The sequence below is a fragment of the Suncus etruscus genome, chromosome 4, assembly GCF_024139225.1.
Source record: "Suncus etruscus isolate mSunEtr1 chromosome 4, mSunEtr1.pri.cur, whole genome shotgun sequence".
Lineage (NCBI taxonomy): Eukaryota > Metazoa > Chordata > Mammalia > Eulipotyphla > Soricidae > Suncus > Suncus etruscus.
This window is the reverse complement of record NC_064851.1, coordinates 34,581,250-34,725,428: the sequence shown is the minus strand read 5'-3', so window position 1 is coordinate 34,725,428 and position 144,179 is coordinate 34,581,250. Positions and strand designations below refer to the sequence as shown.

General features: G+C 35.1%; 1 pseudogene; it reads left to right on the top strand.

Annotated features, from left to right (window-relative positions):
* The first annotated feature begins 32,674 nt into the window (after positions 1 to 32,674).
* Positions 32,675 to 116,273, top strand: LOC126007027 (serine/threonine-protein kinase tousled-like 2; annotated as a pseudogene).
* The last annotated feature ends 27,906 nt before the right edge of the window (positions 116,274 to 144,179 follow it).

Genomic DNA, 144,179 nt, shown 5'->3' with positions numbered 1-144,179 from the left:
ACACAGATATATCTCCAACTATATTTCTGCTAATACCTCTAATATCCTTTTAAATCCAATTACCTTTGTGCAAATGCTGTGATGAATTATAATTTTCATATTACAAGTGAAAACATGGATATCAGAAATGAGGAGTAACTATGGAAAGATTTATAATGGTAGTTATGAAATAATGAATTATTCTAGGCAAGTAAAATAATAAATGAAACAAAATTTCTATTTTTATACATAATGTCTACCACTTCTGTGATAAGCTGCTATCTTGCTAATATCTTACATTTATTGAGTGCTGATTATGTATGATACACTTTACTTATAATATCTCACTTATTCCTTATGCAATGAGATTGATATTATCATCTTCATTTTTGAAAATGATAAAATGAAGGAAGAAAAGTATTAAATAATGTGCTTAAGATGAACTGACCAGCATTTCTAATTTGATCTTTGAAACTTCAAAACCCATTCTTTTAACCTTTACTTTATACTCCCTCTAGTCTTACTGAATTGCCATAATGCAATTTGAAGTTGGAAAGGCAGTGACATTGTAAAACCAAGAATTGAAAGTGAAGTATATAAGAATCGTCTTTTTATTATGTGTGCCAGTCTCTGTGGTATGAGATGATATTTCAGTGTTGTTTTGATTGTATCTCCCTGATGATTAGTGATGTGGGGCATTTTTTCATGTGCCTTCTTTCATCTGCATTTCTTCTTTGAAAAAATGTCTATTTCTTCTTCCCATTTTTGGATGGGGTTAGATTTTTTGTTTGTTTTTCTTGAATTCTACCAATGCCTTGTATATCTTACATATTAACAAATATCAGATGGGTATTGGATAGTTTATTCCATTCTGCAGATAGTCTTTATATCCTATTTACTGTTTCCTTTAAGGTGCAGAAACTTCTCAGTTCAATGTAGTCCCATTTGTTTATCTTTGCTTCCATTTGCTTGGCCAGTGGTGTTTCTTTCTTGGAAGATGCCTTTAACTTCAATGTCAGGGACTGTTTCTTCTACACATTCCTCTATGAACCTTATGATTCCATGTCATGGTCTGATAGCATGATATCCATTTTTATTTGACCTTTGTGCAAGGAGTCAAATAGAGGTCTGAGTATGCTTGTTTTTGCATGTAGTTGGCACAAAAGCAAGATAACCAGTACTAGTCTCAATGCGGGAAAAAGGAATTCTCATTCATTGCTTGTAGAAATGCCAACTAGTCCGGACTTTATGTAAATATATGAATATTCCTCCAATAAACCCTAGAAATTAAACTTTCATATGATCCAGCAATACCATTCTTAGAAATATGTCCAAAGAACCCTATAACACCATGCAGAAAGCCATTTAACTCCTGTGTTCATTGCAGTACTATTTACAATAGCCAAAATCTAGACACAACCCATGTGCCAGAAAACAGATGAATAGCTAAAGAAACTGTGGTACATCTACAAAATGGAATACTATTCTGTTGGTAGAAAAAAATGAAGTCATAAAATTTTCTTATACTTGGATAAATATTGAGATTATTATGTTGAGTGAAATGAGTCAGAGGAAGAGGGAAACAGAATAATCTCACTCATTTGTGAGTTTAAGGAAAATATAGATAGTTTTGTAATAATATCCAAAGACAATAAAGATGAAGACCAGGAGGACCAGTCCATGACATGAAGCTTGCCACAAATAGTGGAGAAGTGCAGTTAGAGTAGAGAAGGGACCATTACACTGATAGTTGGAACTGATCACTCTGGATAATAACTGGGTGTTTAATGGAAATTAAGTGATATATTGTACCCTTTCATTAGCAATAGTGCAAATCACAGTGTTTAAAACGAGGAAAAGGAGAAGAGAAAAACAGAGTGAAGTAAAATGTCTGCCCCAGAAGTAGTCATGAGGTGGGTGGGAGGAAAACTCCTTGGTGGCAAGAAATGTTCATGGGTGAAGGGTGGATTGCACTGTATGACTGAAACTCAATCATGAACAACTTTGTAAAAATTGAGTTTATTTATTTATTTGCTTACTTTTTTTTTTTTTGCTTTTTGGACCACACCCTGTGATGCTCAGGGGTTACTCATGGCTATGCATTCAGAAATCACTCCTGACTCAGGGGACCATATGGGATGCTGGGGATTGAACTAAGGTCTGTCCTGGATCTGTCACATGCAAGGCAAAAGCCCTACTGCTGTGCTATCTCTTTAGACCTTTAACCGGTGAGTTTAAATAAAAAGGGTGGAGCTCTTTTAAATAATTCAAATTTTTTCATGCTACTTATACAGAAAGCAAACTATGTATGAGCAAATTTTAGTAATGAAAGGCAAGATCATTTTGAAAAAGAGAAATTGCTAACAAAAAAAAATTGTTTTTGGTTTTTGGGTTACACCCGGCAGTACTCAGGGGTTACTCCTGGGTCTATGCTCAGAAGTCGCTCCTGGCAGGCAAATACCTTTACCTCCATGCTATCTCTCCAGCCCCCAGACAATAATTTTTAAAGCATCCTTTTTCTTTTCCTTGTAATAGTATTTAAACAAGATTTACAAAGCTGCTCACAAAGAGTTCTTTCAGGCATACAATATTCCAATACCAATTCTACCACCAGTGTCCCCTCCCCTCAGCAAAGTTCCCAGGTTCCCTTTCCCATGACAGCTTGCACCTTTGGAAATCATATAACAAATTTATTTTATATTACTTATTCAAAATTTAAGGTCATGTCAAATGGAATTATTAGAAAATATATCAATAGAAATCTGCTTATTGCTGATTGATTATTAACTAATTTAACCAATATAGATGAGATATTAATTCATTATTGAAATTTCCTTATCAAGCTAGGAATGCACATACCTCTTTTAATGTAGCAGAGTGCAATCATATGCAACATTACTGTCTGCCTTATTCAATCACATGTTGGAAAATTTGCCTTATCTTTTAGACAAACTTTTTTAAAGCTTCTTGCAAAACATATAAAAGCTATAAATTCTGTGGCCTGTCTATGCATCTCTATATTGTTTCATTAAATCAGAATAATCATCTAGCTAGAATATTCTTTATAAAGTGCTGATTTTATTGAATTTTTGTTCTATCTTCTTTCATACACTTATGACTTACAGAATTTCATTCATAGATGCACTGTATACCTTATTGGCTTTCCCTTGTATGTAAGTTCTATTTGATTTTGTTGTTGTTAGTATTCTGTCTATATTTTTGGATTTTGTCATTTTGAGCACAATGTATCTAGGTTTTCCCAGTTGAGTCTATTGTTGCTGAGACCTTTAAGGCCTATTGTATTTCAGTGCCTAAAATTCTCAATCCTGAGAAATTCTTACAGATGATTTCTTTAACTTGTACATAACATCTCCTTCCTGTTCTTCAGAGGTTACCGTGGTTCTTATATTGTTCCTGAAGAAGTCACCTCACAGTTTTCTGATATTCTTTCATTCCTTTTCAGACTATTTTCTACCTTCTGCTGTTCCTTAGTTTCATAGCAGCCTCATCCTTCTCATCTTGGATTCCTTGATCTTTTGCCTAACTTCTGTTATTCTCCTATTAGGAACTTCAATTGACTTTTTGTTTTGTTTTGGTTTTGGACCACACCTGATGATGCTCAGTTACTCTTCACTTTCTACTCAGGAATCACACTTGCTGGTGCCCTAATCAGGATGAGATGTCAGGAATCATCCAGGTCAGCCACATACAAATCAGGCCTTACCTGCTGTACCTCACTAGCCTCTAATGAGTTTTTTAAAAATATCACCTACTATGTTCTTCATTTCTGTCATTCTAGTTGTAGTGACTTTGTCATTTTGACTTACGTACTTTTTTGTGCTTTGCTGAATATCTGTGCTATTATTTCTTTGAACTTGTTGAAAAGATTTATCATGGCATCACTAAATACATTGTTGAAGGATTTACAGTTATTCTTTGTTTATTTTGTTCTCTGAATTTGGTAGATTTCTACTTGTTTACTCTACTTTTCTATTGTTCTTGTGATGTTGGGAAAGAGTCTTTTCAGCTTCACTCCCTGTAAGATGCTGAGAGATTAGGTAGGGGTTACTCTCTTCTCTGCCTATCTAGAATGCCAGACAGCAAGAAAAAGGTCAGTTGCTCTGGTGTGGGCCTATTTTTATAGTGCAGATTAAGGTGGAGTCTGCTGATACCTAACTGGTAGGGATGGACTCTGCTTCCCTTTCCAGATTAGATTTAGTGATGTCAGTCAGAGGCAGGCCTCACCTAGAATGGAGGAGCAGCAAAAAGAAAGTATTAGACAATAGTTTTTATAAATAGCTTAAGGAACTTAAGTTTTCAATTCCTTGAGTTGAATAGAGAGAAGATTTAAATAAGAGTTATAGCAGTCAATGTTCTGAGAAATTGAAAAACCAGAATTATCCTTTAAATTCCTTTGAAAGACATGAAATATTGCAGGGAATTAATATTTTAATGATATTGGATACAACTTACCTGAATATATTAAATCTCCAGATACTTTCAAAATGAAATATTTGGAAATTTTCCAAACTCTCCTCTTTGATGTGAATGATACAGTCCAGCATAAAACATTTTGCAGTCATGTGGATAAGGAAAGAAATATTTTCAAATCTATAGACCAAATTTTACAAAATATTATCCAGTGACTAGTAAAATAGTCTTAAAGAAGATGTGGGTAAAATGACATAAAAAGAAGAAAGAAAAAATATATGTAGATAATGGTATCTCCATGTCCCAATCACTTGGGAACACATAAGGGATTAATAAGTTTTTGATAAACTCTAATATGTATATATCAACTTAATGTAGACAAGTAACCTCAGAATAATCTATAACTTTAAGTATAATAGTGACATGTTACAAAATCGGCCTGAAATATTAAAACACAAATCTTAGTGCTATAATATTCTTTCAATTTTATTAACAGTCTGTGCTATAATAATAATCTAATTATACTAACAACCTAAGTGATCATGACTACTAAAAATAATCAATTAAAGGGAATTTAGATAAAACCTGAAGAAGATACAATACTCACAAAAGAGCATTCATAGGCCCACTGAAATAGTCAGTGTTCAAAGTCACATAAAGGGACCCTAGATCCATCTAAGGAACCCAGGTCTGATCCCTAACAACCCCCTGCTCCTTACTCTGAGCACCTCTAGGATTGCCCTGGTGATTCCCAGGAACTGCAGAAGCTGACTACTGTAGGTCAATTGTCCTAGATTGGCCCCAGAAACCAAGTGGATTGCCTGGGAATACCCTTCTGCTCCACTCTCCATAGAGCAGGGCTCTCAAACTCATGGCCCGCGGGCCATTTGCAGCCCTCCGTACAACATTTTGTGGCCCGTGGCCAGCCTTCAAATATTGCAGTATTTGCAATTATTCACTTACCAAATAATCGCAATAAAAATCGCATTAGCAAGAAAAAAATTACATTAAACATTCACATACCCCGAGCAGTTTCGTTCAGGGCATGCAAAAGTTTAATGCAATTTTTTGCAATTTTTTCTTACTAATGCGATTTTTTATTGTGAATATTCAGTAAACAAATAATAGCGAATACTTTGTGCCTAGCGCAAATGTCATTTCCGTTGCTTCTGCCCACTGTCCCTTGCATTATCAGAGACCTAAGGGAGAGAAGAGAGAGAAGTTTATTATAGAATTAGATTTTATCATACCTTCACCATGAATTCATCAAAGCCTGCAGTGAAGAGAAAGATTGATGATGAGCACAGACAATTTCAGGAAAAGTGGGAGACGCAGTATTTCTTTGTTGAGCACAGAGGCATCTCCACATGTCTTATTTGCTCAGAGAAAGTTGCAGTGCACAAGAAATACAACTTGAAATGCTATTATTAAACTAAACATGCTGAGGAATGTGCAAAATATCAAGGAAATGAGAGAGCCAAGCGGGTTGCCAGTCTTAAAGCATGTCTAATGAGGCAACAAGATTTCTTCAAGAAAGCAACCAAAGTGAATGTTACATCAGTCGAAGCTAGTTACATGGTTAGTGAGATGATTGCTAAGGCAGGGAAACCATTCACAGAAGGAGAGTTTGTTTAAAAAAATGCATGTTACAGGCTGCAAGTATTATCTGTCAGGAAAAGAAAGGTCAGTTTAGCAAAATCAGCCTTTCTGCCAACACTGTGGCAGAGCGCATTTCTGACATGTCAAGTGACATTTCTCATCAACTGTGTGAGAAAGCCAAATGTTTTGATGCATACTCAGTTGCTCTTGACAAGGGCACAGATATAACAGACACTGCGCAGCTCATAATTTATGTCCGTGGCATTGATTGTAATTTTGAATTGACAGAGGAGCTGCTCACAATAATTCCAATGCATGGCCAGACCATTGCTAATAAGATATTTCAGCATCTGTGTGATGCCATTGAGAATGCAGGTTTGCCATGAAAGAGGTTTGTTGAAATAATAATCAATGGAGCGCCATCGATGACAGGAAGGAAAAATGGACTGGTGGCACTTGTTCAAAAAAAAAACTTGAAGAGGAGGGTGTAGAGAAGGCCATTGCTCTTCACTGCATTATCCATCAGCAAGCCCTTTGCAGGAAATGCCTGCCGTGTGACAATGTGATGTCTGTTGTTGTGAAATGCATCAACCAAATCAGATCCAGGGGCTTAAAGCACAGAAGGTTTGTGCTTTTTTAGAGGAAATGGAGTCAGAATATGGAGATGTGCTCTATTTCACCAAGGTAGATTGGCTCAGCAGGGGAAATGTCCTGAAAAGACTTTTTGAGTTGCGAGAAGTGAAAGCCTTCATGGAGGAGGATGGGAATGCTGCTTCTGAGTTGAGTGATCACAAATGGCTCATCGACTTAGCTTTTCTTGTTGACATTACACTTAAGCTGAATGTACTAAACAAGATGTTACAAGGCCTGGAGCAGCTTATCAGTGCCCCCTATGACAACGTGAGAGCATTCTCCACAAAACTTGTGCTATGGAAATCCCAGCTCTCTCAGACAAACCTTTGCCATTTCCCAGAATGCAAGGAACTTGTGGATGCAGGCATACCATTCAGTGGTGAGAAATATGTTGATGCTATTTTTAAGCTAGAGAAGGAATTTGATCACAAATTTGCAGACTTCAAAAAGCACAGAGCCACTTTCCAAATTTTTGTGAACCTCCTTTTCCGTTGATGTGCAAGATGCCCCTCCTGTGCTTCAAATGGAGCTCATTGACCTGCAATGCAACTCTGATCTCAAAGCCAAGTTCAGGGAGATTAGTGGAAAAGCAGACATGCAAGGGCAATTTTTGAGAGAATTGCCCCCAGCTTCCCTGAGCTTTCCCAAATGTTCACGTGCCATTTTGGGAGCACATATTTGTATGAAGTCATTCTCCACATTGAACTTCAATAAGTCAAAGTACAGGTCTAGACTAATGATGATCATCTTCAAGCCATACTGAGGGTTTCAACTGCTTCCTCTCTAAAGCCAAATGTGGTTCAGATTTGTGAGAAGCGCTGTCAAGTCTCTGGCAGCAAGGAATAGGCAAAAGATGCCATGTTCAGAAGAACTGTTCATGATCTTCACTCAATGTTCTATTCATGTTCAGAAGAAATAATTAAAACTGTTAATAATGACATTTGAGGACTATTTTTTTTGTGAAATCCCTTATGTGGCCCTGCCTCACCTCGACTTTGCCTCCTGTGGCCCCCAGGTAAATTGAGTTTGAGACCCTGCCATAGAGAGTTTTCATGATGCAAATATTGATTTCTCTTTTGTAACCAATTTTGCTTCATACACCAAAAATAAACATATCTCCAAACTCACTTATCTGAGATTTCTACAAGGGAAAAATATTAAGCAAACCACAAGGTCATGCCAAAAGGTTTGCTTTCTGAAAAATTAAAATTCACCTAGCTAGAAAGACTCTGCTAAAGAAGAGTTACAGACATTTCCCATCGGGTTTTTCTCCCCTGGACTTCAGTCCTTCCCTGGGCACCGGTCTAGGTGGACTCTATAGGGGTCAATAGGCTTTCCTCCTATCTCTCCCTACACTAATGAGAATGCGCTCTGAAAGGAGGGCGGGCCATTCTAGCACTGGTTTATGTTGGGACAGTCAGTGAAAGTTTTTTCTCCTTGTTTTCATATTGATAGTATTGTATTTATATATTCTATATATCCATAATATCCATCTTATATTGTGTCCTTGATACTGCCCTACAAAGCTCATTTCTAATATTTTACTGCCTCAGTCCCAACCCTTACTTCCCCCATCTTCCCATGTAGGTGCAGCTAATGACATGAAGCTCACCACATAGAATGATAAGTGCAGTTAGAGAAATAACTACACTGAAAACTATCATAACAATGTGAATGAATGAGGGAAAAAGAAAGCCTGTCTCAAGTACAGGTGTGGGTGGGGTGGGGAGAAGGTAGATCTGGGAAATTGGTGGTGGGAATCCTGCACTGGTGAAGGGGGTGTTCTTTACATGACTGTAATCATACAACTACAATTATATTTGTAATCACGGTGTTTAAATAAAGATAATTAAAAAAAGAAGCATAAAATTGAGTAGAGGACCACTGAACTTCTCTGTCCTGCCAAAGAATATTTTCAACTAAAGAATTGAAACCTATGTTAGTTTATCGTACCTTTAGACATATTAAGCACAATGTGTACTTATTCTTTTCCCAGTTCAGATTGAAAGGAGGGGCAGAAGATAAATAAAGGTAAAAGATAGGAATTTTAATATTTCATTTACCGTAGTTTTTCTGCCCAAGAATTTAGGAACGATACTTTTTAAAAAATGTAGAGTGCCTTCACCCATTGAATTCTAAACAAAACAAATAAAAAGAAAAAGTGAAAAGAAACTTATCTTTCTCACACAATTTGCCAGACAATATCAATGTCATCATTTTAAGAAGATATCACCAGTCATGAGTGTTAGAGATTACTGACTATAATTACTAAATAGGCATGTAATGTATGAAATTGCTTAACAAAAAATGTGTTGAAGCAATTTTGTTTATATGTCTTTTCTACCATTTATATTACTTATATCCTCCCTCTGCAGCTTTATTTTCTTCTACTACACTTGATAAAATAATTTCAGTAGAATTGATACAAGTCCAGTGGCACCTCCAGAGTTAATAATTTTATTGATTACTGTTAGATTAATCTGTTCAAAATTTCAAAAGATGATTGACTGAGGAATATCAATTAACGTGGGAGATAAATAGGAACCTTTCTCTCATGGGGCTGAGATCAAGAGTCTGATATTAACCCATACATTTTTGTGAGAAAAAGACAGAATTATATTTTATTTTTAAATTTAGCTCTTAATGTACATTTTGTTCTCCAGGGTAAACTTAGGAATCTTTGTGTATTTCCCAAATTAATGCAATTACAATGGTTTCCATATTTAATGATGAGCCATAAATGTTTTTAATCATCCTTATTACCTATTGTATAGCTTACACAATACCATTGCATACATACTAAAGAATAGCACAAAAATACCTTTGTTTACTGTTGGAGTACCTAGCAATGCCCAGAATTTATCCTCAAAGCTCAAATACCTCTCTAAGGGGGACATAGATTTGGAAATAAATGAACCAAAGTCAGTTATACTATTATTTCTTTTGGCTCTGTCAACCCAGCCAAACTGGATAACTCCAGTAAAAAGTATTCACCTTGGGGCCTGAAATTATACCCTTAAAATTAACAGGACAATTACCTACTTGGTATTTCTCTTTTACTCTGAAGACATAACCTTTGTCTTATGGTTTAGGAAGAAATGCTAAGAATTTAATAGAGAGAGAAAAAAAGGTTTGTGGTAAAGAACTTCCTACATTATTTCAGGTCAAACATCAAAATGCCCGATCAAGAACCAGGAGCTCTGCCACAAAAAGGCAGAAAACATTGACAATTTTTCTTTCCATTTGCAATGTTATTCACTTGCATAAGCATACCATAATAAACAAATTTTTATACAGATGTGGTATTAATGTGATTAATTAGTTTAGTACATTCAATGAGATGTTGGCAAGCACTAGCACAGGATTAAAGGATTAGTTAAGGTAGTCTTAGTCATGCCTGTCCATTTGCAAATATTGATATAAAAATAATTTTTAGAGTACCATTACAAGAGATTTTATTAGTTATTTGGAATTTATATTACCAAGTGCTTAGATGTTTACCCAGCCAAATTAGATAACTTGAACAATAGAAATATATTGCTCATGCTTGTGGAGTCTGAAAGTCCAAAAGCAAGTTGCTAGCCATCAGGATAGGTTCCTTCTGAGGACTGTGAGAAAAAAATATGCTCCACAATTCTCTCCTAGTTTTAGATGACACCCTGATTTTCATGGCCTACAGGTGGTACATCCTTGGTGTTTTTATACTATCTTATTTCTGTACCTGTCTCTGTGTTCAATTTCTTCATTTATATGTATACATCCAACAAATGTATATATGTGTACATATAAGTAAACATATAGCATAACAAGTTATTTTAGATTAGGGTCTACCTTAATTGATTCAACATGATAATCTGCAAAAACTCCATATCAAAATGCAAGCATATTTAAAGGCTTTAGAGTTAAGAGCTTAACACCTTTTGGAGAGACTAATTCACCCTATAATAAGAATTATAATGGAATTGGAGAGATAGTACTGGAAGTACAATGCTAACTTTGCATGTGGCTAACCCAGGTTCAATCTCTGTTCTCCTGCAACCCTCCAGGGGTGATTTCTGAACCCAGAGCCAGGAATCTATATATTTTAAATATATAGATAATATCTTTCAGTAAAACTTCATCTTCTTAGCAGACAGGGCATGACCCCAAAACAACATATATATACATATATGTGTATATTTATGTGTGTGCATGTGTGTTTATACTTCAGTTAAAGTTTAACATTTTTAAATTTGTTTGATCATAAAATTTTATTTCAAATTATATCTGAATAATTTACTATATTAAATATGAACATTCAGCTATTGAGAGTAAATTTACATGGCAAATGCCCTACCCACTGTGCTATCACTCCGGCCCCAAGAATAAATTTACAAAGTGAAAATAACCATAGATAATTCTTAGTTACAAAACTGCATACTACTCCTAAATTCAGACATCATATAAAATATTCTACATAAATCTGACTCCAAGCCATTTTCTCATAAAAGCATAAACAATTTACTCATTGTGGATATTATCTCATCTTGGTTCAACTGCAAATGCAAACCTGAAGAAATGTTTTAATATTGTACTATAAACAATTTTGCATTTTATTCCATCAGACAAAAATAGTCCCTTTCTCTCGACATATATCTCAATACTAAAGAGAATGATTATTTTGCTATAAACGCCTATAGAAGAAAATAGAATATCTTGTACTTACAATATAAAATGAAATGTTATTTCCATATTAATAAAACAAGTCAAATCTTTTTTAAAAAGTTGGTTAGCCAAAATAGATAGAAAACATACTTATGTGTACATATTTACTACAACATACAACAATTGGAAGTTCTTATTTAATTTGTTACTCGTAGTGTCATTAGAGTTTCTATTCCCATATATTATATAATTTATGCCTCATAGACAGGAAGTCAATATTATTAACTTTACTTAACAAATTAAGAGACACTTTGGTAAATTGCTCACTAAATAATAAATATCCAAGATTTAGCCCAATTTTATTTGACCTGGACATTCAACCCAAGGAAAATTCTGTCTTAGTGAGCCCTATTGATGCTTAAACCAAACAAATGTTTTAGGGGAAAAGATTGAAGTACAGTAAATTGATAAGGGAGGAAATACAGAAGTAAATCTTTATGAATTATGAATGAGGGCCACATGGCCCTAGACACTTTAAAGGAACTGGATGTCTAGGGACAAGAAAACATTTCTTTTGGAAGTAGAAACCTTCATAGATCTGGCCTCAAGATGTGCTATTCCTATACTTTCCCAAGTTAATACTTATATCATTTATAGCAATTTTCAAAGTTCATTATCATATTTTACAGATTAAAAACTTTACTTTCAAAAAAATAAAACCTTTACTTCCTAACTACAGCCTACAGTTATGCTGTGAATATAAAGAAATTAGTGGTATGCTGTGTACATGATTATTTACCATGCAACTTTTCAGAAAAAAATAAACAAAACACATAGATATATGGCTTTTAATTTCCATGTAAGGCCTTCAGTAATTATGACTAGTGTTCAGTTATTAATATATTGAAACTCAATTAACCATTAGAAAGAAATATGTATGTTTGACCTAGCGATATTGTGAAACAGCTTCATTATACTGATGTAACCACACCCTCTTTCCTCCACTGAATTCTTTCTTCATTGTTATTTATTTGGGCGGGGACACACCTGGTGACACTCAGGGATTACTCCTGTCTCTGCGCTCAGAAATCAGTCCTGGCTTGAGGGACCATATGGGACGCCAGGGATTTTAATTGCTATCTATCCTCCTCTAGCACAAGCAAGACAACGCCTTACTGCTCCGCAGCACCCCTCCGGCCCGGTGGGTTTTTTTGTTTGTTTGTTTGTTTGTTTGTTTGTTTCCTTTGTTTTCTTTTGTTTTGTTTTTGTTGCTGTTGTTTTTGGATATTGGGCCACACCCGCTGACGCTCAGGGGTTTCTCCTGGCTATGCGCTCAGAAATAGTTCCTGGCTGGGGGGACCAGATGGGTTGCTGGGGGATCAAACTGCGGTCCATCCTGGGTTAGCTGAGTGCAAGGCAAACGCCCTACTGCTGCACCATCACTCAGGCCCCTGCTACTTATTTGTAGTAGATTTTCTTTCAGCCACTTTAGCTCACATTAATTTTGTTTTCTAAATATCTATGATACTAAGTCAATAACATACTATGTAAAAGTCTCAGTCTTTTATGGCTACATCATATTCTACATTATATTACAGTGTTCTCTATACCCTTAGGTTAGGGAACATCTGAGTAATCTTTAGATTCTAAATTACTTAGGTAATTTATGTCTGCCTGTGTCAGGTCTGATGAATTATCAGTTTTATTTTGCAATTAGCTGAAAACTTTATTTTAGATAAAAAAAAATTCTTTGTCAGGCTGGAGCAGTGGCACAGGCAGTAGAGAGTTTGTCTTGCAAGCTCTAACCTACGATGGACCACGGTTTGACCCCAGGCGTCCCATAGGGTCCTCCAAGCCAGGGGCGATTTCTGAGCGCATAGTCAGAAGTAAACCCTGAGCATCACTGGATGTGACCCAAAAACCCAAAAATGAAAAAAAAAAAAAAAGATTCCTTCTCATAGAATATCTAGAAATATACCTAGGTGGGGTTACTCCTGGCTCTATGCTCAGAAATCACTCCTGGCAGGCTCAGGGGACTATATGGGATGCCGGGATTTGAACCACCGTCCTTCTGCATATAAGGCAACGCCCTATCTCCATGCTATCTCTCCGACCCCGGTTAATACATATTTAATTGCTTTTTATAAGGACTTTTAAAGTACTACAAATTAAATGTAGTACTTTTAAAGCACTAAATACAGAGTTTCTTTATGCAAACATAAGGGAAGGTTACCAATAAAAAAATTCAGGCTATTTTTCACACACACACACACACACACACACACACACACACACACACACACACACAGTCACAGAAAACACAGATTTTAAAGCTTAGGATTTAATTCATTCTGTTATATATTCAGCACTCTCTAAACCTTATTTTCAAATATATTCTGTATTTGCAAAAATTTCATTACTCATTATTTTTTGTCACATTAAATGTGACTTCCTCTTTTGTTGGTGACCAGATCTGTAGGTGGGAGAAACAGCTTTATGTTTTTTGCTCAGTTCCTAACTATTAGGACCAAGTCCTTCTGGAAAAGAAGAATTTTCAGACAGGTTGGCTATTCCTTGTTATGTTAAAAAAAAAAAAAAACTCCAGTGTAATAGTTAACAAAAAAATTAACATTTTTACTTTTTTTTTTAATGAATGTAAGCTTGAAGAAATAATGAAACTTTCCTGGGTTGTTCTTCTTAAATCCCCGGAACCTAGAATATTGCTGGCACCTAAAAATTCAATGAATACAAATGAAAAGCAGCACATTTATAACCTGAAATGTATGAAAAAGTTCAAATGAAGCAGAAGAGTAAATCTTAGGAAGGCATCAATAAAAAAGTACACTATAATTTTTTTAGGTATAGTATTTATTCAGATACACAATGAGTAAGAAAATGAGATTATTAGAGGATATATAAAATATTGAAACTGGATTTTACAAGTAATGGTTGAATTATGATTTCCATATGAGTATGCTATTTATTGTTCCTTTGATTTGACTTATGTAAGAGATACAATCTGAACTTACATAGCTCACAAGTGACTATTTTTTTTCAATATCTGACTCTGTAATCACAGAAATCTTTAATTAAATACATACAAAATCTGGAAAAAAAGAGTAGTACAAAATTTTGGTTGCAATTGAAATAACTAGCACCACTTCAGAATTACATTTGATAAATGGTCACCGGAGAAATTTCAATTTTTATTGACATACAAAAATATGTGCGAACATATAAGATATACACATCTTGAAATATTATCAGACATTCCATAATATCATTAAGAAGTCTCATATCTCAATGTCCACCTCTGTCACATCTTCACTCTGTTTCATAAGAATCAAATTTACATTATTTTCATATTGAATCTGAATTTTAAGTTTCAACTTTATTGCTAACTTTATAGGTGGCTGTAAATGAAATTAAAATGACAGGCTAGCATTCATATTGAGTTCTTTCAGCTTATTAAAATGTTAGCAAGAGATGCAAAGAAAGCACAGCCATGTTTTAGGAGAAGCATTGTTAGCGGTACTCTTACTGAGAATAAAAAAAATACTCCTCTCATTTGAAAGATTTGTATCAGAGCTTGATCTTGGCAGAACCGCATAATTTCAATTAAAAAAGATAATTTGGGGACTCATCCTTTATATAAGCATAAATAATGCTAAAATTATGCATTATATAGGGTATATTTACATATTTGCTAATTTCTATTGCAGCAACAAACACAATTTAAAAAATGTTCATTAGTCTGCTTAAAAGCAAATGATTATCTACATAATATACCACAATATTTGAACTCATTTAGACAACAGCTTCTATATGAATCACAAATCCAATAACTTTCCAACAATTAATTTCTCAAGGCTAATTTTAATACCAATACATTTTGACAAATGATTTGATGACATATTTATAATTAATATAAAATCCATTCCTCTTTGTATATGTTTCAAGGGCTTTGCCCAGTAAAATATCATTTGTATTTACTTTTTTGTGTCATATCTTACAAATTGATATTGTACATAATATTCAAAACTTGAAGCAATAGAACTGAGATAGTTTCAGGTAATTCCACTCTGAAATAAACAGTTCTTTGTAAGTATCATTATAGTGTCCCTTTCACAGTATCTTGAAATAATGGCAATAAATATGTGTTCTTTGCTTGCTCATCTCCATGACTGTTACAAAATCAATAGTATAATGTTGAATAAATATTTTTCTGGTAGCTTGTGTTTTTTTCTTATTTTCTTTTTTTTGGGGGGGGGGGCCCACACCTGTTTGACGCTCAGGGGTTACTCCTGGCTATGCCCTCAGAAATTGCCCCTAGCTTGGGGGGACCATATGGGACCCCGGAGGATCGCAGCGTGGTCTGTCCTATGATAGCCCTTGCAAAGCAGACACCTTACCTCTAGCGCCACCTTCCCAGCCCCCTTTTTTTTATTTTCAATGTAATAACTTAAATGATGCTATAAAGACTTTTTATTAGCAGATTTACATTTGTAAGTATACTTTTGTAAGAATATTAAGTGGTAGTTCAAATTGCACTAAAAGATGTATTTTTATACCCAATCTTTTAGTTCTTAAGCTTTTGTTTTTGTTAGAAATTTAGAATTTGTCATAATTTATTGAGCAAAGAACTTTGCAACTTTAGATTCATAAACACAATGAAAACTTTGTGCAGCGGTCTCAAACTATAGTTGGAACTGGCATAACTTGATATGTGTCATCTGATTATGACCATTTTTATAGTATTGAGCAGCAAATTTTATTTTGTGTTGGAACTTCTATGTTTAGTGATCAAATACTCACTTGAAGAGCCATTATTTCACCTCAATTTCAAAATTACACTTATGTGAAAATTGAATTTTACCAACTAACATCTGACTTTATCTTTAATATAACATATTCTCTTTGCACTCTGTAGAGTTCACCTGTTATTGCTCAATTGTCTAATAAGCCATGATAAAAGCATGAGTTGAGCAGATGTGCTTGAGCTTTGCCTGGTATTTAATTGAGCACAGCACCCATGTGCTGAACTAGTGAACTCACTTGTATAATTTTACATAAGCAGACATATACAGATTCAAATTCAAAGAAATCCCTTTCATCTAATCAAGTACACATTTACAGAAATACCAAATATATGCATAAATAAGCAAAAGAAACTATAACATAAAATGGGCACAGAAACTAGTTAATTTGGTATACTTCTTTGACTAGATAACCTATAAAGTGCTGACCATTGGCAATTAAATATCTGGCATTTGCCTTTATTTGAGGGATTTGCTTTGTAATTATAGCTTTAAAATAATGAACTGAATTATATCTAAGCTAAATGTAGAACTCTATAGAAGCAATTTGCAGAACTGCAGTTTTAGGGAAAGAGATTTTTCATATCGATATACAAAATTCCTAGGCCAAGATATGACATGTTCAAACGGTTATGTCATTTTACAATTGAATTTACCTGTTGAAATATGGAGATTCCTCCAAAAACTGGAAATTGAGCTCCCATATGATCCAGCTATACCACTCCCAGGAATATACCCTAGAAACACAAAAACTACAGTTCAAAATTTTCTTCCTCACACCTATATTCATTGCAGCACTATTTACAATAGCCAGATCTGAAAACAACCAAGATGTCCTTCAACAGAAGAATGGCTAAAGAAACAGTGATATATATACACAATAGACAGTTATGCAGCCATCAGGAGAGATGACATCATAAAATTTACTTACGGTATTTTCCAGCTTATAAGACTACGGGCATATAAAACAACCCTCTAATTTAGACTTCCTCTCTGACTCTGACCAATTTGAGCAGGCTTTTTACAGTGTAGATTCGGGTATAGAACATTGTATAATTTGCATGCACAAAAAGCCTGCTTGGATTGGCTGAGTTAGAAAGGCTGTCTGAGTACTCTTGCAGTGACTGGTGCAGGATTGAGTTGGAAAATTCGTTTTGTGGCAATATCCAGACGATTTTCATTTAGCGGCATATCAAAACGTTTCTCGGGATATACTCAGCATATAAGAAGACCCCTGATTTTCGGTTGACTTTTTTTTTTTGTTGTTTCAAAAATCATCTTATGTGCCAGAAAATATGGTATACGTGGATGTCCATTGAATCTATTATGTTGAGTAAAATAAGTCAGAAGAAAAGAGATAGACACAGAATAGTGTCACTCACCTATGGGTTTTAATAAAAATTAAAGAAACTGTTGTAATAATGCCCAGAGATAATAGAATTAAGGCCTGGAAGGATGGATTCACAATTTGAAGCTCAACACAAAAAGTGGTGAACGCTGTTAGGGAAATAACTACACTAACAACTAGCATGACGATGTTAAAGAATGACAGAAGTAGGGGCCAGAGAGATAGCATGGAGGTAGGGCATTTGCCTTGCAGGCAGAAGGATGGTGGTTTGAATTACGGCATCCCATATTGTCTCCTGCACCTGCCAGGAGCAATTTCTGAGCATAGAAGCAGAAGTAACCCCTGAGTGTGACCCAAAAACCAAAACCAAAACAAAACAAAAAGAATGAGAGAAGTAGAATGCCCATAGCGAATACAGGCGGCGGGGGGGGGGGGGGGCGGCATTGGTGGTGGGAATGTTGCATTGGTGAAAGGGGGTGTTTTGTTTATGACTGAAACCCAACTACAAACATGCTTGTAATCATGGTGCTTAAATAAGGATTTATTAAAAAAAATTACCTGTTGAGAAGAAAGAAAGGAAGAATGGATATTATCCTATATAACTCAGATAAATTCAACCTTGGTGTGATTGAAGTTATTAATTATGTTTACTAAGTCAAATTTAGTCCTGCAAGCAATGTGACTTTACTGAATTATAACAATAGATGTAATAAAAAAATTTCTTTTCAAGCACTGAGAACATTTTAGAAAACTATTTCAATGGCTTTTCATCAAATATTTACTATGATGCCAGAAAAAATGTAATTGTATCCCATATATTATGTGATAAACTATTCACAGAACTAGGAGCTTCTCATGCTGGAAAATTTTGGAAAAATTTTAATAGTTTAAAGTCAATTGGCAAATAAAACAGGAATATTTTAAATTTATGTGTGTATGATTATAAAATCTATGTTAATAATTCAAACTCTATCCATCTTCCTTTAAAATTATATAGTTTCAAGGTTAATTAATTTTCTAGGACTTAAACTTTCCAAATGATTTATTCCATTGTTACTGGTTGTACAATTTAAAAGATATTGTTTATAACATTATTTAAATTTCATATGGCAGAGTCCTACTGTGGCAAAAGGCACATAACATTTTTTAAAGGTTCGCAAATTTCAAATTTTATTTCTAACATAACACTGGGAATTTTAAAATCTTATCATTGTAAGAAAAATTTGAAATCAGTAGGAAATTTTTATTTGTGTATGTACTTAAAGAGAAAAATTTCTGATGGTGTTAAACAAATGGTAGAAAGCAAAAAAAAAAAACAAAATGGGGGAGGTGCATAAGATTAAGATTAGTTAAATGTCCTTATATAGGGCCAGAGAGATGAGAGAGATGGCATGGAGGTAGGGTGTTTGCCTTTCATGCAGGACATTGGTTCAAATCCCGGCATCCCATATGGTCCTCCGAGCCTGCCAGGAGCGATTTCTGAGCATAGAGGCAGGAGTAAACCTGAGCACTCCCGGGTATGACCCAAAAACCAAAAAAAAAAAAAAAAAAAGTCCTTATACCTTAGGAGGAAGTTGAAAATACATAGTTGTCCCTGGGGACCTGGTTACATGGTTGGCCGAACACGCACACACTTTGCACTCCACTGCTTCTATTCTCCTCTCCTCAGTGACATATACTTACCACATGATCCTCTTCTTAAAAAAAAAAAAAAAAAAAAGGAGCTTTTTTTCTATAGGGGAACACTGAAGTTTGGATAGTCAATTTGATACTCCCCATTATCTACAGAGATAATAGTCAGAAACACTGAGTCTCTTTTTCTTTCAGAGGCAAACTTTACACAATCAATCATTATGTAAACATTTTCTATGCCTTTTTTTGTTATGTGCAGACTGACCTCTTGAATTCACCATCATGATGGAGAACTACTATTACTTTAATGTGTTCTCATTTTGTTCAACTCCTTTCTGGGGGTTTTGTTTATGTGTTTGTTTTTGGGCCACAACAGTGGTGCTCCTGACTATCAGAATTCACTCCTGGCAGGCTCAGGTGACCATATGGGATGAAGGGGATTGAATCCGGGTCTATCCTGGGTTGGCCTTGTGAAATATATAATTCAGCCCCACAGTTCAAACTATTTTGAAAGAATAAGATTTTTATGGCCTAATTTTATACTTGGAGTCACTTATTTTCCCACCACCTTAATATTATTTTTCTTAAGTCAAATATATAATTAATTACATTAGTTTTCAAAAACCATTAATTTCCACTCAAGTAGAAATGTTTTCTTAATTGTTTGGTGTAAATGCACCAGAAATGGAAAATTGCTTTCTAAAACACTGACTCAAGGTAGATCTGTTTTTCATTTTATTTAGTTTCTAAGTCAAATATTATTGTTTATGCCTAGTGTTTTTAAAGTATAACATCATGTCTTTAATAGTAAAATTCATAAAGTGGACGTGTTGCCTAGGCAATTTTTTATCCTTTGTCTATATTGGCAAATTCTTCCCCTTAGCATCTCCTTTGTGCTCTTTCTCATTCTTTACACATGCAAGCGAACTCACACACACACACACACACACACACACACACATCTCAGACTGAACTTGGGGTCTGTTCTTTCTATAAAGGTAAGAGCCATGACTGTTTTTCAGGGAATGCAGACATAGCTCTGGGAGCTCAGCACATTCCCCTGCTGACTAAATCTTAAGTCTCTTTTGTGGTTTGGCTATAACTCCTTTTTAAGAATTCAGCTGAAAATTCTCCAGAAGCACAGACCACTTCAGTTCTTACCTTGACAAGCCATTTAAATAAATTGACCCTCCATCATTACCTTCAACACCCCGCAAAGGGACTGCATGGAAAATTACACATTATTTTGCACTCTTCTCCAGGTGAGGGGAAATTTGGATGTAGACAATATCTATTTTGTCTAAACCAACAAATTCTGACTCTTACTTTGCATTGTTATGTGTCTTTCTGGAATTCCAAAACTTCCGATTTTTTACTCAGTCTTGCTGAGGTTTCTATTCTTTTGCTATTTTCTTATCCTTCCTCCTATAAATTATTGGAGCCCTTAAGAACTATAACACTCTAAATCAAAACCCATGTTCTAGTTCTAACCCTCCAAATCTCTTACTTGCTCAAGGAGCTACCTCCTCAAGCCTTAAGAATTTCAACTCTCATAGGCATTGCAAACCCCTTTTACTTCATAGCTTGAGTCTAATCACCTGAGACTTAAATAAAATCCAATGCTCTGATATCCTCCAATCTGTACTCATTACTCTCTAAAATCTCCATTCAGTTAGGATTTGTAAAGATTCCCTGCATTATAAGTAACATGTCTCTTTTAAAAAATATGGGCCAGAGGGGACCGGAGAGATAGCACATAGGTGTTTGCCTTGCAAGCAGCAGACCCAGGACCTAAGGTGGTTGGTTCGAATCCCATATGGTCCCCGTGCCTGACAGGAGCTATTTCTGAGCAGATAGCCAGGAGTAACCCCTGAGTGCCGCTGGGTGTGGCCCCCCCAAAAAACCAAAAACAAAAAATCAAACAAACAAAACAAAAAAATATATATGGGCCAGAGAGATAGTACAGAGAGTAATGTAGGTAAGGTCTTTACCTTGCACTAAACCAACTGGGTTCTATCCTTGGCACCGCATTTAGTCCTTTGAGCCCACCAAGAGTAATCCCTTTGTGCAGAGCCAGGAGGAAGCCATGACTACCATTAGGTGTAATCCAAAAACTATATATGTATATATACATATATATACATATATTTATATTTAGTGTATTTATTTTCATCTCTCAATTTATGATTTTTGATCAAAGTCAGTGAATTTTTAAATTATATGAAGACTTTGTTCTCCACGACTTTTATATTTTTAATCATTTTTGCTTCATAGATTAATTATATTTAACTGTCTAAGAACATGTAGTGGAACCATTTTCAAAGTGTTGCCTGCTTATTTAACTCTTTAATTCCTGTATTTCAGTATTTTACTTTTCATGTCAGAGAATTTTCTCCCTTAGCCATTGATTTTACCTATTTTTTTTAAATTTGTATAAGATAGTTAAAACTTTTATGGTAACTTCTGTATTTAACTTTATTATAATATGACTGAGAAAAATTATTTTTTGTGAGAGAAATCTCATCAAAATCATAAATAAAAATTATTTTTCCCTTTGACAATTATTCTTTTTTTAGAGAAAAATATCCATTTGTTGCCCTAGGATAAGAGGTGAAAATGTTTAGCTTCTGATTACAGATAATTCAATTTATTTTACTTTTTCTAGTTTCAGGCTATACATAATGGTTCCAAGGGATTACTTCTGGCACTTTGTTCACTCTTTTCTTTTCTTTTTTATTAATACCTTTATTTAAACACCTTGATTACAAATATGATTGTAGCTGGGTTTCAGTCATGTAAAGAACATCCCCATTTACTGTGTTCATTCTTAAAAGTGCTTTAAGAACCATATGTAGTAATATATCAAGACAGGGTCATGAATATGCAAGGCAAACATCTTTTGTTTGTTTTTTTTGGGGGGGAGGTCACACCTGGCAGTGCTCAGAGGTTACCCCTGATTCTGTGCTCAGAAGTCGATGCTGGCAGGCTTGGGGACCATTCCTGGGATGCCAGGAATCAAATCTGGGTCTGTTCTGGGTTGGCCACATACAAAGCAAAAGCCCTTCTACTGTGTAAATCTCCCCTAAGGCTAGCATCATTATCCCTTGGATCACTGGCTACCTTTTAATAGAGCTATGGAACTGTCTATATCACCTTCAGTTGGTCAATGTTAACCCATCATCCTATTTTTATCATTTAATCTGACCCTACCACCCACTGGATATGAAATTATACAAATTCAATTTCAAAAGAACTTGAGCTTCTAATATAATGATTGGAGATTATGGATAGTCTGAGCAAATGGATAGGATAGAAACTAAAGATCAAGTCACTGAATTACCGATGGTGAAATATGACTCAGGTTATCTGTACTACATGCAGACCCTTTGTGTTGCTGCCATCCCAAATGATTGATCCATCACTATGAGAGTTCCACAGAGGCTTAATCCCCTCTCTTCAATATTCAGTGTTACCCCTTCCCAAAGCCAAATGCTAATCTTACCTGGATAGTCACATCCTCCCACAGCTGAGAGGGGTCTGTGGTTGGTAATTAAGAGTGGCCTAAGGGGAGAGGTGAGGAACAGATTCAGCAAAGAAGAGCAGAGACAGCATGGATGCAGAGGCAGCAAGATGGATGGAGGGCAGCTGAAGCAGGCTGCTTAAAAAGTTTAGCTTAGAAGCCATATGTGATATGCACATGGCAGTCAGGGCCTTTTAATAAAGCTGAATATCTTCTGAAACTTCATCTGACTGCCTGTGGATCATTTCCTTGCCATTATCCTGAACCCACAGACCTGCGGGCTGGAAGGGGCTGCAGATTCCAGGCTGGGCCAATAAAGGCCTCGCCATCCATCCATGCACCGCTAGGACTTTATAATTAGTAATTAATACAACAATTCAGCACTTAGCTTCTCTTTTCTCATTTCACTATTCACATGCAATTTTTGATTATGTTTTTGTTGTTGTTGTTGCTGCTGCTGCTGCTACTGTTTTTAAGACTACATCTGGCAATGCTCGGAGGTTATTCCTGGCTCTGCATACAATAATCACTCTTGGTAGTGCTTGGGAGGCAATAGGGATGTCTGGTCAGTCATATTCAAGGCAAGCACCTTACCTTCTGCACTAGCTCTTCAGCTCTCAAATCCAGTTCTTAATCCTCAACCTCCCCAGTATATTTTATACTGTTGCTTTTTTCTTTATATTCTTCCATACTTTTTTAAAAGCCCCTTACTTTTGCTGGATCTTAAGAGAAAAATTAAAAATAAATATTTAAAAGTCCAAAAGATTCTTTAAGAACTTAAGTTATCTTTGTGCAAATACATGTAACAACAGTTTATCTAGGTTTGTTTTAAATGCCATCTCTTATAATGTGTTGTCATATTTCCTTCCATAATCAAATATAGTCTAAATATCTAGTGTTAATACAGAAGTAAAACAAGAATGACTCTACTTATTTTTATTTTAGAAATCTTTCCAAAATGTGACAATCATATTTATCATCCAAGGTACAATTTTTTTTTTAATGTTTTTGTAACACACCTAGTGGAGTTCATTGAGTACTACTGCTAAAGCTCAAAGTAGCATATATAGTGCCAGGGATTGAATCCATGTTGGCTATATGCAAGATAAGCACCCTACCCACTGTACTATCTCTCTGGACCCAAAGCTACAAATATTTTTGTGGAAAAAATTATTATCTAAATAACCAATTCCATGTATATTACTTTGTTTGTAAATTGTTTTAAGTTGACCAGAAAATTACACAAAGTATAATCCAGCCTATGTACTTCCTAGAAAACTTCCTGTTATGTCACTGCTATTTCTCCAAGTTCTTTTTGAAAAGGGCTTTCATACCAATGAAAGAAAGTCATTAGTACAGACGAATTGAAAGAACTTCCTAGATATAAATATATCCACTGACATGTCTAGAACAAACTGTGCCTGATCTCTGGTAAATAATGGCTCTGAACTTCAAGTGCATATCTGAACAGAGATGTTGATAGAAATATGTCTGCTTTTTTTTTATATCAGGACTGATTTTCCAGAGGCAGACTTTAACTTTGCTAAAGTCAATACGGAGTGCTCATATTCTTTGGTATATAAAAATCAGTTTAAAATTAAGATATCAGATTTAGCAATTGCATAATATTTGGAAAACATCTAACATTTAATTTATTTTAATGCTCATAGTCTACATAACTTTTTACTTAGACTACTAAAAGCTTCTGCTTTTATCCAATGCAATAATTCTCAAAACAAAACAAAAATACTAGCATACAACTACTCTTAAATATTTGAAATTCAGTATGATTTTCTTTTTCCTTTGTGATTCCTTTTTAAACAACAAACTCTATTCCCCACTGTGTACTTAGTGGATATTTTTGTACCCTTATTTTACTCTTAATTGTTTAATTACATTATTTTTATAATACACATTTTAAATCCCATTCCAAGTTATACATACTAAAAACATAAGGTATTTTTATCTAGTCCAAAACTTTGCCGTTTGCTTAGGCTGACCTTTTTTATACTGGAAACATGACTTGCCTTCTCTCTCTCCAATTTCAAATTGATACCCTTGGAGTTCGGTCAGTCTTTCATTTTAGTTGAAAAATTGTCAGAAATATTACTCAGATTCTTGTTTTAAAATTTCACTCCTAAAAAATTGATTTCTTTCTTTCTTTAAAACTTATGACAGGAAATAGAACACTCTTAGTGTTCAAGATGGAAATGATATGGAAAGAATATCAGTGCTACAATCCTTCGTCAATGAAGTCTTAGTTGAAGAAGAGCTTTCTCTATTTCAAGAGCATTTTAGCATTACGGATTCCAGAATCTATCACAAAATATGAGGCATATCTTTCTTTTCTTTTCTTTTCTTTTTTTTTTTTTTCATTTTTGGGCCATACCCAGTGACGCTCAAGGTTTACTCCTGGCTCAGGGAACAAAATGGGATGCCGGAGATCAAGCCCAGGTCTATCTTGGGAAGCTGCATGCAAGGCAAACACCCTACTGCTGCTCTATTGCTCCAGTCCCTGCCTCAGCTTTCTTAATTAATATAATGATCTCTGAGAAAATATATCAAAAAAAACAAAAAAAAATCATCATTGTATATTATGATAACCAAGTACACTAGATATTAAATACAAAACTAAAATAAGATAAATTATTAGGTTGGCCAAAGACAATAGATGAAAACAATCAGAAGAAATACAAAAATGCAAGGGTAACTAGGTTTTTGCTTCAGCTTATTAAAATTAGTTACCAGGATCCTAGATTGAATTATCAGTTAATGAATAACATAACAAACATGGAAATATGCTTTTTGAAGTTCCCACTTTCTATATTTCTTGGACATTTAGCAGTATTAATAGCTTATTCCTAACTCTGAATTGAGAGATAACTCCTGACAGTGCTCTAGGTACCACATGTGCTGCCAAGGATGAACCTGAGTACAGCACATGCAAGGCAAATACATATCCACTGTACTATTATTTCTCTAAGTATTGAAGTTCCCACTTGCTGTATTCAGATAAGTTGTCTCCAGCCCTAACTCTGAATGTGGGACTTGTTGAGAATGAGATGTTTAACTGTATTTTCTATAATATATATATTATATATATATTATATATATTATATATATCTCAAATATATATATTTGAGATCTTTAAGATGGTTCTATACCTAAAAGAACCTTCCTAACAAGTTTCAGACCAGACATTTAAACTCTATTGCCAGTAGCACATACTCCAGCGATCCTTACAATCTTTCAGTCCGAGAGTGAAGGACTTGTTTCACCCAATAAATAAAAACAAAATAAATAAAGAATAGTTTTCTCTTCATTTTCAGATCATAATAATAACAACTACTTGTAAGCTGATTTTTGGTGAGACAAGAAAAATATGTATACATGACATTATGTTCAGAACAGAAAATCTGAACTAAGATAAGTGTTCAATACTTCAAAATATTGACATCATAAAATAACTTCATGATTGTCTCTTTGAATTTTGGTAGATTGTAAAAATCATTGTGTTAGGGGCTGGAAAGATAGGATGGAGGGAAAGCGTTTGCCTTTCATGCAGAAGGTCATTGGTTCGAATCCCGGTGTCTCATATGGGCCTCCGTGCTTGCCAGGAGCAATTTCTGAGCATGGAGCCAGGAGTAACCACTGAGCACTGCCAGGTGTGACCCACATACCCCCCCACATACACACAATCATTGCGTTAGTGCAATAACTATAAAATTAGCAAAATCAGGTCTATGAGAAAAGTGCTTTTGACTTTAATTCTGACCCTTTTTGTAGCATTACAACCATTATATCAAGCATTATAAAGTTATTAAATATATGTTCAATATATTTTGTTTTAAAGAAAGACATATTGCCAATTTAAGAAGACTTAGGACTACTAATTTATCACTTACCAAAATTGAATTTCTTGTTCCTCATTCTGTCCTTAACTTTACCTGGCAAGAGCAATGATGTGAAAATCAAAATCTGATAATAAATTGTTTCAAAAATACATTAATCATTGTATCATCTACTTATTCTTCATTAAGTATTCCAGATTTTGATAGCTGTTAGCTTTTTAATTAGGTACAATTTTTAAAGTTCTGAATTTACAAATATTATGTCACAGAAACTATATCATTAATAATTATATGATTTAAATGTTGATTTTAGAAAATTCGTTGAGTCTACCTAACCTATTTTTGTTGTAGTTGTTGGGGGCCATTCCCAGAGGTACTAAGAGCTTATTTCTGGTTCTGTACTTGGAAATCTCTCCTGGTGGCACTAAGGGGAGTAAAACTGTTTTGGAAATTGTATTCAGGTTGGCCATTTACAAAGTAAGTGCCCTGACCACTCTACTATCTTTGTGCTTACTGACTAATTTTTTAGGAATTAATTGATTCTTACACTGAAAGACATAAAAAATATTCTAACATTCTTTATAATATGTTTTCTGCATTATCCCAGAAATTCAGAAAGAAGAGGAAGTAATGCCATAGAATGTTTCTCAAATAGTATTCAGGAGGAAATTCCCCAAAGAAAGGTCAGAGGTTCAATTCAAGAATCTGATACTGGTCTGTCCTGAAGTCAAGCCAGCAATTGCAATATCATACCCATGGTGCTCAGTGCTATGTGTGCAATCTCCAAGTATATGCTCCAGAAATTTTTATTTATTGTGTCTATAAAAGAGTCCAGGAAAAGAAGTTTAAATTGACATCTAAGATAATTCATGCAGGAGACACTAAATGATCATGTGAAGAAATAATGAACTAAGAAAACAATTTATAACATTTTACTTCTACTTCAATTTTCAGTTTACAAAACAATAATTATAGGTCTCTTAAAATCTAACATCTACTCTTCACACATTTCTAAAACAGTTGAGAATATAATGCCTCTATATATACACAAATACACTCTGTTTTCCTTTCTTCATTTTTTTGTTTTTGTTTTTGTTTTAAGGCCACACCCAGGAGCACTCGAGGGTTACTCCTGACTCTGTGCTCAGAAATTGCTCCTGGCAGGTGTGCGGGACTGTACGGGATGCTAGGGATCCAACCCAAGTCAGCTGTGTGCAAGGTAAACACCCTACTGCAGCTATTTCTACAGTCAACTTTTTTTTTATTAATAAGCCTTTTTTCCTTATTAGTAAGCTTGCTAAATCTTCTTTATTATTTAAAAAAATTAAGAAAAAGAAAAGCACAATACAATACAGGTAGAGATTAGATAAACAAAGGTTTAATTGTTTTTAACAAGAGTTTTTCCAAGAAGGTCTTTAATCCATTTTGATTTGATCTTGTACATGGTGTCAGGAGAGGTCTGAAATCACTTTTGTGCATACATTTCACCAGTTTTCTAAATGCTACTTGCTGAAGAGACATTTCTTGTTCCACTTTGTGTTTCTTGCTTCTTTATCAAATTTGTTTATAAACATGTGGGTTCATATCCAGTCCAGATCTAGATATCCAATTGAGTCCGTTGATGTGAGTGAGTTCCATTGATCTGCGGTACTGTCTTTATTCCAATTCCATTCTGTTTCAATAACTATTACTTTATAATACAATTTAATGTTGCATAAAGTAATTCTCCCATCTTTTTTGTTTGTTTGTTTTGTTTTTGGCAAAAATTGCTTTAGCTATTCTTAGACATTTATAAAATTATGAATTATGAAACATTTAATAAAAAATTTTATAGGGATTGCATGAAATCTGTACAATGTTTTAGGAAGTTTTGCCATTTTAATTAAGTTAATATTCCCAATCCATGCACAGGGTATATGTCTCCATTTTATTGTGTTGTCTTTTATTTCTTGAAGCAGTGTTTTGTAGTTTTATTTACATAACTCTTTCAGCCCCCTTTAGTTAAACCTATTCCAATGTATTTGATTTTCTGAGGCACAATAGTAAATGAGATTTTTTTTAATATCACTTTTTATGTTTCATTATTTGTGTATAAAACGCCATGGATTTTTGTGTACTTTGCAGCTTGCTGCTTTACTATATGTCTATTGTTTTTCGAAACTCTTTTGTGGGGTCTTTAGGATTTTCTAGATACAGTAGCATGACATCTATAATAATAAGAGCTTCAGTTCTTCCTTTTCTAAGTGGATAATCTTGTATTTTTCTTGGCTAATTGCTAAATAAAGTACAACCAGTACTATTTTGAATAGAAGTGGAGAGAGGGCACAATATTGCCTGTGCCAGATCTTAGTAGAAAGATGTTAAGATTTTCCCCTTAAGTATAATGTTTGCAATGGATTTCTGATAAATGGCTTTGACTATATTGAGGAATGTTCCTTCAATTTCCATCTTATTGAGAGTTTTTATCATGGATGGGTGTTGGGTCTTCAATTTATTTACCAGTGTATATGATTATTGGTTTTTGTTTTTTCTTTAATTTATATGGTGTATTTTATTGATTTGCTCTATTGATTGATATTTACTTGCTTATGTTAAACTATCATTGCATCACTAAAATGAATTGTACTTGGTCATGGTTTATAAACTTTTTGATGAGTTGTTGCATTCTGTTTGCTAGTATTTTGTTGAGAATCTTTGCATCAGTGGTCATAAAAGATATGGGCCTATTATTCTCTTTTTTTCTGATGCTTTTGTCTGCTTTTGGTATCAGGATGATGTTAGCTTTATAGTAACTATTTGGAAGTTTTTCTTTTTAAATCACAAAGTAATCTCTGATTACCTTTTATATTTCTTTTTTTCTTTTCTTTTCTTTCTTTTTTTCTTTTTTTGGGGGGGCACACCTGGTGATGCTCAGGGGTTACTTCTTTCTATGCGCTCAGATATCACTCCTGGCTTGGGGGACTACATGATATGCTGGGGGATCGAACCTTGGTCTGTCCAAGGCTAGAACCACTGCTCTGGTCCCAGCCTTTTAAATTTCTTTAGTATCTGAGTGACATCTCCTTTTCATTTCTGATATTGTTTATTAAGTTTTTCTCTCTCCCTTTGTGAATCTTGCTCATGTTTTATCAATCTAGTTTATTTTTCAAAGAATCAATTCTTGCTTTCATTGATCTTTTGTATTTTGGGGGAGGTGTATAGTTCATTAATTTCTGCTCTAGGTTTTATTATTTCCTTCTGCCTACCTACATTTGGCTCATTTTATTTCTCTTTATCCATTTTCTTAAACATTTTATGCATTTAAGCCATTAAGTTATTTATGCAGGTGTTTATTTTCCTTTCTGATGAATGCTTGTAAAGCTATAAATTTCCCTCTTAATACTACTTCTACTGTGTCCCACAGATTCTGATAATTCATGTCTTCATTTTCATTTGTTTGCACAAATCTTGATTTTACCTCTGAGCCACGGGTTATCCAGTAGTGAATTATTTAACTTCCAGGTTTTAAAGTTACTGCTCCATGTCTGCTTGTAATTCACCTCGATCTTCAGTGCATTATGATCTGATAAGAAAGCATAAAAGATTTCTATCCTCTTGATTTTATGAAGGTATGTTTTATTGTCCAGCATGTGGCCTATTTTGGAGACTGTCCCATGTGCATTTTAGAAGAATGTGTAACTAGTTTTCTGGGGATGAAGAGCTATGAAAAGCCATTCTCTTTTTTTTTTTTCTTAAAAGACAGTGTATCTTTGTTAAATTTTAGTCTGGTTGACCTATCAAGAGGAGAAGAGGGGTATTAAATTCTCCCATTATTATTGTATTGCTATTGATGCCTTTCTTCAAGCTTATCAGCAGTAATTTTAAGTATTTTCTGGCTCATCATTGGGTGCATATATTTTAGAAATATATGTGGTGTACACATTTTTTAATTTGTAAGAAATTTCCATCTCTCTCACTTATAAACTTTTAAGCCTAAAGTCTGTGTCATCTGATATTAGTATGGCCATCTCAGCCTTTTTCATGAAGTATTTGCTTGAATAATTGTTCTTCAACTTTTGACTTTGAGTCAATGTTTGCTCTGAATATTCAGATATGTTTCTTTCAGGCAACAAAATGTTAGATTTAATTTTTGATCAATTTTGCCACTGTGTCTCTTAATTGGTGCATCTAGTCTTTTGATATTGAGAGAGATGATTGCCATATTAGGTGTCATCTTTTTGTAGGAGTTTGGTGTGTTTGTTGGGTCTGCTTTGCCTAAAAGTAGATCCTTCAGTTCTTTTAAGAATGGTTTTGAGTCTGTAAAGTTTCTGAAATATTGTTTATCTGTGAAGTCGTGTATTGTTCCTTAAAACCAGAATGCAATTCTAGTTGCCTAAGTTTTTTTAGCAAAGCATTCCTAATATTGAATTAGGTCAGTATAGTCCACCACTGCATTCTGGCCTGGGGGGGTTGCTTGTGATAAATCTGCTGTAAATCTTGCTGCCTTCATTATTTTTTTTTTTTTTGTGGTTTTTGGGTCACACCCGGCAGTGCTCAGGGGTTATTTCTGGCTCCAGGCTCAGAAATTGCTCCTGGCAGGCACAGGGGACCATATGGGGCGCCGGGATTTGAACCGATGACCTCCTGCATGAAAGGCAAACGCCTTACCTCCATGCTATCTCTCTGGCCCCTGCCTTCATTATTTCACCACTATCTGTAATATTCATCATTGTGACCAATGTGACCAAGGTTGCTTTATTTTTAGATCTATTTTACCTGGTAATGTTTGTGCATCCAGGATGGGACTGCATACACTCTTTTGCTCTGGGAACTTCTCAGCAATGATGCACTTGACTGTTGCTTTTTCATGGGTATTTTTTTCCTGGGCATCTGGGACTCCAGTGATTTTTATGTTGTTTCCATTGAGTTTATTCCACAGTTCTTTTTTCATTTGTTCACATTCTTTAGGATAATTTCCATCATCTTATTGTTTGTTATAAGGCTCTTTTCCAACCTCTTCTGTTCTATGGAGTTGTTATGCAGCTCATTTCCCAGCTCACTGATTCTATCCTGAGCTGTTGTTACTCTGTTGATGAAGCTTTTCAATGAGTTTTTTTATTTTGCCTACCAAGTTCTCAGCCCTGATATTTCAGTTTGAAGTTTTCTCATTTCTAATTTCATATCTTCTTGAGTCTTACTTGTGGTTCCTTCAATTTGTTCCATGCTTTCTTTGAGCTCTATGAGCATCCTATATATTTTTCTTCTATGAAGACCTTATCTGAGAGGCTAAACAGGTGGCTGGAACTTGTCAGGTCCTCAGAGGTAACAACTTCATTCTCTAAGCATGATAGAGGTCTGCGTTGTTTCCCCATTGTAACCTTTGCAGTGTGGTGTTTTCTACATGTTGTCCTAGGGTTTATTAAAGACTAGAAGTACACAGACATGGAACAGAGTGGAGGGGCCCTGATCCTCTAGTTTTGTCCCTCTGGGCAGGGCCACATTCACTTACTCATTGAAGTCCCTTGAGAGAAGGGGACGATTTAACAAACTTTTATAGTCTTATTTTTAATGTTGAAAGGATGTAGCCCAAGTCATGAGTTCATGTCACTTATTTTGAACTTGAACATATTTGGTTTTAAAAGACCCTGGTGTATTTGGGCACCAGAAAAATAGAATAGAGTTTCATGCATTATCCTGCATGCTGCTGATTCCAGTTTGATTCCAGCATTACACGGACCCCTGAGCAGACCTGGGTGCGTCCCTGAAAACCCCTTAGCACTATTGGGATTGCCTAATTATAGTTTGTATCACAAAACTCAAGTAGTAATATTTTCCAAAATGCTTTTGTGGATCCTTATATGTAATGATTGGCCCAGTTGATCAAAAAATCACCAAAGGGAGGTGGAGGCAGAAGCAGGTCCTAAACACCAGTGGTTCCGGCCCACCCCTAGCCCTCCAAACCGCACCTGAGTGGACCCCAGGCGCATGGGCGGGCACCCACCTCCAGATCTGGCCTGGGCCCACCTGGGCCCGCCTGCGCCTCCCTGGGCCTTTGTCCAGTGCCCAAGGCCCCCTCCCTCAACTTTCTTCTCATGGAGCCCGAGCAGGGGGTTATGGCTCTCAGAAAAGGCCCCAGATCCTCCCCATGCAGGCCCAGGGGCAGCACAGGGCAGAGGGCAGCCTAGTTTGGTTGAGCCTTTCCCTGGAGAAACGTGGAGCCGCTGGAGCCACAACAGCAGAAATGATGGAAGAATTGCATAGCCTGCACCCACGATGGCAGGAATTATTAGAGGCCAGGCTTACTGGAATTGGTGTTAGTTAGTATAGTTAGTGAGTCTTCCAGCCAGAGATTGTGCAGCATGGAATCCTTGAATGTCAATAGACACTCCTGAGTAAAAGCAGATTGATCAGAGAAATCACAAAAGGAAAGCTGAACTGTATGAAACTAGCCAAGGGAAAGGCACTCCTAGGGGACATATAATGAGTGATTTCTTTGAGTTTGCTGGGGAAAGCGGGCCAAGAACCAACCCTGGCAGAAGGGTTCCACCAGCTGCATGATCCTTACTGCAACATTCCTTATCCAATTCCTTACCACTGTGAGTATGGTTTAGCTGTATGGTTTAGCTGGCAGTGTAGTGAAGGAGGTGGCTTAGGAAGGAGTCGGCCTTGCCCATCCTAATGTCAGTGATGCTGGCGAAACCTCAGAGTAGCTGGCACAGAGGGAGGTGACTTCTGCTTTATTTTTATTTCAGCTCTGCAAAATAGCCCATTATGCTATGGGATCTGGCAATATAGAGCATTTCTGAAGCTCCCAGAAACCCATCTCCATCCAGCACAGACAGATCCAGTCTAAAGTCACAATAGAAAACACTAGAAAACAGTAAGAATTCTGACTTAGAGAAGAAGAATGGAAGAATAGATGATTTGTTAAGAGCCAACCGTGATTGGAGGCTGCAGATCAATGAGCAGCAGAAGATGCTAGAGAAATTCAAAAAGCGATTAAATCGGTGAGTAACAACGAGCAAGAAACTCCTCATTGAAAAGTCAAAACAAGAGAAGATGGCGTGTAGAGAAAAGCATACAAGACGGCTTGAGAATTGTGCCACTTCGCCACCATCGGACTCAAAACCTCTTTTACCGAACAGTGGACGGCAGGTTATGCTTTCCAAAACCTCATCAAGCAACAGAAACGATAAATTCACAGAGGGAAGAGACAGAAAGAAAAGGGAAAATGTTAGCAAAGCGGAAACCTCCTGGCATGGGACAGGCCCCTCAAGCAACCAATGAGCAGAAACAGCAGAAAAGCAAGACCAATGGAGCTGAAAATGAAACGTTAACATTAGCAGGATACCATGAATAAGAAGAAATTTTTAAATTCAGTTTAGGTCATCCTCAAAAGAAGAAAGTGGAGATCCAGGCAGAGTTGAAAAGGCTAGAAAGGAATAGAAATATATATACAAAGGAACTTAAAAGAAAACATGATGAAGATAATTCATCATTTAAAGACCATCGAAAGCAAATGACAGGTATCTGTTGTTACATCTTTTGGATAAAGAAGGTTTCAGTGAGTTTACAAGGCATTTGATCTAACGAAACAAGGGTACATAGTTGTGAAAATTCACCAGTAAAATAAAAGCTGGAGAAATTTGAAAAATGAGAATTACCACAAATATGCATGTGGGGAATACTGGATTCATAAAGATCTGTATCACCCCAGAATAGTTAAGCTGTATGATTACTTTTCACTGGACACTGACTCTTTTGGTATAGTATTAGAATACTGTGAGGGCATTGATCTGGACTTTTGCCTGAAATAGCACAAATTAAGATCAGAGAAGGAGACCCATTATCATGCAGATTATGAATGCTTTAAAGTACTTAAATGATATAAAACCTCCCATCATACACTATGACTTTAAACCAGCTAATTTTCTTTTAGTGAAAGGTATAGCTTGTAGAGAGATAAAAATGACAAATTTTGATCTTTCCAAGATCATGGATGATGATAGCTACAATTCGGTAGACAGCATGGAGCTAACATCATAAGGTGTTGGTACTCACTGGTATTTACCACCAGAGTGTTTTGTGATTGGGAAAGAACCACCAAGAATCTCCAATAAAGCTGACATCTGGTCAGTGGGGCTGATCTTTTTTCATTGTCTCTATGGAAGGAAGAAGCCCTTTGGCCAGTCTCAGCAAGACATTCTACAAGAAAATACTATTTTTTTTTTTTCATTTTGGGCCACACACGGTGCCACTCAGGGATTACTCCTGGCTATGCACTCAGAAATTGCTCCTGGCTTGGGGGACCATATGGGATGCCGGGGGATAGAACTGCTGTCTGTATGGCTTGTACCACCACTCCGGCCTCAGAAAATACTATTCTTAAAGCTACTGAGGTGCAGTTCCCACCAAAGCCAATAATAAAGCCCCAAGTAAAGGCATTTATTCAGCGATGCTTGGCCTACAGAAAAGAGGACCACATGTCAGGACATGCAGCAGCAGGCTTGTGACCCCCACTTGCTGCCTCACATCCAAAAGAGAGTATCCACAAGTAGCCCTGCTGGAGGTACCAATCAATATCTGGGCATCCAATAACAGTTCTTTTAGTTGAGTTAGACTCCAGAACTATGCCCAGACTATTCCAAGCACATGGTGGACAAATGGTACCAGCGATAGGTTTGGAACATAGCAAATCCAAATGGATGCCATAAAATCCATATCAGGTGCTTTAATCTTCTTGCCTTCTTTCCCTACCCATAGACTATGACAGCATTGATTCTCATTGAGGAGAAACCTTGGACAGCCCTGGCCAAGGCTCATAGGAAAAGTCTCCACCCACGGTTCAATGGCCACTATGAGTGACTGCTCTGAGTAAGGAATAAAATGAAAAGAAAAACTAGTCCCATGTACTGTGAACAAGAGCACACGCAGACTCGGGGTAGAAGGGGGGACCCTGACACAGAGCTTCGATGAAGAATGTGGACTTGAAATACAGACTGGGCAAGTACGGTGTCTATATTGAAACTTGTTCTTTTCTTTTAATGAAGTTTAGGTGTCATCTAAAAAGCTCGCAACACAAGTCTCAGCTGGATGGTGTTTGACTAGAGAGGGGAAAAAAGTTGCTATTGCTCATTAAAGGCACTCGAGTTAGTGTTTTACCCCCTAAATAATTTCAATTTTTAAAAACATGCAGCTTCCCTCCCCCGGGTTTTTTGTTTTCTTTTTGGAAATAATACATTGTCATAAAGTGTAAACCATCTTAGGAAGTACGTGGCAACATTAATTCCAATCAGACACAGCCTTCACCATCTCTCCTGTTTGAAGTTGCTTTCCTTGTCTCCAGAGAGTTAGGGCTAAGTAGGATAACTTAGATATGTGGGGTTTGCTGTTGGACAAAGAATGAGGTCTTTCTGGATTTTCAAGGATTTCTTCACAATTTAAATACTTGATGGTTGTCCCTTTTAATTTATTTGAAGTGCTATTTTTTTAAAATAAAGTTTTATCTGTCCATGCAAAAAAATAAAATAAAATTAGATCATCAATGGAATACCCAAGTCCCCTGAGCACTGCTGGGAATCGACCCCATTAAATATTTTAATTTAAATAAATAAGCTGGTATTAAATGACATATTCAAAGTTGTTGAGAATTTTCAATATTCTTCATCCATAGTAAACAAATAGGAATAATATTTAAAACAAAGCTAAACATTCTCTTCAAGACATTATAGTGAAACAACTGGGGGAAAAACTTTTTAAATTATGGTTTTTATTAGATAGTTAGATGTACAAAATGCCTACTACTATATGTATGACCTTAGGCAAGTCATGGAAATTCTCTGAGCCACACTTTCTCTTTGTATTAAAGATATATTAACAGTTCATTGTATTTGTCTAAGTTTTCTGGAAGGGAGTATGTATATAACAAGTAGAGAATCTGGCAAGAGTAAGTGATCAATAAATAGAAGATGGTCAATGACATAATGAGGAGGTTGCTACAGCTAAATTAATCTCAAATTGTTTCCTGTGGATGTATTTTATTACTTCTACTAGAAAATAAATTACTTGAGAGCATAAATAGTGTTGTGTTTTTGTATTCATTTCTATTTTTTAGCCATACAAGTTGGCATGGCATTAAGTAAATACTATCTATGTTATGCATGGATATTTAATTAAAGTAGAAATAATGATATCAATTATCAGGAGTATAATATTTTTCTCTTAATAAAAGTGTGAGCCATATCTGGGGAAATAGCTCAAAGTGGTAGAGTACATGTCTGGAAAAGCCCTCAGTTCAATTCCCTTCATTACATGCTCACTCCCACCTCAGTCCATATGACCCTAACTCCACCACATGAGACCCCCCTATAAAAAAGCAAAATAATAAATTAAAAATGCAAGTAAAATAATAAAATTTAAAAGCAGTATCTTTCCTAAGAAGGCACCTGAAATGGAACACACTAAACACTTCAAGTAATAACAAAATTCCATGTTGTTGCCTGTGTCATGCTGTTAAAAACACTTTCCAGGGCCCGGAGAGATAGCACAGAGGTGTTTGCCTTGCAAGCAGCTGATCCAGGACCAAAGATGGTTGGTTCGAATCCCGGTGTCCCATATGGTCTCCCGTGCGTGCCTGCCAGGAGCTATTTCTGAGCAGACAGCCAGGTGTAACCCCTGAGCACCGCCGGGAGAGGCCCAAAAACCAAAAACCAAACAAACAAACAAACAAAAACACTTTCCATATTTTACTTTATGTAATCTTTTCAACAATCAGATGAGGGAAATACCATTATTACTTCAGCTATTTGTGGAAGGGATTTGGGGATGAAAGAGGTAAGTGACTTTCCAAAGCCACATGGGGGGGGGGGGATCAGGTTAAAAACTGGTTTCAAACTTCTTTCAACAGTTTCTGCACTTCTCTACAATTCTGAACCTTAATCTAAAGTAGATTTTAAAAACAAAAAATATAGTTGAGGGTAAAAGGTTTTTTTCTTGGTCTGTGGTAGAGAAAAAAAAGATATTTATCAAATAAAATTAATTGTTCACCCCTATGCTCACCTACTTATTTTTTAAATCACAGGATGGTGCAAGTCTATGACCGGTTTTGTTTTTTTTTTTTCAAAGGCTCAAGTTTCTTCAGAAAAGAATCTTAATCATGCTCATCGTGAAGTTCTGGGAAGATGCATGTAGATCACGATGTCTTACTGCAGAAGAAAGCACTTTGTTCCATTTGGTACTACTTGAAAATGAGTGATGCCAAATTTAATAGCAAGTTTCTAACTTATTTGAATTCCTTTGCCCCTAGCAACATAAATGTTCCAGTCTGCCATAGAAAACGTGAGTCGTGAACATTCGTTTGTTGTTGGTTGTTACTGTATTTTTCCCCTGCAGTTTTTATAGAAAAAAAGACCAGAATTTCTCACAAATGAGAATCTTTAATTCCAACTTTGTGACAATTGAAATTATTGGCAAAGAAAATACCAACCACTTCTTATTAAAAGTCTGCAGACGTTCTATAATGATTAGCTAAAAAGTATTTTAGTCTCTGAAGACAAATCTCTGTCACAACTATCCAATTGCCTTCAAAGCATGAAAGTGACCATAGAAAAGTTTGTACATGAAAAGGTGTGGCTGTCTTTCAATAAATCCTTCTTTATAAACTTAGAAAATAGACTGAATTTTGACCAGAAGTAAAAAATGTGCTGATCCTTGGTTTAGAGCAGTCCATATTTTTTTCACAAGACAAATTACTGTATTCATGAACTGTTGTCATTGGCTTGTACGTTAATATTACCGAAGCAGATTGTCTTATAAATTTCTCTCAGCCTACTTTAGATGTACTAAGAATGAGGGGTGGGGGAAGAAAGGTTCAAGTAGGACAAGTGTACAAGGATTGACACACAAGGTGGAGAAGCTACAGAGCAAAAACTCAAACCCTCATGGTTGACAAGCTCTTGCACTCTGCTCTGTGTCTTACTCTGTGTGAACACAAGGCCAATGTTTCTGTGGCAATTAAGAAGAGAAAGATTTAAATATTTTTCATATCAATGAGTTGAAACTAGAGATAATTGGTTCCAATAACAATAACTTGGGGAGAATGAAAAACTGAATTATTGACCAAAATACTTTGAGAATACAGAGGACTAGGCATATCTTTGACATTTTATTCAAAGAATTTTAAAATATGATTCTCATCTGATATTGTAAGCCAGTAAGGACATAGTTAATAGATAGGTTGTGTACAAAGTTTCTTTTCATCAGTTATACATGTTCTGACTTACCTGTATAAAATTATAAAATTAAATTCTAGCTTGAATGTGTTATATATAAGAATTCTCTTGTGACATTTGGATTTCTTAAATTATAATGATCTATTGTTAATTTCAGGGCTCGGATTTATGTTTGGTATATTTGCTATAAGGAAATTATACTTATATATATTAGATGTTATTGTAGTTAACATATTCATATAATCTGTATTATTTAATTAACTCAGTATGGTTTATATCAGTTTTTAAGAAAGTAATCTAGAATTTAAAAAATAATATTTCATTCTTGCAAACCTAAAGACAGGCATTACAGCAGACTTTTCTTCAAAATATTATAGAGTTCCAAGATGTCTCAGAACATTGAGTGGAAATCAAAAATGATCAGACTTAATTACCTAAACCAAAGTCACCAGCAAGAATCAAGACACCCAAACTACAACAAACTATACACAAAAGGAGCTTGTTACACTAGCAGTCCAGGGGGCTAAGGGTGGTGGAATGGTCCTAATTCATTGTCACTATGTGCCTGAAATACACTTATAATTCGTATTCAATAAAAATATTTTAAATATATATTATTGAATTGTTACAGAAGATGGTTCAAATGTTATAGCACCTGCCTTTGCAACCCTCAGTGGAACCATATGCTATGGAGAGATCAAAAATTTGATAGCTATGATTTGGGATCCTCAGCATTGCAAGTAATTTCAAGACACATGAAAACAAGATGTATGTGGACAACTTGAAAAAATGTACAAACACTACAAACAAGAAGTGCAAATCCCTGGTTGTAGTAAAACAGTTCTGGATGGGGCTGGATGATGATGAGATGGATGGAGAGGCCTTTCTCTGCTGGCCTTGATCACACTCCTCTGACTCTCTCCAGCTGGAGGGTCTGAGGGTTCAGAATAGCTGCAGGAAAAAGACTCACAGGCATCAGCTTAATTCAAGCCCTAGCCAACAGGTGTGGCTTCTATCATAACCTTTTAGTCTGGATTCATAATCAGCCCTGCCTTCAACCTCTTTCAGACATCTCTCCTCCTGTTGCTTCTTCTTCCCTCTCCCTTCCAGAATCTCCCTCAATCCATCCTCAAAATTCCCATTCCTGCCCCTGAGGCAAACCTTTTCTTACCTCCCAAAGATCCCTCCCAGAACTGAGCAGGTCTTACCATCAGGTAAGGTTACACAGGAAGAATGTGGGATGGGGTAACACCTGACAACTGTATATATCAGCATGGTAACCAAGTGCAATCTCCACTAAACATTATGGCCCTCCTGCAACTGTTTATTCCACCCTCCAGCAAGCACCACAGCCAACTTTGTGAGTGAACCTCAGTTATCAGAGCAATAGCATTAACAGAGGGGAAAAGGGAAGGAAAATCTAAGTTCAGGAAACATTATAGATATTTACCATTTTTACTTACTATACAATTTTCTTATTCCTATATTTACTAATTTCTATTGAGATTGTATTGCACTTTAATTTTGCTTATTTTTGGTTTGAGGCCAAATCCTATAGTTCTCAGGGGTTACTCCTGACTCTTTGCTCTGGAACCATACCTCAAAGACCCAGGGAATCATAGAGATTGTGGGAATCTAATTCTGCTGACAGGTACAATACAAGAACATTACCACTGTATTATATCTCCAGCCAGTGGCATTTTTATTTTGAAAAACATCTACTTAGAAAATTTAGTGACTCTTAACTTCTATAGTGGACAAGAGACAATAATGCCCTAGAAATTCAAGCTAAATTGGGGTAAGCTTTGGTTTAATCTTTTTTTTTTTTTTAAGACTTTTATAAAGAGAAAAGTTCTGGTTTGAATCCAGTAGTAACTAGTAACCATGGTTTGAGTTTTCTTTGAAACATATAACAACTTTTTCAGAAAAGTAAATTAAGCATGCTTTTAATTTTTTCCCTATACACAAATAAATATGAGTTTATGTATCTTGGGCCAAATCCATTTTGGATCTTGGCTCAGGTGATGATGGATGATAATGTTTCCAAAATCTATAGTGTGGATTTTAGGCTACAAATTCAGTACAGTTGCTATTCAGAGTCTTTACCATTGTAAGCCACAGGAGAGTTGGTCTTCCATATTCAGTCCTAATTGTTTATAGACGTCACTTCCTTTGTATGATTCAAGTTCATAACTAATTAGTTGAGATACATCCACATTAGGAAGGGTAATCTGTTTTACCTCAAATTCTTCGACTTTTAAATGTTATACTCAGCCAAAAATATTCTCCAAACTAACACATAAAATTAACTATATTACCAAAATATTAAAACATGAAGGCAGGCATATTGTAGATAAAGAATCTGTAAAAATATAAGAAATGTATTACCTTCAACTCATAGAATGGCTATGAAGATTAAGTGAAAATAAGTGTAAAATATTCAAAATAGTGTCTACTATCTTTTGCTACTTATGTGATATTCCAAATAAAATTTAGTATTATTAGCTTTAGAATTGCTGACATAATCCTGATTTTAAAAAAATGATCTTAGTATTCATTATGTAAGATCAGTAATGAAATTGAATGATTCACAATCTATCTGTATCTTAAAAGGAGCAAACAATAAGAATGGAGCAGTGATACATACTGTTAATATAAATTTACATATTCAGACATGACATAACACAGCTAAGACACTGAGCTCAGACCTTCCTTAATAAACTTGGGTGGGGGTTTAGGGGAGAGTAAGCAGAATGACACTGATGATAACATTGTTTTTATATGTAAACAATGTTCAGAATCTTACTTAAAAAAGATGAATGAATTATAGAACATGTTATCAAAATTTATTACCTCAAGAAAAATTACATAAGATACAATTGGATTTCTCTATTAGATGCAAAAGGTCTGTGGGTCAGTAAAGTTATGAAAAGATAATTAAGGACAATTCATGATCCACATGCCTCTTATAATGTCAGCAAAATTTGGTGGCTTAATATCATTAATAGTCTCAGCATATGACCAATTTTCACCTGGTCTACACTCTTAACATTTTTTTTTTGTCTAAGCCACCATTATCTCCTTTCTGGTTAGTTCAGTCACTATCTAGTTCAATCATTCTACATAGAGTTCACTCAACATACCAAGTAAATTATTTAAAACAAGTATTTTCTTTTTTCAAAACATTCTGAAGGCATATGATCTCAGAATACAAACCAAAGCCCTTAAATTAGTCATAAAAAAAATAACCTCATGGGGTCGAAGAGATAGCATCGAGGTAAGGTGTTTCCCTTGCATGCAGAAGGTCAGTGGTTCGAATCCCGGCATCCCATATGGTTCCCCGAGCCTGCCAGGAGTGATTTTCTGAGCATAGAGCCAGGAGTAACCCCTGAGCTCTGCTGGGTGTGACCCAAAAACCAAAATAAAATAAAATAACCTCATTAGCTACAAGGCAGACTCCTTATTTCTGAACAATACCAAGCCTATTCTTTCACCAAGGCATTAATACACTTTCTCTTTCTTCAACTTGAAATATTTTTTTTTACCCAGAAATTTACTGGTTTACACCTTAGCTCATTTGAAAACTTTGAGACCATGAGACCATGAGATAGCACCCAGTGCAAATTATAAACTTCTTTTCCTCATACTCTAAAGCCACATTTCTTACTTTATTTTTTTCTAATAATTCTACTTTATCTTGATTTATTTCAATGTTTTTATTCTGATGATATTTTCTTTGAACTTCAAGTCTAAGAGCTAGAGATTTTTCAATCTCTTCACTTTTAGTTCCTAAGTGCCTGGAGTAATGTGCTAGACTTAATAAATACTTATAAAATACATTAATGACTATCTGTTGGTAATAATATATACATATTCCCATACTTTTACTAGAAGATAGTCATTTACACAGTACACACACAGCAGAAGTGTTCAAAAATTCCTGGATGATTACTCCTTAGAAAGTTTTACTTTCACACTATTTCAAGGATCATATCATCTAAAGACACTGTGGCCTCCCAGGAAAAACCTTTTTGCACCACTCAAAGATACAAAACACAAAACTGAACAGGTCACCTCATCGATTCAATACAGCAAGTTCTATGTTCTACTGTGACATCTAATATTACTAGTGTTATTCATCAATTCTGCTTCTGCCCCACATTTTTCTACATTTTGAAAGGTGGCATTTAAAAATGATAGGTTCCTTTATATCTGTTCTCCTCCCTCTCCAAAAAAGTAATCAAGGGATAAACACAGAATGGTCTGAAAACAAACACCATAGTCAATGTTCAAATGACACAGGGTGGGATGACAGGAGGTTTCAGATTTTCTGCAGGTTTCAGATTCTCTGCACCATGACCATTTCTTACATACACACAAAAAAGTTTTATAATCCAAATCCATTCCTTTTTGAATTCTTGTTGCCTGTGTAAATAGTGCTTAGATAAATGACTCCCTGTCCAAAATGTTTGTCCTCTCACAGTTGTTAACAATTCTCAGCACAGTTGCTGCCTCAATCAGTCTGAGTGGCTCTCTCTCCCAACCTCCCAGAGTTCTCACACCCTACTTTTGTCTTCTTGCACAGGGCCTTCATTACTGGAAGAAATTTGACCAACAGGTGCTTCTTGTGGCTGGAAATGCCATCCTGAAATTCAAGGAAGAGATAATCTTCTGTGTATATTAATGGTGTGGGGGATTTAATTGCATGCATGGTTTGGGAGACTAATATCTGCTTACATTTTTATTCTGAGTATCCTTTATTCAATATCCTTTATTCAATCTTTGCACATCATCAAATACTTATTATAACTCATGCATTGTATTGTAAATATAAGAAACATGATGTCTTCATGGTGTTTAAAAACCTCTATAATTCATTATATCTTATCACATCATTTTAATTTACAGGTGTATATTTTGACTCTCCACCTTTTAGGGTCACCTGTAGAGCCCTCTGTGAGCTCCCTGACTGGTCATTTACTCAATACAATAATGATTTGCCAACCTGGCTGCCAACACATGAGCAATTATTCTAAGTTGACAGAAACATTAAGGACAGTTAGTAAGCACATTGACATACAATAGCTACACAAATGCCAGAGGCTATAGTATTTCACGTAGCAGGTAACCTTAAAGTATAGAATAAAGCCTTGACCACTTCCTATTCTATGTTTAATGGTTTTAAATTTCTTTTTTTAAGCACTATGGTTTACAAAGTTACTCAAATACAGTTATTTCTGGCATTCAATATCCCAACAATAATCCCACTACCAGTGTAATATTCCCTTACACATTGTCTCTCATTTTCCCCATTTTCCAAGATTGCCCCCTTAGCAAGTATGAACAATTTAATATTCCTCACTACAACTAAATGGTAATAAAATTATAGAAATTTTATAAAAATTTTGCAAAAATTTTAATATCGGACAGTCATTGTCTGAAGGTTGCTAAGCTATTTGTTGCTAGTTTAACATTGTGTAATTGGATTTTTTTGGTTGAGCTTAGGTGGTTTTTATGATAATTCCACATCTAATTATCACATCTAATCTTGTATGTTCCTACTGAAATATCAGTAATGAAAAATAGAGAGGTGTTACACAGCACTGTATGAGGCTTACATTCCAGGAATTCCAGGATAAGTGGAGCTAGGCCAATAAGCTGGCATGTTGGTGGCTCTGGGTTGTAAAAGGGGCTGCTAGCTCTTTCATAAGTGTGAAGTGGTTGGGGGGAAAGCTGCCCACCCTGAATCTGAGAAGACCCCAGAGTTCTTAACACTGCAGTTCTCAAAGTTGGGCCATTTGTGTGGTAGCAGTTGTGTGGGTGTATGCAGCTGTTGAAGTATTTCTTGACACTCATATTTCACTCTCATTTTAGAAAAAGATCTAGCTAGATTGCAGAAAGTTATAATCTTATAACCTTCAATTCACCCTACAGGTATAGCTACTGTTTGAGCAAAGAGAAATTCCTTCAGGAGCTCACCCAACCTGACAGAGTTGAAATGGAAATAAAATAATACTAGAGAATAGTCAGAGAATACTCATTAGCTGCTTCCTTAACAAAGGATTTTCATCCATTGACATCTTCTAAATTGGCAAGCAAAACCATTTCTATTCAAAATTTAAATCTCCCTTCTTTCTCTCTTGTTCATTTTCATGTCAGTTCCATAGGTGGAGACTAGTGGGTCTCACTTTATAGCTGACTCCAATTCTTTAGATGAAGGACAGGACATTACTTCAAGACACATGCAAAACCAGCCTCTTGCCTTAGGGAAACAACAACAAACTGACACTCAGCTCATTGATTTTAGGAGAAATTACATAGGATGGTGAAGAAATTTACTCCTGACAAGCAGAATGATTTTCAGGCCTCCAATGATGCAAAATTCTTTCTATGGCACACATTAGTGATAATCAGGGACCGTTGCCATGGTTCAGTAGAAGTCAGTACTGAACTTTGCAGAACTCTTTCAACCTTTCTTCTCTCACTGTGTAAATGTGAAAGTAACAATAAATCTTGTTGACAATTACTTCCACGTCTATTGGCAGGAAGTCAGCAGCAGTTTGAAGAGTATTGTGAGCAGTCTGTGCAGCAGAGCCAACACCCATTAACTATCTCCCTAGTTTCTCCTGTGACTTACAGAACATGTTATTTTTCCCTGGTGAGCAACCCTTCCAAATGTTGAATTAGTAATATTAGCACCAAATACCACTAATTTGTCAGCAAAGCTATGTTTTTCCATAGATCTTGTAGTAGGGTCCAATTACTCCTTTGCAACAGAGCTGAGCAAAGATGAAAATCTGAAGACATTTTATTTATGTAATTTTGCCAGGCTTTACAGAAAACATCATTAAAACAGTCACAGAGGTAACTTCATTAGAGCTCCAAAGGTTCTTGCAGATTGTAAATAGAACCCTGATATTTCAACCAAAGCCTCCAATGGAGGTGTTGTTTAAGCAGCACAGTGTTTTTATTTTTTTTTTAATTTTACAAACTGAATTGAATTTTCATTCATTCAGACATTTTTCAATGTGAAAATGAAAAAAAGCAAAAATTCATTCTAAAGCTCCTCTGAATTTTTGAGAAACCTAGAGCTGAGCAGGAAAAGGAAGGAGAAAGGTGGCCTAAAATCCCAACTGTGTCCATCTGATGCTGCTGCCTGGAGCAGGAGGCCAACACAGAGCACTTGCTCCCAGCTGCAGCGTCAGCTGCTCTGGAGAAGGGCTGGAATGTGTAGTAGTTTGCTTCTTTCTAACAGCACAGATGCTGCCAAAGTTTTGAATTCAAAGAGGAATTCAACTCAATTTTGAGGTCTGTGTGATTCATCAAACTACAGTTTACAACTGTATTTTGAATTTTATTTAATTATATGACCCCATTTTAGTTAGGCAAGAATTCACCCATCCCCTGTCTTCACCTCCCCACTCCCCAAAGATCTTAGAATGCTAAAAGGTTTCCATTTCCCTAGTCATTCATCAACTCTATTTCACCACCAGTTCTATACCACCAAGAGAACAAGTGCCCCAAAAGTTCAGGTGTTGTCAAACCCTTACTATTGATTTTTCCTCATGCTTTTCCTGCCCTTTTATGTGTAGTTTTCTCAGAATGAGACGTGTGTGTGTGGGAGGGGGGAACACATTACCTATAAAGTAAGCATTGGTTGAACAATTTAATTCCCATATTCAATATTCTTAAACTAGTATAAAGCAATCAGACTTTAGTGATCCTATGATCTATTGCTAAATCAAGACACGTGGAGGGCAGTATTAAGAATATGCCAGGATGCATATAAACCATGGCTACCAAGGGCAAACTGAAAAGTGTGCCCTATAACCTTGACCCAAACTAATATTTCGGCCTCAGCAAAGATGGTAAACATTCTTTTCATTATTGGGTGATCGGACCTGGAAGGGAAGCTGAATTCTTTGCTCTTTGGCAGGGGACTTTAATAGAAATAAAGTGCTGCAAATTTATCCATTCTCCAAGCACTTAAGCTCATCCAGAGTTCTGCATATCACTGGGCTTATTAGCACCATGAGAGCCAATGCTAACTTTAAATTTCCCTTATTATGAAAATTTTCTCAGAGGTCATCTGATTCTTTAGGCCTTCCAATTTGGCTTCATGGTCAGATTGATGAAATCTATTCTGTAGCTTTGGGAATAGATATTTATAGCATATATTTAAAAGTATATGTAGCATAAAATAAATATATATTATATGTTACAAAATATACAGATATTTTGTATATATGAGAAGGACAAAAGACAATCTTTTCTGTAAATTTGGGAAGAAGATACAAAGTACAGGCTTTTTATCAACATCACACTTGATTCCTCCAGAGGTAACTTAACTTAAGCAATTAAGTTAACCTCTGTGAGTTTCAGTTTTCACTTCTGGAAAATATTAAAATAGCATTGTAAACTTCTGAGAAGAAGTATTTAATTGCTTAATAGAGGACCTAGTACTCAGAAACCAGTTGTTAAACAACAGTGACTTCTAATGATATTATTTCTGTATCATTCACCTTTAGAGTTGAGTGGTCTCTAGCTGGTGCTATGTAGTCCTGGGTTTCTGTTGTTCAGAATTTTTGGCCACAGTATTTTATGATACAGACTACAACTTTAAGATAAAAGACAGTAGTTTACGATTAACAAAGGACAGTCTTATTGAAGAGCAATTTTTGTTCTTTGCTATTTCCACTGTTACACAACCGATTAACTGATCAACCATAAAGTTAAAATTAGTTTCTTGAAACCTAGTTATAGACTCGAATCTTGGCAGCAGCTTTCCTTAGCTTTGTAAGTTCCAACATGCATGCAGATATTTATATGATTTCTAACTGCATGTTCCTAAACAATATTTCTTTGTGTAATTCCTGAGAAAGTGCCTTAAGAATTTCAGATGATCCATCAGGCTGGATGCAATGGGGTATCAGAACAGGCCCTGTAGGGGTTCTCTCTTCAGAAGCGAAAGGGGAGTGAGCTAACTATAAAAAATGGAATGCGAAGAAATGAACAGACACTTTGACAAAGAAGAAATACGCATGGCCAAAAGACACATGAAAAAATGTTCCACATCACTAATCATCAGGGAGATGCAAATCAAAACAACGATGAGATACCACCTCACACCCCAGAGAATGGCACACATCACAAAGAATGAGAATAAACAGTGTTGGCGGGGATGTGGAGAGAAAGGAACTCTTATCCACTGCTGGTGGGAATGCTGTCTAGTTCAACCTTTATGGAAAGCGATATGGAGATTCCTCCAAAAACTGGAAATCGAGCTCCCATACGATCCAGCTATACCACTCCTAGGAATATACCCTAGGAACACAAAAATACAATACAAAAACCCCTTCCTTACACCTATATTCATTGCAGCTCTATTTACCATAGCAAGACTCTGGAAACAACCAAGATGCCCTTCAACAGATGAATGGCTAAAGAAACTGTGGTACATATACACAATGGAATATTATGCAGCTGTCAGGAGAGATGAAGTCATGAAATTTTCCTATACATGGATGTACATGGAATCTATTATGCTGAGTGAAATAAGTCAGAGAGAGAGAGAAAAACGCAGAATGGTCTCACTCATCTATGGGTTTTAAGAAAAATGAAAGACACCCTTGTAATAATAATTTTCAGACACAAAAGAGAAAAGAGCTGGAAGTTCCAGCTCACCTCAGGAAGCTCACCACAAAGAGTGATGAGTTTAGTTAGAGAAATAACTACATTTTGAACTGTCCTAATATTGAGAATGTATGAGGGAAATGTAGAGCCTGTTTAGGGTACAGGCGGGGGTTGGGTGGGGAGGAGGGTGATTTGGGACTTGGGTGATGGGAATGTTGCACTGGTGATGGGTGGTGTTCCTTTTATGACTGAAACCCAAACACAATCATGTATGTAATCAAGGTGTTTAAATAAAAAAAAAATTAAAAAAAAAAATAAAATAAAATAAAAAATGGAATGCAATTTTGCATGGTGTGAGGTTTTAAATGGCCATTCAGTTGTTTCCCAGATGCTGGAGAGCCAGAGAACCGATAGCTCTTCTTTCAGCTGACAGTTCTTCGCACCTTGTAATGCCCTCAGCAAAACTGTTTATAAGTGGTGACATCTACAGACAGTTTGCTCATTGTTCTCCCACCTTACCTTTAAAAAAGTGATGTGTCCAAACATAAACTTGACATAGTGGTTCTTTCTTACATGAGTCAAGCCCCAAGTGATGAAAATTAAAACAGTGAGGGATAGCTCATGAAGGTTCTATCCCCAGGTCTGACAACCTATTTCTTTTCTCTTTTCACTTTCTTGCAGGTAAAATGAATATAAAGGGCATTATATAACTTCCATTCTATGAAGTTTATATGATTTTTATGATTTTTATTTTTATGACTTTACTTTTATGAATTCTATCAGTTTTCTTTTAAAATATAAAATTAATATATAAGGAAATTCTTTAAAAGAAGTAAAAATATGGGGGCTGGAGAAATAGCACAGAGTTAGGGCATTTGCCTTGCACGCAGCCAACCCAGAATGGACTGTGTTTCCAATTCTGGCATCCCATATATTCTGTGCTTGCCAGCAGTGATTTCTGAACACAAAGCCAGGAGTAACCCCTGAGTGCCATGGGTGTGACCCAAAAAAACAAAAACAGAAAACAACAAAGAAGCAAAAAATGCTTCCTTTCCAGTCAGTCTCTAAACAATTCTCATAAGCCTTGATGACTATGCTTAGAGGAATGCAATTTTCAAAACACCACAAAGCACCCCAAAAAAAGATGGGTGGCTGAAGCTCACATTGAAACCTGAAGCTAAATTCAAATAGAAAAGAAATCCATGTATTTGTGGCAGATCAGTTTCAGAAAAAAATATGAGCATAGTTTAACTCTGAAAGGCTTATTAGTACACACAGACCTAATATTGAGTTGATATGGCAGAGCCTTGTATAAAAGAGTGCTGTCCTAAGTTTTGCCAAATACTTAACTAGCAAAACACATTTAACTAATAGGACTAATTACTTGTCATTTTAAACATGTGACTGCTTAGCTCAATTCAATATTTACTTTGGTCTTTATTTTCAGTAAAGTCTTCATACAAAAGAGCTTATATGTGTGAAAAACGTTGGCAACATACCTAGACTGGGGAGAAACACTGTATTATACTCAAATATTATTTACCACTTACAGTCACATATATAACATATAATTTTTTGTCAATCTCTAGGCAAGAACATCCAGGCACAATTTTCAATTAAATTTTTAAAATATAAGCAAAGAAGAAACTCTAGAATCTGTCATCAAGACTTAAAGAATTAAAATGCAGTATAATATTATAAAAGAGTTGTACAGGATGCTATGGATGAATAGATGGCATGAAAGTTAATGAGAAAATAAAATTGTATTTAAACAATGACCTAGAGGTTTAGACAACTTTAGAAAACAAGTAAGGGTTTCTTGAAGATGAAAAACAAGGAAACTTTTGTGATAAAAATTAATGTAAAATATAACTTTAAATGTAATATAAAATTAATTATGTTATTTAATATTTTGAGTCTAAACTATGTATCCAATAAGAAGCTAAGAACTCTTGGGAATCTTTACAGATTCCTAATGTCATATTATATTTATATTTTAGAAGTGAAGGCTGTGGTACAGAGAAGTCAATAATTCATTCAGAGCCTGAAGCAATGGCACAGCAGGTAGGGAGTTTGTCTTGCATGCAGCTGACCTATGTTCAGTTCCTAGTATCCCACATGGTCCACCCCTCCCCGACTCCGCTAGGAGTGATTTCTGAGTACAGAGCCACGAGCAACCCCTGAGTGCTGCCAAAGTGTGACCCCCAAAAAAGAATTCATTCAAGATCACACAACTATAAATAAGGTGAGAGAATTATTGAGAAGGCTAGAACGTATAGTACTTCTATGAACTTGCCAAGACCCTGATATGGTTCAAGACATTTTGCTTGAAATTAAACAAGAGGAGAAGCAGAGGCATACAAGAAAATAGAGAAAAAACTGCACTGGATACATATCATAGCATTACTCAATGACAGTAAAAGCCCACTTGGTGTTTGTTTAAAGTGGAACCATTCTTTCTGATGTAAATTTTATCTCTAAGATTATTTTTTGGTATGAATATATACATAATGAGGTAAAAAAAAGAAGATAGAGAAGATTAAACAAAGTGGGGTAGTGATTAGATGCTCTGCAAGGTGTACTTAGAAAAGTTTGATGGATTTAAGAAGTAAAACAATGTAAAGAAGCTGCTAAGACAATGTAGGGCATTTGCCTTGCACGCGACCGACCCTGGACAGACTCACGTTCAATTCCAGGCATCCCATATGTTACTCTGAGCCAGGAGCAATTTCTGGGCACACAGCCAGGAGTAATCCCTGAGTGCCACCAGGTGTGCCCCCCCCCTCAAAAAAAAAAAGAAGAAAAAGATGGTGAGATTATTGAGCTATACTGTAGTGGCATTTTTTTAAAGTTATTGTCTAACAGATTAGAAGTCATTAAACAGCTAAAATATTTCAGAGTGCGGGGGGGTTGAAAGATAGAACTGAAAAAAAAAAGAGAAATAAGGACATCAAATCTTCATTACAGAGAAATGCTATAATGATCAGTTTTCTCTTAGAAGGGATGAGAGGCTAGGATAGTGATTCAGAATTAGCGAACATGTCTGGAATAAGTGACACCTATTGACTGACCCTTCACACACCAAATAGATAATAAAATAAGGGTGAAACTTTTTTTTGGTTTTCGAACCATATCCAATTTTATTTAGTGTTAACTTTACACTTAGTGATTACTCCTTATAGGGGTTGGAGGATCATATGTAGTGCCAAGAATCAATCAGTTATATGCAAGTCAAGCAGCTATTTGTTGTACTAGACCATTCTATTCCAGAAAATAAATACTCTTGAAAAATATGTGGTCAAGTAATTCATGATTCAAATGGTAAAATGATCAAGTCATTTGCCTATGAAAATCACTAAAGATAATTCATGAAGTTAGAGGTAATACTGGAGAGAACAGCAATGAGCTAATATCCCCCAAGCAAAGAGATGAAGCCGATCTACTGACCAAAGTCAACAAATTTAGGTTTCTTGAAGTGGAAGGGACTCTAATGTGAATCTGAAAGGAAAAGCTAGAGCTTCCATTCTATCTGCAGGGAAGATAGGAAAAGACATTGGGGAATATGAAAGTGCTTCCATTGAAGAGGAGATAAGAAAAACATCAGAACAGGATGTCCCTGAAAATCAAATGTGAAGGTAAAAAAGTTAAAGATAAGTTCAGGAGTCCTACAAATTTTGAAATAGAATCATCTATTATATTTTAAAATTAGAGTAGAGTACCAGGTGTTAAGAGGAAAAAAATAAGTGAGCCATATAGAGACTAGAGTGTGGTAAAACAGGGTCTCCTTCTGGTGGTTGATGGACTGAAGCAGATAGTAGTGGAAAGGCTGAATAAATAATAGGTTTGGGGGGCTATACCTAGAAGAAGTGAGCCAAATACTTTCCAAAGCAGAATACTGAGAGTCCAGAACTTCCAAATTTATTAGTATATTTCAACCTGTTTTCACTGAACTTAGAAAAGAGAAAACTCATTTGAATTGAAAGATAGAATGATCCTTTAAGTTCTCTAATCCTAGAAAAATCTGTGAAAAATAACATTGAATGATGCCTGCTACTCTAATTTAAATGTATTGGGAGCTAATATTCCCATAAGAAGTGCTTATGCCCTACAGCTGGTATCCTATTGACACCAACACTTTATGTCCCTTTTAAAATAGAAACCTCTTTTCATTTTATTCTTTGACTAGTTCATTTTGTTTTGTAAAAATAAACACTGAAAGATTTTCACAAAAATTTTAGTTTGCTTTTGCTTTTAATCATTTAAGCATTAAGCCTACTCCAATAGTGATCTGAAAGAATGGTAGCGTGGAGATTAAATCATAGATTCTGAAAAGAATAGTATATAATATTCTCATGAGAAAGACAAAAATCTCAAGTATTATTAGATAAGAAGATAAATTCTAATTTGAAGAAAAGAATACAGAGGAAAACTTAAGGTCAAAGAATTGCCTTACTCATCTGAATGCCCTGGGCCACCATTGAGTGGGGAAAAATGAAATAGACATTATTTGTAGTCTCTTGCCTCTGCTCACCCCACTTTGGTTGCTTTATCTCCACCTATAACTTAGAAAGAGCAATTACAAACAAATGGGACCCAGCAGGAGCATCTCTCCAGCAGCCTCTCAGGGTCAACTGTCTCCTCCTAGCTCATGCACCAGCTGAGTGATGCATGGTCTCTTGGATGTCAGCATGAGGAGGACTTAGGGAGGCAAGAGGCCTGTGATTTAAACCCATGCCTGCCTTTGTCCGCTCCACATGGGACTGCATCAGGAAGCAAGTTTGGACAAAGCTTTGCTACTTTAAAATACAGGAATGGATCCGGGATATATGATGAGCATACAGAGTGATTCAAGGAGAAAAAAGCGATGGAAATCATTCCCATTATAATCCTCGCGAATTGCCTTACATCTCTAATATAGATCGCCTGGGAAATAATTTAAAAGCATTTAAAAATATCTTCCATTTTCTATTATGAGCCTTTGGATTTCCACAGTTTGAAAGAGTGAAGAGACTGTAGCTTAGAAAACTAATTACAAAACATAAAAATTCTCAAGTCTAATGGAACATATCAGATTGGAGGAAGATTTGAGAAGTGGCAGGTAGTATTAGAAAGGAAAGAGCCATATCTAAGACAGAGGCAGCAGTTCCCACCTAAATGTCTTATTCTCAACATCTTGGTTTTACATTTTCTTTGTTCCTGTTGGCTTACTAATTAGCTGTGATTTTTTTAATGCCCCTTACAGTAGGTTAATTTTGTCTAACTCACCAGCAGGGGTTTTTGTAATACATAATTCACAGAGCAATGTCAATGATTAAAATTCTTTCATTAACACAGCACCTTAAAGATAATAAATATGAAACATTTAGTTCCCAATCTATGGGTGAAGTAGCCTAATTTTACATGGAAAGAAATGCATGCTCAGATAACTTGACACTAGAGAACAAAATGGAATCTGTTGTATGGTATTGCACACACAAAGTCAAACAAATCAAAGAATACTTATTTTGTGAACAATAATGGTAGCAGGGGGCTTTCATAGAAGGAATTTTAATAATGTACTTGAAGAATGCAGAACATAAAGCCAGTTTTCTTTTTGAGTCTTTTTATTATGTGCAGCATTTGGGCATTGCTGATGATCAGCTGATAAGAGGGGTAAGAGAATCTTGGGCCACGATTTGTCCAAGGCCTGGTGAAAGTTTGTAGTTTACATGCTATTTTTCCTTTCACTTTTCTCAAGAATTTCAACAGATCTGACTTGTCAGGATGCAAGAAAAGCAATGCAATAATTAGACCCAGGGTATGAAATTTCACTTAGAGAAGTTTTAATAACTCTTAGAACACCTGTTTTTCTGAACTCTATCACTTCCTTACCACCTACACCCAAAAGATTATTATATTTCATTTGCTAAGTGCAAGCTCTGTTTGCTTCCACATATTCATCCCAATACAAAAAGGATAATAATTGCAGATGCCTTGGCAACAGCATCTAAGAAAACAGAATCTGATCACTAAATGTGATTTTGCTTAGAGTGTTTTTCCCCTGATGTAGTCTTGTGTTTTCCTCTTTCTTTTCTCCATGGCTGAATCAGATTAATTTTATGTGCTATTTGGTGGGGGGAAATGTATAGATGCACTTTTAGTCATTATAACATACAGTACTTTGTCAATTCAAAACATTTTCCTGTATTAAGAATATCAGTTGGGAGTTTCTTTGCAGTGAGAGAGTTTAAAGTTCAGAAACACAAACGTAGAATTAAAAAGCACAAAATTGTCCCCCAGTCCAAAGGTTATGGCTCAAATTTAACAGGTGGCCTTGGCATAATGCATTTTTGACTCTCGACTCTGGCTCTAATAGGTTTGTCTCTGGAACCAAAGTGCAGCATCAGAATGGCATTTTGAGCAGAAGATCCATGAGACTGGGAAAAGGGGGAGGCTTTCTTGCATATTATTCTTTCAAATAAGTAGCCTGTCCACTTTATGAGAGAGGTCAGCAGCAGGCCAGTCATAGGAAATGTTCATGAACTTATCCCTGTTCTCTAATTTGCCTGTGGCTAATTTCATAATTTCTATATTTAGTGTTTATTTTCTCCATTGCTCCCATATGCACAAATAATTGTTTACAATTTTTTAAAAATGAAAGCAACAAATAGTCCATTACTAAAGCAAACCACTGAGTTAGCTGCTAAAATTAATATTGAATATCACTAAATGAAATTTGTTACTGACCACATTAACAGAAAAGTTCAGGCAAATGGCTTTATTTTGTAAACGATAGTGAGGCAAACAGGGATTTTTAAGCTCAGGCAGAGTTTTTAAAACTAGAAGTGTTTTAATTTCACACATATAAACCAAAGAGAATTGATTTTTTTTCTTGTTTCCACTTATGGATTAAAGTCTGGGTAGCTTGCCAAGCTTGGTCAACTGATTATTGTTAACGATAACAGATGAGGTGGGTACTGAGTGACAGAAACCCGTAACTATTGAGCAAAAAAATACATGTGATTCAAATAAATCAATAATTTTATATGGATAGATTGAATCATAACTTGAGTATCTGAATTCATAGCTCTTCAACACCACATAAAAGAAGATGGTAAAAGGCTACGAGGAAAGTCCTGTCAAATAAATCTTTTTCCTCTTACTGAAAAGATACAGTCTGGGGTTTTTCTTTTTTCTAAAGAAGTCCTGGCTCTGTCTAACCAGATTTTTCATAATGTCAAACATTAGGTTGAGAACTGGTGAGATAACTCAATAGTCAGGAAATCCATGTCCAAGTCAAATAGTATCCCATCCTTCCCGCAAGTACCAGCACGTGTAATACTGGAGACTTCTAATGTCCTCAGAACTACTATGATCATGCTAGTTGTCCCATGTACCAAAGGACCCAAGCAACTCAACAATCTAAGACTCTAGCATGAAATAATCAGCTAGCCTAGTATTCAGAGTGGTGCCCTGCATAGTGTTAAAACTCCTCTGCAAAAAACTTGTCAGTCAAATACTCTGAACTCTGTCAATGCAGTTGACTTCTACCATAGACCTTAGCCCTAAAGACAAGTAATTTTTGAGCATTGAAATTGTTAAATAAGGAAAAGTCATGTACACAATGCCTCTAAGTCTTTTTTTTTTTTCATTCTTCTTTCTAGTCTCTTGAGTGAAGGCATCCTCATCAGTGGTTGGGAGTCCAGCACTACTCTCAGCTATACTCCAACAGCTTTGTGAGCTGAATGGTTAAGTAATGGGAAGAAATGCAGTACAGTGCATGACATTAAACAAGATATGAGCTCCTCCCTTCTGGGCTATCAGCTCAGTCCTTTTCCACACATTTATCCAAAGAAGTTGTTGAGATTTTACTATAAAGTTATGATAAAATATATACTTTATGAATTTATGTCAGATTATATTATATCTAAATGTATTATATATTTTATATATTTGCTTTATCTAAAAACCACGTATTACATAGTTACTTATAATACACTTGTTCAAGACCAATTCCACCATCAATGTAAAATTCCCTTAACCATTGTACATATTGTAAAATTTTAATATATTTTCAGTACTACTTTACTAAATATGAAGTAGCAGTATGAAATATTTGTGACTATTAAAATTATATTTTCTTGATAGTTTTATATAGTTATCCATAAATTGTTATGGTCATATAATTTCAAATGATGATGTGATATGACAGCATATTTATTAGGGGCCATATATACCTTCTTTACTGTGGATTCTGAATAACTAATTAACATAGTTCTTAAGATCTGTGTCAGTGTAAAGAATTTCAAAATGGGAACCAGAGCAATAAATAATACAACAGGTAGGGTAGTTGCCTTGCATGAAGATGACCTGATTTTGTCGCCATTACCTCATATGATCACTGGAGCTTTCCAGGAATGATCCCTAACTACAGAGCCAGGATTAAGCCCTGAGCACAGAAGGATATGTTCCAAATTTTTTTTAAAACAAATAGAGAAGAAAAGAAAAAACTCAAATATTTGTATTATTCTTCTGAACAGATGAATCAGAACCTATACATAAAGAAATTTTGTTAAAAAAAACATAGGATTGATCTGCCTTGCAAGCGCTAGCCAAGAAGGACCGCGGTTCGATCCCCCGGCGTCCCATATGGTCCCCCCATGCCAGGGGCGATTTCTGAGCACATAGCCAGGAGTAACCCCTGAGCGTCAAACGGGTGTGGCCCAAAAACCAAAAAAAAAAAAAAACAAAAAAAAAAAACCATAGGATTGAATAGAAAAATATTAACTAAGAATAGTTAATTAGGCAATCTCTAGAAAAACTTTTTTGTAAAGTACCTAATATACTGACCTAGTGATATTAAAAAAGATTAAGACATTTTAACAAATTTCAATCTTAAATTAATAAGAAATCTTTCAATTTTAATTTAATAATGGAATCTGGTTTACACTATTAGTAGCAAAATTATTTATCTAGTTCCTTTTCTTTTCATTTTTTGATTTAATTAAGCTAAAATAAAAAATAAAGAATAGGCACATCATTGTCTCCAAATAATTGTAATTACATTTAGTAGTATATTTTAAACACTTCCTTGCATGCTTTTATTTACATTTACATTTGAGTAGAATAACTTATAATTGATGAAGGAAAAGAAGAATCAATAAAAGAATTCATGCATTTGAAAACTGCTATTTAATACTAAATTCAAATTCAGTAACTAATAATTTTTGTGTTAAAAGAATTCAGATGAGTTTAATATTTTAAAAGATATGTCATCTTAACATTCTCAATCGCTAAACAAAGCATTCATCTATTTTGATCCAGAAAAAAACTAATGCTTCTCTTAAATCATTTTTAATAATTAATTTATTTAAGCACCGTGGTTACAAAATTGATCATAAATAAATTTCAGTCATAGATTGCCCAGCACACTTCACCAGTGCACTTTTTCCACCATTAGTGTCTCTAGTTTCCCTCCCACCAACCCAATCCACCTGTCTCCGGGGCAGGCATTTTACTTCTCTCTCTCTTATTTTTTTTCTATCTCCCCCCCCCTCCTTTTTGACACTGTGGTTTACACTATTGTTAATGAAGAGGTACATGTATGTCACTTTATCCCATTTAACACCCAGTTCTTGTCCAGAGTGATCAGTTCCAACTATCAATGTCATAGTAGATCCTTTTCTTCTCTATTCTCACTACTCTTTGTGGCCAAGTTCATATAATGAACTGGTCCTCCTGGTCCTCATTTGTATTGTCCCTGGATATTATTACCATATTATCTTTTATTTTTTATGTCCTACAAGGGAGTGAGATTATTCTATAACTATCCCTCTCTGACTAATTTCTCTCATCATATTATAATCTTCATATTCATCCATGTATAAGCAAGTTTCATGACTTCATTTCCATTGCATAAATGTATCACTTTCTTAGCCACTCACCTGTTCTCGATCACTTAGGGTTTCCAGATTCTAGCTATTGTAAATAGTGTTGTGATAAATATAGGAATGCATAAGGCTTTTCTTCATGGTGTTTTAGGGTTTTAAGAGTGAATTTTTACGAGTGGTATTGCTGGATCATATAGAAGCTCAATTTCTAGTTTTTTAAGGATTATCCACATTGTTTTCCAGAAAAGATGGACCAGTTAGCATTCCCACCAGCAGTGAATGTTTCTTTAGGTATTTGCACCAGCAGTGGTTGCTTTGGTTTTGCTGTGATGTGTGCCAGTCTCCCTGGTGTGGCATCCCAACAATATTTCATTGTTATTTTGATTTGCATCCCCCTGATGATTTATGATGTGAAGCACTTTTTATGATGTTCCTTTTGGCCATCTGTATATCTTCTTTAAGGAACTATCTGTTCATTTCTTCTCTCCATTCTGGATGGGGTTAGATGTTTTGTCTTGCTAAGCTCTATCAGTACTTTGTATATCTTAGATATTAAACCTTTATTAGATGGGTATTGGGTGACTGTTTCTCCAATTCCATTGGGTAGCCTTTGTGTCCTAATCACTGTTTCCTGTGAAGTGCATAACTGCTCAGTCTGATGTAGTCCCATTTGTTTATCTTTGTTTCCATTTGCTGAAACAGTGATGTTTCCTTTTCAAAGATGCCTTTAGTTTCAGTGCCATGGAGTGTTCTACCTATATTTTCCTCTATGTAATTTGTGATTTTAAGGTTATTAAAATGTTTTGATTTGCCCTTGGTATATGATGTTAAATTGAGGTCTGAATTCCCCTTTTTTGAACGTTGTTGACCAGTTATCCAAACACCACATGCTAAGAGGCTTTTCTTGTTCCACTTTGTATTTTTCCTCTTCAGCAAAGATTGTTTGTATACCAAGGCATCAGTATTGAAATAATGAAGTCTATTTCACTGATCTGAGTGTTTGTCTTTATTCCAACACCATGCTGTTTTACTGATCACTGTTTTACAGCACGTTTAAGTATGGGAAAAGTGATGCTATCCATATTCTTTTTCCCAAGGATTGCTTTAGCTATTTGTGACTGTTCATTGTTCTAATGAACTTCAGAAACGTTTAATACAATTCTTTTTAAAATATCATATGTATACTTATCCAAGGATTGCTTTAAATCTATACAAAGCTTTGATCATTATTACCATTTTAATATAATTTTAATTTTAATTTGAGTGGCTTACATATCGTTCACAGTAATATTCTAGGTACATATTTACATTGAATCAGGGGAATTCCCACCACCGAATTGTCCTCCCACAGCCGCTCCCATCCTGCCTCCCATATCCTCCACACTCCCCCCAAGGGGCTGCTAAAATGCGTGGTCCCTTCTGTGTCTAGTTTATTACTTAGTGGTCTTATAACTGTTTGGTCTTGGTGCCTACATTATTGCCCCCTCTAATTGGGAGGCGGGACTAGAAAGTTTAAGTTATGTGGTTTTGTTTGAGGAAGAGAAAGGTAATATAATGGAGTAAAAATCGACTACGCTGACTATGAGCAGTCATTCTAGAGGCTCTCATCCTTGGTTTGAGGGATGAAGGGGAAAAGAAGAAGGTAAAACCCCACAACAGTTCAAAAAGAGGAATCAAATAAGATATCTAGTGAGCACTGCAGCAATAAAAATTTGCACCACATAGTTGCCATGGTCTTCAGATAGGAAATATGACAAGGCGCAAAGAGGAAGAAGAAAAAAGAAAAAGTAAATATGTAATTTAAAAATGGATAACTACTTCAATATCTACCCTAAGACAAAGAAATCGACAAAAACTAGATAAAAAATAATAAAAAGTAAAAAAATAAAATAAAAATTAAGAAAGGATTATTTAGTGTTTTTTGTCTCTCCCCCCCACCCCGCATAGGCACAGTAAATATTGGGGTCATCCGAAACTGGAATCCCCTTGGCCTAAAAGATACAGGGTTTCTCTACCCTTGGAATATATTGTCATGGGATTATCTATAGACTCCTTTCACGTTCATTTACTCTCCCCTTGGTGTTTTTGTGCCGTATGGAAGACTTCTGGTCAGATCTGGATGATAAAAACAGACCTCTAAATCTAGAGGTCTCAGTCTGTGCACAGGTCAAGGAGTGGAACTTAAGATGAAGAATTTCTTTGTGATTTTAGAAGTTCTGATTCCTCCATGTCATTTTAATCTGTCTTCTATGGTTAGTGGTCTTGGCCCTTGCACTGAAATTCGGATGGAGCCTGGGATATCGTCTTTCGTTATGTTTTCAGAAGACCCGTTCAGTTGCAATTGCCTCAGTCAGGATTCTGGAATTGGAGGTCATGATTGTTATGCAGGACGTAGACCAAACTCTAGACTAGGGCTTTCTTGTTGGTCCCAGAATACATACTGCCCGGTCATGGTTCTATCAGCCGGTCGTCTGTAGATCACGTTCTTGGCTTTTGCACAGCCCATAGTGTGGTAAAGCCTTCTGATTTTGTTTTATCATTAATTGGTAAGGTAGGATAAATTCACATAATATCACCTTTAAAACATAAAAGGTTATGGGGCCGGAGAGATAACACAGAGGTAAGGCTTTTGCCTAGCATGCGAAAGGACGTTAGTTCAAATCCTGGCATTCCATATGGGTCCCCCCTAGCCTGCGGGGGGGGCGGGGCCGATTTCCGAGTAGGAAATAACCCCTGGGCGTTGCCGGGGGCGATCCAAAAAACAAAAAACAAAACAAAACAAAACAAAAAACACAAAAGGTTAGATGGTCTGAGGGAAAACTCAAGTTCTCAAAAGGTCAATCTTGTTTCTATTACAGCACCACATACGGCCCCATGGTAGCATCACATATGATCACCTGAATTTCTTCAAGGGCTAAGTAGTTCAACTATGGCTAAGTAGAAGCTCAACCTTCCCCCTAACAACAGCACAAACACCATAAAAAAAACTTTAATAGCACATGTGGTTTTTTCACAAGTGAACTTCTTTTTAGTGTTTACAGGCCTTATTGTCCATTTTAAATAAAATTATTATAGTTTGGGTAAAATTATTGCAATAGTGAGTGTCAACATTTATGGTTTTGATGCACAATGTTATTACTTTCACCATAAACTGTTTCAAAGATCATCTATTTCTTATATTACTTCTAATCTCCTCTGCCTTTTACCTTCTCTCTCCTACCATGTCCCAAGCATTATTTGATAAACTCAATTTTGTGATTAAAGGCTAAGAGTTCTTCATCATTTGATATTATCTATTCCCTGTCTGTTCCTATGCTTTCTATATATATTTAAGATGAGTGAAAGAACTGGTATCTGTCTATCTTCTTCTGATTTAACTAGATGCACCCCAATCTTGGCTATAAAAGTGTCCAAGATTTTTCATTACTATCTAATTTTCTATTTTAAAAATTCATGAAATTAAATCATTTTTCCCAACAGGAAGCACTGCAAATGGCCCAAGTTAGAAAATAGTTTTAATGGTTACTTAAAATTACATCAACTGCGTTTTACTTAATTTATTCAAGCAGCACATGTTGATCACATAATTTCTGGTTTTATTCATTATGATCAAAATTGTAAGGGACTTTTTTTTTATAAATATTTGTAGACAAATCATGGTTAGTATTCCCCTCCCAAATTAAACAAAATTAAAACAAAAGATTAAGATTATATCAGTTGGCTACATTGTCACATTTGTATATTGCGGAATATCACTTTATGAAAATACACTGAAACTACACAGAAACGAGTTCTCTCTCAAAGGTGAATGCTCCTTACTTTCATTTTTTTCATTAAAGCGATCCTAACATTTTATTAATGCTAGATCTAGGTAGTTTTGATATTTCTGACAATAATTAATTCTGTTTAGCAGATCCTATTAGTAGACCCTAGTTTTCATTTTACTGAAAATTCAAGGGTCCAAATACAGAAATTTGCAACAATTGACATTGCTTGTAGAATAAACATAGTAAATTTAAACTTAGGAGCTTAAGGAAAAAACACAGCAGGTAGGGCATTTGCCTTGCCGGGGGCCAACTCCGGTTCAATCCCCTATATTCCATATAGTTCCCAATTATGCTGAGAGAGATTCCTGAGAGAAGAGCCAAAAGAAACACCTGAACATCACTGAGTATGACCTCCAAATCATTTTTTTTAAACTTATTTATGATTATATGCCTTTCTTTTAGTATACTTTAATTCTTCTAAATACTGTAAGTCTAACCTCAGAGGTAGTAGAAAATGAAAAACTGGACCATAAAAGATATGATTTTCTAAAGAAGCTCTTTGAAGATGAGAACTTTTGTTATTTTTATTCAGATAAGGTTCTTTAAAGGTTCTTTTAGTGATTTCCTGCCTTATTACAGTGGTTATGATATTTTTCTACTTCCCTAATTATACCTCTTGGACACTTTCAAGAATCCATCCCAAACAGCACAGAGCTCTCACTGTTCTTAGAGCCTGTCTACTTTGACAATCTCAATTTTCACTCAAGACAACCCTGGCATTACGATTTACCACACTTTTCTTCAAGCACCATCCTACTGACATTCAAAATGCACCCAATTGAGTATCAGAGCTCACTGGTATGGAACATATTTCAACAAAAGTAAAATCTGAAAGAGAAAATTAATGGTTCTCTCTCTCTTCCTTTATCTCTCTCTTCCTTTCTCTCTCTTTCTCTCACTTCTTCTGTAAATATTTTCTAGGAACTTGACACCAATAAGGAATGCCAAGTGAACCTATCATATTTTGAAAAAAAAAAAAAGGTATATATTTTTGCAGAACAACAAGAATAAGAACTTGAAAATTTTAACTCTAAAAGGAAGACAAACAGTTCTATATTTATTTTTCATGTAATACAATTAATACATGGTTATACTTATAAAATAATGTAATAATATTTATATTAAAATTGAAATCATGTCATCAAAAGCTGAAAATCATTTAACTAAAACTAAATTTTAGTTTCTCTAGTTCACATTTATCTTTTTTGGGGGGGATCACACACAGCAGTGTTTAGGGATCATTCCTACTGATTCTTGGAGAATCATATAGAATGATAAAGATTGCACACAGGTTAGCAACATATAAAGCAAGCACCCTACCTAATGTGCTATAGTTCTAGCCCCCCAGTTCAAATTTTTATATGTAAGTTTCCATATATTTGGTTTTTTAAAATGCTTAATTTACCAAATATTTTTCAGAAATTTCATGTCTATTTTTTCAGCATTTAAAATAATTTTTCCAATATACCTAAATTTATCTTTCTTTATAAATGTATCTTTCCTTTATTATTTTCCTGAGCATATACTGTGAGCTAGGATATACTTTTGATAGCTAAAGTATTCTAATATCTTAGATATAACTAAAATCTTAAAATAATGACATCATTTTTATATGTAGCCAAATTAATGAGATCATTTCTTCTGCAATAGCAGATACTCTGATAGGCATATTTCATGTCTCAAATATCATTTTATATGCATTGTGCAAGCATTTGTACATGATGTAAATATTTGATTCAATTTGCTTTTGGAGTTTGCCCTGGCATTTGTCTATGATTTTTCAATCTGTTTATGCAGATGCCACTCAGAGCACACTTTTAGAGGTTGAAAGATCTTTTTGTATTTAACTTATATGTGCACAAAATAGCAAGCATTAATATTAATTTAGATGGATGCTTATTGAGTTATTTCAATAATTATAATGCTCTCTTAACATTTTAATATATAAATGACTTATTTTTTGTCAATTTTTCTCAGGCACCAGCTATGTTATCATAGAAACTGAGACAGAATTCATCTGAGAATCAAATTTATGGTGATGATAGCTTTTTGATATGGGCATTAGATTTATTCATATGTTCATTCATATAGCATTTTACACTGTTCTCCATCCAGACTCTGACACAAAAGATAATCCTTGACAGTTCTTTTCTTGAAGATTCAAGTAATTTGAATCTTTGGCCTGGAATCTGATCTGTGAATGCCAGAACCACCCTAGGAACAGGACAACCTTCCAAATATTAACTATATTTGTTAGTAAAAAAAAAAACATTTATACAGAGCATTTTTTTAAAATTGTCCCATTGTGGTGATCTTTTTATCTACCTATAAATTTTTGTATCAAATTGTTACAAAACAAGTTATTGTACCTTGCTTAACATTGTGTTGATAGGAACTTTTTTCAGTTCCCTGAGATCCCTAAAAAATAAACTGTTTTTCTAAGATAAAAGTCAACATGATCACCACTTTTAGAGATTTCAGATATCTATGCTTTCCATTGTTGAATTCTTTGAAACAATATTTAATTTTAGGGAATTCTCCAAGTGCCAGATAATGAGAATAAGAAAATTACATTATATTATATAGTTTATAAAAATAAAGACAAATGTCAGTAAGTTTTAACTGAGAAGATATCTTCCTAAGGGGGGGTATACATTCTTAATTAAATAAAATAAATATAACATTTTTTTCTTACTGGTCCACACATCAATAAGAAACTATTACCTTAGATTTTAAAATGATGGCAATTTATCTTCTGACCAAATGATGGTTCTTATTAGTTCCATTTGGAGTATATTTTTCTTACTAACTCTCTGTGGATGAGGAATTGTATTAGTCTATCATTCACATAATCCACAGAACAACACTGTTATAGGGATCATCCTTCAACTATAGTACCATCTCTCAATCTAGTGGCCCCTCGGTGGTGTCTGGGTGGCAATTAAATAGTTGTTGTAACCCTCACACTTCAGAGTTTCTAATAGAATTGGCCAAGCTTTTGAGTGATGACCCTAAATGCCTCATTGGGAGGTGATGCTTAGAGTGAAGGCATCAAAGTCAAACATTCCTGAGCCTGGAAGTTCCTTTGAGATAAAAATTCTTTTTCTACTTCAGGCTGTCAAAAGAGGAAACATGAGTAAAAGAAGATGCCGAAAGAAATTGACTGATAAATATTACAGAGCTTATTTGCTTCCTTTCTTATAGAAAACCATTACATTGCATAGATAAAAAAATAAAATAAAATGTCATTAGAATTATCATACTTTATACATGTTATATATCACATGTTACTATTAAATTCTTAGCATTTAATAGTTATTTTTATCTTTTTCAACCCTAACAAAAATATCATCAGACAAATTTATCAGATATTCTCAAACAAGTTTTTCAAGAAGATTAATTTTTAAAAGCAATATAGATAACAAAGTGCGAGCCACAAAAGTATAATAATCAATATTTCTGAGTACATCCTTTACAAGGTGTGCTGTTATCAGTGGTTTAACACTCCAAAATAAAGCTCTATTATAATTGCCACTTCATTTATGGAAAGGGAGCTAAGTTACTTGCCAGGAGTAATGGCGAGCAAGTAAGAAAAAGTGAACTTAAATAGTGCATGAGCTGTGTCAGCACACGAATCCAGAAACTCTGAATCTAGTCTACCATCTTGTTACTCTGCTTCTTATATTAATTTTATGCATCAACAGGAAAATATAAATTTCTCTTTAGAGGATTAAAGGCAAATATATAAACTGGCAAGAATAAAAGAAAGGAAAGAAAGGAGAAAGAAAGAAAGAAAGGAAGGAAGGAAGGAAGGAAGGAAGGAAGGAAGGAAGGAAGGAAGGAAGGAAGGAAGGAAGGAAGGAAGGAAGGAAGGAATGAAGTAAGAAAGGAAGAAAGGAAGGAAGGAAGGAAGGAAGGAAGGAAGGAAGGAAGGAAGAAAAAGGAAGGAAGAGGAAGGAAGAAAGGAAGGAAGAAAGGAAGGAAGGAAGGAAGGAAAGAAGGAAAGAAAGAAAGAAAGAAAGAAAGAAAGAAAGAAAGAAAGAAAGAAAGAAAGAAAGAAAGAAAGAAAGAAAGAAAGAAAGAAAGAAAGAAAGAAAGAAAGAAAGAAAGAAAGAAAGAAAGAAAGAAAGAAAGAAAGAAAGAAAGAAAGAAAGAAAGGAAGGAAGGAAGGAAGGAAGGAAGGAAGGAAGGAAGATAAAGAGAGAAAGAAAGAAAGAAAGAAAGAAAGAAAGAAAGAAAGAAAGAAAGAAAGAAAGAAAGAAAGAAAGAAAGAAAGAAAGAAAGGAAGGAAGGAAGGAAGGAAGGGAAGGAAGGAAGGAAGGAAGGAAGGAAGGAAGGAAGGAAGGAAGGAAGGAAGGAAGGAGGAAGGAAGGAAAGGAAGGAAGGAAGGAAGGAAGGGAGAGAGAAGAAGAAAGAAAGAAAGGAAAGAAAGAAAGAAAGAAAGAAAGAAAGAAAGAAAGAAAGAAAGAAAGAAAAGAAAGAAAGAAAGAAAGAAAGAAAGAAAGAAAGAAATAAAGAAAGAAAGAAAGAAAGAAAGAAAGAAAGAAGGAAGGAAAGGAAGGAAGAGGAAGAAGAGAAGAAAGAAAGAAAGAAAGAAAGAAAGAAAGAAAGAAAGAAAGAAAGAAAGAAAGAAAGAAGAAAGAAAAAAGAAAGAAAAAAGAAAGGAAAGAAAGAAAAGAAGAAAGGAAAGAGAAAAGAAAGAAAAGAAAGAAAAAGAAGAAAGAAAGAAAAAGGAAAGAAAGAAAAGAAAAGAAAAAGAAAGAAAGAAAGAAAGAAAGAAAGAAAGAAAGAAAGAAAGAAAGAAAGAGAAGAAAAAAAAGAAAGAAGAAAGAAAGAAAGAAAGAAAGAAAGAAAGAAAGAAAGAAAGAAAGAAAGAAAAAGAAAGAAAAGAAGGAAGGAAGGAGAGAGGGAGGGAGGGGGAGGAAGGAAGGAAGGAAGGAAAGAAGGAAGGAAGGAAGGGAGGAAGGAAGGAAGGAAAGAAGGAAGGAGGGGAGGAAGGAAAAAAGGAAGGAAGGAAAAAAGGAAGGGAGGGAGGGAGGAAGGAAGGAAGGAGGGAAGGAGGGAAGGAAGGAGGGAAGGAAGGAAGGAAGGAAGGAAGGAAGAAAGGAAGGAAAGAAGGAAGGAAGGAAGGAAGGAGGGAAGGAGGGAAGGAAGGAAGGAAGGAAGGAAGGAAGGAAGGAAGGAAGGAAGAAGGAAGGAAGGAAGGAAGGAAGGAAGGAAGGAAGGAAGGAAGGAAGGAAGGAAGGAAGGAAGGAAGGAAGGAAGGAAGGAAGGAAGGAAGGAAGGAAGGAAGGAAGGAAGGAAGGAAGGAAAGCATGGAAATCCCACCAGATGATGCCCTCACTCTAAAGCATCACCTTCCCAATGAGGCATTGGGTCATCACTCAAAAACATTGCCAATTGTATTAGGAACTTTTACCAGAGTAAAAGTTTGCCTAGTCATTGCTAAGCTGGAAACATTGGGATGATTATCTGTGAGAGCAAATATCTACTGACTTTCCTTAGTATGCCAGGGAGTCTACTATTCAAGCATACTACTATGTGAAAAAGTTGGAAAGCTCTTTAATTTGCAATTGCCACTTGTATAAGTGCAGATAAAATAGGAGCAATTTGCCGTGATTGCTGTGAAATGTAATGCAATATGTCTATCTTCAAGAAGTGCTAAACACACAGCAACTACACTGTATTAATATTTCCTACTTTAAGGTGAAAGATGGATGTTTCCAAGAAAACTTCCATAAAACTTTTTCTCCACATTTTTCCATTCACCGACGAAAGTTATTCTATGCCAATCCACAAAGGATTAAAGGATTTCAAATAAAAATAGATACTAGCTAGATACTGGAAAATATGTGGAAGAATTGGTCTAACGTTATTACCATACCAGCAGAGCACTGTGTTGGATGCTTGATCCTGTCACCATCTTCCCAGTCTTGAGGAAATCCACATTCTTTCATCTCATTCTGTACAAAATAAAAGTTGATGTGGCACATGACACAAGTTAAAAAAAAACTGGGGTCAGGTGCAAAGTCCCAGGCTAGAATGCATACAAGTTTGATTCCTGTCAACACAAGATCCCCTGAGCTCTGCCTGATATCACCCCCAATAAAATTTGAATTACTATATACTAGAGCTTGGAGGAGCCAATAAGAAGCTCCTATAAAAAAAAAAGTAAAAGTAAAAGTCTTAGCAAAGTATCTGCATGTTGTATGCTATGCCACGCTAAGAACTGGCACATTTGTATGATCTATTGGGTCTATGACTTTGATCCTTATTCATTGATCATTCCCCTGCTGCTCCCTGAAAGAAAGAAGTAAAATGATAGACAGCAACAAAGGGAGAAAAAAGAAAAGTTTAAGTCATATCCCAAAGAAACAAATATAAAATGATTTGACAGCAACAATTTGTGAGTCAACAGGGAAGCTTGGAACAGTGAAGTGCAGTGAATCAAAATGATCAAATGATTTTATTAGTTTCACTTTATTAGTTAGATCTATTACCTTTTTTTATGACCAGGGAAAAACAAAATAATTATAATCAGTTTATCAAGGCAGACCCCAATGGCAAGTATACCCCTTATTCCCATGTTCCGCTTCTGCCAGACAAGCTCTAGCCCCTGCCCTTTAAGGATCCTTAGCCTCTGGATTAATTCATTCTTCATATGGACAACATATAGACAAAGGTTTGGGGTTTTTTTTTTTTTCCACAAATCAAGTTCACAACACTGAGAGATAAATGTGAGCTATTGTATTTAAAAAGCATTGGAGGTGGTCACTGCTCATAGCTAAGAAGAAAAAAAATATATATCTTAATTTATCTCCAAGTCCCAGACTTTAAATATACTGCCAGCCTTCACAGCAGATGCCTTCCTCACACCACTGCCCTGTTTCACAAGCCCATGAACCTCACCTGGAGTAATCACATTCTCAGTGGGAGAGAGGGGATTCAGTTGCCATGTTAACTAATTCCAGGGCCTCCCCTAAACCAACACGAGCAGTCCTTAGAAGCCATTCCAAACCCTAGACCGGCACTCTTGCGATGTAGGCAGTTGTAGACAGGGCTGAGACGGTTACCAAATGAAAGAAATATTGTTATTTTAAGAAACCGAACATTTTAATACAATATGAAAAATGAGGAGGGAATAATAAATGGAGTACATAAAAAGAGCTAATAATAAAAAAGAGCTTGGTGAGAAATCCCGCTGTCATATTTGCATTTACCCTGAAACTAATGCCATGCACATTTCTGAGTGCAAATAATTCACAAGAGGAAGCAAAATGAGGATGTTAATAATCATTTTTCCCTTAATGAGAATCTGTTCTTTGACTGAAAGGTGCTTTAAGATGGACTAAGTGAGGCTTAACAAAAGGGCTCCTTTTTCATTTTTTTTTCTTGAGGAGAGCATAAATGCAGGCTATTGAGTTCCATTCTGCAATTTAAAGGTGGTAGTACTAACATCGTCTTCACAAACAATATTACTAAAAGTTTAAATTAAAAAATTCACTTTGTCAATACAGAACTCCTCCAGGTACTGGCTACAAAGTGTACAGAGATGCTATTTTGGTGCGTGTGGTTTCTGAATGCTCAAAACATCTTTCAGGACTGGAGGTCCAGCGTAGGAGAGACAGTGGGACAGTGGTGACAACTCTGATTCAAATCCACAACACCTTATATGATGCCTGCATGCTGATAGGGCTTACTCCTGAGTACATAGCCAGGAGTATTTACTAAGGACTGCTAGGTGTAAACCAAAAAAGTATCTTTCAGTATTACTTTTATTTATACCAGACTTCTACTACTTTAACCATAGTCATTAACTGTTTATTATTGACCTGATCCTGTACTGAGTCTGGGAAGGAGCACCTTTACTGTGGAGCTAAAGAAATGTCCAGAGAGGGAGATGAAATTTGTCCAAGGATACCAGTGGGTACGTAAAATCCATTTAAACTCAAGGAACAAAAACAACCCAAAAAAAAGTCATGTCCACATTTGGTAGCTACCTTCCCTTTTGGAACTGAGAATAGACACACCGCCTTGCACTCAAACAACCCAAGTTCTATCCCTGGCATCTCATATGGTCACCTGTGCCTGCCAGGAGTGATTTGTGAGCACGGAGCCAGAAGTAACCCCTGAGCACAGCCACGTGTGGACCCAAAAGGTTGTATTTCTTCAGCGTTAGATTAATATAATGCAGCTCACTGAATTTAAAGGTCACAGTTTGTCCTCTTCTCACCAATCTCTACAAAGTAAGATTCAGAATCTCATCATATAATGGCTACTATATTCTATTATTAATATGAATAATCATGTCCTTTGTCTCTTGTAAGGGGGTTTGAATCTTCTTTCAGTATCCAGAAAACTACATCTTCATTGGTCTTGACAAGTCCAATTGGAATCACGTTTCTTTTCATTTCTCATCATGTATAAAGGTTATCAAATGGCAAAGGAGATGGTGCAAAGGGGTGGAGTGGATGCCTTGCATAGAAGAGGTCTTTAAGTTTGATCCCTTGTACCAGAATTAATGGTTCCAAGGGGAAAAAAGTAAGAGAGCACCAAGGCAGTGTCCCCTTTAAAAAAGAGGGAGAAAAAAGAAGGAAGATGCTTAAACTAACTTGAAGCTTAAATTTACTTAGCTATTCACTAAGACTTGTCTTAAGAGCTTAAGTGCTAATATAAAATAATCGATGTTTATATAAAAATCCTAAACAAAAAGGGATGAACTCATCAAATCTGCTAACCTTGCTTATATAATGAGGGAATTAAACTGAGGAAACAAATTACAACTTTCATTCCGTATAGCTTCAAATGCCACTTTACTCATCCAGAACTCAATTTTATCCTATACAAAATGAGGAGGGAAAGTACTATGGCATTTAAGTTTCTTCTTGATTCTTCCTGATTTCTTCAGATTCTAAAAGCTGAAACTTTGTACACATCTTATCATCATCTTTCTTGCCCTGTAGAAATAGTTTGTCTCATCAACCTTTTCCAGAGGTAACAGATCAAGCACCGTGCTTGATTGGAACTAGAATCAAGTCCTACTCTGACCCACCAGAAGGTTATCCTGCTGCAGCTGGAGATGAGGCTGCTAGTAAAGGGAATGTAGTTAATGCTAGTACTGGTGTTGATGACAATTTTTTTAAATCACTCATTTTAGCCTGCAACTTATTTTTAGCTCATAATAACCTGACATTCCTGTTTAAAAAAAAAAACATGAACAGACACTGAAAATGCAGAGTTTAAATATCAAATATAGTGAAATAGGGATTAGCAAGATAGCTCCAAGTGTTGGAATACATCTTACATATGTGAGGTGACAAATTTAATCAAAAGCTATCCAGTCCAATTGACCAAGTATCTCAAGGAATGAGCCCAGTGACATATAAATATGCCTTTGAAGTCTCCCTAAAATATAATAAAATAGAGTCAGTAGTTGCACTTGTTAGCTAATTAAGTATAGCATTTATACCTGGATGTGTCACAATAACTGTGTGGTTCAGATTCATCTACTGATTCTCTATGTCTTTATACCTTCCTTGGTACTATGAATAGTTATGGGGCATTGGACAATGCTAGACATTGAATCTATGCCCTGATACATGAAAGGCTATTGCTACCTCTCTGGCTTAGCCTTACTAAGAAATATGTGCTCACCGGATTAGGTGATTCTTAATAAACTTTTAAATGCTATAATTCTGTGATTATATAATATCTCTAACACTTTCACTTCCCTAAATTATTTATGTGAATAGATGACTAAATTTATCTTAGTCCATATGCAGGAGTATGCAAGTAGAGAGTTATAATTATCATCTTGATATAGAATCTTTCTTAGTCACAATGTATAGTCCATTTAAAGATCTGGGTGATAATGTACAAGGTTATCTACATTATAGTTGACTGGTCTTCATAAGTACCAAAGCATTTCATTCTTGATCACCTTGTTCATATTAATTAGTTGACTTAAAAGCCAGATTATTTTATTCATTTACACCAAGATATACCTACTTTGTTCTTCTTAAATCCACGATGAAAAATTTGTAGAGCTGTTAAGAAGGAGCACAGAGTATTAAGTTTCAACAAAGATCACAATGGTCACAATCTCTACCAACCAATCAGAAAACCCTGTAACTTTATGACTGCAAAAGGAAAACATACCATGTTTCAGAGCAGATGAAAGGATAGGAGATAAAACACTGGCTTTGGATATGATCGACCCTGGTATGAATCTCTGGCATAAAGTATGGTCCATCCAACAAAGCCAGTACTGATCCTTAAGCACAAAGCCAGGAGTAAGTTCTGGCCTTCATTGGCTTTGGCTCTGGAACCGAACAAAAACAAATTTAAAAAAAAATACCAAGTTTCTTTTTCAAGATATAGTTTTTACTTTCTTTGTAATAAAAGGAATGTTTTATCTAATTCTATCCTTTTATCATTGTATTTACCTCTACTAGTCAATGAATATTAGTACTTCAGATATTAGTATATTTGGTTCTTCCTATTTGTTTGTTTTTGGGCCACATCTGGTGACGCTCAGGGGTTACTCCTGGCTATGCGCTCAGAAATCGCTCCTGGCTTGGGGGACCATATGGGACGCCAGGGGATCGAACCACGGTTCATCCTAGACTAGTGCAGGCAAAGCAGACGCCATACCGCTTGCGCCACTGCTCCAAACCCAGTATATCTAATTTTTAAATTCTCTATTTTTTTTCTTTTTGTTACTTTAATCTAGTTCCTAATGTCTCATTCTTATTTCATCTATCCAATGACTATCAGAGATAGGCTGTAAAAATTTATAAAGAAGCATCAGGTTCAGAGTATGACATACAATGATATTTAGTATATTATTTTTATTAGAGCCAATCAACAGGTATTTATTGACTAACAGAATGGCCTCTATTCCTCAAAAACCTATACAATATAATGTATAAGATGAAGGAATTGAGAATGAGAGATGAAGGAAATTCCATGTGTCCCAAGGCAATAAAAAGCATAGCCAAAATTTAAATGCAGGTATTTCTAATTCCAAAACCCAATTTTTATTAACAAGCAAAGCAATGAATTCAGCTGGGGTGCATGAAAAAATTAAGAAATTATTTATTATGCCCTTTAATTTTAAATCCCTATAATGCTATCTAATCTAGAACTACATGTGGAGCTGCATTTTAAATGTCTATTATTAATTTTCAAAACTCTGAGGAATAGGACATGAAAAGGACATTCTAAATAATATATTTCACAAATTAGCATACAAATATTTTTTATGTATTTGTAGCCACCAATTTTGTTAACAAGCATAATGACTAAAAGTTTATTAAATCTCTTAGGTATGTATTTTAATTTCAGAAAAACATTTAAATATAATATAGTAGTCATTTCATAAGAAAGTATTCTTGATATAAAAATGAAATATATTATGTAAATATGTACCTAAAATATTATTGTCAACAATATGTAAGCCACTATGATCAAAATAAAAATTATATTAAAAATGAAATATAAATTCCTACCATAAATATGAAATTTATGTTGTGTTCTTGTGACTTAGTACGCATACTGAGGGAAATTTTTTTTCTAAAAAGATGCCACATATTACAAATTCTGAAGAATTCATTTGCAAACATTTTTGTATAGTAAATCACTGTACAATATACAACTATACTTAAATAATTTCTTTTGTTTTTTAAGATAAAGCAGAATAAATATAAATATCCATATTATAAGAAATGCAGTCTAATATAATTGTGCAACACTAGCAAGTGTTTTCATTCTTATATGGAAGATAAATTAAAAAAGAAAGGAAAAAAGACAAATAATTAAGCAAAATTTGAGAAGTAACAGAGTAAGAGCAGACACTGTACAGGAAGTAAGACTCTGTCCTTGCATGCTGTTTAGTGGCAGTAATCCACTATATCCCTGTCACCATAATATTGTCTCTGAGCACTGCCAAGGATCATTCCTTAACATAAAGCCAAAGTGAGTCCTTGACCACTGCAATGAAATGAAAGAAAAGAAGAACAAAAGGAAAAGAAAAGAAAATTTTAAACAACAAAGAAATTAACAGTATAGCTCCTTGATACCTCAGATGGTCTACAGAAGAAAATAACCTCAAACAAATATAGAATTCTAATAAACAGAAGTGTCTCACTCAAATAACCAGTTGAAATAGATGTCGTTAATTGTCAGGTAATGTTGCAGAACGCCATTCACAAACCCAGGCTTCTCCAAATATGTGATTGAGTCATCTCTAATATCTCACCACAGTCAAAGGAAAAACAGACTGCAAGTGGACATATGGTTTTCTTTTAAAGATCAGTAAGTCATCCAGAGTGATCACTTTCCTCTGTCTTTGTCATAATGGACCCTTTACTGACCTGTCCTCCTCTCTCCTCATAGTGCCGAGCATCTCTCTAGGACCAATTCTCCTGGCCTTTGTTTTGATACCTTTGGACATTAGTTATTCCCCTACTATGTTTCTTTGTATCAGTTACATATTTCAAAATAAATCTTAACTTTGTTAGCAAGCAAATGAATTCTATACAGAGCTATACATGACTTTCTTTTAATAGAATTAATGTATTAGTTTGGAAATGTTCAGTTATTTTTGTCAATACTCTAATATCACACAAGAGCATTATTATTATAAAATGATCTTCTATTCAGTTGAGAGTATTTAAAATCGAAAAAACTGCACTGGATAAATAGTACAGCAGGATAGGGACTTGCCTTACACAAAGTTTTTCTGGATTTAATCTCCTTCCTAGCACATGTTCTCCAGCATCACCAGAGTAATCTCTGAGGCACAAAGCCAAGAGCAAGTGTTGGGCCTAACTGAATATAACTTAAACCCAAAATATGTATAATAATAAAATAAAAAAGCAGACTTTTTACATTTTTGTGTGTACATTTCACTGTTCACCTCTTAGAATTGAAAGATAAATGATTTAATTTTTTTCTCATTATCCATTACATTTAGTCAAATTTGGAGGGAAAGTTTCTGATAATGGGTAAGTATTATCAATTCACATTTCCTTTTTATTGTTATGTTAAAATATTTAACCTTTAACTTATGGAAATGTATTGTTTTTGTGGATGATGGTGGGTTTTATTTAGGAACTACATCCACGGGTGTTTGTTTTTCACTCCCTAGTTCTTTACTTGGGGTCTGCCCAAAATGTTTGCAAAACTATATGGTACTTGGAATCAAACCCTGGCCTCCCTCATGCACACAATGTGCTCAATCTGTTGAGTTATTTCTTTAACACAGAGACTTTAAAATTTAAACAACTTTATGTAGGATGTAGGAACTGGCAAAGAAGTTACAGGCCTAGTATGTATCTGATTGGGGAACTCTCTGGCCAGTAGCACAAAATCTCCCTCACTGCCAGATATCCCTGGGGTCCCCCAGAACAACCAGGATGGTACTGATACCCCCAGAACTGAGGAACACAAGTTACATCGCATCTTCTGACCTCTTCATTGAACTGTGACTTCTTGGCCAGGAATCCATGTGGAGTCACCCAGTCTCCAAAGTACCACTTGGGAATCCATTCATCAAATAAACTAATATATTTTCATTTTTGCTGGTGTTCATGATAATGTATATCTTAATTATTTTGTATGTTTTAGATGGTATTGTCATTCATAAATAAATCTAGAAATAGATATGTAGTGTCCATGTTAATTTTCTCATATGCCAAGCTTTTTGTTTACATTTACATTTGTAATTTTTCAAAAAAGAGACACTTAACTTTTCAAGATAACCTTAAATTCTTATTATGAATTCTTTAGCATTGTTAACTTTTGTCTAAATTTTGGAAGAAATTTCATGTCAAATGGCTATAAATGTAGATACTTTTGTTATTTTTACATAAAAAAGAACATTAAGAAAGTACTTTTGCCAATATTTTAACACTTTATCTGTACACTACATTTTGTTTCATTAAAGTGCTATCATGTCAAGATAATTTTAAGTGCTAAGTTACAATTTTAAATAATGCTATAGTGTTATATTGTTAATGTTAACAATAATTAAAATTTAATTAGTTTTCCTTTCAAATGTTATTTATTTCATACAAAACTTTGGTTTGAGCTAATTACATATGCTTTTAATCAACTTTTTTTTGTTTTTGGTTTTTGGGTCACACCCAGCAGTGCTCAGGGGTTACTCCTGGCTCTATGCTCATAAATCACTCCTGGCAGGCTCAGGGGACCATATGGGATGCCAGGATTCTAACCACCGACCTTCTGCACGCAAGGCAAACACCTTATCTCCATGCTCTCTCTCCGGCCCTGCTTTAAATCAACTTTTAAAGTCAAATTCCATTTAAGAAGTAAAGTCATCATTCAAGGTTTTTCTTTTTTTTTTAATAATAATAATGAGATTTTTATTTTTATTTTTTCAGATATATGAAATCCTCCCCAACATATATGCCAGTATAACCCCTAAAAAATAAATTAAAAAAGAAATCTCAGAGTTACAGAGTAGTTAGTCAGTCATTGTTATTTGAGCCAGATGAAACTAAAATATAATGAAATCACCTTCAGGAGCATTAGGGATAGACAAAACAATGGCAAAGTAGCCATCTCAGCTTTTTTACTCATGACAGCTAGTTGGCTAGAAGACAGCAATTTATATTGCCCCAAATTGGTTCTTTAAAACCAATACTTTTTATTTCAGTCCTTCCCCTGTGACACGACTTTCAATGCCATTCATTTAGCAAACGTTCATTAAGGTCCTAATATTTGCCAGGCATATTCTTAGGTAACCAGAGTGATGAGAGGATGAAAATCCCAGAATCTGTGTTATTTAAGATTATAGTCTGGGTGGGGCCAGAGAGATAGCATGGAGGTAAGGCGTTTGCCTTTCATGTAGAAGGATAGTGGTTCAAATCCCAACATCCCATATGATCCCCGGTGCCTGCCAGGGGTGATTTCTTTTTTTTTTTTTTTTTTTATAATTTTTTATTATTAATTATGAGAACAAAGATGCAAAAAAAGAAGACAAGGCAAAGTTACAGTGAAAGGACAATCACCCGTAACATAATTCTCAGAAGAAGTCCCCTTGCTGATATCTCAACCCCGAACCCTCCGCCAAAGAACATTAAGATAAATAAAACAGAATTCATGTACAATTACTTTGTCCCTCAAGTCCCCAGATTGTAACACATTATAATATTTCTTAACAGCACACAAGGCAATCTAAAGCCATAAAACTTACGTAACTCCTTAAACATTTGAGGCATAGTATTTTTTACATTTCCATGTAAATGCATATTAGCTTAAGTTAACCTCAAATTTTAAGTGTTTTTTTTTTAAGGATTAGAGTCAAAAAAGCACAGTAAAAACAGTGTTAGAGTGGCAATTGTTGTTTGCATAGGCCCACCAATATATGAGGGGTATGGAAAGGAATAACCTTGGCCTAAATACAAAGAGACCCTACCCCTGAAGTTTCCTGGCATAAGACCAACTCTAGGCTCCAGGCAAGCTAGATCGTCCAATTCAAGACATTGTCTGTAGTGCCAACAAACTTATTTTTCACACAGTCTCTGTTGTTGGTATCATGTTTCTGTATTAAAGATCCTGGAATCTGCATATCCTACATTGGAGTCAGGGCATGGAGAGTCCTCTCGTTTCACCTCACAATTAAAGGGCAATGCAGGAAGCCCTGTCCTGTAAGCAGGTCGTTGTTGTTGTTAAGTCTTCTCAGTGTTAAGGGAAGTCTCTTGAGCAGGTCGATGTCTGAGCAGTGGTAGGGTCTTCCATGGTAGAGGATTGCTTCCAGGTGATGTTATAGACAAACCTGAATGTTTCGTGGATGGCTTCCCTGGTTCAGGGGTGAATGGAAAATGCCCTTTCTTCTGAGGCCTGTGCCAGGTCGTTATGTCAATGTTCAGGGTGTAAGGTCCCTTTGCACTACAAGATTTGTGTGTTCCAATCTCTATTAGATAGGATCTTATTTGTATGTATAGTATTTTCCCATTTTAATGCACCTATGCAAAAAAAAAGCAATGTCAAGTGGTGTTATTGGCGCATATGGGGGCCGAAAGAACAAGTCCAACAATCCACATGACATGGTTCAATCATAAGCATTAAACTGGGGGACTCTTTCACCAAAATTCTTTGTTGAACAGCTCATAAAGAGAAGATAAAAAGTGGTTACAATCATCACTGTATAAGGGAACATTTAGTAAGACTTATAGCTGTCAGAGAAAAAATACAAAATATTTGAAAGAAATACGTGTCCATTTTATGTCTTTTGAAACAGTTTGGGGTTGTTACACACAATGCTTGGCTTTGGTCTGTGATTAGGATTGTGCAGTACTGAAGTTAAAAAGAGTAATGTGGGTTAGTGATGTTGGGGGGGTGAGAGAGTTAAGGAGTAAAAATGAGCTTTGTAGGGGTGTGGGAAAGGGCAGAATACAAAATGGACATTCTGGATATGCAAAACTTAACATAAGGATAAGGAATACTCTTAATACATGCAGTGTATTTTTCATATGTAGACTGGTCAGAAATTGCCAGTGACAAACTTAGTGCAACCGAGCAAAACTCAGCACACCCCAAGTTAGGACCCACCATTTCTGGCCTCCTGTGCTGCCACTCCAGAAGGCCTGGAGGCCGGGGGCAGAAGAGGGGAAGGCTGGGGCCTATCAAGGCTCCCAGCGCACCCAAGTTAGGGAGAAGGCCTTCCACATGGGGTCTCCCCAAACCCCCTGCCAGCTAGAGCTAGCCTCCAGATCAAGAGAAGATGGAAAGAGAGCTGGAAGCCAGGATCTGCCCCCGCCTTACACCCTGTGCCCTTCCCACCCTAAAGCTGTGGGAAGGGCGGGGAAAGCTTGGGACCCCATCCAGGAGGGACCTCCCGACACCCACCTTGTCCGGCCGCCTGCGCTGCCATCCTAGAAGGCCTGGAGGCCGGGGGCAGAAGAGGGGAAGGCTGGGGCCTATCAAGGCTCCCAGCGCACCCAAGTTAGGGAGAAAGCCTTCCACGTGGGGTCTCCCCAAACTCCATGCCAGCTAGAGCTAGCCTTCAGCTCAAGAGAGAATGGATAGAGACCATTCAGGGTTTTTCAACCAGTAAAATATGCATTGAGTTTCACAAAATATTCATTTTTGTATCTACACTTATTAGTGTAACTGGACTTTGTTGGCAGATTAATGTTTGCAAACAAAATTCTATCATTGAGTGCTTTCATGAGAATCACCAAGATAGATCTAAATAGATGTTTAATGCAGTTTACACATACAGAATTTGTGATTTTCTTTCATATGAATTAATTTGTCCTGTGGCACTTGCCACTGAATTTTAGATGACTATCCTTTTAGAAGTTAGAGAAGACCACAGAGAAAAATTACAATGAGATGAAATTTCTGCAATTTGTAGTTGTAGATCAAATAATATTATGCAAAATATCAATTAATCCATATACTGTTTATAATTCTGCCAAAATAAGCTATGTGGAGATTATTTAGGCATATTCACCAGCATCAGTACCTTTGTATCTGGAAGTAGAATAGATGTCTAAAAATTAAGTCGATATGAACCACATCCACTAAATAAAACAATATTCTTCCAAGTTCTGCCATTTAATAATTGACTTCTATGAAGCCTATAATTTCTGAGCCAAAATTGTGGTGCAAAACACAGAGAGTTACAGTTGCTCTCCTATAAATCAATATTTTTCATGACTTGCTTTTGAAGGGAGAAAAAGTCAGGCAGAAATGCCTCTAAATATCTACCACAAGCCAATGGCAAATATTATTCTCAATGGAGATAAACTGAAAGCCTTTCCTCTAAAATCTGGTACAAGAAAAGGCTACCCTTTCTCACCACTACTATTCAACATAGTGCTGGAAGTTCTTGCCATAGCAATTAAGCAAGAAAAAGATATCAAGGGAATCCAGATAGGAAAGGAAGAAGTCAAGTTCTCACTGTTTGCAGATGACATGATACTATATTTAGAAAGCCCTAAAAACTCTACCCAAAAATCTCTAGAAACAATAGACTCATATAGCAAATTGGAAGGATACAAAATTAACACACAAAAATCAATGGCCTTCTTATATGCTAATAATGATAGAGAAGAAATGGATATAAAAAAAATCCCATTTACATTAGTGCCACACAAACTCAAATATCTTGGAGTCAACTTAACTAAAGAAGTGAAGGACTTATACAAAGAAAAATACAAAACCCTGCTTCAAGAAATAAAAGAGGACATGCGGAAATAGAGGCATCTACCCTCCTCATGGATTGGGAGGATTACCATCATTAAAATGGCAATACTCCCCAAGGCATTGAATAGATTTAATGCAGTCCCTCTAAGTCCCTCTAAGGATATCCATAACATTCTTCAAAGACATGGATCAAACACTTCTGAAATTCATCTGGAACAATAAACACCCAAGAATAGTACTTGGGAAAGGAATATGGGAAGCAGCACTTTTCCCAATAGTCAATAAAACAGCATGGTATTGGAATAAAGACAGACCCTCAGATCAGTGGAATAGACTAGAGTATTCAGAGAATGCTCCCCAGATATACAATCAATTAATCTTTGAGAAAGGGGCAAGAAATGCAAAATGGAGCAAGGAAGGCCTCTTCAACAAGTGGTGTTGTCACAACTGGTAGGCCACTTGCAAAAAAATAAACTCAGGCCTCCAGCTAACACCATGCACAAAGGTCAAATGAAAATGGATTAAAGACCTTGATATTAGACCTGAAACCATAATGTATATAGAACAACATGTAGGTAAAACATTCCAGGACATTGAAATTAAAGGCATCTTCAAGGAAGTAACAGCACTCTCTAAACAGTCGAAGAAGAGATACACAAATGGGACTATATTAAGCTGAGAAGCTTCTGCACCTCAAAGGAAATAATACCTAGGATACAAAAGCTACCCATAGAATGGGAGATGCTATTCACTCAATACCCATCAGATAAGGGACTAATATTTAAGATATGCAAGGTACTGACAAAAATTAAGAAGAAAAATAACATCTAACCCCATCAAAAATGGGGAGAAGAAATGAACAATTTCCCAAAGAAGAAATAAAAATGGCCAAAAGGAGAGATGGGGCATTGGTGATGGGAAGGTTGCAAAGGTAAAAGGGAGTGTTCTTGTTATGGCTGAAACTCAACTACAATTATGTTTGTAATCATGGTGTTTAAATAAAGAATTTACTTTTAAAAATGCCTCTAAGTTAACAGATTTATTCAAAGAACTTATTAAATCCTTTCACTTCTATCTAAATTAGAAATTAAATAAAGATCAAAAATAAATATAAAAATTAGGAAAATAAATATAATATATTTATATATATTTATATAGAGACTACTGATACACACCTTAATTTTTCTGGCAGTTTTTAGAAAGGAAAACATGGGTTTAGGGACCTAAAATCAAAAATTAAAAACAAAGAATATGGGGGCTTTTTATTTTTTGTTTTTTTGTTTGTTTGGTTTTTTTTTTTTTTTTTTTTTTTTTTTTGGACCATACCTGGCAAGACTCAGGGGTTGCTCCTGGCTCTGTGCTCAGAAATCATTCCTGGCAGGCTTGGTGGACCATAATGAATGGCAGGAATCAAACTTGGGTAGGTCCTGGGTCAGCTGTGCAAGGCAAATGCATGACCACTGTGCTAACACTCCAGCCCTAAAAACAACAGTTTGAGGTGCATATCTGTTGACTTTGGGAATAGGTTTGTGTGGTCAACACAGGGGGTTGGGAGCTTACTTATTAAAATTTAATAGAAGAATATAGCATGCAGCATACATATTAATAAATAACTAATAATGCCATAAAGCAAGTATAGGTCATTTAAATGTACTGTCACATAAGTGAGAGATAATAACAACCATCACCACTTGGGTTAAAGTACAGGAAAATGGCCTGAGTACACCATAGTGAAAGATATTTTTTGTTTGTTTGTTTGTTTGTTTTTGGGTCACACCTAGCAGATCACAGGAGTAACTTCTGCTCTGCTCTCAGAAAGCCCTAACGTCCTGGGAGGCATGGGGAACCATATGGGATGCCTGAATTTGAACCACCTTCCATCCTGATCTGCTTCGTGCAAGGCAAACACCCTACCACTGTGCTTTCCCTCTGGTCCCTAGTAAAAGATTTTTTTTTTAATAAAAAAAAGCTTACTACTTGTTAATTAGGAGGTATTTTCAGGTTTGATTGCAGCTGGAGAAAAAAAGATGCATTCAAAGTAGGTACATAGAGTGAAAAAAGAAAAGGTCAGGAATGGAAATTTGGCTAATTAAAAGGAGAAGGCAGACTCGTGATTAGAATACATAACAAGAAATAGCTAAGTATTTTTCACAGAAGATATCCGTATATGTCATCTGTAAATCAGGAACCTTTGGTAGTAAGCAGGTTAAATACACGCTTCTCCAGTTTTTGTTTCGGATTTATAACCTAATTCTGATTAAATGATGAATGACTCCATATGCTAATAAACACTATATTAGCAACTCAAGACCAATAGCATCTAGCAAAGCCCTGGATTTCCTAAAGACAGCCTCAGTTTATTAGAAGGCAGTATTCAGTTTTATCATTTTATAGAATCACTAATGTTCCTGAGACTTAAAGCTGAATTCCTAGATGAAAATCTATTCTGAATTCTTAGATAATGAGTTGACAAAGCAGAGAGAGATTGCACATGAAAGTGAGAGCTTGGTTTCTGGACAAATATGATGGGGGGGGGAATAGAAAATTAGCCTCAAAATCTTACTCCTCATAATCAAAAAGACTGCTTTGTGTCTTTTCTATCCCAATCTCTTCTGCCTCTCCACACATACCTTCTAGTTCCCTCCTTTCTTCTTTTGATGCAAAGCTGAAAATTTAAAGCCAAACAAATGTTTTGTGAACCCAGCAAATGGATTGATGGCCTAAGTCCCTGCGATTTTTTTTTTTTTTGCAAGTTACCATTTCTTTTTTTAATACTAGAAGAAGTAAGAGAGAGCTAGGTCATTTTCCAGAAGTCTCAGATCTTTGCCACATTATTTACACTGTATAGGGAAAAGACCTTGGCCTGTAAAAGATTCTCTTTCATTTATAATGGTTGATAATGTTTTGAATTCAGCATGCAAGATGCACACAGATGTGTCCTGTGTTTCTTGATTTCCGCTCTACAAGACATCGAGTGCAATGTTTTGCACAGGAGTCCTGGTGAGAGAGGTAGAAAGGAAATTTTTCATGCTCCTTATAGAAACTGAAGGATAATGACTCAGGAAGTGTCATTTATAGAGTTTAGGGAATATTGGTGGCTGCTTCATTGTTCTTTTCACAGCAGGCTAGAGGGCAAAAGTTTATCAGAAGGGGAGAGAAAAACCTGAGGGTTAAATGGAACTGAATAGAAATTCAAATATGCTTAAATAAATTTTCTCTTGAGCATTAATTCTAGTCTTTGATTTGCATTCTTCTAAAAAATTAAATGATATTTTTTAAATGGCAGTCTTTTTGTATCCTTCATTTAATCACAAACCTTTGACTTTGGGCATTGTTAATAACATTAAATATTAGGCTTACATTGTTAGCTTAATAGTAAGTGGAAAGGATGGCTTTGTAATTGTATGATTTTTCTCACTCAAGCCTTTTCTTTTAATAAGTCAGTTTAAAAATTCAAGAGACAGTCTAATATTATGGTACTTACTAGAGGAACTACTCATCCAAGAAAGAGGCATAGCCAGTACAAATCATTAAAAATTTTGAAATTAATGAGTTCTATTGAGTTTATCCTTGGAAATTACTGAAATGCCACCTAAAATTGTTAATTAAACATACTGTATCTTAGATTTTCTAAATAATGCAATCTCATCACTTTGAAAATAAATCGCTAGAATTAGCAGTAACTAACTAATATAGAACTATCAGCATTCTACCAACTAAATATTAGACTAGGCTGTTAGTTATATAAATTTAAGTATATGGAATTGTTACTTTTCACTTAGCACTTTTAACTAAACACTTTTAGTGTTTGTTGTTCTATTTTGAGAAATTCTAATTTATTTTCTTTCTAATAACTATAATCTTCAGGCTTTCTTCTTCATATATGTAGACCCAGAGAAAATTGTCCTAAAGTTATGAATAATTTCCAGTCAGAAGAGATATCTTTATTTTTATTTTTTTATACTTTTTAATTAATAATTTTTATTTTGACCAAAGTGGATTACAAAACATTCACAGTAGTATTTTAGGTACATAATGACATTGAATCAGGGGCATCTTTTGTTCAAATTAGTTTCATTTAAAAAAATTCTTCACAGTAAGGAAGTAGTCACACAAGGGTGCTAGAGAGAGCTCAGTGAACTAAGTAAGGCCTGCTTTCTTTTATTTTTTATTTTAACTAAATTTCTTTATTTTAAACATTATGGTTTACAGAGTTGATCATAATATCACTATTTCTGTCGTTTAATATTCCAGTACCAATCCCACCACCCATGGTGATCAGCTGTGAGACTGGTACATCCATGAGCTTTTGTTACTAGTTTTGTATCTCTTTTGAGAGTTAAATGAGTCTATGATGCTGGCAGCTTAGGCAGACATGGTGGCCAGCTCTGGTGAAGCCTGGTTTCAATCACCAATCACAGATATCACATAGTTGCCTGAGAACCAGAGGGAATATACCTCAATAACAAAGTCAGGAATATTTCTCAGCATGAGCAAGTTTGCCTCTGATCCCCTAAAATATGAGCATTGTACTATAAGCTTATAAAATGAGACCTTAGAGATATTCAGCAGTTTGTACATAATACTGTGAAAATATTGGCAGCAAAGCAAAGTCAATCTAAGCAAATTGTTCTCTAGATTTTCTCTTATAAAAGAAATAAATGTCTGTTGATGTCCATTTATGGTGATGGATCAATGTAAATAGATACAGAATAGGTAGCCCAATTACTGTAACATAGATTATTAATTTTCAATAAATATGTGCAAGCTCTTTTTTTTGACAACAGGACTAAATAAAGTTTGGCAAGCATGCTTTCAGCAAAAGAAAACACTCTACAGTTAATATGGCCATTTTCCTAGATTCTAACAGGATGCATGAAAATGTGATGTGTACTGTCAGTCAATGACATTCACTTTAAAAAAGATCCAATGTGTGTTCTGAGGCACTTTGTTCTTTCTGGCTGGGAGATGATAGCTAACTGCAATAGCCACTCTAGAGCCCAAGAATACAATTATAAATAGTGGATGGCATACCTTCTTCCTGTATCTGTACCACAGAACTCTGGATTATTAAAAAAGAAGCAGACAATCCTAAATGTTTGTTTGTTTGGGAGATACCATGAAATGCTCAGAGGCTATCTCTGGCTCTAAGCTCAAGAGTGATGCTTGGCAGTGCTCAGGGAACCATCTGTGGAGCTCAGATTCAAACCAGGTCAGGAGAGATACAGACAAACATCTTAAGTTTAATACAATCTCTATGGCTTCTCTAATCTATCATTTTAACAGTCATTTAGATTCTCTATTTAATAACATTTTAGGTTTTAAGTTTTGTACAGTTTCTATATGAAAGATATTCAGTTGATAAAAATATTCACCTACTGAAAGTTTTTAAAAACAAATTTAACTAGTTAATATACATGTTTACTATACATAAATGTCTTTTGATTAATGACTTAAAATTGTTTAATCTAATTTCAGTTGCTTGTGATATAAAACTAAGTTTCCTTTTTTGTAACTCATAACATAGCTTTTGTAGCTGAATAGCCATATTCAAATAACATTGAAGAACAATCTTTCATTTTCTGTTTGTCTATGCATGTCAACAGTTCTTAATACTAAGGAATAATAGATTTAGGAAAAACAGGCTATCTTAATCTTCATCTTTAGTACAGCTGTCTCATACTGTTAGCAGGAAACTTTGCATGGCTAGTGGCTTCTTGCTCTCTGACACGTATGTATTACGCAGCAGAGCTGTGCTTACTGAAAGCAGATTCTTTCTCCAAGCCAAGGTGAACATGTGTTTGAACTCTGCTCAACCAGAGAGGCAGACTTCTCAAAATGTTAGGCACTTTCATAATCTCCCATCTCCTGGAAGATCCAGGAGGTGATGTGAAGCTTCTGTTTGGCTTCCTATTATGGAGACAATCCAGCAAGTTGAGACAAAAATCAAGTACTTATCTTAGAGCAAAACACAACAGTTTGATTTTATTTGGGATGGGGAGCTGGGAAGATATTCATTCCAATTGGTTCTCAGGGTACCACTCCTCAGGGATTCTCAGGGAATCACTCCTGGGGATTCTGGGCCTCTGGAACTAGATAATTCATTGCTCTGGTCTGTGACTGAGGGGCTGCTCCAAAGCTATAGTGCCTATAACTATCTATCTGAGCCATCCCAAGAGTCCTTGGTGCTGGGAATGGTGGGGAGCCCAGGGCCATACCCAACAAAACTGAGAGACCATGTTGCATGGGAAATGGAAATGTTTTAAGGCCAGCACTATTTCCTTGACTCGTAAATTGTAAAAGCCCATTGTTCAGTTTGCCAATCCATGTCAGGGGACTGAAACAGTCAGAGATGGAAAAAGATTTTCGTTCAGTTCCCACCTGGCTCCTGCAAACTGCCTGGAGCCCTAAAGCCATATTTTCTGCCTGCAACAGTCCCTTGGCACTGACTCTCCACCAGTGACAAGGACAATAAAATATATTAGCAGCCATGACTTAATAAAACTGCAGTAACACTAAAAATAGCAAATCTGGGAGTGGAGTCTAGCATGTTTTTATCTCAGATATTAAACTAAATTTAGTTGGTTTCCATGATGTAAATTAAAAAAAATTTTTAAATACTCAATATACACTCGGAAATAAAAAGTTATTGTTGTTATTTTATACGGTTTTCTTCTTTGTCACATTTTGACAACTCGTGTTCTAAGGCTTGAGAACAGAAATGGGCTTGAGGAGTGTTGACAAAAGTCTAGATATGAAGGAAAGTATTTTTGGTGAGTAGAATAATAATCTCAAAAATTATTTTTTTATTTTATGTTTTTAAATTTTACCTTCCAAACACCTTCATAATTCTAAACATTTCTGAGTGGTCTTTAAAGGTATTTAAATGAAAGCAAATGAGGACATAAAATTCTAAAATACTGAATAAAAACTTGACATTCAGCAATATGTGCATATTTAATAACATGGTTTTAACAGTGCTGTTTGGCTTGAAATTTTGCATAGCTTATTTTGCAATAATGTTGATAGAAAATTATACATAAAATGTGTAATTAAATAATGCTAAAAGATGCACACAGTCATTTGTCTTCATTGTTTACAAAGCAAAAGCAATTGAAGTACACAATATCTTCTACTTGTTTTATTTATAGATGTTGGAAAATCTTTTCTGAAAAGGTGAAAATAGTGAATGTTTTAGACTTAATGGGCCAGCTAGTCTTTTCTGAAGATGCATGACTGCTATTTAAGTCACATATAGCAATGTATTATATTGAGACAGAACAAGCTGTTTTCCAGTAAAACTAATTATAGACAATAACATTTTCATTTATTAAAATTAAAACATAAAACTTACTCTTATTTAGATATTTTGCAAAATAGTTATTTTTAAGTGAGGAGCATTAAGAGTGATGTTATAGATTGTTCCTGGCTCTATATGCAGAGATCACTTTTGGGATCTTTTGGGAGTACTAGGGGGACCAGAGATTGTTAGAGGGTCAGTCTCTTACAAGGCACCTTACATGAAGTACTATCTCTCTATGGTCCTCTTTTTTCAAACATTTAAAAATATAAAATCAGTTTTCAACTTACAGGCTTACAAAGCAGAGTATGGTTTAGATATCTGCAGGATATAATTTGCCAATTCCTGAGTTAAAATCATTACAAAAACCAAATCAATATATATGGACTTACCTACATAAAGCATGTTTCATTTCTACTGTTCCTTTGCTTAAAAGAATGAGAAAAGTCATTAAAAGTCAACAATATTTGTAAAATTCTATTGGGCATACTATACATATAAAATCTAATTTTCATTTATATGAAATCATGGGATTTAAATGAAATAATTTATGAAAATATATCTATAATGTTCAATAATGTCAATATCTAGTTTCTATCAAAAACTAAATTTCTATTTTATTTAATTATTCAAAAATTTGCATTTTTGATCAAAATGTCTAATAACAAAAGAAAGTTTATCATGAAATTATACTATATATTTTTAGACTTGAAGAAGCTCAATAATAAAGACTAATATAAAATTTGCTAATGGGAAAACTACAATTACCGCATATTTTGACCTTTTTAATTGAATTTCATAATGGATCAGTGGGTTTTAATAACAAGATCCAAGGCCTTCTATAGATTCATAACTAACAACTGGTTACTAATATAAATTACAAAGACACATGACCCTTTCTGGGTTTTTGGGGGGTGGGTTGTTTCTTTTTTTTGTTTGTTTTGGGCCACATCCAGTGACGCTCAGGGGTTACTCCTGACTATGTACTCAGAAATCACTTCTGACTTGGGGGACCATATGGAATTCAGGGATTGAACCAAGGTCTGTCCTGGTCAGCCATGTGCAAGGCAAACACCTTACATTTGGGCTATCGCTCCGGCTCCCACCTGACCCTTTCTATATTTCCTCAAACTGTTTATTTTCTCAAAATTAGGACCTCTTAAATAGCTCAATATTTGAAGATACTGATCTCCTTACTAGCTTGAAAATGAAGAAAGAGGCACCTGCTATGCAGTTCAAACAGTCTCTAGAAACTAGAGGACAAATTAGAACATACTCTTCCACAATCTAAGAACAAATATTTACCAGATTTTACCATGATTTTAGTCTAGTGAAATACATTTCAGAATTATAAGATAATAAATGCATGTTGTTTCATACCACTAAGTTGTTTCCAACAACAAAAGAAAACTAACACATCAAGTAAAGATACGCTAGGGAGGGATAATTCTATGCTGGCAACAGTTGCCAAAGGATTAAGGTGGAGATCATTTTAATTTGTGATTCTGACCCGTAATTTTACATTTGACTGTAATATGTCATTTCTATGAACATGGGTGAAGGGATGGATATTAGAACATTGTATGAATGAAACTCAAGTAACTATCAACATTTTAACTGTATATCATGGTAATTTATAATTTTCAGAGACACGAGAGGAGAGCTGGAAGATGCAGCTCACGTCATGAAGCTCACCACATAGAGTGATGAGTGCTGTTAGAGAAATAACTACGTACATCAAGAATTATCCTAACAATGTGAATGAATGAGGGAAGTAGAAAGTCTGTCTTGAGCACAGGTGTGGTGTGGGTGGGTTAGGTGGTGTGAGGGATATTCGGGACATTGGTGGTGGGAATGTTGCACTGGTGAAATGGGGTGTTCTTTACATGACTGAACTGCTATCATACAACTGCTATCATATTTGTAATCACGGTGTTTAAATAAAAATTAAAAAAAAGGTTTTTTTAATCTTGTTTATCAATACTGCTAAAATATTTTCCTATTATGTGGGGTTTTGTTTTTAATTTTGTTTGTTGGGGGCCACACCTAGCAATGCTCATGGCTGACTCCTGGCTTTACATCTAGGAATCACTCCTAGTGGTCTCAAGGGTCCATATGGGATGCCAGAAACCTGGGTGGGCCATGTGCAAGGCAAATGCCCTACCCTCTGTCCAGGCCTCTTTATGTTCTTATGGAAACTACAAAGTAGTTTACAAATCAAAGCGTTTGACAATTTGATGTATAAACAGCATTATCCACACAATCAACAGCCTCAATTTGTACTCTTTCTTCTGTTCTGATTGATTATTAGGTGACAAGAAAACTGAAATATATTCCCAAGTTTATTTGTTTAATTGAAATAAAAAATAGTCTTTAATCACTAATTTTACTGATCTAAATCAAAGTGTAAGAGAATACAAATCATACTATTAAACATACTGATATGTATTTTTATGTAAATGTTCACATACAAAAAGAAATCAGAATTATTCACTTAAATAAATTCTTCTGTTTCCACCAAGAACATGTAATTGCAACTAAATTTTTCAAGAATAACTCATTTAAACTCTTTTCTAAGTGCAGTGAGGTGAGAAGGAAATTCAGTTATGTAAGTTTTCAATAATCACTGTTAGATTTTAAATTGTTCAAAATAACGAACAAAATGACTTCTCTAAAAATTAGATCAGATAACAAAATAATCCAGACTTAGATCATGTTGAAATAGAACAAGATGTAACTTTATTAAGCTAAGTAAACATGTGGATATTTGTAGCTATAAATAATGAAACTACAGAGAAAAGAGGGAGTTTACCATTTTGGGGGGTAATAAAGTGAATTTAGAAATAGAAAATAGGGCAAGAAAGAAAGTACCGAAGTAAGATGTGTGTCTTCCTTGCAGTTGACTAGGTTTGATCCCCAAAACTATTTGGTCACCACTGCATCTCAGTGGTTGACCATGAGCTGAGAACAAGGATTGTTCCAGTAACATCACTCACTGCATATGGCCCCCAATGAAGAATGCCTACATTAGAGTATTTATTAAAATATGATCTCTCTTACACTAATCCAACATGTAGTCATAGAATACCCAAGTAATTTAGAGAAATACTTATATGACACTTTCTTCTAAAATGATCAAAATCTATACTACTACATTAATTGCCCTAAGAAATTCTTCAGTATTTAAAATTTTTAATTTATTATACCAAGTATCTCCCTAATTATTCCACCTTTGACTAATCATTTTTTTTTTTTTTTGGTTTTTGGGCCACACCCGGTGGTGCTCAGGGGTTACTCCTGGCTGTCTGTTCAAAAATAGCTCCTGCCAGGCACGGGGGACCATATGGGACATCAGGATTCGAACCAACCACCTTTGGTCCTGGATCGGCTGCTTGCAAGGCAAACGCCACTGTGCTATCTCTCCGGGCCCCTGACTAATCATTTTTAATCACATTAAAATCCCATATTCTAATACTGTATGGAAATATTTAGGGAAAAAACTTTATTTTAAAGTAAGGGTCAGCAGAGTTTCTGTAAAGGATCAAATAGAAACTAGTTTAGGTTTCGTGGCTTACATGGACTGTGAGGCAACTGCTCAATCCTACCTTTGCAGCTTGCAAATAACCAGAGTTGGTATATTCATGAAAGGATGTTGTCATGAACTAATCAATAACTTTACAAAAAGAAAGTAGACGAGATTTGGTTCTAGGATTATAGTTTTCCAACCCCTAAAATAGGACATGGTCATTCTCCACAAAAAAAGTAATATAAAAATTCACTGTCTGTATTCACTAGATTTGTCTTTAAGTGTCATTTAGGTCTCAATGGCCTCAAGAAATTTCTTTGACCTTTACTTGAGAGGATAGAAAACAAAAGTGGCAGTCTAATTTTAGGAACTAAGGAAAGACACTCCAACTGCTAAGATGTCTATACATTTTATCTTAAAAGAAGATCTGCATAGGTCAGAAGATGATCTAGGATAATGATACAGATTTAAACCAGCTAAATTCATTCATAGAAATTCAGGAAATATAAATGCACCTATACCTCAACTACAGTACTAATATGAATTTATAAAGCTTGAAAGTTTCAAATTAACAACTTATATTTTTGTTTCATTTTGATGAGTATTTACGAAAGTTAAATTGTCTTTTATAAAGTGCTGTTATTATAGAAAAATTATTTGCTTAACGGTGAAATTGAAATTCTCTCCTTGTATATACCTCATGAGATTTAGCCTACAAAAATTCAACAATATTATCACTTTATATAAATAACACCAGATGACCAAAAGAACAAACTAAAATGCAAATTGGAATAGCACAGTTCTTTTTTGTTCTAATTTAGTGTGCAGAAATTCATGTAAATTATCAAATCACCAAATATCTTATCAAGTATTACAGATTCCAACATTCATTTTGATCATTAGCCATTTCTTCAACTCTCTGAAGGTTTGAAAGACCTTTGGCAATTGCATTAAAAGATCTGTTATTTTACTCAATAAATGTCATTTCCTTAATCCAATAATTAATAAAAAAAAAGGCTAGTTCTTCAGTAACTGTTGCTTTTTTGATTACTTTTTGTGCTATGTTTCTATCATTTGCCATTTCTTATTCCCAAAATAAAGTTCATATTACTAATAACTAATAATTAGGTTGGTTAGACAACTTTGCAGTTTTGCAGGTTTCTCTTACCATACCCACAAAGATAATCCCAACTACTTGAAATATTGGTATCTTTCTATTATACTGATCTTTATTCTCTGGCTGCTGAATTACTAGAAAGTGATCAAAAAAGGAGCCGAAGAGATAGCACAACAGTGTTTGCCTTGCAAGCAGCCGACACAGGACCTAAGGTGGTTGGTTCGAATCCCAGCGTCGCATGTGTTCCCCCATGCTGGCCAGGAGCTATTTCTGAGCAGATAGCCAGGAGTAACCCCTGAGTGCAGCCAGGTGTAGCCCAAAAACCAAAAAAAAAAGAAAAAGAAAAAGAAAAAAAAGTGATAAAAAAAAACTATGATATTTGCTAAATAAAATCTTTTATTTTTCATGAAAATTTTTTAGGAAAACTTATGGAATAGTTTTTATATATGATCATAATTACATTGAGAAAACTTAATAAATATTTTGAAATTATTTGGAAATTAAGTATAAATATTAATAATTAAATGTATGACATTTAGTTTTTATGTCTAGTCACCAGAGTATTCAGTTCTTTAATACATTGCCCATTGTCAACAAAATGGCTTATAGGCCTTTCTTATAAGGGCAATTTGTATAATTATGTCATCAGTTCTTTTTTTTTTTTGGTTTTTGGGCCACACCCTGTGACGCTCAGGGGTTACTCCTGGCTATGCGCTCAGAAGTTGCTCCTGGCTTCTTGGGGGACCATATGGGAGCCGGGGGATCGAACCGCGGTCCGTCCTAGGCTAGCGCAGGCAAGGCAGGCACCTTACCTCCAGCGCCACCGCCCGGCCCCATGTCATCAGTTCTTATGCCCTTCCCCTCACCACCAGAGCCACTAAGTCATTTCATGGTGATAGTACAAATATACCAAATCACTAATCACTACTTTAAATGTAACATCCTGTTCCATGCTTGAAGAAGTTTCAAAGGCTCTTCAGTTTATTTAAAACCATCTACCAACATCCTCCACACACATTCAGATATCTAAATTTTACAAAATTAAATCTTTTGAATGAAATACCAATTAGTGATTACCTGTAGAGAAAAGAATTGGAGAAATTAAGATAAAATGCATAAATGTATATTGAAAGACTGAATTGATCTTTGTAGTGTCAGCTTTCATATAATGCACACTTGAAACTTATATAATATTATAGAATTTTCTATATTATTTTAAATATTGTTTGTTTTTTGGGGGGCCATTCCTGGCAATGTTCAGAGGTTACTCGAATCTGCACTCAGAAAATACTTGTGGTGGACTCTAGGGACCATATAGGATACCAGGAATTAAAATCAAAATGTCTGCATATAAGACAAATGCACTATCCACTATAGTTCTGTTTCTGTTATTTTAATTTTGATTGCTCACTGAAGAGTAGTAGCTTCAACTGCCAACTGAATAATAGTAATAACCTCCCAATTTAGATCTTGTTTCTAGGCTTTAGAACTATTTGTAACACTCCCTTTAAGTTATTTTATCTAGTGTTCTAGCAAGTCTCCAGCTCAACATTTCTACCCTTAAAATCAGATGTGCAATCCCATTACAGGCACCCAGTTCAATTCCATGTGTCAAATTCAGAAATATCAGATGGTTCCTAAATTCTGCTTTTCTTGTCATGAAGCAGTCCAATTAGTATTCTCCTTTCTGTCTTCCCGATACTGGCCCTTGTGAACCCTAACACCTTGAATCAAACACCCATCAACCCTCAACTACAGAAACCTTCCTAACCAACCAAACTCAGTGCCTGCTGACTCATAAACCCAATCCATCTGTACATAGGAGCCAACAAGATCTTTTTAAAATACAAATCCAATGATGCCATTGCCCTGTTTAAACCCCTACAATGACTCCCCAAAGCTTTTGGGATACAGTTCAAACTCTTAGTTTAGTATAAAGCCCTCTGCCTGAGCCAGATCAGTGCCCTTAATGGCTCCCTTCTCACCAATTCAGAAGGCTGCGAGTGCTCTATAAAAACCTGCAGCAGCTATGTTCGGACTGTTTAGGAAATTCTTCCAAGCTCCATAGCACATCAGGTCACTGCTTTGAACCACTCCTCTTATCTAATTCTCTGCTTTTCTTCAGTTCCTGTGTCCAAACCAATCACTGGTTAGATGCCTCCTAAACCTTCAGATAGACCAGCTTTCAATTTTCTTTTCCCCATGTAAGATCTTTTTAATTGCCCCTAGTGCTTTGCTGCATGTTGTAACCTAAAGGTCAAGGATATTTCAGTCTGTGCTCCTGAGCCCAACATTCCAACACAGTATGTAGTGTCAGTCTGATGAGGAAGTATTAAGGAATTGCTCTGAAAATTTATTGAAACCTGTGTTCATCCACATACAAAACTTATTTCTAAAAAAAAAGTTTATGTTGTCACTTCACACACAAGCAGTTCTTTGTGCTTAGATTATGCTCTGGCCTCCCAGCATTCACCCATACCACATACCCTGCTGCAGACTACTGTGATCACTGGCTTGCTTAAATGGGCTTTTGAGTTAGCAGCTCTAGGAAGACTGTGGTGATAACCCTGGTCTTAATTAGAAACTTATCTTAGGTTCCTTTAAGCCTCTCAAATTAGTACTGAGTATTTTTGTTTTCTGTGCTATTAGTTAGTCAAAGATGCGGGTCAGTGTCTAATAAATCATAAAGCAGAAAAAGTATTATTCAACAAGAAAATAACTTTCAGAGTCCTGTGAAAGTCATTTTGGAACATATTTGGATGGAATAGAAATTTTATTTCATAGTGATTTATTATTGGCATCAATTGTGTCTTAATATTGGTATTTTTTAAAATAGATACAGGCAAAACATCTCTAAGAATCATGTGACATAATCTACTTTTAACTTAGACTTATAATATATTGACTTTTTAAAAAATGAAATCAATGCCCATCCATTTCTTTCTCTAGACTGCCTGCATGATGAGACAGGGAGTCTCAGCAGAGGTTGTCCATATGCAGTTATGTAGTACATTTGATAGGAATAGATCCCCACCAGGGAATAAAATAAGATACCCTCATTCTAGCTCATTGTGCATTTGCAAGGCATTCAGGATAGAACATTTGCATTGCAACTTTCTAAGCAACTTAGCTCCTGTAGTGTTTTTAATTGTGCCATTTATACCTGACACTATTTTTCCTATGACTAAATGTAATATTACTGAGCATAGATAGTTATTGAATATATTATTAAAACTGGTAAAGACAAATTGTGGAATAGAGAATGCTGATATTATTTTTTCTGGTGTAGCAGTTGATAGTTCAAAGCCCATTCACGTTTTCTCTCTATTTCTCACACATACATACACACATACTTTTTCACACACACAAAATATATACATGTCTTTAATTATATTTAATAGTATTTATATATATAATGTTAATATGACTAACATATATCAACTGCTTAATACAAGACAGAAACTGCCCTGACAATATATATATATATATATATATATATATATTTAACATTTAAAGTTTAAAGCAATTCTAAAATTCAGGTAATAAATCAATAAAGAAAACAAAGACAGGGGCCGGGCGGTGGCGCTAAAGGTAAGGTGCCTGCCTTGCCTGCGCTAACCTTGGACGGACCGCGGTTCGATCCCCCGGTGTCCCATATGGTCCCCCAAGCCAGGAGCGACTTCTGAGCACATAGCCAGGAGTAACCTCTGAGCATTACTGGGTGTGGCCCAAAAACCAAAAAAAAAAAAAAAAACAAAAAACAAAGACAAATAACCTGAGATCAAAAGCTAGAACGTTATAGAGTCAAAATACATTCAGTCAGTCTAATTTTAGTATTTTGTTTTTAATCATTTTACTTGCTATGTGCATACTACAGTGTAAACAAGGATTTTTTTGCTTTACCAAGGAAAAAGGTAAAAGAATGTATTGTTCTTCCCATAAAAGAAACTGTTTGCACATGGAACTTAGTTGTGACTCATCTACACATACTTTTGACCATAATTCCCCTTCATAATTGATGCTAATGGTTTCTTTTTATCACCAGTGCAAAACTTACCTTTATTAGAGATGATGTTGCCAAAAAATGTTTCTTTTATAATTACATTCTTGAAAACCTTCCAATAAAGTCCTATCAATGACTTTGAAAATAATTATAATAAAATACTATTTTAAATATTCCCTTTAATTCTTATTAAGTGTATAAAGTTTATATTGCACTTATCTTCAATTTATTTTAGGTCACAAAGCTCAAACTTGGTAAAGAAAGCCAATATTCAATATCAGTTCTGTTACTACAAATATTAATGCTGCCATGGTATTAAGTACTTTTAACTCTATGCCCTTGCATTAAATTACATCAGATATAGTGTCATAGAGACAGTATAGGGGTTAAAGTTACTGCATGCAGCTGGCCCTGGTTCATTTTCCAGGAAAACATGCTTATCCAATCATAGCCATTTATAGTCAAGGTGGAAAAGGAAAACCCTGGCATCATTGAGTCATAACAACACTGAATCTTTAGACTCTAGCATTGAGCAGTCATTCTGGCCAAATATCCCTCATAGTACATATAGGCCTTCTTACTTATAATTGCCAGAAAGATCCTCAATTAAAAAAACATAAACAAAAACAAAAAAACAAACAAACAACAATTATAATGTTCAAGGGTTATTCCTGGCTCTGCAATCGAGAATTAGTCCTGGGTGGTGGATGACTATATGGGATAACAGGGCTTAAACTTAATTGCCAACTCCAAAGCAAGCACCCTAATGGCTGTACTATCTCTATAGCTCCGCAGTTCTATTATTAAGAAATAAAACAATTATTGATGTGAATTAACAATAATTCTACTCAACCTGGGAATTATGTTTTTATTAGTCCTTAATTCCTAGTTATGTGATCCTAAAATTAAACATTATCAACTATATAAGAATGGGAAGATTGTTTTTATTTCAAGGTAATTTTTGTTTATTTTTCAATTACCAATAGATTTCCAAAAAACAGGATATTGAGCTTTAACATTATTATCAAAGAAGGACTTAGCATTAGTCAAACTTCCAGGAGAACCTTTTAGTACTTTGTATTTCTGTTTCTATATAAGCAATGTTGTATATGAAATTGAATCAAACAGAATTTTGAAAAGTTCCTCCAAAAATCTGATAATCCAACATAATACCCAAAATATGTGTTTAAAAATGAAAATATAGCATATGGGAAATTGTACAGGAGATACGGTATTTGCTTTGCCTGTAGCCGACCTTGATTCAAACCCTGGCACCATATATGGTTCCCAGTGGAGACTACCAGGAATAATCACTGAGAATAAAGCCAAGAGTCATCATAATTAGGTGAGTCAAAAGGAAAGGAAAAAAGAACGAAGGAAGGAAGGAAGGAAGGAAGGAAGGAAGGAAGGAAGGAAGGAAGGAAGGAAGGAAGGAAGGAAGGAAGGAAGGAAGGAAGGAAGGAAGGAAGGAAGGAAGGAAGGAAGGAAGGAGGGAGGGAGGGAGGGAGGGAGGGAGGGAGGGAGGGAGGGAGGAAGGAGGGAAGGAGGGAGGAAGGAAGGAGGGAGGGAGGGAAGAGGGAGGGAGGGAGGGAGGGAGGGAGGAAGGAAGGAGGGAAGGAGGGAGGAAGGAAGGAGGGAAGGAGGGAAGGAGGGAGGGAGGGAAGGAAGGAAGAAAGGAAGGAAGGAAGGAAGGAAGGAAGGAAGGAAGGAAGGAAGGAAGGAAGGAAGGAAGGAAGGAAGGAAGAAGAAAGAAAGAAAAGAAAGAAAGAAAGAAAGAAAGAAAGAAAGAAAGAAAGAAAGAAAGAAAGAAAGAAAGAAAGAAAGAAAGAAAGAAAGAAAGAAAGAAAGAAAGAAAGAAAGAAAGAAAGAAAGAAAGAAAGAAAGAAAGAAAGAAAGAAGGAAGGAAGGAAGGAAGGAAGGAAGGAAGGAAGGAAGGAAGGAAGGAAGGAAGGAAGGAAGGAAGGAAGGAAGGAAGGAAGGAAGGAAGAGAAAGGAGGGAGGGAGGAAAAGAAAGGAGGGAGGGAAGAAAAAGGAAGGAAGGGGAGGGAGGGAGGAAAGAAAGGAGGAAGAAAGGAAGGAAGGAAGGAAGGAAGGAAGGAAGGAAGGAAGGAAGGAAGGAAGGAAGGAAGGAAGAAAAAGAAAGGAGGGAGGGAGGAAAAAGGAAGGAAGGGGAGAAAGGGAGGAAAGGAAGGAAGGAAAGAAGAAAGGACGGAAGGGAGGGAGGGAGGAAGGAAGGAAGGAAGGAAGGAAGGAAGGAAGGAAGGAAGGAAGGAAGGAAGGAAGGAAGGAAGGAAGGAAGGAAGGAAGGAAGGAAGGAAGGAAGGAAGGAAGGAATGTAGGCATCACATATGGTCTCCAGAGCCTGAGCCTGCTAGAAGTGATACCTGAGTGCAGAGCCAGGTATCCCTGAGTGCTGCCAGTGTGGTCCAAAAAAATAAAAAACAAAAGAAGAAAAAAAACTAAAAGAGAAAAATCTTTTTGAAAATCTAGAGTACTTATAACTAATATTAATATAAAATCCAAATCACATTAAATAGAAACTAATGACAAAACAGTACATTTAAGTTTTATTTTTAGCAAAGAAAACCAGGAGTAGAATAATATTCATGATAGAAAAAGAAATCTCATGCTAATGGGTGATAAGTAAATGTTTATAAAATAAATGAATAAGGCTCACATTGAATTCTATTAATACACATATTTATTAGAATTATAAAGTAATTACAACTTAATATTTTAAATTAATATTCAAAATGTGGTACATATTAAAATAATTTTTACCACTTCAATTTTTCTGGTTTATGTTTCCCTAACTGATCATTTATAGACAGATTTAAAAATAGTTAAAATAGTTCTATGACTTTCACAGATATCACAGATGCTTACATTAATATCATCTTTTTTGCTTGTTTGTTTTTGTTTTTGGGGGGTCACACCCGGCAGTGCTCAGGGGTTACTCATAGCTCTATGCTCAGAAATGGTCCCCGGGCAGGCTCGGGGGACCATATGGAATCCCGGGATTTGAACCACCGTCCTTCTGCATGCAAGGCAAACACCCTACCTCCATGCTATCTCTCCTGCACCACATTGATATCATCTTAAAGCATTAGTATCAATGAAGTTTTCTGTTTTTATTTAGGATTTTATTTATTCAAGATTTTCTATAATAGTTATAAAAATTAGAAAAGGTTTCTACTCATTTTAAAATCAGATAACATAGCAACTAAGATTCCATTCAAATATAAAATGCTACCTAGATATACTTCTCTAATTTAGAGGCAACTCAGTACTTTATGTAACATTGGGATTACTAACTGATCTATTGGCCAAACTTTATAAGATCAAATAACATGCTCATTAAAAAATAAAATTTTTTTTTGATTTTTGGGTCACACTCAGCAGTGCTCAGGGATTACTCCTGGCTCAAAGCTTAGAAATCGCTCTTGGCAGGCTCGGGATTCAAACCACTGTCCTTCTGCGTGCAAGGCAAATGTCCTACCTCCATACTATCTCTCAGCCCCTAAAAATAAAACTATTTCTAAGCAGATATAATGAGAAGCAAGTAATAAATTTATTTTGATTACAAAATTGTTTTTTGTTTTAAGAATAAAGTATGGCTCTTTCAAAACTCTGTCATGAAATGGCCAACCAACCAAATTAAAGATCACATAGCCAGACTTAGTTAATAGTATTTTTAATAATATTATTTATTTTGGGGGCTGGAGAGATAGCATGGAGGTAAGGCATTTGCCTTTCATGCAGAAGGACAGTGATTCGAATCCCGACATCCCATATGGTCCCCTGAGCCTGCCAGGGGCGATTTCTGAGCATAGACCCAGGAGTAACCCCTGAGTGCTGCCAGGTGTGACCCAAAAACCAAAATAATAATAATAATAATAATAAATAATATTTATTTTATCATTTATTACCCTTTCTACAAATTATACTTTTTATAAAATGTTTATCTTTCATTTATTCTTGAGGACAATAAGACCATAACTTTTTAATGCAAAATTCAATTTCTGTCAAAATAATTTTAAAAAGTTAAAAATTTAGAATATTTTACTTATTCGAATACAGATTTTATATTAAATGAAGAAAATAACAATAATCAATTGTTCTTCTTGTATGCCTTTCCACAGATTAATATTGATGAAACTTAATTTTTATAATTTGGATCTTTCTCTCTAAAGCAACTTGCCTGCTTCTTGAACCATATTTATCTTATCCTTTTACAAAACACATTCTAAATAGAAAATCTGTTATTCTGGCTGTAATACAACCTTCCAAAATTTATTTTCTGGTTATTTAGTCTTTTGGAAATGTTCCACATTTTTCTCCTCTCTGAAAGGAGATGAATCAAAGAGAAATTGCTTTCACTTATTCTTTAATGATTTTTTTTTCTCAAGGACAGGTGTAATTTCTCCAACATTTTCATAAAGTTTACCAAATTAATATCTCTTAGCACTAATTAAAATAGTATTATTTCATGCTAATTTAACATTATTCTTTTTTATTAAATAATATAATTCTTATTAAAGAATAAATTAGTGGTTTTACAGGTATGGCTGTGGAATACACAGTTTTTATGCAAATCAAATCATTTTGGACTAACAAAAGCTACACTTTTTTTCAAGAAATTGAAACCTTGAAAATGTAGAGATTCAACCAAAGCACCAAGACTAATTAATTAATCCAACCTACTTCAAGAATTCTTATTTCTTCTCACTCTTATGATTTCCTGTTGACTTTAGAGACTATTCAACTGATTGGTTCTTCAGAGTTTCGGTGAAATGCTAAAAAGTCAACTATTTCTTACATTTTATTCATTATTGTGAATAAAATTCATTATTGTGAACATCAGTATGTTATCTTAATGTTTCTCAAGTGAGAAACTCTTGGAGATCAGATCCTCTTTTGGAAGGTGTAGGCCAGTCCTCAACTCAGCCACACTTAATAATCAATTGAACATTTTACCAAAAAAAGAAAAAATAGAAAAGTCTAGCCTCAATCCCAGACTAATTAAGTCAAAATCTCAGGGCATCAGTATTGATGATCCTAGCAGGAGCAGTTCCACTGGAATACAGTGAGCAAATACGGAAAGAGAAAACAGGACTAAGAGAATTAGAGACAGCAAATACATACAACTCTTTCAAGGAATTTTGACCTAAAGGAACTCCAAGAAATAAAATAAGCATCAGAAGCATATTTGCAGACAAAAAAAATAATGATCTGTTTTTTTATCTTTATTTCACTTATTTGCAAGATGGAAATTATTCTAATACATTTATGGGCTGATATGTATGATCCAATATGAAATTAACATCACGGGAGAAGGAAGGTGCAATTATTGTTGGGTAGATGCAAAATAACTAAGAGGTAATGGAATGCAGAGCACAGGAGGTAAGGAAATGAACTTACACTCTCTAGCTGGGAATTGTCTGCCAGAGAGAAGAAACAAAGGATTATAGGCACAAAACAAACAAAAAAAGCTGGGGTAGAGGCAGGAGCAATGATGCAAGCAGTAAGGCCTCTCTGCCTTGCCCTAGCTAGCCTAGGACCTAGCACAGTTCGATCCCCCAAGTCAGGAACCATTTTTGAGCACATAGCCAGGAGTACCCCCTGAGAATCACTGGGTGTGGCCCCAAACAAAACAAAACAAAAATGCTGGAGTGATTGCTGGAGAAGGGAACACATGAAGTGTACTCTGGCAGTTCTTATTTTTTCAGTGAAAAGAGAAATAGGGCATCAAATGAGAATCAGGAAAAAGATGAAAAATTACAAATCTGTAGACAGGTCAAATGTAAAGTAATCATACCATGAGATGAATCAAACATGAAAAATATCACCACTTTTGCCTGTTCCAGAATATCAATATCATTGAAAAATGAAATTTACTGGGGCCAGAACTATAACACTGTTGCTAGGGCATTTGCCTTGCATGCGGCCAACCTCAGTTCTACCCCCAAATCCAATATGGTCACTCTGAACCTGCTAGCAAGGATTTCTAAGTGCAGATCCAAGAGTAACTCCTGAACACCACAGGGTATGGCCCCAAAACCAAAATTTAAAAAAAAAAGTATTATTATGTGCTTTGTTGATCTTAGTATGACCATATAGGAACCTGATGACTATCATTTACTCTTACAGTGTATGAAACTACCCTCTTCTAGTTCATTCTACCCTACTATACATTAAAAAAGCTTACCACTTTCCAGATTGCAAATCATCTATTCTCTTTTTCAATACTAAGAATATTTGGGTCTCCTTTATGGCAATTCATAGTCTTCATAATTCCTTAATAACAAAATTGAACACTGAAAATTGCTCAATATCTCATTTCTGAGTACTTCCAAGACCCTTTGATAGATTTCCACTGAATCAGTGCATTTGAAATACTTTTAAAATACTAGGAGTCCCATATATCTACCCAGAAATAATTTAGCATGGTGAGAAATCCCTAACCTAATCTCATTGAGTTCATTTCTGTCAGCTTGGCCTGTTTCACATCTAATAAATTCTATATTTTCCTTCTATTTCTAAGTTCTTCAATTATCTGACAGTCTCTCTGTATTTGTAAGTAGTTTCAAAGATTAATTTATATAAATGTACTCTTTTCAAATGAATGGACGTTCTCAGATGACATTTGAACTTCTGGAAAACTACAACACTTCAGAGATGAAAAATCACTTATGCTCAGGAAAAACAAAATCATGTTATTATTTCCCTCTAATCTTTATGTCATGCTTTAGTTCATGATTCTTTTTAGTCCCAGAAATACATCTTATTCTCTCCAATTAAACTAAATATTGCTTCCAAGAAAACCAACTTTCACATGAGATTATTTTTTTTGATCTTAAGAAAATATAAAAAATCAATATGATTGATCCCCCACAGACAAGTTCTGCTCTGGGTTGTGAGTCAGTTCATTAATTTATTTTTAATGTAATTGTCCTTATCTGGAAGCAAGGGACCTATTTACAATTATCAAAGTACCTCTCATGATATTTAGAACAACACATTAGGGAATAAATAAATATATATATATATATATTCTCCTATTTACTCTCTCTTGCTTACATTGAAGCCATTTTAATAAAATGACTAGATCCAAAGTAACATTTTTATTAAGGTAAATGCAAACAATTGTGTCTAGTACATTTTTTATATTTCCTATTCTACTCAAGGTTTTATTTACTTGTTAATATTATATACTAATAATTTATTGAAGGTGTTAAAAATCACAATACCAAATAAAGATAGAAACAGATAAAATATAGAAAAATATGTGTATACATATATTTATTTTATTTAATGGTATTAAATTTTCTGTAAAATGTAGCAGCTCAATATGGAAAGGTAGGGTAAGTCCCACAGGTTAAGGTCTCAAACCTCCACTCAGGATTTATCTGCATACAGTTTGAAAATGTAACTTAAATACTTTTGCCTCCACATCTTTGCCTGCAAAACAACTTTAGTGCAATTGTTTTGTTTCAGAGAATAATGTTTACTAAATTCTGGCACATAGTAGGTTCCCAGTGTTTTTCTGCTATATTTATCATTATTATTTTTACAAGTCTTATTTTTTTCTGCAATTCCAGACATTTTAAATAGTAACAATACCTAAAAGCCTGCTGAGCTGGATATTGTTATGATTTTATCTTGTTAATAGTAATGAGTGATTTGGCAGGGCTGGTGCCTTCACATTTTAAACAATACCATCTATTATCTGACTCTTATAACATCTGTGGTATGGCTACAAAGAGATTACTCCAGCGGATGCATATTTTAAACTCACACATCAAATGGGATAGTTATGTGGTATTATATTGCTGAAATCGTTCATTTGCAACTACATGCAGAGATTGTTGTGCTACTCCAACATATAAATCAGTATAAAACTAGGAGCACTTCTAGAAAATAACTCCTAGGACATATTCCTCATTTTGGTATTCTCTCTCTCTTTCAAATTTTTTCATTTGTATCTAACTTGCACATCACAATATTTTGAATTAATAAATGTGGTTAATTCAAAATTAAGTAGAAAAGAGGAGTATATATTATTTCTATTGTGTCTTTTAAACCAAGACATAGCTAATCTTTATTTAGAAGAAAAGAAATTTTAAGCAAAAAAAAATGTTTAAAGTACAAAAATATATCTCAGTATACATACAATATATTTCTCTAAATTTTAGGACATTTTTACCTCAATAATACTTTATTTTCTCATAAAAAATGAAAATAATAAAGAAAACTGAATGTTCTCTATTTAATGATTGTTTTTGATAGTTTATTTGGATTAGTATAGTTTGTTAAATTCATTTAACCAGAACATGGATCTCTGAAAATATCTGAAATGCAGACTCAATTCTTGATCACCATGTATTAATATCAATATAGGTATAAGTCCAAAAGATACTTCAACAAAAGAAAATAAACAGAAAAATTCTTCTTCCTTAAATTTCTAATGAAATCGCTATAATTTATTTCTAGATATTTTTCTGTGTCCATATGACTATTCATATATCCACAACATGAATATCTTCCATCAAAAGACTCACCAAGAATATCCTCACCTCTGAGTGACCTCAGAATCAAAAATATAGCAGATACATAAATAAATATTTAGTTATAAAAACTGGACCAGGGGCAAAATTTTCAAATCCAATGTTTAACATAGTTATTCCATATAGGAGTTAGAGAGACATTATAATGAGTAAGATATTTGCCTTGCACTCGGCTGACCAAGGTCCTATCCCCAATATCCCATAGGATGGCCAAGCCCCACTTGAGCACAGAGCCCAGAGGACCTAAGGACCAATGGATATGAAAAAAAGATATACATATATATATAACTATATATTTCCTATATATGATATATGGACTATATATTATGTAGATATATTCCCCCAAAATATCAGATATCTCACTGTAGAGAGATGCAATTTTATAAGTTAAGGTATCATATGATAAAATATTACTACTAAGTGAGCTCAAAATTTAGGTTTGCTCTTCAAGCCAATATTTAAGTCTCTTGAACACTTGCTTGTCTCTATGTCTTTTTGCTTGTGGCTTTTTCTACTCTAAAGAAGTCCAGTTCTCTCTTAAACATTAATTTCCTCTCTTGTTATCCTCTCACATATTTTAATTTTTTGTTTATTTTTTGTTTTTTAGGGCCACACCCAGTGATGCTCAAGGGTTACTCCTGGCTATGGGTTCAGAAATCGCTCCTGGTTTGGGGGACCATATGGGATGCCAAGATTCAAACCACAGTTTGCTTGCAAGGCAAACACCTTACAGCTGTTCTATCGCTCCGGCCCCTCCTCTCACATATTTTAATTAATTTTGCTCAAGAAACCTATCTTGCTTTGCTAAAACAAAAAAGATAAAAATTCCTATGAATTGAATATGAATGTAATGATCTCATATGAATTTCCATATTTATTATCATAAAATAAAATGAATTTTTTAGTACATAAAAATGTAACAAACTTAGCTTGAATGAAAATCAAATAGAGGCTTGAATAAAATGAGTTTTGGGTACTTTGTAGTACTGAGTTATGTAACACAGTTTTTCAATCTTGGGAAGTACATCATTTTATTTTATACAATTCTAAAGTTACAAACCACGGATAGTTAAGTGGCATCCAGATAATTTTTAAGGCTGCTTAGTTGAGCATGCAAATTAATAAATTGTCCATATAATGGAAGATTAGGTGAATATAGTTGGAGGCTGTTTATTATTCAAAACATACATATTTAATCATTAGATTTCTATTCACTAAGTTAATTTACACAAATATATGAAGATTGTAAAAGTTTCAAGCATATGTATTTTCACACTTAGGAGATCTGTTTTTAGTCAAAGTATATTATTTCCTCAAATATATTTCCTTGAATGCAAATCATATTTTCTCTACAATTTTATGCCCTATAAGAACTGTTGGACTATTGCGATATGTGTTTAGTAATTGTCAGTTTCTTTCATTATATCTATGCACCCTGCATTAGACCTGACAGCATTGTAGAATGAAAAGCCTTTGGAACAAATTTATTAGATTTTATTTTGAAAATATTTAAATATTATAAACATCTAGAACAAGAATTACAAAATTTTAAAACAAATTGGAAAAAAAAAGTATCATATATACTTTCACACTTTAGTTCTTGCCTCAATACAACTAATTCTTAAAATCACATCCTGCATAGCCTTTTTGCATCTAGGAGGCTGACTAGGGGGAGCATTTAAATTATCAGATTTATAAAGGAGAAAATGAGGTTTTATAAGAATATAACTTTTCAAATTGTATAGTTTTCCCACCAATTACTGGTGTAATACATGGGGAAAAAAGAAGAAATAAACTATTTATTCAGATAAAAGGACCACCATAAGGGTGTTTTACTTTAGTCCTTTTCAAATTTGCTCATTTTAGTTGCACTTCTATTTGGACATCCCTTTGCACTCAAAATATTTTTTCTCAAACTTTTTCTGAAATCTAACTCACTTTCTATCACTAATATTACAACCGCCCCATATTATTCATAATTTTTCCTCTCGACACCCTGATCTGATCAATAATAAGTCTTTTCTATTTATTCCATTTTATTGGCTTCTTACTTAACTTTATTGTCTTTAACCACCAAAAACAGTCCTTCAAACATCTTTTTACTGTGAAAAATAGTCCATTTTCTTGAAGCTGCATTTTCTTTCCACTGCATTTTACAGCATACCATTGAATAAGTCAGAGTTCATCAGAAACTCTGTCTTCATTGTGTTTTGCAACTATGCTTTACTTAAAAGGAAAAGATTAACCCAGTCTAAATAACAAGCATCAAAATTCTAATAAGATACCCAGTTCTGTGTTAAGTATGCCGTATCACTTACCTCATGCAAGTCTCACATTAATCAAATGATGGACTATCCTGATGGACTATTTTATGGATGAAGAAAATTAAATTTTAAGACATTGAAAAATTTGCCTGTAGTCACATCATTAGTGTATCTACTATTCACACTCAAGTTATTTTAAAGCTCAAACTATTAAGTGCTACCTTAAACATGTGTAAGAATGTTTCCTGTGCACCTCAAGTGGCAGAAGAAAAAAACCATTTGGAAGTAGCAAAGCAAAAGTTGAGGGCAATCTGAAAAAGCAACTTTTAATCCTCCAAGTTTCTATTTCCAAGATAATTAATATAAGGAAACGGGTTTGCTTTTTTTTTTTTTTTTTAAGTATTTTCTATCTTTTGCCCAATGTTTCTTTGCATTTCAGTAGTCAGTGGGTTCTAATATTTGAAGTAGTAAATACAAAGTAATGGCTTTTTAAGAAAGGATAGTTTGGCTTGGAAAATTTTAACAGAAAGCTATAATGAATAAATGAAAACATTACAACACAAAAGAACTACAAACCAATTTGTTTTCATATGAATGCCTGACAAGAAATTCAAATAAAATAAAAATGAGATTTTTTAATGATTTTTCTATTTGAATATGTTTATTCATTCAGTGATCAGTCAAGGAAAGGATACACTCACTTTATAGAAGAATAAAAAAAGAATAGAAGAATAAATGTAAAATTTTTCATTTCAAAATTCTGTTTGGAGATACAATTTGTGTTAAACACAAAGACTCTCATACAGACCTAAATGTTTTGGGAAATTCAAAGGAAATGTGAAAATAGTATGTGGATATGTTTGGTTTTATATGACATGTGCCTGGTTTCAGTCAAGACCTTTGAACCCTTCTCATGGGGTATGTGAAATTGGAGTCTAGAAAATTTCTCTACCCTCCACACAAGTTCATTTATCAAGATACTGGGAGGCACAGTGACTATATTTAATACTCGAGTCTTGGAGTTCTGCTTGCAAACTTCATCCTTTTATTTGTTAGGTTTCCTGGACTATAAGCATTGGAAAAACGTCCTGGCTAATGTAAACATTATGGGGATTTAGTTTGATCTTAGAGAACTTAAAATGACAAAGAGGCTGTAAGCCAGGTTTGGATTGTGAGTTCAGCCTTTGGTCAGGCACCAACTTCAATCTAAACATTGAGGCCACAAGAGCACCTTGACCAGTACCTGAGTCTCTGCATAGGACTGAATGAATGCCAACTGTCTTTTAAATGTAACACACAGACTCCAAACTCCCTGTAAATACCAAGAGATGGTTCATTCTGGGAAAAATGCCCACTTTTTAGCTATAGAAGCATGGAGTCTCTTATTCACAGCCCCAGCAAGACTAGAGAGTGGAAAGAGGTCATTCTTCAGAGCACTGCATGGAAGGGGAAACATTGGTGAGCAGCCAAAACCAAAAAGAAAAAAGAAACGGTGAGTGGACAGAACAGAGGTTGCCACAGAAATGTAATTTTATTCTTTTTTGAAGTCTTAAAGAATTTGCCATTATTTTTTGAAAGGATAAAATCAAAGATTCTATTCACTAAAAGGTTTCAAGTATCTATTGAATTAAGAAAAGGCTGACATATTCTCCATACCTGAATAATTGAATAGCTGATGCCTGTCTGGTTCACTATAAGCTAAAATGTAATTAGGCTATATTGCTCATACACCAAAACATTTCTAGTACAATAAAGGAAATAAAATGAGAGTGGGTGGATGAAGCTTTCTTTCACTGAATTTTATTTTAAATTTTGTATGGGGGTCACAATTGGAGGTATTCAGGATTTACTACTGACTTTACAATCAGAAACCAGTCTTGGCGGTACTTGGAAGACATTTGGGACACCAGAGTTTGAACCCGGGTTGGTCATGGAAAGGAAAGAGTTTTATCTACTATATAAATCTCCAGCCTGCACTTTTTATTACACAGGCTAAATGCTACTTACATGATGTAGTGGTGGGGTGATTCTAAGATATTCTCTTCCTGAAGATGCAGACCAGACCATTATATTTTTCACTGGGCCAAAACATACCAGAGTGCTGCTTAGATCTCTAAGGGTTACACTTGGTAGTGCTACAGATAGAATTCAGGGCCATGCATATGCGAGGCCTTTTCTCTGCCACTTGTTCTGTTACCACAGACCTAGCAATGCAGTTATTTAAATCTAAAAATTCTATGACCTCAAGATTCATTGGAGATTATTACTGAAAATCTCTTCATTTTATAAATTAGGAAACTGAGACCCAAATTAAAATGTGACTTTTTCAAGAACACTCTGTGTCCCCATTTGAAAATAAATCTACTATATAAATTTTCTAGTATTTGCTCATACAAATTTTCTCTACTTTTTTCGTGAACTTTAAATATACTGGTTGATTTAGACACACTGATTTAAAACAATCTATTTGTTTTTGAATTTTAAATTGTTTTTCTTCAAAATAATTTTGTTTCTCCAAATGCACATTTTCAACTTGCAACTTAAGTATTTCCTAAATCAAGTTGCCATTAATTGTAAGATGTGCTATTGGAAAATCAAAGTGCTAGAGTCAACTAGAACTTGTTTTCTAGCTACTAAGGATTTTAATTTTACACTTTATTTATATATATTGACTTTTGGGCCATACTTAGCAGTACTCAGAAATCACTCTTGGCAGACTTGGGCGACAATATGAGATGCTGGAGATGAAACCTGAGTTGGCTGCCTGCACGGCAAATGCCCTACCTACTGTGCTATTGCTCTGCCCCTTTCAATATATATATATATATATACATTTATGTATATTTATATATTCATGTATGTGTATATTTACACATACATTTCAACTTCCTTGGAGTACATTTTATATTAGAGCCATAAATACTATACAATAATATCAGTTGATGCAGAATTTCTTAAAAATATTTCTACTCTTCTTCAAAGTACTGACATTTATTCTACACTGAGTCCTTTATCAAATTGTCCTGATTGTTTTTGATGGGAATGTCAAGAGAATGTTATAATATCACAATAGCAATTAAACTCATGAATGTACATGTATTGATACCTTCCTTAGAAATACCACCGAGACAGTAGCTATTGTAAACATTCATTGAGTTTAGTAAAAGTGAGTAGAAATGTATCTATATAATTACAAGGAAAGCTACGTGCCTTTGGATTGATGAAATAAAGCAATATTTTCATATCAGCTTTAATATGACTAAGAAAGTAGCTTCCAACTCATCATAGAATTTGCAATGCCTTTATATATGCATTTATATATACATGTGATATATTATGCAAATAGTCTAAACTTCTCAATTCCTAGTTGACCTTCAGAGAGTAAAGACTATATTATTCCATTCCCCAGTCTGTGTCACAGGAGATGTTATCCATTTATCTATATATGTTTATGTAGATAAATATATTTTATAGATATATACATATATACCATCCTCCATTTAATTTGATCAAAAGCTTGGCTTTTATTGCTTTGAAAAGTTTAGGTTTTTTTTTAATATTTTTCTATTCTTGTTTTAAGTCCAAGTCTTTTTTTTTATTGGGTTCAATTAAGAATGCAGCGTTTCTGGGAAATAAATATTTCACATACATGTAAATGTGCATGCATACACACACTCTCACTCACTCACTTTATACAATTTAACCCACAATGTTGAGGATCATTGTGCTAGCTCTTAAAAGAAGCATAGCCTTATACATAGTGAAGTTCATGGCACAGCAGTAGCAATGCTTTGGAGCTTTTTTAAAATGCAGACCCCCAACTCACCCTGACCTACAGAAGCAGCATCTTCATTTTACCAGGATCCCCAGGGAAACAGATACACATTAAAGTTCAAGAAGCACTGGCCCAAAAGACAGGCTGTTGAGTTAAAGATGAGTATACATTTCCCAGAAACTTGGATTGCTGTAACCATTTTACTGCCATGCTGACATAAGCAGCTATTAGTCTCTGAGATATTTCCAGTCTGACTGCTAGTTTGTAGCAGTTTCTAACCAAAGGAGTGAATAGGAAAGGAAAAGAAGTGGGTGGTAAAGGGCAAACAATAGTGAGAATCTTTACACAATCTTTTGTGACTACGCCTGTAATAAAACAATAGAGAAATAGGCTGAAAGCTGAAAGAAAAACATCTTTAGTGCAATCATTTATTCCATTCCACCAATATTATTGAACATGTTCTATTTTTTTGGCCACACCCAGGGACGCTCAGGGGTTACTCCTGGCTATGCGCTCAGAAAAATCTCCTGGTTGAGGGACCATATGGGACTTTGGGGGTCAAACCGCGGTCAGTCCTAGGTTCGCGCATGCAAGGCAAACGCCCTACCACTTGCGCCACAGCTCTGGCCCCAATGTTCCTTGTTTTTACTTTCAATATTTCTCTACCTATCTAAACGTTATTCACCTCTTTTCTACTCTTCTTATGAGGTTTCATTTGACTGTCAAATCAAAGATTCTTTAATGCAGAATTTCATAGACGCACCTCAAGGCATGTATCAATCTAGATTTGATATGTTTTAAAAGAGGGAATGTGTAGTTCCACGTTTTCAAAGGCAAAAGTTTTATGTTCTTATCAGAACTTCAAAAGAGACTCTAGTCAATCAATACTTAAGAGCCTACTAGTATGCTAAGTAAAGAAATTTTTGCCTATATATATTCTAAACTCATTAATATAAGTGTTTTGATTAAAAAATCATCCAATCTCTTTGAGATTGGGCCATTATCAGATAACTATTACATCTAAAATGGTTCTCTGTTATCACATAACTTTGTCTGGAAGATATAAAGCATGTGGCAACTTCCTAGAAATATAGATGACAAAACACCTTTTATCACATAGGAGGGCATAAAAAGGATCATCTCACCTCATTATAACAGACCCGAATATCATCTGTAATGATGTTGTTATCTCATACCATTTTGCTGTCATATTTTCTTTCATTCTCTACATTAGTAATATTTCTATCAAAAATTTTGTCATAGTATTATAGAATTTGGGAATATATCTTACACCTCAAAATGTGTATTAGCTCTAGTGCATCCATTTTTAAAATTCTAATGTCATACCACTATCAAAATGAGTCCTCTACACCATTTTTCATTCTTAAGGGATAGTGGCTGCCTTTTCTTCTTCAGTGTGATCTTCAGGATGTATGTCCTAGATGGTAAAAATTGTACTGTTCTTCCTGCTTTGTCCCTACTTCAAAATCTCATTCAAGGAACAACAAAGAAAGGTCAGGATTGGCCTTGGTTGACTATCAAAATATGCTCTATCCCCTCACCCTTAGCCCAAGGCTCACAAAGCAGGTGGTATTCTTTAATGTCTTTGAAATTATCAATAGAAATCAAAGAAACCACTTCTAATTCAGTCTTTATAAGCAGAAACCCATTGATCAATGTAGGGAAAGGAATAGCACATCAAGGTAGAATAGCATTTAGAAAGTATGGTTTGATCCATACAGCTGAGTGATCATGGCAAGCTCAAATCCCATCTGAGCTAGAGAATAAATCTATATCAGTGTAAGTTCAGAAATACCTCACTCATGAAACAGGCAAAATTTCACCTCTAGTTGTCATTAATTATCAAATACATTTGAGTTAAGTAACTATTTCACCTATGCTGTGATTCACTACATTTGAGAAAACATGTAGCTACAGAAATTCAGTACTATTTAGGCATTTAACAACACCTGAACTCATTTTTTCTGCTAAATGGTAAATTTTTTGTATTTGCCCCTCTTTAAAGGATTAATTATGCCCATTTGTTTAGATAAAACATTTCAAAATGAATAAATAAGACACCTATTAAAATGACAAAATTCCAGAGCACTTACAACAAAAATTACTGAGAAGAATGTGAAGTGTCAGGAACTCTCATCATTAAAGCAATTTGTGCTTTTGATCACAGTCATCTGTTTCAAAACTAAACATTGTCTAACTGTTTGGAAAAAAGAAAATAGTCTAAAAATGAATCTACACATACAACATAAATATGTGTATGGAATATTTGTTGATATATGTCACAAATTGGAAACAACTAAAATATCTTTTGGTAGGTAAATGGATAAACTGTGATTCATTGAAACAAAGGAATATTATTCAACAACAAAAAATAAATGGTATTAGGATTTTAAAAACAAAGAAAATTTATATTAATATATGAAGGAAGGCAATATGAGGAGAATATATACTAAATAATTTCAACTAAATGACATTTTGGAAAGGGCAAAACTGTTTTTATTAGAGTTAAAGTTAGGGCAGGGAAGGAAAAAATAGAGTGCAGAGATATTTTAAGAGGGTGAAAGTACTTTTGAGATATTTTTAGAAAGTGAAATACTGTGGTGAATGCTTGTCATTGTACATTTTCCCAAACTTTCAGAAAATGCATACATTACTAATGAGTCTTAAGATAAATAAGGACTCAAATTACATTTTACTTCATGTATATGAAGAACATTGTTACTTTATAAGAAACGAAATAAAATCAACCCCTATGATAATGCTTTCATTCTAATTATCAGTTACATAAATTTGCAAGTAAGAATAAATTCTCTTGTATAATTTGTATACAGAATTTTAATACATTCTTATAGTTTCTATTGAAAATAAACCTTAGGGGTCAGAGTGGTGGCACAGCAGTAGGTCATTTGCCATGCACACTGCTGACCTAGGAGAGACCACAGTTCGATTCCTGAAGTCCTATATGGTCCCCCATGTCAAGAGCGTTTCTGAACGCATAGTTAGGATTAACCCCTCAGCGTCACGGGGTTACTCCCCCTCCCCCAATAAAATAAAAGAAAAGAAACCTTAGGATCTAACTACAGAATTAAGATCATCATGAGATGAGGAACCAATAGTTTGAAAGGTTCAAATAAACTAGGCCAGAGGTATGGTGACACTTTTTTAGAAGAGATAAAGTAGTAATGTTTTAAAATGTATCATTTTTAATATTTTTTAATTTTAAATTTAAAAAAATTAAATATATGTAACATTTTAAAATGTAAAATTCTTAAGAATGGAAACATTTATATTCCTATAAATCAATGATACCTTAATTCATACAAAGAACATGTATTTCTAAAAATAATTAAAAGAATTTCTATTTAAAATTAGTGACTATGGGGTCGAAGAAATAGCATGGAGGTAGGGTGTTTGCCTTGCATACAGAAGGATGATAGTTTGAATCCCGGCATCCCATATGGTCCCCCAGCCTGCCAGGAGAGATCTTAGTGTAGAGCCAGAAGTAACCTCTGAGCGCTGCCGGGTGTGACCCAAAAACCAAAAATAAAAAATTTAGTGACTAGCAGGATTTAAATAATGCTGACCCAAATATTAACTGAGATGAAGTTTGTTTTATATTTTCAGTAGAATTAAGAAAAATCAGATTATTTTTCTTGAACATAAATTATAATCAGCTATGCTCATCACATGTAAACTGTGTCAAACTAATGAACTCTCAATTGTTGTAAATATGAAATGATTAATAAGATAAAATAGAGCTGAAGAAATTCGACATATTAAAAATATTTTATCTCCTTTTTCCTAATACCTGACCTTTTTTCTTCTATCTGTCAGGTATTTTTCAAACTTTCCAATAATATACACACAGAAGGGTCAGGCTATTTAGAAAATGCAAACCAAACCAAAAACTTATATGAAGTGGCCAAGTCAATAAATCTTCACACAACTTGACTTTAAAATGATTTTACAGTTGTTTAAACCACTTTTTTCATGACAGAAAATTTTCATAACAATTCTTTTAAAAAAATAGAATATGGGGGCCGGAGAGATAGCATGGAGGTAAGGCGTTTGCCTTTCATGCAGGAGGTCATCAGTTCGAATCCCGGCGCCCCATATGGTCCTCTGTGCCTGCCAGGAGCAATTTCTGAGCGTGGAGCCAGAAATAACCCCTGAGCACTGCCGGGTGTGACCCAAAAACCACAAAAAAAAAAAAATAGAATATATCCAGATGGCTAACATCATTTCTTTGCTTCATGCAATTGTATATTCCTGAATGTCTTGTTGATAAGCCATGAGGAAAGGAGAATTTGTAGAAGTAAGTTATACTTAAGGGCTTAAAAAAAAAAAACGACTAAGGTATCACTTCACAAAAAATGATATTGACCTGCCAGTTATGCCGTCTTTTGGCATATATTGGCATGTATTGAAATCGTCTGAATCAAATTATCATCTAGTTGAGATGGGGAGATAGCAAGGGGATGTCTCTGTGACTCAAAATTCCACAGAGAGGAACTGCAGTGTCAAACTTGTGAGATGGTGTCAAGATAAAATATGCTTTGAATTTTATTAACAGTAGGAAGCATATTTCACTGCTCAGTCAAGTGTCATGCTAGAACTTGGTGAATGTTGCCAATATAAGTGGATGGAGATCAACACTTTTTTGACACTCCTGCTACCAAGAGTCTATAAAATGTTTATACCTATAATTGTGTCAAATTATGCTAATTGAGCACTAAAAAGACACTATAAATTGAAGTATTTAAAAAGTATATTTCTCAGAATCTCATGGGGCTCTTAGGCACTTGGGGGAACTTTTTTCACCTTTGCTAAGTACCATCAAAATACAATGTCTTAAAGAGTCATCTTGGTCTTAATTTAATGTTTAAGTACCGAGAAAGTAAATTTACTTAGATTCTTAATGTTAAGGGTTTTACCTTAAAATTGTTTAGACTTTTTCCTTTGCAATTCAGTTGGAATATTTATTTTGTATAAAGTTTGTGTTTATTATAAAAGATCCTTCAAGTGCAGCTCAGGGGTCTTTAACAATCTCAGCCTCCAGAAGATGTTAACAATAAATCAGGTGTGATTGTGAGTCAGGAAGAAAATGAAATAAAATATTGCTACCAGGGAGATTTTTTTAAAAACTCCTCTCAGGTCAAAATAAATAGGGATTTTTCTGAATGTCATTATAAAAGAATACAACTTCAATGACTTCTCAATTTTATGGGAGAATAGACTACTTTCAGGAATACAGATGACAATCTTTGTGTTTCCAAATTCTGACCGCATTCTATTAAAATCATTTTTCCACTTTTCTGTTAAACTATATTTAATCCTTTGTGTCAATGTGCTGAGGAAGATAGTAAAGATATATCTGAACTCTGCCTTAAACTTCTTTAATCTTTTTTAAAGCTCTCATTCATGTAACACAGCTTCAGCAATCTGATTTCAACATTCCATCTCCCAGGGGAGAAATGCTAAGATTTCCTAGTTCAGAGACCAGTGTGAAACTGGTTCTCCTCGACTAAAAGGTATTTAATTCGAACTAACAGATTCTCTACAGTGCCTCCTGGAGGCCTTTCAAGTCTTTTGAATTCCAGGGGTAGTAGAGATCTTTTGTGCTGGCTAGAGGAGTCCTAGAGCTGAGGGAATTGGTAATGGCATATGGCACAGGTGGTCACAGAGAGTTTTTATCTGGTGTGGAAAACATCAACCCTCTTACAAGGCAGCATATGCCGCCAAGAACACATTTGTCTAAACCCTTTGTTCTCTGTGCTGGCCATGAAGCACAACTTAGCAACCAATTTCAAATGCTGTTGTATTTCCAAGGCCTTTAATGATGTGGGATTTAGCTATGGAAGAAACCAATAATGCATGTTCTGCCACATTCCCTTTGCTTTCCCTGGTAAAATAGAAAAATGAATCTCTCCAAAAATATTTGCTTGCAGGCCCGAGAGTCTATTCCTACCTCTTCACTCTGCTGATCCAAGTGCACTCTGCAGTATAAAGCAGTTCAAAACTACTTTGCCTGTAAACAAGAAGCCCCACTGTTTTTGACCATTTCTTATTCTGGCTATTCAATGTCCCTTAACTCAATTAAAATAAAAGTCACTCTATCTCATGCCCCTTTAGTATAGTTCTAACATTTTTTTCCAGAAATTATATATTCCAATGGTAGTAAAATTCCCAGGCCTAAGGAGAACTGCTGGCAGATGGAGAGCAAGTCAGAGCTCTCTAGGCTTGAACTGACAATAAAAATATCTAGCCCAGATTGGCGATGATTACTACCTACCAGTTTTCCAAAAGCTTTATGACCCAAGCTGACAGTGACAGTCTATGCAATGGCAACAAAACCAAATTGTGATTGAAGTACATACTTGATAAAGAGCCTTTTGTATGAACAGATTTTGTAATTAGTTTCTTTTTACAGAGAGAATAAGAGATTGCATTCACCCAGTGTCATACAACAAAACTGGCAGAACAACCTTTTTTTTTTAAGAAATCAACACTCCTGAGCAAATATAAAAAATCATTATCCTTAGTATATATTAAATTACAATACCAAGGTGGTCCCTATAGAAACTAAATTTAAAAAAAAAACAGTCAACGTCAGAAAAGACAAAGCATTAATACACCTAATATCTTAATTAATATAGTTGAGGTTCCTTTTATCAACAAACATTCTAGATAGTGGAGACCATTTTATTGGTACTCCTACAAATAACACTGCTAGAAGATTGTTTAACTAAGACAGAAAGAACTATCTTAAGCAACCAAACTCTTTCTACACTGCATCTTTTGTTTCTGTATTTTTTTCCTTTTTGGAATATATTGTCTTTTTTAGGAAAGGGATTTTTGTTGGTCCCTGCACTCAAATCAGGATGATGAGTCCCTGAACTCAAGTCATAAATGATCAGACAGTTGTAAGTGATGCCTTTCTATTTTTCTTAGAAAGTAAAAACCAAAAACCAAAAAAAAAAAAAAAAAAAAAAAAAGTAAAAACCAGGTAGGAAGATGGAAATAGGGAAAATTAATTGAAGTTATTCAAGCAGATGGACTATTTGGGTTTCTTTCTTTTTTGTGTGTGTATGTGGTTTTGTTTCTTTAGTTGGTTGGTTTGGGTTTGGGGGTCAAATTTGGTAGTTCTCAGGGCTTACTCCTAGCTTTAGCTCAGGGATCACTTCTGGTAGATTCAGGGAACCATATGGGTGCTGAAGATCAAAACTAGTTTGGCCACATGCAAGATCAGAGCCTTTCGCACTCTACAGTCCCTCTCTGGCCCTCCATTTGGGTTTCTGTCTCAAATTTCTGAAGGGTTAGTCTTTACAACTGTGCCAGAGAGAAATGAGTGCTTTTAAAAATGTTAGGGGAGGGCCAGAGAGATAGCACAATGGTAGGGCAGAATGCATACAGCCAAACTAGGAGAGATCCAGTCACCAGATGTGGCCTCAAAACCAACCAATCAATCAATAAATAAATAAAGTTTAAAAAAAATTAAAAAATAAAAATATTAGTGGAATAGAACTCAAGGGAACAGGAGTTTTAACATCTTATCATTTTCCTGCTTTGCCATTCCCAGCAGATTGGAATTGACCCTGAAGCTTGCCACATCCCTTCTTTATTTCAATCAAGTGTCTCCAGTCTTCACAATACCGGATGGCATGATTAAGCAGAGCAAGGTAAAGAGGCAGGAATGATACAAATAACACCAAAAATATTGTTAATTAAAAAAATGTAGTCAGGGCCGGAGCAATAACACAGTGGTAGGGCGTTTTCCTTACACCTGGTCAACACAGGACTGATGGTGGTTCAAGCCCCGGCATTCCATATGGTTTCCCCCCACCCCACCCTGCTAGGAGGGTTTTTTGAACACAGAGCCAGGAGTAACCCCTGAGCATTGCCAGGTGTGACCCAAACTCCCCCCCAAAAAAAAACAGTAGTTGTTGTTTATAACTCCAAACATGAAATAAATACATGAGTCCATTTAAATATAAATAAGCACAAATCTCTATGCAAAATAATAATAGATAACTTATATATACAACAGTACAGATTCATTTTTCATGAAAATAGGTTACTCATGCTGATATCCTCCCAAAGGCACAGTATAAAATCTGAAAATGAGTAACTCTATATGAGTAGAATATATGCAAACACTACCTCAGTCATGTGATTGAGATTAAGATCAATACCGTTATGTTCATAACATATACACTTGATTATCATGTAAAGAAAATGGCATTTTGCCTCCCTACACTTCCTCTGCCAGATTTATAAGTTGAATAATAATGAGCAAACATCTGAAAAAATACCAACTGAGGAAAATTCCATAAAATAATTGATTAGCACTCCTCAAAATTGTCAAAAACTCTAATAGGAAGCAAAATAACTCATTTCAACTATAATACATAATAAGGAAAGCTAATTTTCCTGTAGTTCCTTCCTGTGCCCTAGAAGAAATAGAATTTCCATAGTTAGAAGTTTGACTATCCAAAACACAGATCCCAGCTGACCTGCATTGGGAGAGAAATTTGAGATTGTTTCTACAATAAAACGTGACCATCCTAACAGACACACATGTTCATATTATCTATCACTTGATAACACAGCAAATATCAAAATCTTCCAGCAGAAAGCGAATTCCTTAGGGGAAGCATACTTATCACTATGTGTCTCTACTAGGGAAATAAAAAAATGAGCATTTTAGGCAGAATTAGAAAAGAAACAAAAATGAGTCTTTTACATGATTGGCTTCCTGCCAATATAGACCTTCTAAACCTTTTTAGTAATTCTGTTCTATCGTAACTATGGAGATTTATCTTCACTTATGATAGGAAAACGGTTCCTGTTGTACTTGGTACATGGGTTTTGCATATAGATTCAGGATAAAATTCATTGTGTCTGGAGACAATTTGGGAGTTTGCTCTCTTTTCAAACCACACTTGACATTGGTTCTCTTTTCATGAATGGTAAAGGACAAGTAATAATATTTTTGAGACAAAATAATGTTTTTCAAAAGGAAAATTCTTGAAAATACACCCAGAAACAAAATAGTGGGAAAGGTTTGTTATTATAACCCAATTTTAAGAGAAAAAAAATACCTTTTGTGGTTTTTATAGTTAGTTATTTTTTCCATACTAATGCACATTTTTTTAAAATAAAAGAAACAAAAACTGTTGTAGAGAAATAGAGTAATGACTCTCTTGAGGAAATATAAAACTTTTTAATGCACTTGATAGTACAGTACTCTAGGGTTTCTAAAAAGAGAATTTGTTCATTTCCCCTCTAAGATTTACTTTATCTGGAAGCTATAGAACTTTTTTAATTTTAGAGTTTTCAATCAGATGCCAGTTATAGCTTTATGTTCTCACCAATTACATCTGGCAACAAGTTCCAAAGTCAAAATTTGTTTTGTTTAAAATATATTTGCCATTTTATGAGCCAGAGAGATAGTACAGAAGTTAAAACATTTACCTTTTAAGCAAATGACTCCAGTTTGATCCCTGATACCATATATGGTTCCCTGAACACAGGTTCAACATATGGTTCCCTATGCAAAGGCAGGAATATCCCTGTCTCCTCCTCCTCCTCCTCCTCCTCATCATCATCATCATCATTATCATCATCATGTATATTTGCTATTTTGAAACACGGAATTCTCCTCTTTCTTCACTAGGTACACAAATAGGAAATTAACCTTTGTCATGAGAGTTTCTATGTCTTAAAAGCAAAATATCCAGAGTAATAGTACTTCAGGTAGGGCAGTTGCTTTTCACATGGCCAATCCGGATTCAATCCCCTGCATCCCATATAGTTTCCCTGAAACTACCAAGAGTAATCAGAGCCAAAAATAACCCCTGAGCATTGCTGGGTGTGGTCACAAAACAAAACAAAACAAAAAATAATATAGGGTTTATCATCTTTATATTTTAAAGACAATTTTTATTGTAACTTTTCTCTTAATGGCCATAGACTTAGTAAAACTATTACTGTATATAACAGATTTTTCTGCAGAATTGAACGTTATATATCTGTATACATCATATTAGAAAATATTGCCTTGCTTAACTCAGTAAACTTTATTGGAATGATTCTAGCAAAATTCTTGATTGGCTACTATAACAGTAGATTCAGTACCTAATATTTACTTAAAACCAGGAGAGTAATTGCTTTTCACAAAAACCAATTTTGTTATCAATTCATATCAGACATTATTTAAATGTCAGATTAGTTATTTATAAATTAAATAATAGGTATGGAATGGAAGTTGATGCCAAAAGTAGTAAGAATTTCAATAGAACCAGGCTAAGAGTGATATCTTAAAAAGATGACTTGAATATAACTATATAGAAGCATTCACAATACAAATATATTTTAATAGAGTCAGAAAAATAAGTTAATTATAATTTCAGTGGTAAAATTATGAAAATATGGTTGAGAATGCTTTAAACAGGGCCTCCAATAAAGTATTCTAATGAAGTAAATAACATTGCAACAAGAATAACAAATAAAATATTGAAATGTAGACAGAATACTTAAAAGTTTCAGCATTTACCTAAAATAATTATTTTGCTTTGCACATTAATCTCTCTAAAATAAGCAAGTGTTATTTATTCCTCCATAAATGCATCTAAAGTTGAATGTATAACACTCAGGAATCCTACTGAGCTCATCTGTTCTTTTGTAAACTCTGAGATACATTTTAAATAGCTCAGGTTTTGTTGCTCTGGTAAAGTTTATCATCTGCAACAATACATTTCATATGATTACAAGGAAATAATTTTCAACAAAAAGGCCATAATGCTTCTCCCTCTAATCATCATTTTTGTTACATTTCTGTACAAAATTCATGATGCCCTCCCTTTACATTAGTGATAATGAAACAGCATTTTCTGATGACCAAATCACAGGCAGAAGCTGTGTGCCTAGAACCCCAGAGAATATGCTGAAAGCATCCTCCACTAACGAGTATGAAGACTCTTCATCCACAGAGCTGGTACCATACCAATATGACTGACCAAGAGTACAGGGCTATTCTAAGAAGGAAAGTTGAACTAGAAAATGTAACTGGTTAAGGATTTTCAGATATCTTACTCCTGTGATTTTCAGTAGGCAAAATCTGTATGATTTGTTTTTTGAGCCACATCCAGGAGTATTCTGTGCTTACTCCTGCCTCTGTGCTCAGGGATCAGCCATGGTAGTGTTCAGAGAACCATATGTGATGTCTGGAATCACAATCTGGGTTAGCCATGTGCAAGTAAAACTCCATACTCAGGATAAGATCACTCAGGCCAAAAGTCTTTATTAATGGAAGAGGATAGAAAAGATCAATCTTACCTTCTGTTTTAGAAGGATTTGAGGGATTTATTTGTGGGTGTGAGAAGTGAGACCACATCCAATGGTGCTGAGATTACTCCTTGCACTGAATTCAGAAATGACTCCCAGACAACTTAGGTAGACCATATGTGGTGTCTAGGACAAAACCCAGGTCAGCCAGGTGCAAGGTAAGCATCCTATATTTTGTATAACCCTAATTCTTTCCATTTGTTGTCCTTTCAGTGATGTTACCTAAAAGCTTTCACATCCCCATAGAGTTTTAAGAGAAGAAAAATAAAGTGTCCTGGACTGTTTACTAGGGTTGGGTTTAAAATTGGCAAAATAGAATAGCTTAAACCTTTAAAATATCCTACCCTCTTGGGACTTGGGATGTGTTTCAAAGTAATGTGTTGCCTACTTGAAATCCTGTACTCCATCTGTAGCAGAACAAGCCTGCAAGCACTACCAGTAGCTCTGGTGACCCCCACAACTTATAGCAGCAACCTCAAATACTTCACCTTTTAATAATTGTGATGATCAATTTTATGTGTCAATTTGACTGGGTCATGTTTGACTAAACAAGGTGTTGGGTAACCTGTGAAGATGTTTCTGAATAAGATTAACATTTGAATTGACAGGCTGAGTAAACTAGTTTAACCTCTTTAATGTGGGTGGACCTCATGCAGTCAGTTGATGTCCTGAATAGAACAAAAAGAACTGATTCTTCTAATTAACAAAGTTCGTCCTACATAATAAGTTTTGAAGGAAAACGTTGACTTTCCTTTTGACTTTTGACTTTTCCTGAAGCATTAGTACTTCCTCAAGTCCACTGTCTTTGTATTTAAACTTGGAATTGTGTGAAACTAATAGACGATCCAGAGAGATGATATAGGAATTAAGGTGCTTGCCATGTATATGGTTCTTCCTATTCCCAGCATGACATATAGTCACCTGAGCACAGAACCAAAAATAGACCCTGAGCACCAAAAGTTGCACATAAACCACCACCTGTCCCCCACTCAAAAAAGACAAAAAATGGAACTTTCATGTTTAGAAACAAATACAATTTCCAATTCTGAATTATATATCAGAAATAGCAGAGGCATGGGTATAGCTGACTGGCAAAAGAACCTGCTTAGCATTGTTGAGGTTAAGAACTCTGACTTCAACACCACCCCATGTGCTTGGGTTTAATTCAAGCAGTTCTGCTGTTTGGTATTTAAGATGGCAAAACAAATGTATGCAACTTTCCATGTCCACAAACAAATATGTGTGAGCTCTGCAGGTAAAGTAGACATCTGTCACAATCAAGTATGACTCCCCAACAAGCACCATAATCAAGTATGTCTGTGTGACCTCTAGACACTGTAACAATAATGGAGGAAAGAAAAGGGGACTTTTATTTCAAGAAATAAAATTAATTTTTAAAATCATTTATAATACTTATAAATATTTTATAATAAACATATAGAATTATTGTAGCTAAAAACATTGAATTAGAAATAAAGAAAAAAATGCTCTGTTTTCTATGAACTATGAATGAAAAACAGCTTTGAGATATCTAAAGTTTCCTACACAGTGGACCTGGCATAACATCAGAGGAAGGGATTTTCTTACATATAATCTCTATGCTGCTCTCAGAAGAACCTTTGTTTAAAGGTTGGATGGATTTCACCAATTGTTGGCCCCAAAAAAGTCAAAAGTGCTATGTAGACAAAGAACACCTAGCCCAGACAAACCAGGAAGGACTAAAGTTGAAGTTATTATACTTCAGCACTCCAGTCCAAAAGGAAGAAAAACTTTTGCTCTTAATGATAAAGGAAACTCTAGTTGTGACAATTACACAATCTATAGCTGAAAGTTACTTTAAAAAAACTCTTGATGTTTCATAATATGCAAATTTTGAATAAGGTTAAAACATTTATGAATTTAGGTTACTCTGAAATTTTTTAATATTTTGACCAGCAATAGTCAATTATAATATGAATTCCAAAATTGCCTCCTTCCAAAACATAGTATATCTATGTCAGCTACAAATGGCATTGTAGTTATCAGAGTCAAATATGACTACCAAAAACTTTACCAACCCTATATGATAAATTCAGGGTGTCTATTATTTTCACATGAATTTTATTTTTTTCCTTTTTTGATTTTTGGACCACAACCGGTGACTCTCAGGGGTTACTCCTGGCTATGTGCTCAGAATTTGCTCCTGGCTTGGGAGAACCATATGGGAAGCTGAGGGGATTGAATTTTGGTCCATCCTAAATTAGCCACGTGCAAGGCAAAAGTCCTCCCACTTGCACCACTGCTCCAGCCCCATGAACTTTTTTTTAAAATAGTATCATTACTTTATTTGGTCAGGAGGAGAGCTCAAAAGACTGAAATACATACTTTACATCAAGGAGCCTCGGTTACTATCTCCAATACCATTTGGTCCCTGAGCGTCATAAGGAGTAACACCCCCTATTCCTTCTCCCAAAAATTATTTGTTTTGATTCCTTGATTTATAATTCATTGATATTTTTATGATCACATATCTTTTCATTATAATCTATTTTTGTGGGCCCAGAGAGATAGCACAGCGGTGTTTGCCTTGCAAGCAGCCGATCCAGGACCTAAGGTGGTTGGTTCGAATCCCAGTGTCCCATATGGTCCCCCGTGCCTGCCAGGAGCTATTTCTGAGCAGACAGCCAGGAGTAACCCCTGAGCACCGCTGGGTGTGGCCCAAACCCCCCCCCAAATTCTACTTTTGTGATTTTGTTTTACCATTCCAAAGTTTTAGTTTTAATGAATCTTGATTTATTACAGAAGCAAATAATAGAAATAGATAAAGGATAATAGAAAGTTAGAAAGGCAACTGGACTAGACTATACTGCTAGTACTACTAAATATATAAATACTATACTAGTATATACTACTAAAGAGAACTATTCTATTTGTTTTTGTTTGCCATGTTACAACATGGTAAGACCTAGAATAAAGGGGTTAGGTTTAACATTCAAGAAATAAAAGTAGGGGTCCAGAGAAGATAGCACAGCAGTAAGGAGTTTGCCTTGCACACAGGTGACCCAGGATTGATGATGGTTCAATTCCTGGCATCCCATAGAGTCCCCTGAGCCTGCCAGAGTCAAATTCTGAGCACAGACCCAGGAATAACCCTGGAGCATCACAGGTTGTGACCCAAAAACAAAAACAAAAAAAGAAATAAAAGCCTAATTCAGACACCTATTAACTAGGACAATTACTGAAGTTTCCTGTTCTATAGATCTTATATTTGAAAAATAGAATAAAATCAATTTATGTATATCATGTAAACACCAAACACAATTACTTCCTATCATGTGTCAAAAAAACACCCTCATGTCAAATTACCAACCTCCTGAGTTGATAGTGCAGTAAAAAAGACAGGTACACATACATACACAAATTAGAAAAAATAGTATTTTTTAAAAGTGATCCCATAAAAAGGCAAAAAATATAAATTAGAACAAGGAAAACCTCTTCAACAAGTGGTGTTGGGAAAACTCATTGGCTACATGCAAAAGGTAAACTTAGACCTTTCTCTAATGCCAATTGACAAAAGTCAAATCAAACTGGATTAAAGACCGACATCAGATCTGAAACTATATAGTACATAGTGTAAAATTTTGGCAAAAATCTCCATGACATTGAAGCTAAAGACATATTCAAAGATAAAATATCACTAAGTGAGTGTAAGCAAAGATAAGTGGAAGCAAATGGAACTTCATTAAAATAAGAAGGTGAGGCCAGAGAGGTGGTGCAGAGGTAAGGCATTTGCCTTGCATGCAGCTGACCTAGGACGAATGGTGGTTCCCAAAGCCAGGAGCAATTTCTGAGTGCAGAGCCAGGAGTAACCCCTGAGTGTCACCGGGTGTGGCCCCCCAAAAAACAAAACAAACAAAAACAAAATCTACATCTCAAAGGAAATAGTGACCAAGATACAAAGAGTGTCCACAGAATAGAAGAAACTAATCAACTAATAACCATCTGTTAAAGGGTTAAGATCTAAACTATATAAGACCCAGGTAAAGCCTAACAAGAAAAAATAGCTAATTCATCCAAAAATGGATAAACAAGAAAAAAATAGCTAATCATCCAAAAATGGATAAACAAAAATAGAAAAAAAATGGATAAATGTTTGTTTTGTTTTTGTTTTTTTTTGTTGTTGGTTTATGTTTTTGACCGTACAGATGGTCAAAAAGCACATAAAATGCTCCACATTATTAATAATCAAGAAAAGGCAAATCAAAACAACAATTAGATATCATCTCACATCTCAGAGACTAGCACAAATCAAAAAAGAACAAGAACGTCCAGTGCTGGTGCAGACTCAGGGAGTTAGGGATTCTCATTCATTGCTGGTGGGAATGTTAATTAGTCAATCCTTTTTGGAAAATAAGGTAGACATTTCACAGAAAGCTAGAAATTGAGTACTCATATGACCCAGCAATGCAGTTTCTAGGAATATAACATAGGAGCCCAAAAACATAAAGCAGAGAAGCCCTTTGCACTCCTATATTCATAACAGCTCTATTCACAATAGCCAGAATCTGGGAAAAAAGCCAAGTTCCTAAGAACAGATGAGTGGATAAAGAAATAGTAGCACACAATGGAATACTATGCAGCTGTTAGGAAAAATGAAGTGTTGAAATTTGTTTATACTTGGATATATATGGAGAGATGCATGCTACACAAAATGAATCAGAGAAAGAGGGAGAGACATAGAATGATTGTGGTCATTTGTGGAATATATATAAAACAAAGTATAGAAATAATATCCAAAAACAATGGAGGTGAGACCAGAAGGGCCAGTCTATGTTAAGACACTTGCCACAAATAGTGGGGCAGAGAAGAGTCCACTATGGCTATATTAGTTGGAAATAATCACTATGGACAATAACTGGATGTTGAAAGGAGGTAAAGAGATATGTATGACACCTCTTCAGTAACAATATTGCAAACCACATTATCTAAAAGGGGAAAAAGGAAGATAGAGAGAAGAAAGAGAGGCAGGCAGGTGGGCGAGTGTGGGAATAAAATTGGGGACATTAGTGGTGGGAAATGATTGTAAGACTGAAACTCAATCATGAACAACTTTATACCTGTGTCTCACAGTGATTCAATTAAAGAATTTATTATTTTAAGACTGAAAAAATGTAATCCTGATAATACAGTTTAAATCATATTACCAATTAATTTCATTTATCTGCTTCACTCAGGAACAAATTCAACATCTGTCCATAACCTGCTTCACAGATTCCTTGCCTCCAAACCCAGGAAACAAACTTCCATTGCTCTCATGTTCCACTCTTACAGTTATTTTTCGTTCCATGCTATAGCCCTAAACATGACTCTTACCTTGATTATTTGAGTTCATTCAATACTAGTCAGATTGTGAAGTTCTGACTTTAAAAAATAATAATGAAAATAACTAAAAATGCTGGCACACTTAAATGTAAAACTTAGAAGAACAACTCATTCCTTTTTCTCCTTGAAATACAAACACAAACACTTCCGAGCAGAGGTATTCGATTTTGGATGATAAAAGTTATTTATTAGGAACAATAGTAAGTTTACACTTGAGAAAGGCAGCTGACTCTAAATTCACCAAGTTACCATGGTGAACATTCACAACAATAAGACTTTACACTTCAAGTATTCTTCTGCACACAGTGCAAGTATGACTTTAGTAATATTCTTGCCTCAAAATGCATACACTTAATTTAATGATGACAAGGAGCAGACAAAACAAATTCAAGAGACCTTGTGCAAAACAACTAATCAATATTCTGGGAAGATGTCAAAGTCATAAAAAGAATCCTGAATTACAAAGTTCAAATTTTTGTCAAATTGGAGGTGACATAGTAACAAGAAAATAAAATATATATTTCACATAAATAAACCCTGAGACACAAAAAGGGCAAAAAATTAAAAAAATAGAATTTAGATATTCTTGAAGTTTAAGCATTTCCTTCATGTGATAGCAATATGTAATAATAAAACAATATAATGAAAATTCTAATTTTGTTTATGAAAATTCTAATTCTAATTTTGACATATTTGCTATCATCAAGTGAGTATTTCTCAAGCCAAGCATATACGTGAATCTCCTATACAGTCTTTGACACACCCTGAAAGTCTAAAACTGTTTGAAGATAAAAAGTTAAAAAAAAATTAAAGTAAAAGGCAAAAGGTTTTGTAAATTTCTAAGTGAACCTCAGTGCAAAGCTGCTTTCTCTTATATTGCCATATTAATGTCTGCGCACATCAAAAGCTTCTTTACAAAGTGGCAAATTAGGGACAAGTGGGAAACTCAGTCATGAGACTGGCAAAATGTTTTGATTGAGTGGACTACAGAAAGCTGGGAACTGAATTGAGACAAGCTTGCTAATTTCACTCAGACCACCTGCCTGGTTCGGATACAAGCCAGTGACCTAAACATGATGGGCCATTACCAACCCTCTGCTGACATTCTGAAATGACTACATAGGAGACAAATTTGGGAAGGACGAAATTTGCAAATGGCATGAGAACTGCTGAGGAGTAATGACTTTTCATGAGCGTTCTGAGAAACACACATCCCCTTTACACACACACACACACACACACACACACACACACACACACACACACACACACGCACATAGTCACCAACAGCTAAACTGCATGAATTTTTAGGGAATATTCACCCAAACTAAAAATTTTTCCCAATAAGTTGTAGCATTCAATATAATGCATTATCCAAAAAAAAAAAATCTCAAAATAGAACATTTCTTTATATATCTTGAGGCAGCGAAATAAAAAAAGTTAATACAATTATTTCTTGGTTTGCTCTTTTCCTGTCAAGCATGCAACTTTTTCTGTTCTTCTCAAGCAGTTTGTATTATGATGAGTGAAAGAAAAGAAATAAAAAGAACTCTGATGTGTCAACCACAACTGAACATGATTATGTATTAAAAAAGAACTCCCACCAGAAATCCTAGAAGCTTCACAAAGTCTCATTCTTTTTCATATAATAATTCTACTATGAACTGAACCATCCTTCCTTTCTTCTCTTTTAAAGTACTGTCATTGTCCCCTATGCATGCACCATCCAGTGATTTTCACTGTGCCAGGTGATAATGCATTAGTAAATTTGGTATTTTAATGGCTATAATAATTCTAATAAGGAAATTAAAAAAGATGTCATAGAATGTACATTTTTGGGCTGGTAACAATAAATGATTATTATAAAGCAAATAGTACAAGGCTAAATTACTCCAGGATAAATATTATAAAGCAAAATGTATATCCATTTGCAATTGAAAGCGTGTGTTGAATCCACTCTAAGATAGGCAGAAGAGACTTCTGAGGTGGCAGGTGAGGATGCATGGGGCTGGATCCTCATCAAAAGTGGTATTTTCATCCTGAATAGCACCCCGTACTCTTCTCATCCTCTGAACCAACCAAAATCCTAGAATTCAATCCCATAATTTTAATCTGCATATAATTTCACACCATTGATGTATATTACACACCATGAGTAAACAGCGGGGAGGGGCTAAATGGAAAAACTCATTTGTTAGTTTTCCCACTTGGAGGTTGTTATTTTTTAAATTACTGATATTGGACACTGTAGGAGTGCCCTTTTTCATACACACTGAAGCACTCCACTGGCCCCAGGAGTCACTAAGACTAGTGGATTTTAATAGTTATAGATCTTAAATGGAGGGTTAGAAATTGTTTCTTTTCATTACAATTACAACAAGGAATTAACCCCAAGGGTATCCACTTAATTTCATAATATATAGACTGGAACGCTAATGTGGCTCTTCTACGATGTAATAAAGAGGCAACTGGCCCTTCTCTCCCCAGGGTGGGTTTCTGTAAAATGTATCACAAAAAAAAAATTTGTAAAATGAAGAAGATTTGAAGTTAACAAGCTCCATAATGTCACCAGATCCATTGGCTGGCATGAGCAGAGCAGCCCTCAAAGGCACTGAACCCTGGTCCTCCGCGCCCCCCCCCCAACCCATACACACACACACACACACACACACACACACACACACACACACACACACACCTCCCACAGTAGGAACTCAGTCCCAGAACTTTTCCTTGAATCACTTCACTGACACTAGGAAAATGAAAAAATGAGAGAAAGACAGATAAAACAAAGTGAACCTCAGTAAACTAAGATGGAGGAGACATTTGGACGAAAGGAGACTAGCAATGTTGCCTGACCAATTCTGGACCTGTTTAACCCTTTGCAAGGATTTCAGCTATTTTTTGCAGGAACTCCTTACTTACCAGAGTGGAGTTATGCCCAAAGGTTAGGCTTTTCTATCCTCAGGCTCCACATATCATCTGAAGGCATTTCCTAGCAGAAATCAGAAGGCGTGGATCAATGATAATGAGTCCTTTGGACATAAAGGCATTTTTATTTCCCAAAGTTTTATTATTCAACTATGACTCTCTGGGACAAAGAAGAAGGACATTGCTTCAAAAATGAATTTTTAGCATAAGGAGACAATCAAAAGTTTAATAATTTTTAATAAACCATTCTTCTCTTGTATTTGCATTTTTGACATGGTTTAGATATGTTGGCTTACTGCTATTTCCAGTCAGACATATCTTGGGATTCATTGTTTCCTTTCCCACTGAAATTCAGTTCTCCAGAAATCTGCAAACTAGCCATTCAGCTAAGGAAAGGGTGTGATAGAGAGAAGAAATAGCTGATCATTCAAGTCATTTGTTCCTATCTCCTATGCAGATCTCATTTCTAGAGACAGTTAATTTCCCATAGGAAAGCCACAAAGACGCTCTGCCTTCAATGAAGAGCAGCCTTTCCACATCAAAATCCTCAGTTTCCCTCCTGAGACAGGAAACAGGTGTCAAAGGGACTGACAGGGGAGCATCAGAGTTGAAAAGTCTGGAAAGAGACCCGAGGGAGGTATTTGTCACAATGCAAAGCTGAGAGAGTTCTCAAAGCTGACTCAGCTACAGTGACCATTTCTGGGAGAGTTTAATGTCTCTCACAAAAACGGAAGTAGTAGAAAGATGGTAAGGAAAGTCTTGTTTTCCCTCCCAGAAAACACACACAATCAATATTTTACCACAAAATATATATGTTTTAGTAAATGATTCTTAGTTAAATAACCAAGATTTTGTAAATATAGGCATCAAAGATAGTGGTATCGAGGATAGTGGAAGCAATTATACGCTGATTAATATTCACAAACTTTCTGTTCCTATATGTCCGAGTTCCCCAATTTGTTCCTTTAAAAACCGCATTGTTCTAAAAGCTGTTTACTGAATTTACCAAGTGTTGACTAACTGAACATTGTGTGCATCTCAAAATAGCTTATTAAGCGTTTTCCCCCAATGACTTTAATTGTATTTGTTCTGGGATCATAAACTTAGGGAACTTGAAGCACTTAAAACTATATACGCAAGTCTGGTATGCAAATGTTTTTGTTTTTCTAAGCTCAATGCACACTAATTAACTTTTTTCTTTAAAATTATAATTAAAAAAGAGTAAGGGCACCTATGTAGAAATTTCTCATTTCTTTATTTACTTTATATTTTTTTCATGCAGGGAACCGTTAATGTTCTTTGTTTTATATTAAGTACAAATAAAATGCAAAAAAAAGAAGTCTCTAATTAGAAGTACATGGAATAGATGCCTTACAAGTTTGATTTCCTGAATTTCCCCCTGACATTTTCAAATTGAATATCATATTCAATATCAATCTAAACCAATAAAAAGCAATTTAATTTTTATAATGAACCAAGAGAATATCTAAATTTGGCATGCCAGACACATTTTTGTCTCTGCTGAATTCTTTTAGGAAACGTTTTAGTCACACCAACTTAGAATAGCAAAATTCATATCCTTCAAGTAATATTATCACTATTTAGAACTACAACTTACTCATATTAAATCTCCTTTGAAAAGTTGTCTGAAATACCTATTTCTGTTTGTTCTGTTCATAGCACTGTTTGAGTTACAGTTATATGTTCTCTGAGATTGCAAGCTTCTCAACAACAGAAAAAGCATTTTAGTATTTGAATTTTTCAATATGTATCCCATCTACAGTGACCATTTGGAGTCAGCAAATACATCTTATGCTTATTAAATTACATAAAATTTTACAATAATATAAATAGGATAGGCAAGTCTATTCTATCTTACCTCTATCAAATGACACTATTCAAAAATCGAATAAAACCACACATATACAACCTGAAAACTAATATAGAAGTTTGGTTCTTTCCTATATTTTAAAAATTACCCTGGCATATTTCCAGGAAGAACAAAACATATATGTCCTGTAGATGATATATTGCTGTGAAAATCAGAGACACTTTTGAAATATTTTAACCCTGACCTGATGGTCTCTTAAATTTCTGCCCAATATGACCAATGGCTCTGCAGAGAGCCAAAATCAAATGTTTTGATTCTATCATAAAACTTTTATTCTCTAAATTTTTCCCTTTTTGTTAAAGGATATCTAAAAGCTATCTAAATGCTTATTTAAAATTTAACCACAGAAATTTTTGGACATGTTAATTTGAAATATTTCTAGACTTACATTAAAAAATTTCAAGCAGCCATTTACTGTAGAGCTTGGGTCTCTGGGCTGGAAGGAAAAATTAGGGTAATTCCAATATAGAAAATTAATTTAACTTTATAAAATTTCTGAAGTGATTAAAGTAGATGAGAAGGGGGGGGAAGCATGATGCTGAATTACATAGGATGCCAAAAATCTTGAAAAGACAAGAGAAAACAATCAAAGAATGGGAAAGAAAGAACACAGACATCAGAAAGAGCACAGTGGGTAGGAGTTTAACTTACATGCAGATGAACCAGGTTCAATCCCTGGCATCCCATATGGTCCTCCCAAGTACCACCAGGAATGACTTCTGAGTCCAGAGCTAGGAGTAAGCCCTGAACACATCTGGCTGTGGCCCCCGAGCAAACAAACATATATTGGTCACAAAAAGACAGACAGTGAGATGTGCAATGGAGGAACCCCAGCTGGTTTCCTCTATTTCCAATGAGGAAGCAATTTCAAAGAGTGATCAGCTGTCAATGCTATGATAGATTCAGTTTACATAGTTATCAAGAGACTATCAGCATTGTGATTATTAGTGGACAAGATAAGAGTCACTTCAGTGAGCTCTGAAGTGAAAAATATGACTGGTATGACTCAAGTTTTAAGAGGGAAATACAAAGTGAAAATACTTAAGAAATATATAAGGGATCATAGATAAATACAGCAAGACAGGTGCTTGCCTTGTACATAGTAGATCCCAGTTTCTTTGGCCTTCACATGATCACCCAAGAACCACCAGAAGAGATTATTAAGCACAGAGCCAGGAGTATAACTTTACAGTAATTTCCCCCTACAAAAACAATGAGACAGAATATATGTTTTAGTAAATAATTTTTAGTTAAGTAACCAAGATTTTGTAAATGTAGATTCTTGCCTTGTACATATAAGCTGTCTATAAAATAATAAACATTCATTGAAGGATAAAAATTATTTTGGCTATAAGAGAAGAGGAAGTATTAATATTTTTAGGATGAAGAAAAATACATTAAACTTACGTATTATTGGGAATACACCATTAAAATGAACTATTATGCTCAGGGCTGGTACACACAGCTAATTTTCGGAGAGCTTTATCACTCGATAAAGAAAGCTTTATTAAAGGTAAAGCTCAGGGAAATAAAAGAAAAAAGTGAACTGTTGGTTTTGCAGCATAGCAAAGAAATAATTGCTGTATTAATCCCTTGAGCAGAAAAAAGGGAATGGGGTACAATTGAAAGTGAAGGTGTCAAATAAGGTGACTTCATCAATTGTACGGTAGAGAAGGCAAAGTTCATAAGATAGAGATGTGGTGATGGCAGCAGATGGAAATTTCTCATCTGACAGTTTACATTTTCTTATCCTCAGGTCTTTGACCAGCTGTGATTTCTCAGGGCCTTCCTTGACTCATTCATCTTCACAGCACTTCATCCATAGGTCCTATTACAATTATATTTTACTTCGAGTAACATAGATGTTATATTTTTACATTGTTGTATAATTTGCTTCTATGCTTTCCAACTAAATTCATAGAATTTACTTCCATGCTTGACTGCTAGTTTCCCAATTTCCTTCACTGAAATGCAAAGAATACAAAGGGTTGATTCATCTCGGAATGAATCAATGGCCACTTCAGAAACAAGTAATCCCTACATTGAAATGATTTCAAATGTGGTATTTCTAGACTCTGGTATTATTTAAGTGATTATCATGAGTGACTCCTAGCAGTGCTTACCACATCAGTGCTATTTGTGGTGGTTCACAGGGGCACCATGCTGTGCTAAGGATAGAGCATAGAGAGTCTCACTCATGGTGTCACTCAGAGAAAACACATTGGGATTGGGTACTGGGAATGTAAACTCAGTAAATCACAAGCAAGTTAAGTGTCTTATTCACTATGCTATCACTCTGGCCTTCTAGAGTAACTTATTAGTAGCAAAATCTGCAGAACTGTACCCTGCTCTATTGAAAATGCACATACTCGAGATTACTATAATTATAAAGAGCAGGATTCTCCATGAAAAATCAGACTAGTCTAGATGAGGTATCCTGCTGGGCATACAAAGAAAAATGCAGACAAGGAGAAGTGCAGTCAGAAAATAAAGAAAAGCTCTGGAACTTTAGAACAAATAGGAGAAAATTATCATTAAATATTTGTCTAGCACAAAAATGTTTAGTTTTTCAGAATTTTTATTAGAACTCCACCAAATAATCATAATCCTTTAATAATCATTTAAAGTTGTTGGACTTGTTTTACAGAGATGTAAATTAAAACATTATATGATTAAGACCTCTACACTTAAAGGAAGTTTATCTTTAGCTTCTGGCAAAAAAAAATTGCAATTATTTTTTTTTTGCCTGCCTAAGCCTTCAATACCTCTAGAAGTTAGAATATGAAACCAATGTTTGGGTGATTGCTAACAATAGTAGTTGTCCACTATATATTTTTTTATATATTGATATTACTTCTCTAAGCTCTCTTGCATTGACATGAATCTTTTTTTTTAAATAATTCATTAATACCAGGTCCAACTCCTACTTACAGTGTTTGTGCCATGGTTGAGCTATGCAAAAAAAGCAATTATACATTACCCAGTGACCCTGGTTTTGATCTGTTATTTATATTAGTTAGGTACTGGAAATTTATTAAATTATCTATGGTGAAACACCTTGGAAATTTTCCCAGAGTATTATTCAAAGGTTAACTGTATTACTGGTCATCCTTGCCAAAAGAAATAAAGACAAAATAAGAAATAAGAGGCTAGATATGAAAGAAAGAAGGAAGAAAGGAGAGAAAAAACAAAGAAAGAAAGAAAGAAAGAAAGAAAGAAAGAAAGAAAGAAAGAAAGAAAGAAAGAAAGAAAGAAAGAAAGAAAGAAAGAAAGAAAGAAAGAAAGAAAGAAAGAAAGAAGAAGAGAGAGAGAGAGAGAAAGAAAGAAGAAAGAAGAAGAAAGAAAGAAAGAAAGAAAGAAAGAAAGAAAGAAAGAAAGAAAGAAAGAAAGAAAGAAAGAAAGAAGGAAAGGAAGGAAGGAAGGAAGGAAGGAAGGAAGGAAGGAAGGAAGGAAGGAAGGAAGGAAGGAAGGAAGGAAGGAAGGAAGGAAGAAGGAAGGAAGAAGGAAGGAAGAAGGAAGGAAGGAAGGAAGGAAGGAAGGAAGAAGGAAGGAAGGAAGGAAGGAAGAAGGAAGGAAGGAAGAAAGAAGAAAGAAAGAAAGAAAGAAAGAAAGAAAGAAAGAAAGAAAGAAAGAAAGAAAGAAAGAAAGAAAGAAAGAAAGAAGGAAGGAAGAAGGAAGGAAGGAAGGAAGAAGGAAGGAAGGAAGGAAGGAAGGAAGGAAGGAAGGAAGGAAGGAAGGAAGAAGAAGGAAGAAGGAAGGAAGGAAGAAGGAAGGAAGGAAGGAAGGAAGGAAGGAAGAAGGAAGGAAGGAAGGAAGGAAGAAGGAAGAGAAGGAAGGAAGAAGAAGGAAGAAGAAGGAAGGAAGAAAGAAGAAAGAAAGAAAGAAAGAAGAAAGAAAGAAAGAAAGAAAGAAAGAAAGAAAGAAAGAAAGAAAGAAAGAAAGAAAGAAAGAAAGAAAGAAAGAAAGAAAGAAAGAAAGAAAGAAAGAAAGAAAGAAAGAAAGAAAGAAAGAAAGAAAGAAAGAAAGAAAGAAAGAAGAAGAGGGAAGGAGGAAGGAAGAAGAAAGAGGGAAGGAGAAAGGAAGGAAGAAGGAAAGAAAAATTAGAACCCAATTTGATAGAAAAGTATAAGACAGGGGCCGGTGTGGTGGCGCTAGAGGTAAAGTGTCTGCCTTGAGAGTGCTAGCCTAGGATGGACCGCGGTTCGATCCCCCGGCATCCCATATGGTCCCCCAAGCCAGGAGTGACTTCTGAGCGCATAGCCAGGAGTAACCCCTGAGCGTCACCGGGTGTGGCCCAAAAACAAAACAAAAAAAAAGTATAAGACAAAATCAAAAGTTTGCCGTTTTCATTGTTTTTAATTTTATCAGTGTAAGAGTCGTTATTTTGAATAGTTGATCATTCTTCTTCTAAAATTTGGTTTCCAGATGAGAAATAACATTCCATTCTGTTCTAAATCTTCAGTGATAGAGAATTTTACACCCCACGTCCAAACCACATATTATGATAATAATATTCTGCCTGGGGTGTAGAATGACTCCTATAATACACCCTCTGATTCACCACACAAAGACTTTAGAAAAAAATAGAATACAAAGCTATATTGTTTGATTATGTTTCCCGAAATGAGGTGTCATTGGTTCAAGGGGAAAATGGAAGCTCAATTTACAAAACCCATAATGTATTAGAATAATCCAGGTTTGCTCATTCTTTCATGCTTTTTTTTCCCCCATTTTCTTTCCTTTCTATTAATTTTTCATGGTGTTCACTGTCAACCTTGGACTTTCCAAAACAAAGTAATTAAGGTCTGGTCATTAACAAATGTCCTTTTCAAACTGACATAGAGAAGATAGACTTGTTAAAGTAATACCTTTCCTGCCTTTTTTTTTCTTTCTCTGATCAACTGTACAAGATTTTCTTGACCTTGACCTTGATTTATTTTCAATTTCTGAATTTCTATCCAAAGACATATAGAAAATTGTAAAATTAAGTACAAATTTTAAAATAAACAAAGGAGAGACATTGCTGCAATGAGCAGAATTAAGTATATATTAAAGTATTCTATGTGAATTAATATAGTTTTAAATTTAATTACAATAATACTTAGAATGCTCAGTATGAAATAAAAATAGAATAAAAATTTGTAACCTTAATATATAATTATAGAGAAAGTAAGTTGTGCTTAAAGATTTGTAGCCTGAAAAAGATCCATATGTATTCCAATTGCTCCTTTTTCTCTTTAGGTATTTCTCAATTCTTGGAATAAGAAAGTTTGTGGGCAAGAAATATGCTCAGATTCGGCCAAGTTTCTGTTCTCTGAGTAGTTGATAAGGACAGGGATTTTGAAGGAGAAAGTTATATAATCAGAATTTTATTAAAAGTGTCTGGAATTTTATAGATCATCTGTTTGGAACCCTGCATCTTATAATGGAGAAAATGAGAAGGAAATAATAGGAAAAAAATAGGAAGAACAAGATACATGGTGGAGCTCATGAACATGTTGTGAATTTAATGAAAGTTTTTTAATCATATGTTTTTCAGAGCTCCAAATCTGGGCTATCACAGATGTAGGTGATAGAAGTCTGCTCTGCTTTCTTTCTAGTCCACTTCCACCCTGTTCTTTTCTAGTTACTTCAAGCTCTTGTTGCTAAAAAATGTTTTTAGGGGCCGGCGAGGTGGCACTAGAGGTAAGGTGTCTGCCTTGCAAGCGCTAGCCAAGGAAGGACCACGGTTGGATTCCCCCGGTGTCCCATATGGTCCCCCCAAGCCAGGGGCAATTTCTGACTGCTTAGCCAGAGTAACCCCTGAGCATCAAACGGGTGTGGCCCGAAAAAACAAAAAAAAAAAAATGTTTTTATTTTTTTGTAAATGTCCTGAGACAGGACAGGGGGTAAATTGCTTGCCAGCCTGACCTTAGCTCTGCATTAGGATCTGCCTCCCACCAAGAAATAAAAAGCCTAAGAACCAAATTAAGCAAAAAAGCGATAGGGACACAATACCATATCTGTTAAAGAAATAGAGAGTGTGACTGCAATATGGAATCCCCTTAGATAAGAGGATTCCATTTCTTACATGGGAGGTTTGCTGACCTGGCTGCCCATTTATTTATTTATTTATTTATTTATTTATTTATTTATTTATTTATTTATTTATTTATTTATTGGTTTTTGGGCCACACCGGTGACGCTCAGGGGTTACTCCTGGCTATGCACTCAGAAATTATTCCTGTCTCGGGCAACCATATGGGATGCCTGGGGATCGAACTGCGGTCTGTCCTAGGCTAGCGCAGGCAAGGCAGATAGATGCCTTACGTCTTGCGACACACTCTGGCCCCTAAGTGCTCATTTTAAATCTCTCTTTTTATCTCCCCTAGTCAAAGTTGCCCCACTCATGTCATACCTGTTCAAGGGTGTCAGTCTGTACCCAGTGTTTATTCACTAAAGTTATAAAAATAAACGATAGTGGCCAGGTAGCAAGTATAGAGGGTAAAAAGCACTTGTCTTGCTTGTGGCTGGCCTGTATTCTATCCCAGGCACTATGTATGGTTTCCCAGAACATTTCCAGAAGTTATCCCCGGACACAAAGCCAAGAGTATTGAAGAGTAGAGCTCCCAAACCCAACCCAAACAAAATTAATGAAAATTACTAAAAAGGGATCAAGGCAAAAAACAATAAATAAAACTCCTTTGATTCAGGACAACTCTGTGTAACATTGGAAAAGCAGAACTCATGGGGCCAGAGGGATATCACAGCAGTAGGGTGTTTACCTTGCATGCGGCTGACCCAGGACAGACCCAGGTTTGATCCCTGGAATCCGATATGGTCCCCCAAGCCTGCCAGGTGCAATTTCTGAGCACAGAGCTATGAGTAAAACCTGAGTACTCCATGTGTAACAAACAAACAAACAAACAAACAAAAAAACGCAGAACTTTGAACAGAATTAGTTGCTGTTCTACAACTTGTGTACGGCAGGAGAACTCCTCCCTAAGCCAATATTCTCTCTTATTTCTCAGTAAAAATGGGCAAATCTGCCTCTGAAAAGTCTATTTTCAAGATAACTTATCAGTGTAACTGTCTTTCAAAGTCTGTTATAAAACCTATGGTTCACTGGAACTTTGGTGGTAAGTGAAGTGATTCTGATACAGATAGAAAGTTGTTAAGCTACAACCCTGAAATTTTATAATATTGCAAATCAATGATAAATCACTAAAATGGAGGAATAAAAAAGCCTATAGTTCATTTCGATTGAAATCATTTGCTTTCAAATTCCTGCTGATAAGTCAAGAAATCAAGTGCTGAATTATAGAACTCATAGCAGCAAAATTAGGTAGAGAATTAAACAATTGTGTATTGAATCCAATCAATTTAAGTAACTAATCTTGCTTGAATTATCCTCTCTTAATAATAACAAGTCTGCTTTGATTCATTTTCTTCATTATTTCTACTTTATGCCTCTGTTAAAGTTATAAACATATATGCTAGGAAAATTACCATGTGGTTCATCTTTATCTTTGCTATTCAAAATGTGATTAGTCTGCTAGTGGCAATGGCATCAAATGGAGCTTTTTGAGAAATTCAGAATCTCAGCTTCATTTTAGATATGTTGACTCAAAATGTGCATTTGATCAAAACTCTCAGATGCTTTACATACACATTATATCCTGACATGAATGGACTTTTACTACTGCTGGCAAATCAATTTACACCCCAAAATGGACATTGTCAAAGGCCAAATAAGAGTCAGGAGAATTTTGTTTGAGTCCCTACTCAATTCCCATCTTACTTGGGCAAGTGAAGTCTTCGTTTCTTTGACATTTATTTCTCACCATTATAAGTAATTATAGCAAGTCACAATTAGAGGACTTTTATGAGAATATTTGCTCACTCTAATTCAGGTAACTTTTACTGGTAACTGTGATGGTCAATGCATTTAAAAAAATCACTTGAACCAAAGAAAAAGAATTAGACATAGTTAAGTCCTATCTGTCAGATATTCCAGAAGCATGCATTGACTGTAGACCATGAGCAATAAAGTTATAATTACAGAAATAAAATGGGCCCTTCTAGAATCAACAGTTGGAGACAAAAAACATTGTATGTCTTACTACAAAATAAAGTTAGTGTTAGAAGTAAATGGAACAGAGTTCATATTAGGGAAGCAACTCAATTCTAGAGGAAAGAGTTCTCAAAACCTCTCCTTCATTTTGCTTCCCTATTAAAGAGGGTAGAGAAATAAATATAAAATTCCAGGATGATAACAATTGTAATCTATTAGTTGTGGTGGCATAGGAGGCCCATAGCATGTATGATGAGGATGGGGCACAGGACAAAAATGAAATAGAAGGGACTGAGGGGAGATTGCCCAAAAAAAAAAAATACAATTAAGTATTTTTCTTTACTTCTGTAGTCTTCCAAAATGAGTATGTTTGATTGTGATCAATGTAGAAAATAGAATGACACAAACAGGGTAAAAGCACAAAATAACTAAAGATTAAAAATAAATAAATAAGTGACATAATCAACCCCATACTCTTAAAGAGATTCTGCCTTTTAGAGAGAAAACTAGATGAACTGAGACTTGTACCTGGGCCTCTAGAACTCTATCTTTTGTCCTCTTCAGCTTGCTTTTTAACTCATTTCAAAACTAAAGAGATCTCTGTGCCAAAGACTCACATTGCTACTTTATCTCTGTTATTGTATTAAGCTAGTCTCCTTATTCTGTTGTTGTCACATCTAAGGTTTGCTGACCTTGGACAGACTACCCCTCCCAGAACAAGCCAAGTCCTGCAGATTTTACACACTTTGCCTTTCTTATGAAAATTAAATAATACTGAGCCTCAGCTTTATCTCTTCTGTCTACTCACACAACATTTTACTATAACACAACAATTACTGCCTAACTCACCCCAGAGCCAGTACTAAAGATTTTTCCTTACCCCAGAGCCTTTAAATATTTTTCAAACTAGCCAATCCCAATGCAGCTAGTCCTGCAAATTCCTTACACACACACACACACACACACACACACACACACACACACACACACCAAAAATAAAGCCTTTGCTTTATTTATGCTATCTCCCTTTGTCAACAAACCAACACTATTTCTTCCTGTTGTAGTTCTGCATTGTAAGGTTTCTCAGTCCTTTGTAAACTGTAAATAAGAAACTATATTTTCTTTTTTGGTTTGGTAGCTACGTTATATGTTGCTCAAGTGCCACTCATAGTTCAATGCTCAGAAATTGCACCTGGTAATGCACAGGGAGAACATGTAGTTCGGGAATTAAATCTTGACCTCCTGCATGCAAAGCATGACCTTTGGTCTATCTTCCTGGCCCTAGAAACTGACACAGTAGTAGTGACTTAGTCTACACTCCCACAGGCATGAATAAGCTGAAATCTTTATATTAAAATAGTTATTTCATTTTGCTTTTGTAGCACGTTTATAGGAAAAGATTTGTTTTCAATGGTTTTTGAGATAAGAAAACTGAGATACATCTATTTTAAAGTCTCCCACTTTGCATAAGCCAATACAAAGTGGTGAAAAGAAAAGGTGGTGAAAAGAAAAGGTGGTGAAAAGAGATATTACTAGTAAAATAAACTGGCCAGTATTCAAATCCCACCCAGTATAAATTTGGCAGTGATAAGCAACCTCAAGAATCTCAGTCCCTCTACACATAAACATGTATTATTCCCTCTCACCCATCCCAAGCACGTTTTTATTCTCTAGGGAAGACGCTTCCCAGCAGTGAATCATAGATCTTTTCAGTTTCTCTTTTGCACTCCATGGTCTCAATACATGGCTTCTAGATTTTCCAAGATAAGCAAAACAAGAAAAAGAAAGCAGTCACAGCTGATCATCATTATTATGGTCTGCAGGTTACACATGTCATATCCATTCTCAGGCCATGACCAAAACTCATTATGTAGCTTTATCTTCAAAGCAGGTTGAAACATTTCATGGAGAGTATAGACAGCTATTGACTTGCATTGCCTATGACACATACTATATTCTTCAGCTTATTTTACATTGGTCAGTAGTTTTATCTCAGCAATATTCTATCCTGTCTCAAGTACAGGACCCAATAGCTAACATACTGAAAACAATGATTGGATAATCCCTTCCATGTTAGCACATGGGCACAATCAGAACTTCAGACAATACTCCTTTCATAGCCAGTAAGGACTTCAATATATTTCATTGTTTTGGTAACCTCTTTCTTTAACTTATTATATAAATTACTAAAACTAGAATGAACTTCCGCTTATTTTTAGAAACACTTCCAACTTTGGTTTTGACTTGATTTTAGGTTGTTATTTCTTTATTTAATTTTAATTCACTTACCAGGAACAGACTTAGGTACTGAAAACTATATCTTAGTATTCGAATAGATCCAAAGAAACTGAAACTGGGGCTAGCGAGGTGGCGCTAGAGGTAAGGTGTCTGCCTTGCAAGCGCTAGCCAAGGAAGGGACCCGCGGTTCGATCCCCCCGGCGTCCCCATATGGTCCCCCAAGCCAGGGGCAATTTCTGAGTGCTTAGCCAGGCGTAATCCCTGAGCATCAAAAGGGTGGGCCCGAAAAAACCAAAAAAAAAAAAAAAAAACCCTGAACACCTTTCGATGAAACCACAGAGGCTAAATCAAATGATTAGTCTCTTTAAAAAAATATTTATTTGTGTTTCTATCAAGGTCTTTCTGTATGATTCCAAATTATGCCCTCAAACAGATCATGTTTTTGGTTCAGCTAAGTCTGTTCCTAGTTTAGCACCTCTTTGGTTCTCACATAGGCCCCTTCATAGATCATATAACTCCATGTGTTCTATAACTTATCTTTTGAAGCTACACTTATGAAAAAGTGTTGGGTGAGACGAAGTCTCTAGTTGCATAGTTACTTTTCCAAAAATAACATTGTGAAGCTTTTGTTTTATTTTTTATAATGGATAAAGCTATATTCATTATTTTCAGTTTACTGTTGGCATAAAGTAAGTAGGAAAATATTGAACCGTAGGACTAACCACCCATGTCAAAACAGATGAGTACTTCAAGACAAAGAAAAATATATGAACAAGATATTATCTAGTCATTCTATCTCTATCACAGATAGACTTTTTTTGAATGAAACCTGCAACCTTCTATAGATTTTTACAGTCTGTTTCTTGTAGTATTGGATTTTGTTCATTTACATTTTGAATTATTATAGAATTGATACTGTTACCATGACAAAAATGCAAACTGAGTTATTCTAGCAAATATACAGGTCACCCAGTGAGCACAAGAGAAAACTATGATAATTGTAAATTTAAGCAAAAAGAGAAAACAGATCAATTTTGAGCAAAGGGCATGACTAATCTATAAGTAACCTTTATACTAAGAAGCATTATGTAAATATTAAAGGATTTTTAAAGGGTAAAAAGTAAGAAAACAAAATTTAAAATGTATCTCATATAGTAAACTTTTCATAAACATAAGGAATACACATTATGAAAGAAAATCTATCAATTAATAAGTAAGTATATTTTCTAAGATGTTGAAGGTTTAATTGTGATCAGAGAAGATATTGGAAGAAAATTGAGACCATTACTGGAAAAGTGAGTAAATCAGCATTAAAGAGCTAAATGTATATCATAAGGAATCAGGTGGCAAATAAAAACAACAGATGGAATTTGTTCAAAGCAATCTAAATAGATATTTTTAATAATAAATCAAATAAGCAAGCTGGAAAAAAAGAAAGGAAGGAAAGATATATATTGCCTGATATCATTTATATAAATTAAAAACATTTTTATATAAAACAATGAAGCCAACTTGAAACAATATGAAACAGAGTGTTTTCCCTAAATACAGAGTCAGGAATAAGCCCTGAGCATACCTGAGTGTCTCCAGCTACCCATCCCTCACACACACACA